This window comes from Micropterus salmoides, unplaced genomic scaffold (assembly GCF_014851395.1).
Source record: "Micropterus salmoides isolate LMB-PRFRI ecotype aquatic unplaced genomic scaffold, ASM1485139v1 Ms_hic_scaffold_21, whole genome shotgun sequence".
In the NCBI taxonomy this organism is placed as follows: domain Eukaryota; kingdom Metazoa; phylum Chordata; class Actinopteri; order Centrarchiformes; family Centrarchidae; genus Micropterus; species Micropterus salmoides.
Window position 1 is genome coordinate 9,477,737 of NW_024041262.1, and position 120,555 is coordinate 9,598,291.

General features: G+C 41.5%; 5 protein-coding genes across 8 annotated transcripts; 3 read left to right on the forward strand and 2 right to left on the reverse strand.

Annotated features, from left to right (window-relative positions):
• Nucleotides 1–22,970: 22,970 nt before the first annotated feature.
• ercc4 (excision repair cross-complementation group 4) lies at nt 22,971–31,529 on the forward strand. Its single transcript, XM_038736147.1, has 10 exons — nt 22,971–23,274; nt 24,301–24,481; nt 26,151–26,346; nt 26,500–26,707; nt 27,283–27,463; nt 27,548–27,673; nt 27,785–27,889; nt 29,466–30,120; nt 30,226–30,338; nt 30,498–31,529. The coding sequence occupies exons 1-10, from the start codon at nt 23,098–23,100 to the stop codon at nt 31,235–31,237; spliced, it is 2,682 nt and encodes an 893-aa protein (XP_038592075.1). The 5' UTR covers nt 22,971–23,097; the 3' UTR covers nt 31,238–31,529.
• A 4,462-nt stretch (nt 31,530–35,991) lies between these two features.
• On the forward strand, nt 35,992–67,186 carry mrtfba (myocardin related transcription factor Ba). 3 transcript variants are annotated; one of them, XM_038736560.1, is made up of 17 exons: nt 35,992–36,193; nt 41,988–42,069; nt 44,332–44,579; nt 55,333–55,398; nt 55,572–55,627; nt 55,783–55,858; nt 56,255–56,416; nt 56,642–56,817; nt 56,955–57,098; nt 57,211–57,458; nt 58,073–58,244; nt 59,269–60,267; nt 60,448–60,570; nt 61,128–61,277; nt 61,409–61,543; nt 62,047–62,107; nt 62,805–67,186. In XM_038736560.1, exons 3-17 carry the CDS (start codon nt 44,417–44,419, stop codon nt 63,317–63,319), a joined length of 3,246 nt encoding a protein of 1,081 aa, XP_038592488.1. In that variant the 5' UTR covers nt 35,992–36,193; nt 41,988–42,069; nt 44,332–44,416; the 3' UTR covers nt 63,320–67,186. The 3 variants fall into 3 exon arrangements, with proteins under 3 accessions (XP_038592488.1, XP_038592490.1, XP_038592489.1); XM_038736562.1 differs by having other exon boundaries at nt 61,424–61,543; XM_038736561.1 differs by lacking the exon at nt 41,988–42,069.
• On the reverse strand, nt 66,896–86,855 carry LOC119916522. Its single transcript, XM_038736563.1, has 7 exons — nt 86,740–86,855; nt 78,446–78,525; nt 70,692–70,935; nt 69,640–69,753; nt 69,363–69,494; nt 69,146–69,272; nt 66,896–68,010 (listed from the first exon to the last, which is right to left on the reverse strand). The coding sequence occupies exons 1-7, from the start codon at nt 86,801–86,803 to the stop codon at nt 67,902–67,904; spliced, it is 870 nt and encodes a 289-aa protein (XP_038592491.1). The 5' UTR covers nt 86,804–86,855; the 3' UTR covers nt 66,896–67,901.
• Nucleotides 86,856–91,294: 4,439 nt separating this feature from the next.
• ubald1a (UBA-like domain containing 1a) lies at nt 91,295–109,270 on the reverse strand. The gene is made up of 3 exons (XM_038736564.1): nt 109,009–109,270; nt 108,291–108,350; nt 91,295–92,226 (listed from the first exon to the last, which is right to left on the reverse strand). Exons 1-3 carry the CDS (start codon nt 109,114–109,116, stop codon nt 91,903–91,905), a joined length of 492 nt encoding a protein of 163 aa, XP_038592492.1. The 5' UTR covers nt 109,117–109,270; the 3' UTR covers nt 91,295–91,902.
• A 5,692-nt stretch (nt 109,271–114,962) lies between these two features.
• On the forward strand, nt 114,963–119,441 carry foxj1b (forkhead box J1b). Of its 2 annotated transcripts, none has more exons than XM_038734966.1 (3): nt 114,963–115,365; nt 115,565–116,214; nt 116,835–119,441. In XM_038734966.1, the coding sequence occupies exons 2-3, from the start codon at nt 115,633–115,635 to the stop codon at nt 117,708–117,710; spliced, it is 1,458 nt and encodes a 485-aa protein (XP_038590894.1). In that variant the 5' UTR covers nt 114,963–115,365; nt 115,565–115,632; the 3' UTR covers nt 117,711–119,441. The 2 variants fall into 2 exon arrangements, with proteins under 2 accessions (XP_038590894.1, XP_038590896.1); XM_038734968.1 differs by having other exon boundaries at nt 115,615–116,214.
• The last annotated feature ends 1,114 nt before the right edge of the window (nt 119,442–120,555 follow it).

Consider the following 120,555-nt stretch of genomic DNA (forward strand, 5'->3'; position numbering starts at 1 on the left):
GCAAGTGTGACCTTCCAACAGTACAAGCCTCTTGCCTGTACCACACTGGCTGGAAACCAGTGACTTAGCTGGGACTCTCCACAGACAACTTCCTCAAACCTCTACAGAAAATTGTGAATATGGAAAGAAATGGACTGTGTGGCCATCCTGCTTTACCGTGGACTGAAAACAGTGGACAACAAGAGAATGCTAACAAACAGCTAATTAGCAACAAGATTACTAAGAAACAGGAGGGCTGTCAAGCAATGATTCTGAAAGTAGTAGCCCCAATCACTCTGTGTTTTTGGGCTATATGGCTTACTGTCTCCTGTCTGTGTCTGTTTGTTTTAGTATTCATGTGACACAGTTTGTGTGTAGCCTCGTCAGAAAGCAGAAACATGTTTGGCTCCAAAAAACGCCTCCTCAATTCTGTTTGCTAAATGGGAGTTTATGCTTCTGACATGCATCCATCCTTTCAAGTTTAGTCTCTCTTTGAACCTTTGTCCGTCAAGAGAGGCACAGATCTTGAGGAGATGTATCACCAGGTTTGCAGAACAAACTAGACAACGCAAAACACACCAAACCACTCAACACACTCATCTTCAACTAAATCCAACTTACACTCCACATATTGGATTCATATTTTTTCACTCTCTATGTGTTAAATTAGAGGTCAGCTGACTCCAGCACTGCCGGAGGTGAGTGAGCTAGTGGGGATTGCTTGCTTGAGGACTGTACAGTTGAAGAAATGGACACACCAGCAGAGATTGACTGCTTACTGGACAGTAACTCATTCACACACCCACACACACCAGGGCACATATACATTTAGAGCTTTTCATCTCTGAAATTGAGGTTTAGCCCCCTAACTGCTGAAAAATTGCGGCGATTTGCAAAAATCACCATCCCTGTCATTTCTTTGAAAGAACATGAGAGCTCATTTTAGGGATTGTGGACAAATGGTTGATGCTGAATAAAAATGTCCTCGCAAGATGGCAGCTTTCCGGACAGGCTTGAGGTCAGAGACATGGCCTTTGCACTCTGCTCCTGCAGGAGATTTATTCTGCTGTGACAGATGAAAGCTAGTTCCTGTTTATTGATCCAAAGCGCTGTCGCAGTGTCCCCCAGTGCTTGCACACGTAAAAATACAGACATATACACATACAGAAGTAGAAACACATTACACACATAAAAGGCACCAACATCTCTCTGTAACACTTATATTAGTTGCCAGGGTGAAAAATTCACAATCCTGATGTTTCTTCAGTGTTTTTATCACACAAGTGCACACTTCAAGTACATGTGGGGGGCTCTGGTCATAGGTCACCTGCTTTTGAAGGTACATGAGAGCACTATGTACAGCTTGATAGCATGAGGGGGATGTAAACATTTCAGAAGTGAGCAGGGTAAATCACCAGAGACATAAAAAGAGCTTATTTCATGTTCGTTTTGGTTCCTAATGGATTCCAAGAAGTTCATCATTACACGGTGGCAAGATCAATTTGGCTGTCAGCTATTTTTGGCTGCATGTTGTTGGCTGTGTGAGCGGGTATCTGAGGAAACCTATACAAGACATACTGGTGAAGCAACCAGTTTAAAAAGGCAAAGAGCGCTACGAAACACTCCGCTATTCATCCAAGGTTCATCAAAGTTTTTAAACTCAAACTAGTGACAGTTGAGGCAGTTAAATTACATGCTCCATGAGTTAGGGCTCTATTCCTTTTGCTGGAATAGAGAAACTAATTTCACAACACAAATCTTCTGCAGTATAATGCCCCAGGACTTAAATCCACTTTTGTTCAGTTAACTCAAATTACTTCATGCTGGAGTCTAGGCAAATTTATATGTACAGCACCTTTCAACAATACAGCAAGTGCTTTACATGAGACATAATAGACATTAAGAAAAGAAACACAAGGCAATAAAAACACAATATTAAAAGACAGATTTAAATTGTTTTTAAAATAGTAAAATAAAATAGAAGATTAAAATAAGCTTAAATAGAATAAAACGAGAAAATAAAAATTACAGTGCAGTGCAAGAAATGAATTATTAGTCTCAAATTTAATTTAATAAAATGAGGAGGCAAACAAAAAAGATTTAAAAGAATTGAGAGTTGGAGCAGACCTGCAGTTTTCTGGGAGTTTGTTCCAGGTGTGGTGCATAAAAATTTAATTTTGCTTCTCTGGGGACAGAAAGTACCGACCTGCCCCAGACCATCTGAGAGGTCCAGACTGTTCATAATGGCGCAGCACATTAGAAGTGTCTCTTGGCCCTAAACAATTCAGTGCTTTATAAACCAACATAAGTATATTAAAATCAATTATTTGACATACAATATGCCAGTGTAATAATAAGATAACTTGAATGTAACTGCATGGCTCATAAATACCATTTGAACCAGCTGTGGTGAAGCAGGGTTGGACAGAAAACATGCTGGACAGGGGTTGTGTGTTCTGATAGGGGTCTGATAGATATTAACAGGTCTGATTGGACAAAATCTAAATCTGCTGGCTAAACTGTCCAGTGTTAGGTTATGGTAGATTCATGGTGAGTAAACCCTATGTGTGATTTTTATAATCACCATTTCAGTTGCTGGAAATGGTCAATCAATCACTGATACAGGCTTCTTTTTAAAAAGACAAAAAATGATGTAGCAAAACCGTAACTTTGCTCTCCTTAAATGGGCTTTATATAGTTTTCCGCAACCATGTACTTGTACGCATACTCGAACTGGAAACTCAGGTAAACTCCCACGGCAACGCTACAGTAATATTTTTCATCAGCTCACCGTTGAGCTAATCCATGCTGGTGACATGATAATGTTACACTGACTGCATTTACCTGATGATACACCATCACACATATAGCCGCTTTTCAAGTATTTTTCACCAGAGAGGGTCAGCACAGCTAAATGTATTGGATGATAACAAAAGCGGTTTGTGGGCTGGACTGAACATTACAAATGAGATTGTTGTCACACTTTGTAACAGTTAGACCGCAGTAATTAACGTTACTGTAGTGAATGGGTCTTCCACTGTGTTGTTGTCCTGCACCATTATGTTGCATTATTGTATATTATGTGCGTCACGTTAGTTATTGCGGCTGAGACGGTGGAGAAGCTGTGTACCTGAGTGTCGGTTGAACAACAATAAATCTAAATTGAAGTGGCGGATTCGTGCTAACATTAGATTTAACCGTTACATCGTTTCTTGCAGGCTGAAATGAACAGTTTGACATACTGGTGGTAGTAATATAGGTCGCGTTAGCTGGTGAAGTAATGTGGTAACGTTAGCTCGCCGGCTAACGCCGACCAGTTGCTAACGTTATCCGGTACAAATCTATCTATCTAACTTGAGCCAACTAAAGCACAAATCACAATATATTTCACATGCTTTACAGTAATTTGGTTTAGTTAGTTTACGTGTCCAGTAGGATGAAAGCCAAGTCTGTGTCGGTTTTGCTGGTTCCAAAACAAAGCGAACTCAAGCCTTTCTCAAGTCAACCTGATTCTCGTTTGGCCTGACCGGCTCCAACATATAATTCTTTGTTGTTGGTTTTCATTATCTTATGTGGAGTTTGTGTTGCAGTCTGGGTTGTGCTGAGGGATGGTCGTTTTCTGGTTTTAGTGGACTCCATGTGGTTAGCTGCGGTGTTGTTGCTGTTTGTACAGTTCAGATTCAATAGGCGAGAGGACTGGGAGCGTGCATACATGTCACAGCCAAAGGATCTTTCAAATTAATCCTACCCAGAGTAGAGACTGACAGTCAGAGGTAACAGAAAAACCCAGCCAGTGGATTGTTATTATGTGAGGGTACAACCCCTTCACACAAAGGCATTACAAAAGTTATTTATTTCATTAAAAGAAAAATACATATAGCCCCTTAAATTGAATAATTGGGATACATTTGCTCCACTTGCCTCATTGCTCAGGCACCTAGGCCTGCTGATGCCCGATAATGGAGCCCTGTGGAAAGCCACGTCATTTCTGGATTCTCAGATGTGTAATTACTGATGGACATCAGTAGAAGTTGCACAGTTTATCTAGTCGGTCAGTATCCATCTAGTAATATGCTGTGGTCAATCATGTAAAATGCATCACTGAAGTCTTATAATATTAAGACTGAAACCTTTCCACTCTCTGAGTTCAAGTGCTTTGATGTGGTCGAAATCCTGAATGCAAAACAACGGTTTTGGCCAGGAAGGGTTTCAGTGATTTTACAAAACAATTTGAGGTTTGATGTGGGCCTGTAATTGTTCATTAGTGAGTTGTCTAGATTATTCTTTTTAAAGAGTGGCCTAATAACTGCAGTTTTCAGGGCCTGTGGGAAATATCCGAGTGTTTGACTTTGCAGAAGATGTGATGCTGTGCAGTTAAAAACACAATATCAAGGCAGCAGGTAAAGATGCTGTCATTTTACATAGTTCATATGATCCAATTGTGCCATGCTAATTGAATTTGTTTTAAGAGGACACAAGGGCAATACAAACCCTATATCTGATATGAAGGCTTGTCTAATTTTTAGAATTTCATCAGTGAAGAAGGAGGCAAATTCATTGCTTGAGTAAGTGGGTAAAAGGTCAGGGGCTAGCGACACAGGAGTTGTTTTTGGACAGCCTTGTATTACTAAATTCTAATTTTAAAAATGAAAAGTCTCTTTTTATAGATGTCAAAATGAATCTGCAGATTTGTTTTTCACCACCTGTGTCCACACTCTCGTTTATTAAGTTTGACCAGAGTGGTATTTCTCCATGGTGCCCTTTCCTTACCGAGACTGCCAAAACCTTGGCGGGGGCAATGGCATCAATAACGTTTGCAATTTTAGAACTGAATTCATCATTGACTGAGGCAGGTGTGAAAGAGACAGCCTGAATGAATAATTCACTGGGGTTTTCAGTGATAGCCCATTTTGTGAGATAGTCATTTCAAAGAAAAGCCAATGCAGATGATATATAGCAGTTCATAAAATGCTTGATAATTAAAGCATTAGTTAAAAATGGTTTGCCTGCCAAAAGATCGTGTAGAAGGACCTGCAGTAAATGGGAGATATGTGCTGTAATCAATGATGCAACTGAGAGCTTTATCAAAAATACATCCAAAATGAGAATTGCTTTCAAATGGATTTGTATAGTTATGGCGTAATTCCTGATACTTCTGTGATATGATTATCAGCTTAAGTAGAAGTGTTTACTTGAACTGGATGTCCAGTCGCGGCTACTCTGCTCACAGGAAGTGACTTCTTGTCGCAAACAGAGAAAGAGCTGCTGTGTTAAGCATTAATTCTCTAAATTCAACCAAAATAATTCAGCAGCGCTTCCAGTCAGGATCACATCATGTTCATGTTTAGTTGTTAAACTATGACAGGACCTTTAAAAAAAAACATTTAAAAATGATAAAAATTTATTACATTGGAAACCTCTTATATGGTTATCTTAATGCTTTTCAGAAGACTGTACAAATTAAATGACCTTACTTTGTGTAATTCAAATATGCTTTAAAGTAATACAGTACAGTACTATCAATATAGCTTACTGTGGTTCAAATTTTAAAAGTGGCGCAATGCACCTGGGCCCAGCTGATTATAAGGGCCCATGAGGGACAGCAACAATTGGCACATGGATCGAGATCAATTGCCATACTGTTTCTCTGTGGCATGACGAGTTGCTGTGCTTTTCTTAACTGTTGACTTGATCTGTGGTTACTGACATACTGTGTCAGCTACTTTGAGTTGATTGTTTGCTGTGGGCTGGCTAAAGCAATTTCGGTTATTTGATAGTCGGAGACAGCAGGTTTGAGTCGAGGGCAGGCTGGAAGATTTGTGTTTGGCACTTTGGCTGCTGTCCATGGTGCTGACCAAAGGCTGCAGGTTTGCAATCGCGTGGAGTCATTGTGTGTCTGTACGCCCGTGCTTACACTAACTTGCTTTTTGTGGTGAGGGACAAATATTTGCACCTGCCTATCACAATTATGTTACGCTGCTGTTACTTAAATTCTAATTCTAAACTGCTGTAAACTAAACCCGAGGTAGCCTAAAATATATTGTATATTGAATCTTAAGCCGTTCTAAGCTTTTGATCATATCACATTATTTGCCTTAAACTGAAACATTAGTAAGTAAACAATCTCATGACACGTTCAGTTTACAAGGTTCTTCATTTTTGTTGTTGTTGTTGTTGTAAATACAAATCTGATATATAGTCGGCATAAAGTTGATATGGTGAACATGTTACATTTACATTTACTCATTTGGCAGATGCTTTTATCCAAAGCGACTTACATTTGATGAACAGCATATAAGCATCAATACTTTGTTAGCATGCAATTGCTTGTTTACACACCCAGCATAAACAGAGCAACATCAGCACTGATCAGTTGTGCTTGAGTATACATCATAAATGTCCAATATTCACTCTCCTTTTAGCTCTTTTTCTTTGAGAGAGAAAAGGAAATTGGAAAACTGTGCAAACTCCATCTGCTCAAAAGCTCCAGAATAGCTACTAAATGGACCTTGTGGTGAGATTGTTTTGTCAACTTTGCAAGGTCAAAAATTAACTTACAATCTCAAAAAAAAAAAGTCCAGATGGCACTCTATCACTTTAAAGACGTACAGTCCAGCCAAAATGCCGTCAACATCCACTGAATATCCTCATGCTGCAAGTGTTCAACTTAAATTGGCTCGCAAAAGGATAGCCAAGAACATGCACACACAATCGGCCAGGCTCCAGTACCACCACCCCTACATTTCTCCAGGCAGTCCACAGGTGTTAGGAGGAGGAAAATGAATGCTGGCGTATCCAATCATGGCCTGACGTCAGGGTGCCACCCCTCCTGGTAGTGAGCCCGCTGACAGAGTGAGCCATCTGGGCAGCAGAGAGCCAGCGACAGGCACCATCCATCCCTGTGCCCTGCCCTTCGGGCCTGTAGCCAGCAAGACAGACGCATAGAGCTGGCGGGGATCAGCGCTCCTCACTTGCTTGCCAAGCTGGAGCATGTTTTGATGATTCTAGCATTCAGTGGGGTCAAAAATGTGCATGATTCACTTTATTTAATGCAACAGGTCGGTTACAGTCACGTAGTCTGACTGGTCACAGATGTATCCCAACTGTTGCATTAAGGTCATAAATAATCCTTCATATTTTCACATAAATATGTTTTTTCGCTGTCGATTACCTGATGATATCAAATTTGTCTACACACTTTTTGACTGACCAGTGATCTCTGTACAAAGCGCCAAAATATTCTAATACAGTATGTCATAAATTCATAAAGTCACATTTCTCCTGTTTTTCTGGGTTTTTTATTTAAAATGTCTATTATAACCAACTATCAAAGCAATAAATGCCTGGGGCAGACACTGCTGGTGGATGGCTGAGGCAGCAACGATAACAAAGACACACAATATGTAAGAGAGTTTAAATACCCTTCGGCTAGGTTAATTACGGTTGTCAGGAAAGTGCGTGCACATAACTTAGCAAGTTCACTGAATATCAATTGAGAGGTGGAGACCGTGTGTGATGAGAAAAATTAAAACTATAATTGTCTTCCTGCTTGAACTAAAAGCTTCTTTTTTTTCCTCATTTGAATTCCAAAGAAAAGTTGTTAGCTAAAATGACACATGAAGCAGTCCAGAGAGCATCCTGAATAGGAGCTGTGTTTTTGAGCATTCATGATATCGAGCATCTGCCATGCTGGAGTGTCTTTGAGACGTTGATGTCTTCCACATATGAAGGTGCTGTTCTGTGGCCAACCACTGACCACCAGGGGAACAGTCTGACACAACAGAATTTTGATCCTACATAGCTGAGTCTATTAATAGGCTGTCTATTTTTTTTTAACTATTTAACTATTTTACCCATCAAACCTTTTAGCCATGCTAATGGGGTGGCTATGGGATATAACAAACATTGGATGGAATAGAATGAAATTATGCACAGACAGTCATGGCCTCCAGATGATGAACCCAAACACTTTGGTGATCCCCGATCAGGTTGATTAATTCATTTAGCTGACGCTTTTATCCAAAGTGACTCACAATTGCTATACAAGTCAGATGTCGCACGCCTCTGGACCGACATTTATGTCCCCCTCTGGATGAATTATAGTACCTTTGGTGTAGAATTTTCATCTAGTGTCGTCATCAGGTCAAAATCTAACCCTACCCCTACCCTGTACTTTGGTTTACAGTTCCCTTTGTGTTTAGTGCTAATTAGCAAACATTAGGATGGTAACATGTTAAACTAAGATGGAGAACACGGTAAACATTATACCTGCTAAACATCAGCATGTTAGCATTGTCATTGTGAGCGTATTAGCATGCCAACATTAGTATTTAGCATGAGTGTAGACACTTTTCTTGGACGAAGACAAGACTTCCTTAAAATGCCGGTTAATGTTAACAAATCCATCTCAATTATGTATTTTTTCCACATTGTGATTTTATCATAGTTTAACACATTGTGCTTGTTAAGCTAAATCTAAACAGTCCAACTTGTAAATGACATCAAACAGGTAAGGCACATGCAGCTTTTCCTGAACGTTCCGATGTTGTCAACTAGGCACTAAATAATATGGAAGTGCCTGGAAACCATGGACACCTCACACAAGCCAACCTCTGTATTTCAAGGCGATGAAACCTGAATTTAATTAATAGTGCTATATTGTCTTTTTGAGGGTTAAAATACTAGGCTGTAATAATAAAACTTACAATTGATATGCAGATATATTAAGAATACGTTAAACACCATAGTTTAACTGTTCATTAATGTTAGAGCTCCTCCGCTGATAAACATGGCATTAGCTTTGTGACTAATTTAGCAACAGGCAGCCTTTCTGCCTGCTCTAGTAGACACCAGTCAGCTGAGTGTTTTCTTTTGTGGTTTTTGTGGTGTGGCAGTATTTTGAACAGACGACTTGCAGAGCGCCCACTGGTGGGCAAACTATGCAACAACAATGACATGAGTGAAGGATCTGTTTTTTCTGCATCCGCTGATGCAGATATAAATGCAATTAGCTCATATCGGCACTAGAACAGTGCATAATAGCCTGAACTTTGGGCAAGGAGCCAAATTCATTCTTCTGAAAAAGTTGGTCATGTTTGGTTCATAAAACCCTTGTTTTGCACAGTAGTTGCATGTATGTGTCTCAGTATTAGAAAGATGACATTGACAGACATCAGTCATCAGTCTGCAGAAACCCTCTACTGTTTTTTAGTCTTGTTCTCTCTGTCTGTTGTTAGAGCAGACGAAGTGGTGAATTTTTTTTTGTTCACTTAGTCAGATATGGAACAGAAGGCTCTCTGTGACATTTATCCACAATACTGTTCTTCACACCACCACCAACTGGACTCCCACTCTCTCAAAGTGAAGATGGAAGATTGTTTCAACAGTTTGTTTGGACATAGAAAACAACCTCCCCAACAACTAGCCACCTGCTGAAATAAAAATGGCCGAATACTGTTATTTACCAGCACACAGGATGTGAATGTAGTGGCTGAGAGGCGGAGAGAGACAGGAGTGGTTTATCAGGACAACAAGAAGCACCTGCGCCCACCAAGCTACACACACTGTTTGTGTGTTTCACTACGTGTGTGTGAAAATGAAAGCTCTGTTTGTGAAGTGACCAGGAGACAACATTGCATTAGTATACGCTGCTGGATGACTCCCTAAATTATGAGACATCAATTATAATTGCTGCATATTTAGGGATGTACTCAATGTACATCATGCACATCATTAACTATAAATATTTTGGCTGTATAAAACTAAAGTCGCGCCTGTATACAACAGTTTTGCGTAATTTGTGTCTGTCTGATGTAAACTTGACATGGTTTCCTGCGATTCCTGTGAACACAACACCACAGTTATATGTTAAACTTAGCTCAGTTGCTAGGAAGGCCACCTACTGAGGAGCTACTTGAGTCATGTTAAGGATGTCAGTATTTTCACACATAATAGTATTAGAAAGACAAACAAAGGAAGCTTTTAGAAGGTTATTTTTGCTCATTTATAGCTGCCGGTGCTCGTGGTTGTCTGCTGTTATAAGCCTGAAGACTATTGACTGAAGCTGTGTCTCTGTTTGACAGAGAAATCCACTGTGGTTTCCATTAGGCTCAGAATATCTGAACCAACTACTTTTTGCATCACAAAAAGGCATTACAAAAATGTATTTAACTTTTAAGATGTTTGCTAACATTTTACATGGTTTATTTAATGGCTTAATGACACGGTTACGTTGTGGTTTTGAGTAGATGTCTTGGTAACTATGGGATGGATTAAATATATTTGGTACATACATTCATCTTCTCCATATGATTGATTCTAATAACTTTGGTGATCCTTTAACTTTTTCTCTAGTGTCGTAAAATTTTTCACTTTACTTCACCTTACTTTTTTATGTTTACGGCCTTAGTCGTACTTTTTGTGCCAGTTAGCAAATGTTAGCATGCTAACATGCTAAACTAAGATGTCAAACAAGGTAATTATACCTGCCATATATCAGCATGTTAGCGTTGTCACAATGACAACGTAAGCATGTGGACGTTAAATCATAGCGCCTCTGTGGCTGAGTGCAGCAGGTTGCAGACATCCTGGAGGTTAGATTTAGATTGAGTTTTTCCCCCTTAATCTTTTTTATTAAAGTGCTCAAGATTACACTCAACAGTACTCAACAATTTACATGCCAATCTCTGTCATCCGAGCATAACATTGGAGCAAAAATAAGGAAGAAGGAAAGAAACAAAGACATTCAAAATAACAACAACAAAAGCAAAAATTAAATGTGACAATCAATCTGGTCTTGATGTGTGTGACATAGCAGTGTCGCCTTCTGACAACAGCTCAAGATGGCTGCAACACAATAATTATCCATGATCCCACTGCATGTTTCATGGCTCGTGTCTACTAGTGTGAGAACTAATATGCATTAGTTATTTCTTCTTTTAATGTGTCAATAAAAGTAAAAAACAATAATAATAACAAATATCGATAGGACTGATATTCAGAGTATATATCTCTCTTCTAAAGTACAAACTGTTACACTAAGATCACATATTTGTCCCTTAATCCCAGAAGAAGGGTTGCACCATTAGCCAGAAACACTATGTTGCCTTGTTTCTGTCTTTTTTCATCAACATGCTGCCACAGCAGAGTTAGATATATTTCACATCATATGGTAGTTGTGAAATGCTGAGTTTGAAAGTTCAGAGTTCCTGCGGGCCAACTCTAACCAACTTAGTTTCTTTAAGCCAGCAGAGCAATTTGTAGTGTGGCGTAGTGGCCATTTCCCACTGTCATCACAACACTCTAACCTCGCTGCTGTGTCGCTTCTATAAGACCCCCAAGCAGCAGAGTGTAACAGCTGAATAGAAGCGAACACGTCTCTAAAACGATTGCTATCCCCTTACAGGAGAGTGCACACACATAATCACACAACAGTGAAAAAACACACACATCTCTCAGACCTTCACATGTGCATGAGTGAAGACTTCACATACATATATAGAGTTGCTGGCAATTATAAGGTACATTTTCTTCATACATACGTAAAACACACAGTCAGGGAGACATTTTGTCTTCCTACCTGTCAGTCAACGTTTCCTCTCACAACTCTTTAGCTTTAGTGCATTACAGCCCCTTTGCATGCCATTACTGTGAGTTTCGACACTAATGAAGGCATTTCACCAAGCAATAAACTGTGGGGGAACATTAGCACCCGAGATGCAGGCTAAACTGACGGGTGCCTATGTGCTGCGCATCGCCAAGAGCGTCTCAGGGACGAGGCAAGGCAACAATCATTCTAAATATTAATTTCTTTAGTTTCTCCGCAAAAAATATAAAGTTGAAAGCTCTGGCTTAATATACATATGAACCTCAGCCAATCACCAAACAAAGCCCTTATGGTGGAATGGAACTTCACTCAACAGGCTTAGAAAAGATGAGGGGAGCACTGGATGAACAGAAAATTATGGGCTCATACATGCACTCACACACATTTAAATATTATATTACAGAACACCAAGCATGTACATGTTACTTTTGTTTTTGATATTGAAGAATATAGTATAAATCCACATTCAGGATTTGCTGCACTGTTGAATTTACGATGGTTCCAGTTGCTATTTTGTGGGAGATTTTAAATTACTATTTTCTAAACCTTGCTCTTAATAGTGTCTGAAATTCCTCACATTAGCTAGTCTATTAATCAATGTAACCACACCATATTTGATTCTAATAAATGCAACTTCACCACTAAGTCATACAGTAGAAAAGTGGGTAGGTGCTAGAACTATTTATACAGTGTAAATTACACTTACACTTCACATCTTTCTGATCTGCAACCTCAATGTTTGAGGTCAGGTTAGGTCTGCAACAATTTGGTTATGGTTAGGAAAACAACATCGTCAGGCAAGAAACCAGTTTTAGCAGTTGGTAAGAGACGTTGACGAGGATGTAAACATTGGTCGCCCAAGTCAAAGTCAAGTGATTTTCTGCACTCGTCATACTACTTCCAACGTTGCTACCTAGAGAGGACAGTAAAGATGTCAGTATGCTTCAACTAAAGCGCTTGTTGAATGTTTAAACAGCGTCTAAAACACCTCTCCGATGTCAGAACTGGGGCGACTGTGTCATGTAAGCACACTCTCTAATATAGGTATTTTTGTCTGCATGAACAAGTGCAACTGTATGAATGCCTACGAGGAACGATTGTCTGAAAATGTGATCTGTTACACCCTTTTTAACCCCTTTTCAATGATTATTGTGTCTCACCCCTGTTTGGAACAGCTATAAACACCTGCAGACGTGGTCAGACAACAAGTGGTACGATCGCATTACCATAAGTGTGTGAACAATGATTGCTGCCATTTTGATGGTTACTTTCCTCAAGTTTGTTTTTATATGTGTCACACTACAAAGTGTTTCTACCTTTACTTCCAATTCGCACACAAAATGCAGAAATACATGTTCCAATGCATGCACTCGCACGCACATGGTCCTCACAAGGATGTAAGTACTCACAAGTCCTCAGAAAGATACAAGTACACGCAAACACTCGGTGGATTCATTTAAAATGATGCCTCAAGATCCCCTTCTCTGTGTTTATGGCCGCCATTGCATGCCTTTAACATGTTGACATTCAAATTTAATCCGTCCCTGTAATTAGCCAGGCCCCAGCACCATAAGCAAAAATAGAGGCGGAGTGATTAAAATGGGAAAATCCAATCAAACATGCCTCTTAAGACAGTGAACATTCACTGATGAGGTGGCGGCTCCACATGTAGGATATGATACAGTAATAATTACCCTCTTACGTACTGTCAAACACACAAACACATTTCCAAACACATACAGCGTTACACGGGGATATTTTGGCACACACATATTGCTGTACAACCAAACACACACATACACTACCACAACAATACTAATTAATCCAGATATCTTTTCCCACACAGGATATCCTTGGCTTTCATCCCCTCTTCAATTAGATTGAACTTCCTACTGTTATGTTAGTGTTTGGATTAGGAGGAATTATGGAGGAATGCTGTGTTTGAAATCCTCCTTTGCCTTTGACTTAGTGCATCAGACGCTTGACAGCCATCTGGCTTTTATAGGGAGAAGTGTGTATTTCTTCATGTGTGCATCTGAACTAGTGTTTATGCCGCACATACGTGTTCGCTAAACCTTCCCTACGTGCTAGCACCTCTGCTGACTCACGTTAAGTACACTGGCTTCATCCCGACCTTGCATCATTCTCCCAGCTGCCCTTCTTCTCATACTCCTGAGCTGAGATGGGTCAAAATGAGAGCAAACGATTCTTTAGATAGTGACCTTTGACCCGGTCTCTCATTTCTTTTTCTTCGTTAGCTGGTTAGCCTAGCTGACCTGACTTTGAATGAGCCATATACTGCAGGCATGCAGGTCTATACACTAATGTTAATTAGCAAAACTGCTGAACTTCGGAGGAGATTACATAGTCTTGAATGAAAGATTTAATTAAATATACAATTACAGAACTCAGTTATATAGTTATAGTTTTGCCAGTCCCTGTGATTGACTCCCAATGGCTTTCACTGTTTATTGCCTTATATATACTGTAGATATAGATAAAAATTTACTGGGAACTGAACATCTACACAGTTATTTCCAGTTCTGGTTGATTAGGTTTAACTAATAACATTAATGATGGCTTCATTCTCTTCACATCTGCCAGAAAATCATGCGAGTGAGCGAGCCAACATGCACCAGGGCCAGAAACACCTCATTCTGACACATACTGTAAAAGGAACACAGTCATTATTAATGTTATTTGTTACACGTACTTTGATGAGCGCCAGATGTCATACACAAAAAAAGCTTATTGAGATCTTTTGTGTATATGATGCCTTTGATTTATTCAGGTGCGCGTGCATCTGTCACCTGTGCTTTTTAAGCTTTTACATGTCAAGATGGCTGCCCTTCAGAGTTAGGGAGATCAAACACAATCTGTATATGTCTTAATTGCCGCTTTCACACAGAGATTCCGCAGTTAACTTGGAAAGAATATCCTCCAATATGCCGCATTTGCTCATTCATACTGAACAAAATATTGTGGCGTAATCCTGCAACTGAGTGTGCTTTCACATGGCGTTCCAGCTTTCCGGGTTACCTCCACTGAGTCCGCCTACGCCACGGCTGCCTGAGCTGATTGTAAAACAACAATAAACACTGTTAAAACAGACAAAAAAGAAACCATTAACTGTGTTGCCTACTTCATCATTCTTCAATCATAGTAGAAGCACAAAAGCAAGCACTGAATACCAAATCAACAAAATGTAAACATGTCGGCAAAATCGGACAGGCAAAATGCTCATATTGTGAAATGCTCCCTGTGGAAATGCAGCCTGAAGTTGACAGAATGACACAGGGTCAGAGAGAGCTGTGGAGAAGGTAGTAGCAAAAATGACAAATAAAAAACAAGTCAATGCTGTGACACTTCCAGTGCGCAGCTGGAGTCAGTGGACTGTCAGAGTTAGACCGTTAAAAAAAGACCGTGACTGGTAACACAACAGCTCGAAACGTCACTCCTGTTCCGGCATGCCGGCCTTGGCTTTTCACACAGATGTTGTTCCGCCTGTTACTACCAACATTCCCAGCTCAGAGGCGGATCAAATCAGACCCCCCTTTCCGGCTCGGTACCTTTCACACAGCGCAGCGATCCAGCATATTGGCGTAATAATCCCAGAAAACTGGGCAGTGTGAAAGCGCCAAATGAGAGGTCTAATTAGGCAAAGTGAAAACACCTGTGTGGGTGTACCAGGCATAATATTACTTAATCTGTTGTAACACTTGTCCTCAGATTTAATTTACTGACTGTGGGTCTTTTCCATGTTTCTCACTCATTTCCCCTGCCTTTTTGTTTGTCTGTGTGTGTTCATTTTAAGAGTTAGCTGAAAATGTAAAAACTTGTAGCAAATCTTTTCACGCAGACAACAGGCCTGATGGATAAATAGTCTGTAATTAGCTTCTGTAATGCCGACTGATAAGTACAAAGAAACTGTAGTACAGTCAAGCTTCAAATGTGTACTCATATGTTACTAATGTAACACTGAGTTTATGTCTTGGTCAGCATTCTTCACAAAATTGTAATCAATCCTCTCAAGACCACAACATCAGGGTATTCCCTAATATCCACTGTGAAGAGGTTATATAATCCCAGTGCAACCAGTCTTCCCTACTCACTCAGAAATTGTTTGATGTACAGATTTGGCTTACCCAGAAATATCAAGTATACTATGGAAGTGGTTTGTTTCAGCTCTCGCAGCTCATCAAGATGAGTAAAAAGTGTCATGTCACTGACATGTCCAACTGAGGTGCTGGAGGGTGGGATATACAGTTCCTTGCTTCAAGGCAAGAAATGAAATATTGTAGCCTTCAATTCCCTCAGTGTCAAGATGCTGTTCATGTGAAAACATAAACGCCTGTGCCAAGGTTTTAAATTCAACACGAGCACCCACTCAACCTCCACACCTCTCTAGCACAGTTCCTCCTCCCCACCACGGAGACATTGGAGGCTCGCCTCTCCAGGACATGGGAAAGATCAAATCAGCCTTTGAGCCGCCTTGATCTCTGCTTCCCTCCTTTGGTTCTCTGTTGTTCCTCCTTGCCTCTCTGGTCCAGGAGGTGCAGTGTTGTGGATTTGAGGTCTGCCAGTCGATAACGGGCCACAGATCTGTCAGGATTTGGGGTTTATTGGTTTATAGAGGAAATGTGTGTCTGCAACATCAAACAGAACGCCTAGATGCCATGGTCTGTGCTGAGTGAGAAAATACCATGAAAACAGTTGCAGTTCTCCTGTGATCGCTCATGAGATATGCTAATGGTTCCTGAAAACTCAGCATGTGAGTCCCTCTGCAGTGTGGGTATTTCTCTGCTCGCGCCTGATTCCAAATCTCACAAACACACTTCCCCTCCTTCGCTCTGTATCTTTTTCTCATATTCTCACCAAACAAGCCTCATGTGTTTCTCCCATTGTCACACACACACACACACACACACACACACACACACACACACACACACACTCGTAGCAGCCTAATGTATCACTGACATCCACTCCAGCCTGAAACGTGTCTCCCCTGTCACCTACTGACTCCATCCTCCAAACCTCCAGTCTGCCAGCCGCCTTGAATTATTCATCTAATATGCCCATTTGACAAAGCCAGCCATTGTGCTGGTTCGCCAAACATTACAGGCAGGAAACATTTGTTTATCTGTCTCTCTGTGTCTCACTCCTTCACTTCCTGTTATTGTCTTTTGCTCTCCCCCAGCTCTCCCCTCTGTTACTCTTTCTCATCTTTCCTCGCAAACGCCACATTCCCCTCAGTTTTATTGGCATCCGCTGTCACAGTGATTTGAAAGTGGATGTGGCAGGCAGTGATCCTTGCTCATGCCTCTTATGAAAGCCATACATTTGTTTCTATAGAATTTTTTTTTCATCTAATTTCTTCTGCTTCTTTTGCATGCGGTGTCCGACCACGAGAGAGTGCCTTTTGTTCACTGCGACAATGTTTATTCCCTTGTTTTGTCACTGATAATATATGCAAATTGCAGCCCCGGAAAAACGTAGGTCTCTTTGCTTTTGGTAATCAGCTACTACCATTACGCAAACAAAGACATTACTTGTGTGTGTCTGTGTCATTACGGTTGAGCATTACAGGGGCTGCTGCTGCTTGACCCAGCTCTGAGTGCCAAAATGCTCCTCTCTCTCATCTATATTTCAATGCACCAAGGGTGTTCTGTAATAATCTCAATTTGTGAACATGCAGCGGCACCACTCTGCCATTTCCAAGCACCATAATCTTTAGTCACATTTCGCTGTGGCGCTGCAGTGACAAGGGTCATGACAGCCTGAAATGCTATACACATAGAGCCTGCAGCAGCCATCTTCTGTGCTGCTGGAGTACTTTTATTTCCACTGAAACTCAGCTCGGCTTCCACAGTTTTCTAAATTCGTGACTGCTCTTAGCACTAAAAGGCTTTCGGTGAGTCATTCTTTTCTGGATTTGACCCTGAGTTGGTTGGATCAAACTGAGGTATAGTCTAAGTGTTTTGGGCTCTGCACCTTAATTACAGACACTAGAACAGCATGCAACTGATATTATATGAAAAATACTCCTTGCAGATTAGAATGTTATTTTATATTCCTTACAAATGTTTAAACCTTTACAAAAGCCTCTACCAAAAAGAAAAAAAAAATGTGATTAAAACAGATAGCTCTTTCCTCGCTTCTTGACATGTTGTAGCAAGGCTGCCCTTTGGTTTTGAATATGATCAGTCTGAGTCTTGCATTTTTGTTTCTTACAATGTTAACTGTCTGTCTTCACCTGTCCATATACTGATTTCAACCAACTTGCACTTAAAATTTGTTGTTTTAAGAATGCTATGTGGCATGTTATATGTTGAAAATACGGTTAAGGAAATGTCATTCAAATAACAGGTCATAATGTAAAACACAAAAAAGAAAGTAAGTCTACTTTTAAAAACAAAAACCCACAATCCTCTGCTACATAAAAAATTAATTGCACACTGATTCATCTCCGTCAAGTCCTCATGCACATTTAGGATTCATTGTCAGCTGAATGTGTTCAGTATTCTGCCACCACAGTATCAGCGTCTTAGCTGGGGTGCCACAACACCAGCGGATTCATCTATGGTTTGGTAATTTGGGAAATACACATTTCGCTTTCTTGCTGTGAGAAGATTGATATCACTTTAATGTACATTAATGAATAGATATGCAGCTATTTCCAGCAGCCGGTGAGCTTAGCATAAAGACTGGAAACAGGGGGGAAACAGAGCCAGCCTGGCTCTGTTCAAAGATAACAAAATCCACATACCAGCACCTATAAATTAATTAACACATTATACTCGATCCTATTTGTTTTATCAGTATAAAAACCAAGTGCAAAAATGACATGTTGTGGTTTTTATGGGTAGATGACATGCCAAGCTAATGTACTGACTAACTAGCTTACTAGCAGAGAAAGAGTTCCGCTGTTAACCCTGCATTAAAACTCCCCATAAAACCACAACATGTTAATTTTTACAGATGTTCATTTAGAGCTTTAAAGGTGCTGGTACATGGATTTATTACCTTTGTATAGAACCAGGCTAGCTGTTTCCCTGTTTCAAGTCTAAGCTAACTGGCTGCTGGCTGGAGCTTCATATTTAACGTACACACATAAGAGTGGCCTCAATCTTCCTTTTTGCATTGCATTGCAAGACAGCTAATAAGTGTATATTCCAAAATGTCGAGCTATTCCTTTAAAAAGTGGATGTGTGTGTGTGTGTGTGTGTGTGTGTGTGTGTATTAACCTCCAGAGGCATTTGACCCTTAGAGCCTAGTTGGCTCTCAGGCTTAGCCCTCCATTTACAACAAAACCCTGCTGCTTCTCTCTTTTCCTAATGAGGGCTGGAGGGATGTATCAGGCCTTTAGCTGTTTTCTCCTCTCTCTCTCTCCCTTTCCCTCCTACACTGCAGTCGGGCAGGCAGTGTTAAATATTTTGTCTTATTTTATCCTCCAGCCTGCCATCAATTTCAAGCTGTTCTCCTCTCATTTACAATGGTGACACACCATCCATGATATCAGGATGCACATCCGTTGCCAAATGGACACTTTTGCTCATCTCGCTTGGTGCAAAGAGAAGCGGAATGAACGGTTTTCGCCGCAAACCTTCACATGTGCCAACCTTCGTGGGAACATGCTGCTTCCTCCAAGCACATTTATGCACCATTTGATTCAATTTCATGTACCATGAAACTGTAATAATAGCAGAATAAATGCTGCCTTTTTTTCCATCTCTCTGTTGTCAGTACTAATGGTGTCATGTTACCGCTCCATCCCAACTGCCTGCTTCATTTTTTCATCTTGACATGAAGTAGCTGATTGTCTCCAAGAAGAGGCTAGATGGACAGGAACGTTCTCTAACACAGATCTCCCAGAGATAGACGTCTAAAGGAAGATGTGTGAGAACAAAGTGCTCCACTGCTCTCTATAGGTTTGTTCTTGACAATGCATTCCTTGAATCCTTCAGTAGTCTTTTCTGTGCCTGTGCACTCAAGTGTCTAACATGTTTGTGATGTTCAGAGTTTTTAATGGAGAGGTGTAGCCAGTTTTTTTTCTTAGTGCTGTGTGACAGATCTTTGTATTATGTTACATTTCTTTAAAAACATCAAATGAGCCTTTGTGGTGAGATGAACAGGCTTTCAGCAAAGGAATCACTTTCACAATCAACTAGACATAATAAGAAATGTGGTTTTCAAGCTTAATACAAGATTTTAAGTGTGGCTTCCTTTCTTTTCTTTTGGATTTTACACTTGAACGAAAATCCAAATAATGGTACTTCTACCCTCGTACTTGTCAGCTATTACAGAGGAGTCTCTTTTTGTTTTTGTGCTGGGCTTCTTCCAGCTTTCCCCTCACTTCTATCAATTTATCAGTTTCTGTTTAAGGTAGCTTTAAACCTCCGTTGTAGTATTACACTGTCCAGGCAAGGCAGCATGGGCTGACCTTGTGTCTCCTGCTACCTTCAGGGTCACCTTTGATGTTGGCTGGAGTGGGGGGTTTTCTGTACCACTGCAGGACGCCTGCAGTTTGTAAGAAATTTCACTGCAAGATCATATGAATGGACAACTGATAGACTCCAAAATACTGGTCCAAGAATATTACAGTTCACTGCATGGCCAAAAGTGTGTGGACACTCATGTGAACATTTCACCTTAATGTGATTATTGAATGTCTCTTTCCAAAACCATTGACTGGATGACAGTGTCATCCAGTCTTCTGTGAAGGCTTCCTGCAAGATTTTGGATTCACTTTTTTACTGAAGTAAAAGTTCCAATACAACAATGTAGAAATACTCTATTACAACTAAAAGCCCTGTATTCAAAAAATGTATTTACATAAAAGAGCTGAAGTATTATTAGCTAAATATACTTTTAGTAAGTATCAAATGTAAAAGAACTCACTCTTCAGAAAAATGGCCATTATAGAAGTAGTATTTTATATGACATTATTAGATTGCAAATACTGATGCAATAATGTGGAAGTAGCATTCTACTTAAATTATTTACTATAAATCAAACTATCTGAGATTACAAACTGCCTTTTTGGAAGGGTTCATAAGCCAAAAAGTTTGAGAAGCACAGGTTTAATTTTTGTATTCCATAAGCTTATGATGTGTTTTTGTGATTTAAAATCCTAATTTGCAAAGTAACTAGTAACTACAGCAATCACATAAATGTAGAGTAAGTGTAGTGAGTAAAAAGTACCACATTCCCTTTAAAGTTTAGTGAAGTACTATAATACTTAAGTACCTGAAAACTGTACTTAAGCACAGCAGTTGATTAAATGTACTTCGGTACTTGCCAACACTGGAGGTTGGCCACTGATGTTAAGTGTTGGCCATTTGATAATCATATTCTGCTATTTAAGACTTTCCATATTTCTCTTCCTTCACTTTGCTGACAGCATTAATGAAATTCATTAGTGATGGAAGAGTCACTGAAAAATGAGTTTTAATTAATACACTTACTTAATTTGTGCAACAGTCCTTCACCCCTCATTTATTCAAAATCAGGATATTAAAAGAAATTAGTTTCCCTGACAGATTCAATCGACAGAGTTAACACACACACACACTCAGGGGTTCCTGTGTCACTTCAAGGGTAACGTGAACTAACTTTGCAGTATAGGACAGAGTGAAAAGAAAGAATGGATTGTTCAGATAACTCATTATAATGAGCCCAACTCAGGGGTCCATGTGTTGTTTTATATAATCTGGCACCACACAGTCAGTAAATCACAGCGGATTGGTGACAGATATAAACATCAAAGTGGCTAAATTCAAGCCTGAAGTCTCAAAACTCTGATGAGTCATGTCCCTACCTCTGTGTAATGAAACCTCTGTGAGTTAGTGTGTGTGTGCGTGTGTGTGCGTGTGTGTGTGTGTGTGTGTGTTGTGTTGGGGGTATAGCATCGTCCTGCTTCTCTGCTGTCGTTCATGAACACAGACCTATTCTGGTCCCCTCAGCCTCCTCTCTTATGGCACAGAAATGTGGGCTGACACAACAGAGTTTTACAAAGCCCAGCTGGCAGGCTTTGTTATGCAAGCATATTACAGCTCTGTTCCTGTCGGTGCATTACAGGAATAATCCACCAGAAAACACGTTAATACCATCAATAAAGCAGATATTGGCGCCATACCCTGCATTTCTGTACCCATTTAATTGTTTTATAGTGTCTTTCTGATTGCTGCAGTTAACTGAAAGTGGATGAGTGTTTGACTGGTGTGAGTTTTGTTGGTCTGATGCGGATATCATTCTATTGATGCATCCGAAATGCAGCTGCTTTGACAGGTCTTATATTATATTAAGTACCTTTAAATGTGATGTTTGATGCCAAAACATTAAAAGATCTCATTTTATTCAAAAATATTTTCTCTGTATCAGGAAGAAAATGCCTCTAAAACAGAATTTAGACACACGCTTTTTATGCTTTTACTAAATAAATCACGTATACTTCATTGCTAACCATTTTTCAAAGTGGTAATACTTCATATCAGTATGTTCTAAAGTCAACATGACAACGTGACATTATCCTTATTACATTATTATTCTGTTTAAATACATTTGAGAGCAGAGATTGTTTTCTATCATAAATGATGCATTCACATGCTCATGGGGAAATCCAACATCAAAGACAAGTCTGTTTGCATTAAAGATGTGTCATTTTAGGGAAGTCAAAACAAACAAGGAGAGACAAACGAAAAGTCTAACATGAATTTAGGACTCAAAAATCTCATAAAAACCCAACAGTTTTTTTCCAAACTGCAGGAAGTCATTCCTGCCTGTGGCCATCAAACTTTATAACTCCTCCCTTTAAGTGTCTGACCTCATTATCTATTTTCTGTCCAATATTACCTGTTTAATAATTAATGCGCAAAATTCTCTGCTGCTATTTATTCACTAGTCCTTTTTGGTTCACCATAATAATTCTTAATAATGTAAATATTGTACACACACACCTTTATATTTGTCTTTATATTTTATATTTATACTATTATATTTATATACTCTTTATCTATCTACCTTTGACAAGTGTGTAATTGTGACAAAAGAATTTCCCCTCGGGGATCAATAAAGTATTTCTGACTCTGATTTCCTTTTTATGAGAACGTGACATGGAGATATTTACAGAGAGATAAAGCAAGAAGGAGACTAAAACACTGGTTGCATAAATAAACCATCAACAACCAGATTCGTGTACAAACAGAGCACAGTTTATAAAGAATAACCTGACACCGTCAGATAACCTATATAAGAATTGACAAGTTTTAATTGCTTGGTTTTATTGCCTGCTACAATCCTCCATGTCACTAGATGGCGCTCTTGGTCTTAAATGTCACGCACTTTTACGTCCTCATTTGTTTTTAGTGTCACGTGACCGGAAGTGCAACTTCAAAATATTGAACAACAGACCCGAGCGCCCGGTGTCCAGCTGTTTCACAATGATTTCTGTCGCTTTTAGCTAACATTTATCTCGGGCAGTGAGAGGAAACTCTGTATTTTGCAGCTCCAACATGGTGGGGCCGCTGCTGGAGTTTGAGACGGAGATGTTTCTGAGTCTTTTCGGCTGCGACGGGCTGCTGGTGGTGGCGGAGGGGATGGGGATAGACCGCATTCTGCTGCAGTTTATGCGGGTTTACTCGGAGCAGGACAGCCTGGTCCTTCTGCTCAACACAACCCCACCTGAGCAGGTGAGGAACACACGGCTAGCTTGACTCTTAGGGACGCTCCCTAACTTGCCCCCATCTTAAGTCAAGGCTTTGTTACAGCAACGTGGCAAATACAGACGTTTTTGTTGGTTATCGGCAAAACCACAAACTGTGAAGAACATTGTAGATTTCAGAATTGTGTTCTAACATTTCAATATGGTGGCTGTTGCAAAATAATCCATAGCCCCCGATATAAAGGAACAATGCACTCTTTTCGCAGCAGGGATTTTGACTTGTCAAAGCAGGAACAGCACAGGTGGAATTAATATTAACGATGGCTGCACTCCATTTAGATGAGCCAGTTCTAGTGCTCTGATATTGTGCATGATCCCTCGTGGCTTACTGGGACACTTAATGGAATGGAGCCATTGATAATTATTATTGTTGTTTACACCTGGGCTTGACCTGCTTTACCAATGACATGGCAAAATGTCTGCTATGAAAAGGGTCTATTTACATGCATCACATAGCTTATCTGTCATCATGAACGACACTGCTGTGATACCTCTCACAGTACCGTCCCGTGTCCAGTATTTATTTTTTTCCCAGGGTAATGGTGTCACACCTCAGAGCGAGCAGCCAAGCCTGTTGTACTGTAGGATCACATATCACATAATAAAGTTGTAGTCAGTCACGCTTTTTTAGCATTTCCCACACAGTTACTGGTTGGTGGACTTAAATACTACATAAGGCAAGATGATTTTACAGAGACAAAAGATTACAGCCTCCCTAATTCCCGACTGAGTATCGAATTTCAGAGTTTTACAGGTACCTCTTGCTGCAACCAGTGTGTAAAGGTTTAACACTTGCATTTAGCTGAAGCTTTGATCCAAAGCAATTTACAATTGCTAAGAGCAACTAGGGGTTAAGTGTCCTGCTGAGGGACACATTGGTGGATGTGTCACAGTGGGGAATTGAACCCACGTCTCTCACACCAAAGGCATGTGTTTTATCCACTGCACCATCACCACCCTTTAACAACACACTTCTCTCGTCCTCCCTCCTCAGGAGTATTTCACAGAGCTGCTGCGAGTGGACGGTGTGACCCACTTGCCCAGGACAGTGACCAGCGATGTCCAGAGCACTGAGCGCTATAATGTTTACACGGGGGGAGGAGTGCTGTTTGTCACCAGTAGAATCCTGGTGGTCGACTTCCTCACTGACCGCATCCCTGCCCATCTCATATCAGGTCAGACAAGAGCCCTGTTTGCTTTGTTATATTGTGTAATTTTATGTATTACCAACAATTATTAGCCTCAGTTAGTCTTTGGGAACATTTGTTTGTGTACTTGTACTTTGCATCCTATAATGTTATGTCAGTCATCACTAAAATTATTTAAAAATGTGTTTTTAATTGCCTAAATGACGGATTAATTATTAGCTTAACTAAATGTGTAACATATGATCTGTTGGCTTGGGCCTAGTAAAAAGCAAGGGCATTGTCCATTTGAGTTATAAAGGAACAATAGTAATCTTAAAAGCCAACGAAGGTTGAGGTCAAGGGCAACTAGATTTGGTTGAAGAAAAACTAGAAGACGTTTCGTCCCTCAGCTATTAAACCTCTGTGGGATTGTTAGCTAGAATCGCCGATACGGCTGGTTCGCTAGTGCTCTTGGCTGTGGTAACAACAGTCATCATGGTGGTTAGAACCACCTGTAATGAAGTCTGAACGACCATCGTTGGCATCTTCACCTGAGGCCAAAAGGAAATGCTTGTTCAGTTTCCTGGGAAGTGTGGTCTGCTCTGTGGTGCAGGGTTCTGATGACCCCTAGCTTGTGTTTCAGTCGGTGGTGGGAATCAAAAAGTAAGTATTGGTCCATGCGTGTCTGTTTCCTGTAAACCCCAATTTGCAGGCTCCTTGCCTCTTCAATGTGTACAGCGCAGTCCAGGAAGGCCAGACTGTTGTTGTGGACACCTTCTCGTGTGAACTTGTTGTTACTGTCCACAGAGTTGATTTGTTCTGTGAAGGCTTGCACTTCCTGGGTTTTAATTTTGACCGAAGTGTCATCCACATACCTGTACCAGTGGCTCGGTGCTGTTCCTCTGAAGGAGTTGAGGGCTTTTCTCTCCACTTCTTCCATGTAGATGTTAGCCACAATAGGTGACACTGGTGAGCCCATGGCAGAGCCATGCTTTTGTCTGTAGAATCCTCTGTTGTACTGGAAATAGGTGGTGTTTAGACATAAATAATTATAATAATTATCCTGGCTTTAGCTGCTGTCTCTCTTGTTAGTAGCCCACATGTAAAAGACCTGTCAATCAACTTGTGAGTGACAGGATGCTCCAATGAAGTGTTTTGAAATGTTGGTGGACAGCAAGCATTTCCATTTGGCCTCAGATGAAGATACCAACGATGGTCATTCAGACTTGGCCATGGGTGGTTCTAACGACCATGATGACTGTCGTTACCACAGCCAGGAGCACTAATGAACCAGTGTTATCGGCGATCCTAGCTAAAGATCCCACAGAGGTTTAATAGCTGAGTTTCCCTACCAGTCAGTCAGAACTGAAGTCTCTTGGATGAGGGACGAAACGTCTTCTAGAATCTTCAGCCAAGTCCAGTTGTCCTTGACCTTGGATAACTATGACCTGGATGACTGAGAACCTTCAGAGTAATCTTAAAAGGGTGATCCAAATGTAAACACAAGGGTAGCCCTGTCCACCAACATTTCAAAACACTTCACTGGAGCATCCTGTCATTCACAAGTTGATTGACAGGTCTTTTACATGTGGACTACTAACAAGAGAGACAATCGCTAAAGCCAAGATAATAATTATGTATGATATTGCTAACACAATAAATCAATGTCTTAGATAATAGTCATTTGACAGACTATCCTTCTGTTCCACCCCTTCAGGCATCCTGGTGTATCGTGCTCATAAAATCATTGAGTCGTGTCAGGAGGCCTTCATCCTTCGTCTGTTCAGACAGAAGAACAAGACAGGCTTCATCAAAGCCTTCACTGACAAGGCCACGGCCTTCTCCTCGGGTTTCTGCCAGGTGGAGCGTGTGATGAGGAACCTCTTCATCAAGAAGCTCTACCTGTGGCCCAGGTATGATGGAACGTAATAGACCCTTTTTCACAACAGACATTTAGACACATCATAGCAGGTAAAAGCACGGATGAAATGCACAACATTAATAAAGACTGCATTCTTCCCTCATCCGTCTTCACCTTTGCTCTCTTAACTCGCTTCCTTTAACAGGTTTCAAGCGTCAGTAAACACAGCACTGGACAGGCACAAGCCGGAGGTGGTGGAGCTCCATGTGTCATTGTCACCAGCTATGAGGGCCATACAGAGCTCCATAATGGATATCATGAGCGCCTGTCTGAAGGAGCTGAAGCGCTACAACCCCACCCTGGAGGCCGAGGACCTTTCCCTGGAGAACACGCTAGGCAATGCCTTCGACAAGGTCCGTCACTGTGTTAATGATGTAGATTACGCTGCTTTGGCGTTGAATTTGTTTACACTTCTAGAACATATATGATTAAAATATTGAATGGAAATTACATTTTTTACTAGGCCTAATGTAATGGGAACAGACTCAAAACTACACAAAGCTGACATTCTTATGATGGATTGGGGCGTTAATACTAAGTAGCAAAGTGAGCCTCCAAAAATTTGCACTCAAAAATACTTAAAGCTCTAATTGATAACTTCCACTGCCATGCAGCCTGCATCATTCTCTATGGATAAGTAGAAAAACATGTTTGAAAGAGTTTGGGAGAGTTGCCTGTTCTATTATGCTCCAATCTACCTTGTAAAACCATCAGATGTCTTTTGTGTTTGGCTAAATATTACAGGTAATTTTAAGTAGTAGATGGACCTTTGATGATTTTTGCAATCATTACAAATAACAGGAGGATCCCAGTAATACTAGGACTTACTATATAACAACACACCTTCTGTTTTTGCCTTAATACTATAGTTGCAATGCCCTTCCAGTGAGTTGAATTTTAATTTTTATGGTTGTGTCCTGCCATCTAGACCATCCGTCACTACCTGGACCCCTTGTGGCATCAACTGGGAGCAAAGACCAAAGCCCTGGTCCAGGACCTGAAAGTGCTGAGGGTTCTCCTGCTGTACCTCACCCAGTATGACTGTGTCACCTTCCTCAATCTGCTCGAGTCGCTGCGCTCCAGCCAAAAGATCTTTGGATCCAATTCAGGTAAACTAGAAGTACTTAGCTGCTTTAATCTTTGGGATTAATCATTCATGTTTGATTGCACGTGCCTGTTTTTGTAACCGTCAGGGTGGTTGTTCCTCGACTCCAGTACCTCCATGTTTGTGAACGCCAGGAGTAGAGTGTACCGCATCCCAGAGAGCAAGAAGAAACTCAAAGTGGGAGCGGAGGCAGAGAAGTCATCCTCTGCTTTAGGTAGCTGACCAGTGAACAGATCTCAGCAATGTTATCAGCTTGTGTGTGTTCTGTTTTTACTAAATTACTAAACATTCTGTGTGCGTGTGTGTGCATGCACGCGTGTTTCAGAGGTGAAGCGGGAACTGGTGCTGGAGAAGAGCCCAAAGTGGGCGGCTCTGTCTGAGGTACTGCAGGAGATTGAGAGGGAGAACAAGAGCTCTCAACATGAACCAGGTTAGAGCTCAGTTCTGTTAAAGCATTAAAAAGGTCCACCATGTCAACAGTGTATGTCATCTCTATAGATTTGCATTTAAAGTAATGTACTATTAACATGAAATTTCACAGAAACTACTTTTTAGTTTCCCAAAGGTGGTCTATTAACTTCTAACCTACTACATAGCACTGACATAGGAAAAGCATCAAAGAAGATAAAATCCTTAAATTGAATTAGATTTAAAATTTAGAACCGGGAGAGAGGCCAGCCTAAACACAGCTGACATTTCACAAAGTCTTCCTCAGGGTGTGCTGGTTTGTCCTGGTTCACTGCCTTGTGCTTCGTACATCACATCATACACACATTACATACACTTACTTTACTTGCATTATACACAGGGAAGGCAAACTAATCGCCCTGAAATTGGAGAAAATATGGACTAGGGCTTTCTCCCAATACATTACTTCTGTAGATGCTTGGAGGTACATGGAAATAATGTGGAGTAGCTCAAGTAATTTGACAGAAACAGAGATCACGATTTTAAATAAAAAATTCTACCACATATTGAATCATCTGTAACACCAGAACACAATGTGTTGAGAGTGCATGAACACTAGCTTGCAAGCAAGCAGAGAAGTTGATGCAGTTAGCGAGAAGTGATGGATGAATGTTTGAAACAGTTAGCTTTAAGAAATGGATAAACTGTTCAAATAGCTTAAAAACCGTTTAAAAGGAAATCTATTAATAAGTGACATAATGACTTCCTGTAGCTTTCTTTGTAAGGAATTCATTCCTGCCAACTGCCCATACACAACAAGCATCCCCTGTGTCAGGACTGGCACTCGTCGGAGCACGAAACATCTGGCTCTTTTTCTTTCTTTGAAGTGGAACAAATTGTTCATATACATTCATTATTATACGTTCATTGACATTCACTAAATCACTAGTTTGAGCTAAATCGTGGTGTCGATAAAGGGGTACTTGAGTTCATCTGGAAGGGCTGTGGGGGGTACGTCTCACAAAAATGTTAAGAACCACTACAGTAAAGCCATGCGGAGTGAGTTGAGCTGAACAATTATTAAATTTTTTATTGAAATCGCAATATGGCCTACTGTAATCACAGGAGGTGCAATATTTATGTCAAAATACCATTTTTAAATAAATAGTGTTGTGCTGTAGAGATGTCCTAGTCACACATCACGTTCCACAGATTTTCTTTGGCACAGATCCTTGAAAAAAAATCACATTTTCAATGAAAATGAGAATAATAATGATGTAAATATGATCAGTCCCTCTAGTATCGCAAATCATATTGTAATTGCTGTGTCAGTCAAGATAATCACAATTAGATATTTTTTCAAAATCGTTCAGCCCTACAAGTGAGCTAACAAGTACAACACCAGAGCTAGGAACACCTATGTAAAGGAAAGCAGCCACATTATTAATATTAGTTACATCTGTGTTCCAATATGAACAACTATCAACAAAGTTTATTTATTTGCCACGTAGATGATGATCAGTTAACAGCAGGGTGTGCACACACTCACCTAACCCTGGTACATGTGTATCTGTGTAACTGCCTAATGTCACCCCCAGGTCGTGTGCTGATCTGTGCCAGTGATGACAGGACTTGTGCCCAGCTGCAGCAGTACATCAGGCACGGCTCTGAGTGGCTGCTTAACCGACTGTATGCCCGTACGATTGCTAAACGGGACTCCGCTGCAGCCGCCGCCTTTGACCTTGACTTGCACAAAAAGGGCAAAGGCTGGCCTAAAAAGGGAGCCAAGGGCAAGGAGCCTGCACAGAAAAAAAACCCAAAGAGTAAAAAAAGGCCATCCCTGACCCTGACCCAGATGATGGGGAAAAATGAAGGTGACGCAGCGATGATGGGCAGCAGTGGAGATGAGGATGACATGATGGATGAGGATGTAGGGGAGGAAGAACAGCTGAAGCTGGATTTGTCATCGGATGCCTACTATGGCATCCTAAAGGAGCCGCTGACTGTCATTCACCCACTGAAAGGCCTCACCGACCCCCACAGCTTGACCCGGGTGCTGCATGAGGTAGAGCCCAGTTTTGTGGTGCTGTACGACGCTGAACTCAGTTTTGTCCGCCAGCTGGAGATCCACAAAGCTAGCCGGCCCGGAAAGCCACTTAGGGTGTATTTCCTCATCTATGGAGGCTCAACAGAAGAACAGAAGTACCTGACGGCGCTGTCTAAGGAAAAGAAAGCCTTCGAACACCTGATCAGGTCAGAACCATCTCTTTCTCCTCAAAGCACATTCAGAGTATCTGTTGGTGTTAGTTCTGTTGAAGCGTCGGCTTCTCACCGGTGCTTGTACGTGTTTCTCTGCAGGGAAAAAGCTACTATGGTCATCCCAGAGGAGAGGGAGGGGCGAGAAGACACCAACCTGGACCTTGCTAGAAATTTAGAGCCCGCCAACGCCACCACCAACACGCGCAAAGCAGGCATGTCTATTTTAGTGTTTTTTGAAAGGTCTAGATTTGTTCACTATCTTTTGATTCTCTTTGAATTTTCTGTACAGTTTCCTTTCTCTTATTCCAATTTTTTTTTTTTAATAAGTGTAATAATTAATTTTGTATTTCTATTTTCGATCCATTTACCAGGAGGCCAGGAGCAACACAAAGAGCCCTCACGAGTCATTGTGGACATGCGTGAGTTCCGCAGTGAGCTGCCCTCCTTGCTGCACCGGCGTGGGCTGGACATCGACCCTGTCACTCTTGAAGTCGGCGACTACATCCTGACCCCGGATACGTGTGTCGAGCGCAAGAGCGTCAGCGATCTGATCGGCTCGTTGCAGAGCGGCCGCCTCTACACACAGTGTGTCTCCATGAACCGCTACTACAGAAAACCAGTGCTCCTCATTGAGTTTGACCCAGCGAAACCGTTCTCCTTAATGGCCCGATCCGATTTCCGTCATGAGATTTCGTCTAATGACATTTCTTCAAAACTCACCTTACTCACCTTGCATTTCCCCAGGCTCCGTATACTCTGGTGCCCGTCCCCACACGCCACAGCTGACCTCTTCCTGGATCTAAAGCAAGGTCGCTCTGAACCAGATGCTGCAGCAGCTCAGGCGGTCACAGCCGAGTCAGACATGGTGGCTGAATCAGCAGCCCTCTACAACCCAGGACCTTATGACTTCCTGTTGAAAATGCCTGGGGTCAATACGAAAAACTATAGGGCTCTTATAAAAAATGCAGACAGCTTGGCAGATTTAGCCAAACTCAGCCAGGACAAACTAGCAGAAATACTCGGGAATGCTAACGGCGCTAAATTGCTCTATGAGTTTCTGCATAATGTCGCGGATGTCCCTGCTCCTGCTCAGAAGGCCAAACTGATGTGATGGGCAGTTAAACATCTGACTTATATAAATGTATTTTCCTATCATTAGGATTAGTTTTGCATTTTAAAGCTGGATGGAAGTGGCGTTGTAGAACAATGGAGACCTTATTTTAGTCAATATGAGTCTTTGCCATTAACAGTGAAATATGTATTATCTATGAATGGACAGAAATAATACAGGTTTTTCTATTGTATTTTGTAAACTACTCTGCAAGTGGAACATTTATTAGATTTTTAAAATAACTTTAAAATAAGAATTGCATTCTGATAAAATAAAAATCCTTAAATATTTTGTTTTGTGTATGCTTTGTTTCAAAATAAAGCTTTCACAAATAACACCATTTTTAAAACCCTAAAGGGTACATGGAGGCGGCTGTGGCTCAGAAGGTAGAGCAGGTTGCCCACTAATCAGAAGATCGGCAGTTCAATCTGTGGCTCCTCCAGGCTCCATGTCGATGTGTTCTTGGGCAAGACACTGAACTGTTCCATTGATGTGTGAATGCGATGTAGTGTAACAACGCTTTGAGTGGTCGGAAGACTAGAAAGGTGCTATACAGAGCATTTACATTAAATTTTATATTTTTTATATTTTACATTATATTTCACCATAATTTGTTTTAAGATTTTAACATCATTGTCTTGCCTTAGAAACGAATTGCAGAGAGAATGGATGGTGATGACTCTGGTCAGTTGTTAGCAATGTTAAGTTTAAAATCAGTCAGTGGGAAGAGACATTAAAGTTTTTAAATCCTCTGCAATCCATTCCATTTATAAGGTTCAAAGTGGAGGAAGGTGGACTTCCTAAGTTCGGGGACTTTGTATTGCTAGTGAGGAGCAGCCTACCTTTGTGTCTTCTTCTTACAGGTCTCTCTCTCGCTCTCTGTCTCAATGACAGAGCACTTTACCCAGATAAAGTTATACACAGATGAGGTTATCTGATTAAACATGAAAGCAGTTTGCTCCTCTTTAGTAATTGATGGATTGATATTGAGCTATTTTTGGGCAGTTGATACTTCTGTCCTTTTGTAACTGTAAATACATTCAAACCTTGACTTGTTTCAGGGTTAATTCAGAATTCAAATCTACCTCTGTCTCTCCTTTTCATCAAACTCCCTTTCTGCTCCCTCATCCATTTAGCTACAGAAATTCAAATATAAAAATGGTCTGCTTAAGGACATGTGTGCTACTTATTACCTTTTATACTATAATATTTTTTTTTCAAATCCTAATAAGAAATAATTTATTGATCACCGAGGGGAAATTCTTGTGTTACAGTTGCACACATTGCACATGATGGCATTAAGAATAGAAATAATAGAAAGAAGGTAGATAAAGAAATATATAAATATAAGGCTATAAATATAAAATATAAAGAAAAATATAAAGGGGTATGGATATGTACAATATTAACATATTAAAGATTTGCAATGGAAAACAGTACGGTGAATAAATAGCAGCAGAATTGCCACCACTGACTCATAAAACATCCTTAGTATCGTCCGGCAGATGTTGAAGGTCCTCAATAGATACAGTGGGGGAAAAAAGTATTTGACCCCTTGCTGATTTTGCAGGTTTGCCCACTTACAAAGAATGCAACAATCTACAATTTTAATCATATGTACATTCTAACAGTGAAAGACAGAATCCCAAAGAAAATTCCAGAAAATCACATCATATGAATTTATAAAAATTGATAACCATCTGATGAGGAAAAACAAGTATATGACCCCCTACCAAACAGTGAGTATTCTGGCTCCTACAAGCCAGTTAGTCTTTCTTTAAGACACAGCCCCAATCCCAACCAATTATCTACATCAAATACACCTGCCTTACCTCGTTACCTGTATAAAAGACACCTGTCAACACCCAAACAACCAGCATCCAACATCACCACCATGGGCAAGAGCAAAGAGCTTTGTTGATCTGCACAAGGCTGGGATGGGCTACAAGAGAATCGGAAAGCAACTTGGAGAGAAAAGATCAACTGTCGGTGCAGTTATCAGGAAATGGAAGAAGCACCACACCACCGCCAACCTCCCTCGGTCTGGGCCTCCACACAAGATCTCGCCTCGTGGGGTGTCCCTGATCATGCGAACGGTGAGGAATCATCCCAAAACCACAAGGGGGAACTGATGAATCAACTGAAGGCAGCTGGGACCACAGTTACAAAAGAAACGGTTGGTAACACACTACGCCGTCATGGATTGAAATCCTGCAGCGCACGCAAGGTCCCCCTGCTCAAGAAGAAACATGTACAGGCCCACATGAAGTTCGCCATTCACCACCTGGACGACTCAGAAGAGGCCTGGAAGAAGGTGATGTGGTCAGATGAGACCAAAATAGAACTTTTTGGCCTCAACTCAACTCGTCGTGTTTGGAGGGAAAAGAACACCGAGTACAACCCAAAGAACACCATCCCCACCGTCAAGCATGGTGGTGGCAACATCATGCTTTGGGGGTGCTTTTCAGCCAAGGGGACGGGACAACTCCATCGTATTGAGGGGAGGATGGACGGGGCCATGTATCGTGGAATTCTGGACCAACATCTCCTTCCCTCAGTGAGAGAGCTGAAGATGGGTCGAGGATGGGTGTTTCAGCACGACAACGACCCTAAGCACACCGCCAAAGCAACAAAAGAGTGGCTGAAGAAGAAGCACATCAAGGTTCTGGAGTGGCCTAGCCAGTCTCCAGACCTGAATCCAATTGAAAATCTTTGGAGGGAGCTTAAAATTCGAGTTGCCAGGCGACAACCTCGGAACCTGAATGATTTGGAGGCTGTCTGCAGGGAGGAGTGGGCCAACATCCCTGCCGAAATGTGCACAAACCTTGTCACCAACTATAAAAACCGTTTGACATCTGTGCCGGCCAATAATGGCTTTTCTACAAAATATTAACATGCTGTTTGTCCAGGGGGTCAAATACTTGTTTTTCCTCATCAGATGGTTATCAATTTTAATAAATTCATATGATGTGATTTTCTGGAATTTTCTTTGGGATTCTGTCTTTCACTGTTAGAATGTACATATGATTAAAATTATAGATCGTTGCATTCTTTGTAAGTGGGCAAACCTGCAAAATCAGCAAGGGGTCAAATACTTATTTCCCCCACTGTAGAAATAGAGACGGCTTTGGCCCTTCCTGTAGAGTGCTTGGGTGTTCTTAGCCCAGTCCAGTTTATTGTCAATGTGCACTCCCAGGTATTTGTAAACCTCCACAATTTCCACACTGACCCCCTGGATGGAAACAGGGGTCACTGGTGCCTTGGCTCTCCTTAGATCCACAACCAGCTCCTTAGTCTTTGTCACATTTAGCTGTAGGTGGTTCTGCTCACACCATGAGACAAAGTCCCCCACAACAGCTCTGTACTCAGCCTCGTCACCCTTGCTGATACATCAAACCACAGCAGAGTCATCAGAAAACTTTTGAAGATGGCACGACTGGTAGTTGAAGTCTGTGGTGTAGATGGTAAAGAGGAAGGGAGAGAGGACCGTCCCCTGCGGGGCCCCAGTGTTACTGACCACACTGTCTGACACACAGTGTTGCAGGCGCACTGTGGTCTGCCAGTCAAGTAGTCAACAGTCCAGGACAGGAGGGGGGGATCCACCTGCATCTCTGTCAGCTTCTCACCCAGCAGGGCCGGCCGGATGGTGTTGAAAGCACTGGAGAAGTAAAAAAACATGACCCTCACAGTGCTCGCTGGCTTGTCCAGGTGGGCGTAGATGCAGTTGATTAGGAAGATGATGGCGTCCTCAGCTCCCAGTCGGGGCTGGTAGGCGAACTGGGGGGTCCAGAAGAGGTCTGACCATGGGCCACAGCTGTCTCTCCAGGGTCTTCATAATGTGGGAGGTCAGTGCCACATGTCTGTAGTCCTTGGAGTCACTGGGACATGGAGTCTTTGGTACAGGCATGAGGCAGGAATTTGCAATTCAACTCTTACCTCTGTGTAATAAACACACACCACCTTGTTTTGCTATCTTTGTGAGGATTGGTACTTTGTTTTTGTTTTTGTTTTTTTACAAATGAAGAAAAAACTATTGCCAATACTGTAGTAGATCCCAGCTTTCTGTGAATGAATGTCAGCTCTTGCAGTTTGGTTCTTAATCCTGGCAATTTATTTCACATTTTTACATTTTCACTTAATACTTTGCAACCTCAGCTCTTTAGGCCAATGTGTTATTTGTCCCAAAGTGATGTGCAATTCAGTTCATCTGTCTGATAGAAATACAAAGAATTTTCAGGAAATTCATGCCACCTTCCAGCTTTTACAGTAGTATTACTGCGAAGATTCAAGATTTTATGGTAATTATTAGGTAATGCAGGTCAGCTTCCGGGTTGTTAAAGCAGTGCAGGGCAATGCAATAAAAACGTTCAGCCTTTTCAGGTAACAAATTTCAACTTCCAGCTTTGACAGTACAATTTAACTTGACGTGTTAATTCTTAGACCCTCTTTAGTTATGCAGTCCAGCTTCCAGGTTGTTAAGCAATTTGAGCTTCAAGACTTTTCAGGAATTTCATTTCAGCTTCATTTTCCAGTTTCGCTGTCCTCTTTGTGGATGTCAAGCTTCACTGGAACAAGTTATGCAACATTACCAGGTCGCATGTCAGAACAAAAAGCAGATGTGGCTGATTTGGAGAAAATTGTGAAATAGGGGATCAGTGGTGCTGTGAGGGAGTTTAGTAGAAATACGAACCAAAAACGTGGCCAGGCTCCCGGGTACTTCATACTCTACCTGACCACCCCCCCCCCTGTCTGCAAGGCTTCCTATCCCACAGCGTCATTACGTCACTCTGCATCCGAACATAGACCAGTCGCAGCCATTTTACTCCGCGAAATAAACTTCAATCTCACAGCTACAGGAAAAAAAACAAACACACACAAGATAGCTCCGCTGGCATTAATGGATATCTCGTTGTGAACCTGGGCTCGGACAGATCCCGCTTTCAAGCCTGTTATTCGGTAAGACTACAGAGCCGGGGCGGCGCTGTCTTGTTTTTAGCATGTTAGCCTGGGTTAGCTAAACCGAGCTAACTAGCGAAACTGTAAGGAGGTTGTTGTTGAGGAGCGTTCGTGAAATGCAGACAGAGAGAGCAGACGAGCCTTGGTAAGACTACACAGCAAAGCTTTTACAACCAGGATTTGACTGTACCTTCTCTCCAGATGTTATTCTAGCTTTAGGAATGGCGGCCACGGAAGCCGATTCATCGTCCTTTATGATTAGCACTGCTTGCAACTCACTCACCTGTCAGATTTAAAGTATCTACACAGCGTTAGCTTATCCCACACCCACCCACCACTGTGATAACACTAGCTGTGGTGGGGCAGACAGCCATGTCAGCAAATAATACTGCCCCAAGAAAATGTACTCTCGCTGTTTAAACTAGCTAGTTGTCACGTTACTATTTGTAAGTGTGGTGTCTGTTTATTCATTCATTTAACATTACTCCTGGAACAGGACGCTCTCCTTCTGCTAGGGTATAACATCCACTTTCATTGTGGGTTGACAGCCCTTTTACTCAAGTAATAGTAGCCACACACGCCATGTAATGATGCCCCCCTCCTTGCACACACCCGATGATGTTATCTTAGTGCCTTCCAATCGATTGAAGTGAGGAAAGTGAGGCAGTTCTGCAGCAAATCCGAACAGGTCGCGGTGTGTGTGAGTCACACAGACAGGCAGGACGTGGTGGTTTCAGAGGCGGCCCCAGGCAAAAGACTGCGCTGAAATGTGTGAATTGTTAGCGTTAACTAAAACACTAAGCATATGGTTGGATGGGAATGTAATCATCAGAAGGCTGTAAGCCAGACATCCCAGTGTGTTTAGCTTATTTCGACCTCTCACTACAGGATTAGTTTGCTGGAAGACTGTCTGCTCACATCACTTCAGACTAGGGTTTCCATGTCTCTGTCCCCGTGGCGAGTTAAATGAAACCGAATATCACAATTTATGCAGACTTCTTTGCACTTTATAGCCTTGGATTTTGTCTGAATTTAGGCACATTTTTAAAATGTTCTAATACCCTACTGAGTTGCAGGAGATATTGGTACTGACACACTGGAGTTTTCCACCCACAGCAAAGCGTGCCACCCTGGGCAGATTCATTTTAATTTCCCAGTAACTACTTTACATATCTAGCCTACGCAGTTCTTCACTGCAGGCCGCACTCTAACTTAGGCTCTTTCACATTAAGGCTGCTGAAGTTTGGCTGAGTAGTTTCTTTTTTGTTTGCCCAGTCATTTTGTACTGTTTTTAAAAGGTCTTTTCAACAAAGGCAGCCAGCCAGGAAGGAGATGACACCACACGTGTCTGTGGGAACAGTGACTCTAGGGAATGAGCCACAGAGATGACATCATTTGTGTTTTATCTCTGGATAAAAGAAGACATTTTTGTTGGACTAGTAGAGTGGTCTATTTAAGGCCCAGAAAACTGCAGACTCAAACTTTAGTTTGGTTCTCATGCTGTATGCTTGTGTGTGTTTAGAATGTTTATGATGTAATTTGTTTGTACAATACAAATCCGACAAAACTGCACATGTAAATAACTACCACATTGCACATAGATTATTTCAGTGTTTCGTCACACACTCTTAGAGAATAGACAATAGACAATTGTCAGTGTTATGTTTATGTCCTTTAACAGAAACCAGACCTCCTCGACTGTTCATGGTTTATTAGCTCTTAGACCAAGGCTGCAGTTTTCCGTTATCGCATGCTGTCAGTTGAATGAATGTGTGTGTGTGTGTGTGAGAGAGAGAGTGAGAGTGCTTGTGGGTACTTAATTACTGGAAAGCTTCACACCCAGGCCTAGGCTATTTGCAGTAAAGTTGACCCATGACCTCTTCTCGTCAGTATGCAGAGAGTGGGAAGTGGGTGGCTTCTCTGTGTTTTGTTACTATTGTGTATCCGTAGTTCTGTGGTTGTAATTATTCCCATTCATTTGAATGGCTCCAGAATGATTTGTTTGCAAACGTCTAGGCCTTTATGAGGGTGAGAGAGAGAAGAAACAGCCTCAGGCTTGCGGACACACCCAGATACTGCCATCATACTGCAAACGTGTTGACTCAGACGATCACGTAGTTGAACTCTGATCCTCTAGTGCTCCAGATAGGAAAACTCAGATGAAACCTGAAGCCAGTTTTTGTTTTCAGTTGATCATATAATCCACCCTGGTTAATTTGGCTTGGCATGAGATGCTAGCAATGCCTTGAGTGTGCAGAAATGGCTTTAAACCACCATTTAATTCAAGTGTGATGAGTAATTGCATTGTTGGTGTCCCATGAATAAAATATCTCATTAAACGGTTCATGTGAGAGTGTGGGGATCGGAAGCTGGCGTTGTTTGTCAATTTGTTGGGGCTTGTGATTGAGTGTTAAGCGGTGGCCACTGACTTTCCACATCTGACCAGTATATGACCAGTACATCAAGCTGGTCAAGCCATCTTTCCATGGCAGTTGCGCTCCACAAACTCTTTGCTAGGTCTTCCTACTGTACTGTGTCGGGGGAAAAAAGGCTCTGCAGAGGATAGTGTGGAGAGCTTTGCGGATCACTGCAGTCTTCCTACCTCCTGTCGAGGATCTTTTAAAGAGCCAGTGCCGGTAAAGGGCAGAGAACATTGTTAAAGACCCATCACACCCGCTCCATAAACTTTTCTAACTGCTGCCATCAGGAAAGCAGCACGGGAGCATCAAAACCAGGACAACAAGACTATTAAATAGCTTTATTCCACAGGCTGTGAGGTTGCTTAATTCATGACATGACTCTATGCACTAAGTTGCATTCTAATCTCACAGCCACATGTTGGGCATTTTTAGTACTGGACACTAGGGCTGGGCAATAAAATAATAATGATGATAATCGCAATATTATTTTCCTCAAGAACAATATAACAAATGTTCAGTAAATGTTCAAAAAATGTTTGATTGAATTCATATAAATCATGAATGAATTAGCACTTAATTTTTCTATTAAGATATTTATTTTGTTGAGAAAAAGGGTATGAAAAAAGATTTTACTTAATTTTACACATGCATGTTTGTTAAAAAAAAGATTTGATCATAATTGTTTTTGAACGTTCTACCTCAAATTTAAGTGATCCACTGTTTGGCTTTAAGTTCTGACCATAAAGAAAAAGTTTCAAAACCACAATTAACTGTCTGGTTTCTTCAACTTTCACTCAGGAGCAAAAATCGGCCTTTAAACTTGTGATATCAAATATTTTATCGTGATACACGCATTTCTGTTGTGTCTAGTAATCCCAGGGAAACGCTAATTCATTCTCCTGTACTACTGTGGTATGTCTGGCAAAATGACAGTAAATCTTGTCTTATTCAAAAATTAACTTTTGTTGCTTCAGACAACTTTTGTTTGTGTTCTCTCCTAACACTGTTGTTTTGTGTCAAGAATAATACTCTGTTCAAATGCCATAAAGGGCTGTTGTTGGTTTCTGATGCTGTTGATAAAGTTTAATCTATGGTGATGACTTCATTCATTTGTCTTATGAATGAATAAGGAAAGACATGTTGCCGGTGAGGAAGCAGACTATGTGCTGACAGCAAAGGGATGGGTACATTTGTTACTGAGTCTGTGTTTGCTAATGTACGATGTTGATGAGCGACTTGCACGTAGTGCTGCTGTAGTGACCCTGCACATCACCTGTGCCAGGTTTTAAATACCAAACACACCCAGTGGCAAAAAAAGACAGCACTTCCTGGTTGCAGAATAATAAAGCTCTGACCTATACAAACCTTTTTATAGCCGTGAGTGGTCATTCATTGTTGAAACCTGAAAGTAATACTGATACTTGAGCATAAACATGAGTAGCAGATGCTCAATCTCTTTCTGTACTGTTGACCCCACCTTTGACTCTAGTACTGTGTTTACTTGTATGTAGGGCTGCAGCTAACGATGATTTTAGTACTCGAAGCTTCTACAGATTATTTCATCAATTCATCGATGATGAGATCAGCTGTGTAAGTTAACTCTTGACTGTGACGTTACAACCCAAACTCACGGCCCAACCAGGCGGAGAACAACAAACGCACGGGTGTACATTTACAGCTGAGGATTGCGGCTTACTTTTGCTAGCCTTCAACTCATGATTCAAATCATGATTTCAGTTAAATGCTAAAGTTACTGTTACCTTGTCTGTGGTCTGCTGGCATAACACCGGGTTCTTTCTGATCAGGTGCCGTCGTGCTGTGCGGTAGGATACGAAGTTTAATTTTACGGTGGGCAGACTGACATCACAGAGTTGCTGTTTTGTTTTAGCTTGAAATAATCCATACTTTGGACACTTTCTTCTTAGTCCCTCGCTATTTTCTCTCTCTTCTTCCACTTTGCAAACTCTTAATCACGTCGTGTTCACACAGGTAAGTGCGATAGTAATAAAAGTCCGTTATGTGGATTAAATGAATCGAATTAATCGATGAATGGTTTCAGCCCTACTTGTATTTAGAGTATGTCTGCATTGCCCTCTGATGAAACACATGGTACTTGTTGTCCCTTGCCATTAAAAGAGTCCAGGACAGAGCAACACGCTGTGCCTGCCATCTGGATCTGCTCTTTGATTCAGATGGGGCAACTTCGATGTTTATCCCACAACGCCCCGTCAGCCGTGGCAGTCGTTTCTTCCTTCTTCTCTCTTTCATAGCCTCCTTTCTCTCATTCGCTTGTTCACCCACCCTTGTTTCTCCCTTTCACACACAGAGTGTAGTGCTCCAACCGTTGGAATCCTGTCGTCACGCCTTTTCTCCATCCTTTCTTCTCTCTCTATCTTAATTTGCGCTTTTTTTGTGCCAGTGTGTGATTATTTTTTCTGCTGCAAACCTGCAACGACTCAGCATTTACAAATACAACTTCAGAAAGTCAATGGCAAAAATATCTCCAGAAATCTGCACATCTACATGCAAAAAGAAAAATGAGGTTGATGCTGTAATCAGGGTGGAACCTAAACAAACAGTGACTAATTGACAAGTGTCGTACAAGATCATTATCAGCCCAGAGTGTCATTGATAAATCAATCAAACGTTAATCTAGTGATATATTTTGATTGGTTAGTCCCAGAGCCTCTCTCTCAGTTTGCAGTGTGATGCTACATTACAGCTCTTTAGTCATCAGTACCGAGCATTTCTATTGTCTCTGCACGGAGGGTTCACTTCCAGTGTCATACAGACCACTCCAGGTTTTCCTAGCAGCTTGTGAACATTCATTTTCAGGCCTTGATGCAGCCTTGAGTGTCGGCTAGTTTCATTCAGACATCTTTAAGTGGTACTTGTCATCTGTTTTGTTCTCTACTTATCTTCAAACACTCCTATTCAAGCAACATCAGTGTTATTTTTTTTGGAGGTTAATTTTTAATATTATAATTATAATATTTTTTAATATTGCATTTGTTTCTTGTAGTTAGTCCTTTCCGTAAGTCTTGATGCCATGTAAGAAAATATCACTGTTTCACTGTGTTTTGGGTTTGTTTTTTAATCTTCCATTTTGTAAAATAGTAGAGCTTTTTAAGGTTTATCTTTAGAAAATGTATTTTGAATTTCTAGTGACAAAAGTTACTTTTTTGGGGAGAGAGACACCATTTAGACAACATGGCTGGTGACAGAAAAGAGTGCTACCTACAGAAACTCACTTTAAAAAAAGAAAATCAACACAATAGACTAGGCACTATTGGGTGTGCAGGGTAGTGTTAGAGGCCAGAGCTTAGATTGATCCATTTGTGATATTCATGTTGCTCCATTTCTCTCCCTTACAGGTTTGAATCCATGGCTTAGCGTAACCAAGAAACTAGCTGGACTTGTCTTTCCTCTTTCCCTAACTGTCCTCTGCTACTACAGGTAGGGATGAACTTATCAATTGAAAGGGGTACTATTATTGCCTTTGTGTAGTCGGGGTAGCCTCTCAGCCATGTGTAGGCAAGCACACAAACACATTTTAGCTTTTTTTTGATTATCACTCTTCTTCTGTATTTGTGTACTTCTTTGTGAACCATTGGGTGACACCAGTATTGACACACTTTCAGAATCTGCAAATGTGACTAAAGCGTGGATCAGTTTATCCTTTCAAATTAAACACCAAAGTGAGGGACTTTCTCTTTTATTAGATCCCAATCAAAATGGGGACCATTAACCTACCTCATTTAGCTAAGAAAATTAGTTCTCCATTAAGGGCCAGATACTTAAAATGTGAATTAAGTGCTACTTATCTTTATGTCGAAGTTTAAGCCCTTTTGATAGAAAACCTGAGGGAAAGGAAGATTATTCTGCAGCAAAGAGTGAAATCCAGAACCTGACTGCTCTCACTGAAAGAGCACCTGAGAGAGATGACTAGCACATGACCAGGGTCAATGCATGTAGAGCGCATTTTCTAACAGCTTTGACAGAGCCCAAAACATTCAAAGCAAATCACCTCACAGCACAGGATGCACTATTTGATTGTGATCTGTAGGAAGTACTTATATGCTACAGAGCACAGGCTGGTAAATCACTAAAGATGCTATACAGCAGCCCGTTCACAGAAAACCTCTGAGGTTAAACTGTTGAACATCAAAGTCTGACATGCATCTGGAGCGTGGCGCTTTAGTGGCACTCAATCATCATTAAGAAGCCAGAAAGTGGCTACGGGTCAGAAGCCAAGTTTTAGTGAGTGGGGTAATTTTGCAGTGGTCGCCAGATTCACCATGCGCCAATTCATATTGGCGGTAAGTGCCAAGTGAACTGGGATTGACTTCCACGTTAATACGTGGTGTCTGATTTGTGTGAAAATAGCAGGGAAATACTAAATATGACTAGAAGGTTTTAGCTTTTAGTTTTGGTCAATTCAGCACCTTTTTGACTTCTTCTTTTTTTAAGATGTCACAAGGAGCTGTTGTTTTTTTTGTGGTTGCTTAACTTTTTATGACATTTATGTATTTAGTATTTTCATAACAAGCGCAAGGTTTTGACCTTTGTATAACGACTTCATGTATAACGTGTACGTTCAGCTAGGGCTAACTATTTGCAGTTTTCAAAAAATTAATTTGGATGAATTAAAACGCAGTTGAAAATTTCAAATATATTCTTGTAAAAATACCATTTGCATTGCAAGGACTGTATTTTAACGGTTTGGGATTTTTCTCATAGTCTAAGGAAGTTTTTCAACCTACTTTCTGTTACTAGAGGCATATTGTGGACCACGTTTAGTGTAAAAGAGCAAAACATACGGATGAATATCTGTTTAAATTTGTCAGTAAAAATCCGTAAAGCAGAAAAATAATATTGCAGACATCTTGTGTGTGTGTCTGTGAAAATATATTTTACTTGAGACACGCATTTATTGTAGATTATTATACAGTATTTAAAAGCAGAACAAGAGATAGTCTTTAGGATTTGTTGGGTTTGGACGGTCAGACGTGTTGAAACCAAATGTCCCACAGAGTCTCCTTGGGCCGTCTAATGCCTTTGGCACTTTAAAGGCCTACAGGGAGAAGTAGAAGCAGCCATGGGAACACAGTTGTGCTTAGCCAAAAGCAACACATCAGGATGGTTAGTAAAGAGCGCTTAGGTCCTGGTATGGATGTGGGTGCTGCTGGAGAGCGATAAATAGCATAGATGTTCAGACCGAGCATTCTGTCATCTGCTGGTTCAGAGACTGCCGGGAAGCCATGGATACTAAACTGTTTGTTTTGCTCCCCGAAATGTTTCCGTTCCCTCTTGTATGAAACCGCCACAGCGACGTCATATTCCAGATTATGAAGCCTTTCTGAACAGAGAGAACATTCATGCACAAGCTGCAGTTGTTTCTCATGAGCAGTGGTTTGAAGTGATTATTCGGCGTAATGGCCGCCCCAGCTCGTTTAACGAATAATTTGGGCTGCCACTGAGCTCTTCCAGATGGCTGAAATGAAATGCCGCCCTTAGCATTTCACCAGTTGGGTGAAATAGTCATACCAACAGGATGATGATTATTATTCTGACATTACTGGTGTTCATGAGGAGCCCACAAAATACCCTTGGGTGATGTATTCCTCCTGTTGAGTTCTTCAGTGAGAGGATTAAACCAGTTACCAGATTTCCCTCTTAGCTCCTCATTCTGTCTTCTTGTTTCTTGTCTCCACACAGGTAGCGGCAAGACATATCCAAAGGGACGGTGACCCAAATCCCTGTTGCTTGCCTGGGACCCTCCCCAATTGCCTCTTGAGGCAGGATGGAGCCCCAGGCTTCTCAGGGCCAGCTAGGAGCAGAGGGGGACTGTGGGATGTTGAGTCTGCTGCTGCCCAGCCCCCAGAGCGAGGCGGTGACCCATGAGATGGAGGAGCTGTCGCTGCAGCCCACACAGAAACTGCCTCCGCTCAATGAACGCAAAAATGGTGAGGACATGCTGCCGTACAAGCCTGTCGAGGCACGCTAGGACAGAATATACATTAAACAGGCCACCATGATGAAAAAGAGATATATATATTTTCACTTTTTCCTTCTGCACAAAAAATAAAGATGGACAGGACGACTGATTGACACTGTAAAAAGGCAGAAAAAAAATAGTGAGGAAGAAAGTATAAGATGGTTATTCATGATTTGTTAAGAAATAAAGTAAAATAAAATTACCTATAACCTAAATAACATGTTATGAAAGTAATAGTCAGTCAGTATCATTCCATATCACAAAGACGATGACATATGAAGTTGCAGCGTCTTATGTTGGCTCTGCTTTCAAATGTCCCCACATACCTTTAGAGAGTGGTTATTTAAGTCTCACAGATTGAGCTACAAATTATGTCCCGCTTCTAATTTATCTGAATGATCACTTGGCACAAAATTATATCATTGATTGTCGGAGTTGCTCTCATCAAAACCTTCGGATATCAAGGAATGTGCCTCAGAATAACACTAATAATCAAAGGGACTTGAGGGTATTACCAAATTAATTAGACATTATAAAATGGTCCGGGGTACCTGAAGACCCAAGGAATGCATAAAGAGGGTTAAAATGTGGAGCAGCGGTCTCCCTAAATAAAATCTGCATAAATCAAACACAAGCTTAACAGCTAATATACAGTATGAACTAGAATTAGCATCAATGCCTTTGTTCTCTTCCTTCATGGGGCACGTATGGTCGCCATATTTAGCCTTAAATACTCTTCATGCACACAGGCACGTACTCGTCGAATCAACTAATACGTTTAAAAACAGGCCATAAAAGTGAGTCCTCGACCTCTGAAACTTCCATCAGCTTCTCTTTTGTGCGAGGAAACGATCTTCATCATGCGAGCCAGCCTGCAATTTTTGCTCCTCGTCACCTTCACGATGTTGGTGTTATTTTGGCAGCCGCATGGGACTGACTCAGACACTGATGGATGGGTCTGCGATTACCAGGCTTAAGAGAGGGTTAGATTCACTGGTGCCTTTGCCAGATCCTAATCATGGCTTAGATGGCGTCGGGAGATCAGCGCAATCACTTCAATATTGATCACCGTGCTCAGAAAAAAAATCTTCATTTGTCAGATACAGTCAACAAATGCAGAGTGTTCAGCCAGAGCTGTTCCAGGCTGGATTAACCATGTTTTGGATAATTGTAGGATTTTGTGCTGCCGTGCGCCTGGGTTCTGCCGTAGTCTGCAGGAGAGTGCAGTAAAATGTCTTTGACGGTGGAAACTTTCTGTGGAATGTCAACAGTAGTAGCGCCCCCTCATCATCTCAGCTTTTGTCATTTCCCCTCCAGTAAGAACAAACACCTCATACTTTCCACCCTCTAAGCTATCCCCTTCCAACCACAGAGTCTGCCCCCCCCAAAATATTGGTTTTAGCATGCAGGTGTGAGCCCAGAGAATCTGGAGGGTGAGAGGAGGAGAACTGGAGTGCTCCTCTGTCAGCAGAGCGGGACGTCGAATCTCAGTGCTGAGTTTGTTGTGACAGGGAAAGACAGTCTGGCCAGTGAATGGTAGCCTATGATGTGAAATCAATAAGGGTATTAATAACAACAATGTCTGCCACCAGGAATAAAGTATAGGTACAGGCATGCAAGTAGAATCAAAGGTTTATGCAAAGAGTGAGTGACTTCATCTTGATCAATGAATGACACATGAAACCTTTGCAGACAGTTGTTTACTGTCATGTTCAATGTCATTCACTGTTTACTCTCCAAATGATAATCAGCTGCTTTCCAAAGCTGGAAGCAAACTTACCTCCACAGAATTTTAAGAGGTTTAAAAATCGTGAATATTGCCTGTAAATAACTCTCTATAGAGTCTAGTCTAATTGTTTGTTGAGGAGCTGCTTTGTCTATAGTACAGGAAGTCCATCACAGCTGCACTGATGCGTTTGAATTATTTTTGGAATTCAGTCTTTTAGTCAGAAGTTCAAAAATATACCAGAGTCACGGGTGGGAGCACACGCCCTCCCTTGTTGCACCTATATGGTTTTAGCCATCTCAAAGTGTTTCTTTTGCAACTCAAAAAACGTCTTCATTAGACCGTCTTGCACATATACGCACATGGCTGATTGACTGTGAGGTCCCTGGTTGTCTTTGCATTACTATTATTAGTAGGGCTGAGCACGTTAACGTGTTATTATCGCGTTAAAGACAGGGTAGGCAATTTGCTTCTAAAACACTTTTTGTCATATTTGTTGAAACTGAAAAAAGAGTATAAAAGTATCGGCTGTCTGTAGTCCTCTCAGGGCTGCAGTAAACACGGCCAATCGTGTCATTCGGACCGAATGCAATGATTGGCTGGGTGGCTGTCACTCTCCCTCGCTGCCATGGCTACCAGCCGTGCTGCTACAGGAGCTCCCCCCGTGCGCGCACCCGGTCAGGTCGCTCAGACGTGACGAGCGAAGCGGTTAGACCGGTGGGTGATACCTGGATGGCTTTTCAACGATAGCGACAATTGAGGAACACCAAGGGGCTGACACAGCGTGGTGGCTTTATTTCTGCTGGACAGGTAATCTGGCTTTTATCATTTTGATGGTGGTTTGTTACTTTCATCGCTAGCAAAGGTAACGTTAGCTACCTGCGCATACAGCTAACGGTAACTACCTACTTAGCATACAGCTAACTGTTGCTACGAGTGCAGGCTGGTGTAGCAGTCAGAGTAGAGACGATGAATTATATCTAGCTGTAGGTGAGCTGGAAAACAGCAGCGCGAGCTGTGTTTTCCGACGCTAACATTAGGTAAGACAATGTGTAGACTGCGCCGGTTTAGTTATTCACCATGTAGGTTTATTGTTATACTATGTTTACACCTAACTTCACGTTATCTTTACCTTGTATCTAATCTGTTTGTGATTATCTTGTGTCTGCAGTTGATGTTTGACTGTATGTTACTTTTACAAATGTGGTGATGTAGCTGTGTGTTTGTAGACATGTCAACGATGGCTAAGCGTGTGTGCTTCTGGTATATAAGCTACCTATAATATAGTTTGACATTGTTCGTAGCTAAACCTACTGTGTGAAAACCTTTTACTGTAACTGGGGCTGTTATGCCATTACTTATTTTACCAAAAGTAAAAATTCCTGTATGTTTTATTTCTACTGTGACCTCAGGTCACCTGCAGATTTGGAGTCTTCCAACACCCTGTGCTTCTCACCAGTATACGCTGATCGGACCATGCTGGCTGGCCTGGATTACAACCACCATGTCCACAGTCCAGCCAGGAGAAAAGCTGATGACACAGTTCAGTATGTTGCATTATGAGTACTCTTGTGCATTTTACTCAATACATTTATAAGTGATCAAAAAATATTAAACAGTGTGAGGAATACAGATAAATGGTGCTGACTTATTGTTTTGATTGCATTTTATGTGGAAATGCTAACTACTGTATAAGAGAATAATGTCAGGTATTACAAACTTTTCACCAAGCTGATCATCCTTTCTGTATTATCAGGTACAGCAAGGTGTACAACAAAAAGTCCAGGAAGTGTATTGAAGGTGGAGAATGACTACAGTTACATTGCAGACCTCCAGAGTGCCGTCCTCCTCCTCCTCTGACGGTTGTCTACTACTGAGGAGATGCCTAGAAGCAGAACCAGGAGACCTGATGATCCCCGTCAACATGGGGTTCAGTCGGGTGTCCCTGCCCCAACTGTGGTGCTAGATGCAGCAAATTATAAAACAAAAATATGGTTGGTTTTGAAATGTGGTAATCATGTCAGAGAGTTGATTGTGATATATTTAATCATCTCCACAGCAGCGATATAATGCTACATGCAAAATCTGAACTGTCTCCATAATCAGTCAGCACACCTCTGGACACACCTTGTCTTTCTTCCTGTATATACTTATTTTTAATGATGTTTTAAAAATTATCTATTTGTGATAAAGGTTGTAGTTTTAGTAGTATTTTAATAACAATAAACAAGTGTTATACCACATTTCGATGTCATTATTGGAGACATAAGACAAATGTAGTTGCTTGATTGTTAATGCTGCAAGGGTAATGAAAAGGCATTTATCATTTTCAGTGTTTTATTTAAAAAAGAATGAAAATATTCTCCAGAACAGGGAAAAATATACTTTGTATTTTCTCTACCCTCCTGGGAATAAAACAAAAACAATGTACAGGTTTTCATCCACACAGTGGATGGAATTATTTGTGTAGCACTGTGTCAGTTAGTGACATTACATCTTACACCCTGCTAGGATTAAACCTCTGTATTGTCCTGGTGGATCAGGAGAATAGTTGTGTATCTTCCATAAACAGAAACTCAGTATCACGACTCTGTCTAAGTGCTCCACATTGCCACACTACCAACTATCTGTATGCTGCCTGACTGAACTGTCTGTTACTCTGTCCTGGGTCTGGAAGGTCAGCCATGTGTGGTGCATGGAAACACTGTAGTCTGGATGTTGTCCACAGTCCTCAGATTCTGGCCTGTAAAGGAATATATAGTTGTTAGAACCCCAAATTGGAAAGATCTGTGTAATAGGACAGAACATTCATCAACATGATCAGATATTTTTATTGAACAGGGGTTTGTTGTTCTCTAACAGGACTTCTGTGTCTACATTACACACCAGGTCAATGTACATGACACAGATGAGCCGATGGCTGAAGCAGAGCTGTAGTTAGTTGTTGTAATCAGTAAACAATAACAAAAAAGTAATAACAATAGTGATGGATTACATTTATATAGCACTTTATTGTTGACACCAAAAGGGCTTAGGGGGAAACACCAGAGAAACTTTGAGACAAGTACACTGGGAGACAGTAGACTAATATTAAAATATATATACCTGTTCATATGCCGTTGTTGGAGTGTGAAGCTCGACGCAGGTATGTGCTGCTCGGCTTGCACCTCGTCCTCCCCGTCCTGCCTCTTCTTCCTCGGACCCCGGCAGCCCTCCCTCCTCTGCTTCGGTCCTGTCCCGGTCTGTGCTTGGCTCTGGAGTGCAGTCCTCATCAGTGACAATAATGCTGTCACAGTGGAAGCTCTAACGTGCAAAACAACGTACATGTTATGAGTCTAACACGAAATTCACATTCGTGTAGTGTAACTGATGGAAACGGGAAAATGTGTATCAGCCTGTTTTTAGCTTTACCCAATGTTACCGCAGCTGTTAGCACAGCTACCTGTTGCTAACAGTTAGCTAGCCAACTCGTTACTGAATCAAAGTCAGTCTTTTTAAACCTATCCAATATTAACATGCTAGCTTGATATTGAGTACTAACAACCGGGTTAGTTATTTATTTTCATAACGATAAAGTTAAATGTTTTCTTACCCCTGATGTGAGCCGCGTGGCTTTGAAAGGAGCTCAGAAGGGAGGGGGTGGGAGTTTCTCTGTTGGATACTTTCAAAAATCAGCAGTTTCTTGTTAGTTTCTCAAACTTACCTACCCTGCCTTTAAAGCATTAATTAATACCGACAATTGTTTTATTGCACGTTGACGCAATTATTATATTAAGTCCGTTGCTCACTGGCTCTGAATACACATACAGTCAAACCATGGGTCACAGGAGGGTTGGGATGTTGATCAGCCTGCAAATCACCCACCCAAACAAGCAGTGGAGGAGGCTTCGGCAGAATACTGGGATGATGCATGTGGGAAAAGTAGATCAACAAAAGCAAGAACAAATTCCATAGCGAAGTGGATAGCTACACACTGCATGCTGATTGCTGATTAGTATTCATAGTTTTCACGTGACGTCACATTCCAAGGAAAACGCTTGTTTTATTTTCTGCTGCCTGCCAACCAAAATGCAAGTTATAAACTGCTACTTTGAGTTTGTTACTTTTTGCGTTGCCAAAATGCTCGATGGTTGTTGTGCTTTCGGATTACTAATCGAGGAGGAGACCAACCTGGGCTGTGTTAGCTGAGGGATTCCTCAAGTAAACATTACCGCAGTCGAGCGGCGGCAGGGACCTGGCGGTTTTTAATGTGGATCAAATATGCCCAGCACTTGCAGTTTGTGTTAATAACTTCCTTTTCTGAAGTTGAAAGGTGATCCAAATAAAATTTGACTGCTTCTGCGGCGTCTCTACGGGGAAGTCGCGGTGTTGGTCTGTTGTTTTGCCCTCCAGGTCACTGCGCATGTCACGTGACTGAAAACTATGAATTGGGGAAAATGTCGACCTTAGGAACGCTCTTAAAATCACACTGTAGCCTCTTGGTCCTGCGGGGTTGGTCTTTGCTTCTCAGGGGAGCATTACCGCAGTCGAGCGGCGGCAGGGAGTAAACAGCAGGCGCTCTATGGGTAGTAACCATGGCTACGGCTTCTGTGCGCTACACAGCTGTAGCCTATTTAATTTAAATTAAAATTATAGGCTACATAACTTTACCTGATAGGCCTTAATCTAGTTTTGCGGGGATGCTCTGCCATGCGAATTCCCTCCTGTTGATGTCCTATTTAGTAAGCAGTTATAGATTCTGGAAACTTACAAACAGTGAAGATCAGTCTCTCTTCCAATGATTGGTGCTCTGCATCCTGTAGCTACAAAAAGTTCACTAGAATTCAACTTCGGCAGCGGATGGGCGTGTGCGTGAGGCGACCACTACACCTCACTCTAACAGGGATGGTGCCTGTTATGATGTTAAAGGGCTGGGCAATAAAACAGTAATGATAATTATCTTAATTTAATTTTCCTCGGAAACAATATAATAAATGTTCAATATATCATAAATAAATATTTGGTTTAATTCATATGAATCACTTACAAATTAACACTTAATTTTCCTATTAAAAAATGTATTTTGTTGAGGAAAAGGGACTGAAAAAAGATTTACTAATCATATTTGTTGAAAAAGATTTCATCATAATAGTTTTGAAGGTTCTACGTCAGATTTGTTAAGTGATCCACTGTTTGGCATGTGGCAAGTGTTTGTCACATTCTGACAATAAAAAAAAGTTAAAACCACATAATTAACCATCTGGTTTCTTCAATTTTCACCCAGGAGCAAAAATCATAATGAAAGAAATATAATAATAAAATAATGATTTGACATTTATCGTGATAATTATCGATATCGAATGATATGAAATGTTTTTATTGTGATAAAATTTTTTGGCTATATCGCCCAGCCCTATGATGTTATCATCTTGACTCTGGACTCTAACTTGTTTTAACAAGCTAGATAAAAGGTAATGCCCTGGCAGTGGCAAATAGCTTTCGTTTAATATTTGATTTGATTACATTAATGTTTAAGTTAAGATTTACTTTACTGTGTAAAGGGAATACTGCTGGTAAAAAGCACATTATTTGTTTAAAACATTTGCAAACCACATGTTAGTGCACTTTTGTGTATATAGCAATACATTTAAATTAAAAGTGCGCAATACACTACTTTAGAATTCATTATTCAATTTTGCGCATAACTGCGCCATTAATCACAGAAAATCATGCGATTAATCGCGATTAAAAATTGTTGACCAGCACTAGTTGTTAGTCATATTGTCACTCAGATTTAGAAAAGTAAGGCAACCAAAAATCATTCAGTTTTTCTTATTTTGGTCACTTTTAAAGAAATAGTTCAACATGTTTGGATTCATCAGAAGATTTATACCACACTCATGTCTGTACGATAAATATGAAACTAGAGCTATTTTAGAGGTAGCTTAGCTTAGCATTGGGCCTGTACTATGAAGCAAGTTCAACATACCCAGGATATCTTTTCATTAACTTGCTTCACTAACTTTAACAATCAGGAGAAGCCTTCACGCAACTCAGTATGTCAACACAGGGTTTCCCAATCCAGATTCATGCAATCCGCTTTCACATAAAAGTGGCGGCGTTTGCAGCAGATGACCAATCACAAACACAAGTCTGCTGGCAGAAGAGAGTCACATTCTACAAACGAAGAGCAAACTATAATATCGGAGAAATATGGCATAGTTAAAGACACAGTCCAGGCTAAAAGCAACACACAGCTGCAGCTGCCACATGCAGGAAGACAGACAATCACAGTGTAAAAGCCTAAATGTTAACAGGCGTATAATGTGAATGTGTTGCTTTGATGTGTTCTTATGTAGGACCATTTTAGCCTTATTCTTTCAGCTCAGCACTCAATAAGTGGTTGTTCAATTCATTTTCAAGATCTTCTCGTCACTTCAAAACTCAGATTAATTTATTTAACACACTCAAATATTTCAAACATTGTTGTAAATTAACTTCATAAAGCAGCAAAACGAAAAATCCATTCATGTCATTAAAAAGTGCTCCAATATTGGTCAAAAGACTAAATCTCAACATTTACTGAAAACTGGGGTGGTGCATGACCAGTCTCTATTATACTGTAAAAGAAATAAATGCAACCTAAAGTTATAATGAACAGATTTATTTTAACAGAGCTGGGCTAGTTTTCCATCAGTTTCCAGTCTTTATCCTAAGCTAAGCTAACAAGCTGCTGGCTTTGAGTGGTCAAAAAGACTAGAAAGGCGCTATACAAGTACGGGGCATTTACATTTACATTTTGTGTCTGTTTTACCTCCATTTTGACTTCTGCAGCCCTGTGTTTGTTCCACTGATCTGTTGACTAATTTTGTGTGTGCATGCCTGTGTACATAGACAGCTCAGTCATGTCCACCTCTCTCCTATGCCTGCTTAGGTCACAGGTCAACATGTGTTTGTTAGGCTGAGCAGCATTTCCCGGAGGAATTTAGGACAATGCCACTGACTCGAAGTCTATATGTATATATCACCTTAAACAAACATGTCCCCACTGCATACCTTTCTCCAGCTTTTTACTGAGTAGTGTTGGCGTCCAAATTGGTCATTTCCTTTAGGGATGTATTGCCACTTTCCAACAAGCCCTGCAAAATGGAGCCAGTCAGAAGCCTGAATGGATTTACTGCATGAGATTTCTGTAAATGTTTAGTAACAGCTCTAGTTGGAATCAAAGCTGCTGTATTCCCAGTCAAACTATTCAAAAGGTTATGGCATTTTGATGCAAAGTGATCAGTGGTCTTACCCTGGGAAAAAAGAGTTGTACCAAAGTGATAACAGACAAATGATGTGGGGAGGCCAGCTGTTTCCTGAGTTTGTATTTCATTGTAAGTTTTGACACATCCCTTCCTGTGAATGGAGAAGTGTCTTTACGCATGGTCAGTATTTAATTTGTGAAAATCTACACCTATTCTTAGTTATTGTGACACTTGTGTTGTTGCTACATGCTCGTCTTTTCAGCTTGAAGACGCAGTTGTTATTGCCCTTTGTGTTAGTCATGCTGACTCAGGCTCTTGACTGCTCTTCAGTAGTTACAAGGATCCAGTGTAGTCCTCCACATCAGGCTGTGTTGGGATCACCTACAGCCAGAAAAAAAAAAAACCATCCCAAAATGGCTATGTGAGAGAGGGAAGTGAGAGTAGAGGGATAGGAGGGTGTTGTGGCTCTGCAAAAAATAAAAAAAACAAGTCAGGGAGGAGTAGAGAAATAGAGGATGGGCCTAGTGTCGCTTCACTGTAATTATTAGAAGCACCGCTACAATTATCATTCAGTTGATCATGTTGCACTGTGGTTGAGAGGATATGACAGTGCACATTTTGAGCTTTAATACAAAGGCTGTGGGATCAAATGGTTTAATCCCTCAGTTGTATTTTGGACTGCTCTATAGCCCAGGAGTCTCAGTCTCAGATGATGGCCTATATGGACGTAGAGACGCTCAGTGACTGCTGCACTGGGGTCAGGGCAGGTGAGCACTCCTCTCCTTTGCTGTTATTGTCAGTGAGCTGATGCTGTTGCCAGTTTGTCCTGCGGTTGTGAAAGTGTTAATAAAAAATCTTTTTACAGGAGGTTCTAGCTTGATAATCACTTCAGTGCCCACCAAGTAAATAGCTGGAAATCAATGATGGAGCAAATGACAATGGCGTCATATCTAGTGTTTTGGTTGAAGATGGGTCTGTCATTTCAAGTTTAAAGGCTGATTTCTGCTCCTGAGTGAAAGTTGACGAAACCTAATTTTGTTTTGAAACTATTCTTTATGTTCAGAACATGACAAACACTTGCCAAACAGTGGAACAAAATAAATACCTTAATAGCCAAAATTAAGCCTGTTCGTGATTCAAATGAATTAAATTTAACCTTTTATTGAACAATCGTTATATTTATTGCGAGGGAAATTATATCGCAATAATTATTGTTATCATTTTCATCGCCCAGCCCTAGTTGAAGATGTCCAATTGTGCTTTGTGCAATTGTTTTGTTTTTGGCTGGCAGTGGTCCAGACATTAAAGCAGCATAGTAACAGCCCCAGAAATGTCATACCCTGGTAAGATTATCTGGAAACAGGAAAAAAGCATTGAGCTGCTTCCACATGATTGGTTGATTAGATATTTGTATAAATGAGCATTTGAAAAGTTTCATCTATTCAAGTGGCCAGTGAGTTTATAGTCAATTGGAACATAAAACCTGAGTACTGAGTGCAAAATGCCATATACAATGATGTCATCAACCTAATGACTAGAAAGCAGGATGTGAGTTGGTGGGGAGAAGTTTTAGTATGTGGTTAGCTTCTCAGTGATCATATTTTCTTCCTTATTTTATTTTTATATACTACCTCATCTATTTACTCCACATTCTGCTGTCTGTCTTGTTTTTCTTCTCATGTTGCTCCTCCTTTCTTCTACTCAACATTACAATCTAGATGCAAATTTTTGTCTTGTAACATGTTTTTTTCCTTTTTGTTTTTCAGTCCTGCAGTTGCGGCTTCAGCAAAGGCGAACCAGGGAGCAGCTGGTGGAGCAGGGCATCATGCCACGTGAGTATCAGTGCTGCCAGTTGTCCATCCCTCACCGGAGTGCTAATGTGGTGTGGGTGGGAATATGATAACAAACTGGAACCCTGTTAGCTGAGATAATAAACATGTTTGCTCTGTTTTTCATCTAGATTGTTTGTCTTAAAGTTTGCAAATGAAAATTTTATGTGTTGCAGCTCTGAAGAGCCCGGCAGCCTTCCATGGGCAGATTCGCAGCTTGGAGAGAGCCAGGGTAAGCCACCCAGCTTGCAAATAAAGTCCTAAATGTGGAGTTGAGATGCAGAGGAAATGCATGTATGGACTGCAGTGTTTCTCAATGAAGCATAAAAGAACAGGACATAATGAAATGTAGATGATTTTCTGACGGATCAATGTCTTTCTCCATAGACCGAGAATTTCCTCAAGCATAAGATCCGCAGTCGTCCAGAGAGAGCAGAGTTGGTCAGGATGCATATCCTGCAAGGTATTGGAGATTCTCAAGTTCTCACTACGTACACTAGAAGCTTCACCTAGTGTTCCCTGTCAACCTTTTAAATAAATTTCCCAGGAACAAAAAGACTTTCATTAGACTACGAAGGAATAGGAAGCCATGTCCCATGGAGATGTTCAAACATTTATTTTATTTTATTACACATCTGAAAGATGTCAGTGAAGATTCTTAGTCATCCAGGTCAGTTATCAAAGGAAGATTAAAATCAAGGGCAACTAGACTTGGTTGGATACACATCTGAAACCTCACAGGAGTTAAATTGGCATCAAACACAGTGTTATAAATGATTATTACCACAAACAAGACATCTACAAGTGGACATTATACAGTATGATATATACTTTGATGTGACTTTTTTCCATCCCTCAGAGACTGGAGCAGAACCCTCACTACAGGCCACCCAGATGAGACTGAAGAGGGCCCGGCTGGCTGACAACCTGAACGAGAAGATCGCCCAGAGACCCGGCCCTATGGAGCTGATAGAGAAAAACATCCTGCCGGTGGATTCCACCCTTAAACAGGCCATCATCGGTGAGAGACAGGAAAATTGGTCATAAAATAGCTAATGTTGCCATAATAGATAGAACCAGTGCTTTTAGAGCATTTCTGCCTTAATGAACATTATCAGGAAGCGGTCTTTGTTTGATCAACCGTGCAGGGAATAGGAGAGAAATTATTTTGTGTATTACTGGCAAAGATTAAATAAACGTAAACAAACAGTGGGTACAATGTACTAACTTTGTTTTTGTCTTGCAGTGGGCCAGGTGAATTATCCCAAGGTGTTAAATGAAGACAGCAGCGACGCCCTGTCACCAGAGCAGCCGGCCAGCCAGGAGTCTCAGAGTTCTGTCCCCTCTCCCGCGGAAAGCAAAGTGCCAGAGACGCCCTCTCCAGGCCCAGCACCACCACCACTACCCACCACAATACTGCAGGTCAGATACAGGACCAGTAACACTGGTGTTTGTGTATACCCTGAAAGCCCTATTTTTTTTCATAACATTGGTATGTGTTAATGAGAAGTTCAGTGTTTTCTTTGCAGTTATTAGTGTCGTTATTTTTGCTTCTCCAGGCCTTCCCAGTTGCCACACCAGCAACAACAGACTTTGTGAAAGTGATCTCTACTAATGAGCCGCCTGCCAGCCGCCCAGCTGTCACGCCCGCACAACCAGTCACCACAGCTGCTCCTTCAAAACCAGCCCCAACACTGGTGAAAGTAAGAGCAGTATTTCCCCCGCTTCCAAACATAATCTTAATAATCACCTCTTTCTGTAATATTTGAAGGCTGCTGGACAAACCGTATGTTGTCCTGTTTCCTCCCAAAACAGCAAAGCCAGCAAAGGTCGCCCTCAGAGAAGAACCGCAGTAAGAAGGGGAAAGAGCCTAAGTCCAGGGTGAAAAAGCTCAAGTACCACCAGTATGTCCCCCCAGACCAGAAGCAGGAGGCCAGTGAAGCACCCATGGACTCCTCTTATGCCAGACTACTGCAGCAACAGCAGCTGTTCCTCCAGCTGCAAATCCTCAGCCAGCAACAGCAGCACTACAACTACCAGACTATATTACCAGCACCACTTAAGTACGTGTGTTAAACTTTGGAACTACTGAAGAATTTTTTTTTAATTGTATTGTTTTATTTCTACCTGTATCATGGAGAAAGAGTTTTATTTATTTATGTTTTTCACTGTTGTATGTTCTGTAAAAAATGCCTTGTTTCCTGTAAACTGGTTCACCTCGCCTCCATAAGTCTTTATCTGAAAACATCTGAAAGCAAGCCAAATATTGTTGTTTTACCATCCAGAGGGCCATTAGCTAGTTTCCAATAACAACGTCTAATCATATGAATAACTAACAGGATGTTGTTTCCCCCTGCTGCTGTTTCAGCGGCATGGCCAAGCTCCCTTTGAACTGTGCTAGAGCTCTGTGGTTTGGTTGACCAGCTTTGTTAGTGAGGCGCAGGGCACGGGACGGATGGTCTGTTCATATTGGGAACAGATTTCCTCTCTCTCTTTCCTGTCTTTCTCTTTCTCTCTCGCTCTTCAGTGATCTCTCCAATAAAACTCCTTTGTCCACCTTCCCTCTTTCTCCCACCTCTTCTTATTCATGTACTGCGGAAATAGTTTAAATAATTTCCTGAAATAACGATGACCTCATTTCTTTTGTGTGTGTGTCTGTCTGTCTGTCTCTCTGTAGACCTGTGGCCGAGGGTCAAAGCAGCAGTGCCGGAAGCCTGCCGACCTCCATCATGGTGTCTCTACCCACTGCACCTCCACCTCCCCCTTTGCCTTCGGCCTCGGCTCGCCCAAACAACTCGCTCACGAACCGCAAGCCAGGAATCTTGCCTGCCAACCTGGAGGAGATGAAGGTATTTGGAAACCCACCAGTACCGGCAAACCCCTCAGCTTTGTAGCTTGAAACAGCAAGCCCCAAGAGCTTAGAAAATCCGAGCTATAAAGGGAGAAATTACTGCTCTTTAAGCCCACTCAGCTGTTAAAACTGAACTTTATCAAGATCTTACACAGCTAGTACAAAAATGTCTTCGATGAGGGCACTCTTTATATTTGGCAACTTCTAATGTCTTTTTCTCAACGTTGCATTGGATTTAAAAGCACAAGCAGGGCGACTAAGAAAACACAATGTTTTGTGAGAAGTGTCAGCTGTGACAGAAGTCATCTTTAACTTATAGGATGGCTTTTATAGAGAGACACATGTTTTGATCAGTAGTTACACATCAGAATTTAAAGGAATAGTTTGACAGTTTGGTAAATCTGCATTCTTGCCGAGAGTGAGATGAGAAGGTTAATAAAACCCTCATGTCTGTGTGGTAAATATGGAGCTGCAGGCAGCAGGTGGTTAGCTTTGCTTAGTATCAAGACTAAAAGTGGAAACCGCTAGCACTGCTCTTTCCAAAGGCACCAAAGTCACCAGCACCTCTAAAGCTCACTAATTAACATAGTATTTTGACGTACAAAGAAGTGTAATAACAACAAGTTGTGGTTTTAATTGTGGTTATGAGTAGGATTATTTCTTTGCCGAGACTTCCTGGAGTCTTGTTGGCGGTGGTTGATCAACCGATTGCTTTCCATGAAGTCACTGGCACAGTCAAGAAATTGTTGTTAACAAGGTCAAATTTAGAGGTGCTTTTTTCTCCTTTCTTTTTTTCCTTTGGACAGAGCCACGCTAGCTGTTTCCCCCTGCTTTCTTTCTTTGTGCTAAACTAATCTGCAGCTGGCAATAGTTTCAAATTTAACAAACTGAAATGAGTGTTATCAATCTTCTTATCTTTCTTTCAACAAGAATGCCAAAGTGTTGAACTATTCCTATAAGCAGTCGTCCTCCTCTAGCACTAGGCCAAAGTACATGATTTGATGATGTTTTTGTTTGTTTAGGTGGCTGAGCTAAAACTGGAACTAAAGCTGCGTGGCCTCCCTGTGTCAGGAACAAAGACTGATCTGATAGAAAGACTGAAGCCTTTCCAGGACAATCCCAGCACCTCTGCTGCTACCACCATTCACCCCTCAACCATTACCACCCTCTCTGTCCCCATGGAGGTCACCACCAACACTACCACCCCTGCTATAGTCCTCCCAGTCCAGCAGGTGGCTCCAGAGAACTTGAACTCCACGCCACCGGTCTCACCCATTCCCACTGATCCCTCTGCCCGCCAGCAGGATGTAGGCATGTCTGAGGCTCCTTCTGAAACACAAATGGTGAGCTCTGGCTGGGCAGGTCCACGATCCTCACCTCTACCGTCTTTCCATGTCCCGGAGGAAAAGGACAGGAGGCTCCATGAGAAGGAGCGTCAGATAGAAGAGTTGATGAGGAAGTTGGAGCAGGAGCAGAGGCTGGTGGAGGAGCTGAAGATGCAGCTGGAGGTGGAGAAGAGGACCAGCACCGCTGACTCTTCCTGTGCACCTGCCACAAACCTTGTTCCTACAGTCCTGAACTCAAATGTAGTAAAAGTGGAGGGTGCAGTCCTGTCAAACTGTTCATCCACTCCCGCTACAATCAATAATTCTGTCCGGGGCTCCCCCCTCCCAACAGTGGTCAAGTTGGAGGATGTGACTGTTTCTGCTGGCAAGCCGGTCCACACCCAAACCCAGCTCATCACCCACATCCAATCCCAACCACAGCCCCAAGTCACCGCCAGCCCACAGTTCCTCCCCCAGTCACAGAGAAGTCCCAAACTCGAGACCCAGCCCCACTCTCAACCCGCAGCCTCCAGCCTGCAGCAGTTCTTTATCACAGGCGGAGTGTCCCAGGTGCTGAGTCAGCCTCAGACTCTGCTGACCAGGACTGGCCAGGCTGGAACTCAGATCCTCCTCCCAGTCTCACTACCCAATAAGGCTACTGCAATCCAGCTACCAAGCACCACTGTCAGCCTGCAGGTGAGATTGCAATCAGGTAGAGTGACGTAAGCGTTAGAGCATGTTTGGAGGTTTATACGTTCAGCTTAGTTTTAATGACAAGACAGACTATGTTGTTGTATAATTTTTAGTTTATTAGTGGAATTATTATGCAAAATTATGTTCTCACACAGTTTCCCTTTCCCTTCCTGTTTCCCCCAGCCTGTTCTTCAGGCCACGGTCTCAAATCAAGGTCTGGTCCAGGGCTCAGCTCCTCAGCTGCAAACCACAAAAATGGAGACGGCACCCAGCCAGCAGTTAGCCAACCACAACCAATTGCTACAGGTCAGTCGCGCCACGCAACTAGCTGCCTTTCTGTGAGAAATCATAGCACAGCGACTTTTGCGAGTGTGTCATTGTGCCCTACTCTAAAATATGTAGAAAATGATCATGATGATTTCCCACAGACCAAAGTGACTCGTCAAATTTTGTCCAGTGCCCAGATACCAAAGATATTTAGTGCATGTTCATATTTCTTGGTAAAACACATTTACGTTCAGATTTAGCTTTCACGTTTGAACATAAATTCAAAATACAGTGGATCAGCTGTGCCACAAGATAATTAAGATAATTGTGCATGCTCTATGTGAGAGCTACAATTGTGTGGGTTTTTTGTACTTTTAGTTCTTTCTTCCTTAAACAACAGCTACATTTGTTTTTTCTGTTGGTTACCACATGTGTGACAATTGTGGATGTGGTATATTTCTTTTTTTTTCTTGTTTGTTTTTGAAGGGGATGTTTGTGTCTTTTTATATCCATCTTATTTTTGTCACACAATCAATGATGATGTCAATCCCATGATGCGTGATGGACTGATGTGAGCCTATCTTGTGTCTTGACAGACTCTGACTTTGTGCAATAACACCACTGGTTTGGAGAACCAAACTAGGCCTGAGATGAATCCCCAGTGTTTCCTGAGAAGCTCTCCAGAGAACAGGGTCTCCCCACGGGCTTCACCCAACCACCACATCTCCAACGGACCATTCAATAAGGTAAGTGCTGAGGAATTCCTGAAGGGGTGTAGGTTTAGTTTGGTTCAGTCTGTCCTACTTACTGGATGCTTTTTAACATACTTATTTTTGCTTCATACAAAGGTTTCTTTGTCTCTCTCTTATTCTTCCAGTCTTCTTCTCCCCAGCCCGCCTTGATCCTTCAGCCCACCTCCCTTGTTACCCTGCCTCCCAAGATGAGAGAGCCTCCGCGCTATGAGGAGGCCGTGAAACAGAGTCGCAACATGCACATCAACAATGTTTCACAGGTTAGACACACACCAGCTGCAGCAATAAAAAAGTGCTCCAGGTTAGGCTGCTGGACAGAGCTTTTTTGTACAAATGAAATCCACCTGAAACGAAATGCAGTAAAACACATCTCATTGTTTCCCAGAAAATGACAGTCCAAAATATCCACAATGTCCATGTCTTCTGCTGTAATACCAGATAACATCTCTCTCTGTTTCTCTACAAAGTGCTAAGAGCATTAATATATCTGTGCAGTCTGCCCAAGTGTGGGGGGGAAACACGACTTATTTTGGCCTTACAGGTTTTACAAATAGCGAGCATTGTTTCTTTTTCACTCACAGTGAATAACTTCCAACGACATGTTTTAGCATGTGTGTGTGTATGTGTGTGGCAGTGACAATAGTCGGTCATCCGTGTAAGTTTGACCGGCACAGAATCGGATATGTGAGACTGACCAGCCCCGGTTTTCTTGCATTTGGTGAACCAGCATCAAGTCTCTTTACATTGTTGAATGTCTTTTCAGGTTCCCACTGCAACCAGCCAGCAAATGGACGATTTGTTCGACATTCTCATCGAGAGTGGAGGTAAGGAGGTGCCCCCTGATGGTACAAACCTAGAACATGATGTGTAGGCAGCAGTGTTTTCAGTTTGGTGACATTACATTGTGCTAACAGAATTAGACAGATCATGACTGATACCAACCTTTTAGATATTTATGTTGTCTTGGCCAGCAACATATAGATCGCTAATTCCCAATCAGAGGTAATTATACCCCAGGGGCTACTTCTGCAGTTGCCAGAGGGCATGTGGAAAGGAATTTTAAAAAACCCAGAAATTATGATTTGACTAAAAATATATATTAGTTGCATCAGCTGTAACGCATGAACACTTCCTGTTGTAATTTAAAGTGTGTGAAACTTGTTAGCAAGCGAGCAGGGAAGTCTAAATTGTTAGCTGAAGGTAATAAATAAACGGTTGAAGTAGTTAGTTAAAGTAATGGATAGAAAGTTGATCGAGTTAGATATAATTAATAGTGTTAAAGTATCTGTTTAATCACTTCAGCTTTCAGGAACTTGGAACATGAAGGTTCTGGTGTTGAAGGAGTTTAGGAGCTGCTAACACTAAACAAACGTTCTATATTATAGGTCTCTGGGTTTTAGTGTCACACTGTGAACAAACTTGTATTTTGTGATTTTAAAAAACTCAGTCACTACCAGTACCAGTCTTTAAATGAGCCCTCACTAATAATCCTGTGTTTATTCCCCCATCCCCCATCTCCAGAAATCACTCCATTTATCCAGCAGGACCCTTCGGTGTCTTTCACTAAGACCGTCCCGGTCACTGCAAACATCACCACCCTGCCAGTCAGCACCGCTCTCTCCAGACCACCTCCACAGATCCAGGTGGCCCCTCCGCCCACCCTGAGCCCCCTCATCGGCCAAAGCCTGCCCAGCCTCTCCTCGCTGGCCACAGACAATCAGCTGGAGGCCTTTCTGGAGCGAACGCTCGCCGATACGTCGCCAGTGTCAGACCCGCGCACCCAGGGCCTGATGGAGGAGCTGCAGGCCCAGCTGATGGAACAGCAACCCTACTCGCCCATGGACACGTCAGACCTGTCCTTCTGTGATTCCTCCTCGCCCCCGTCCTCGCTCAACATGGGCCTGTCTGACCCGGGCCTGGACAATATGGAGTGGCTGGACCTCACCATGCCACCAGGTCCTGGCGGTGCACTCACACCACTGGGGATCCCAACGGACTTCCTGGATACACATGACCTGCAGCTTCATTGGGAATGACGGAGGGACGGGTGAAAGAAAAAGAACGGTCAAGTCAGCAAAGCAGCTGAGCCAGAAGGGAGGGAGAGATGGATGAAAAGGAGAAAGGCACCGATAGACGCAAATTTTTCAACATTTTAAATAAGGACACAAAAGGAGGAGAAAACATGGCATTTCTGTGCCATATCAATCTTACCAGTACGTCCATACATCTGTAATATTCCCACTATACTACAGTAAGGGACGCTGTACAGTAGTGCACTGATTCAAGTTGAACTACAAGCAGGAGTTTGCACAGCTTCAAAAGAGCGCCTACTATGGCTGAACAGCCAGAATAACGTCATAATGTCTCTAAAGTAAACACAGACACCTGTAGAATTAGTGATAAAGGGTTTTTAAACAGACTAGACATTTTCAGTGTCTGATGTCATGATTCTAATAATCATTTATAGAGACATGAAGACAGAGCCAAATTAATACTGGTAGCTTGGACTGTATGTAAATACTCTTTTTAAACCACACTAATATAACTTCGCTTTCTCTGACACAGAGCCTGAAGGGTGGCTTTCAGTGTGAACCCTGCCTCTTTTTACTGTATAAGCACAGTAACCACATGTGGTGTGATTCCACTGAAGCATACTGTGCCACTCTAGGTTGCAAAAGCTGGCCGTTACAGTGTGACATTCAAAGACTACAGATTAAAAATAGGTGTAATCAAAACATTGAAGGGATTTGATTCAATAAGAACGCATTTGAGGCTTGGCCTGGCACATCAGTGTTTTAGGATGTCAGTACAGCCTCAGCTGCTGACCACTTAGACTAAACCAGTCTGAGTGCTTTGAGGAGTTGCTGCAGTCTGTCTGAGGTTCCCTTTATCACTCGAAGCCATACGTGCTCAGTCAGGTCACTGAGCCAAGTTTTAAAGGGATTCCTGAGAAGAGGTCAAGCTTCTGTTCACGCTGGTTAAGTCTACCACATACTGCACATCACAATGTTTGCTGACTAATCTGATATGTTGTATCAGATGTGACTCTTCTGACCTATCACGGCCTTCCGGTCGAGCTGACGAACCAATGACTCTAAAGAACAAAGAACAAAGACTCGACTTAAGTCGGATGACGAGAGAGGAGCAAGCTCCTCCATCTACGTGAGAGCTATGCACTAAAGAGGCGTCGAGATCTGACGACGCGCCTCATTCACCTCAGAAAAAGGAAATGTGAACTCTGCATATCCAAGGTGATCGTTGATATGAAGTGATCAATACGGCTGTGACCGGCGTAAAGATCATGTGGCCAAACGCTCCAGAGATACTGCAGTTGTTGTCCCAGTATCTTTTTTGAATGTAATTTTGGAAATATCGGAAAATGGGACTTTACTCACAAATTTGGCAGCTTTTTTCTCTTCTGGTCGTAAACTGACATAAAACAGTGGAAAGGGAACAAAACAGTTTATGACATATGCAGACACACATCCATAATAGGGGTGATCTGTGTGTTGCAAGTTCTATGAAGGAAATACGATGTCTTTGGACTGTGTGTGTGTGTGTGTGTGTGTGTGTGTGTGTGTGTGTGTGTGTGTGTGTGTGTGTGTGTGAGTCAGGGTGGGAAATTACTGCATCACTATCTAACAAACGGGCTAGTTAATAATAGCCTGTAGCTGATAAGTAATTCTTTTTAACAGCCCATTTAATGAGTGACCAACCATCATTTGGAGGAATCAGAATATTCTAAAGTAATATTTAGAAAGCAAGAAAGCATGTTTTTGTGTGTGTGTGTGTGTGTGTGTGTGTGTGGATTCGTCTTCCTGTCTTTTGCATGTACTCCTGTGTCCCCGTGTGCACGATTATATTCACGTTTAATCTCGGGCCGCTTCGAGCTCTTTGTCAGCCGTCACCCACAAGTTGTCTGAAGAAATGCATTTAATCTCTATGAAATCAAATCATTTGCTATCCAACCGACATATCCCAAACTTTAATCTTCAAAAGGCTTCTGATGACTGTTTACTGTTTCAATCTCTGTGGTTCAGTCGGTGTCCTACAGTACAAAAACGCACTGACACCTTTTGAGGTGTGCTACACAGTGAAGAGGGCTTAGCTACTTTTAAAGCCGTCGTAAATTCTAGATGTTTATTTTGAAAGGATTGCATCGTATCGCACTCGCTGTACCTTTTCAAACCTAAATATTAAGTTACTGATTCTGTATGGCACTTTGAAATAAGATTGCTTTTTTAATTGTCATCCTTTTAGAAATGATTCATGTCCAGTGGGAACATTTACAGTACATTTTAACCACTTTGTTCTGTCATTGCGTCTAAGGGCACTAGAGGGCGTTGCCTCTTTGTCTGTTGTGGCTTCATGGCACATTTTCAGTTTCATCTGTTGGTACTTCAGGGTCAGTTCTAACAGGAAAAAAAAGTTAAAGGAACCGTGTTTTTTTGCATTTTAAATAAATGTAATTTCTGTCTGTGTAATGCTGATTTGCTGTTCACATCAGCAATAATGTGGTGACTGGTTAACAGCTCTTTATATCAACATTGTCTAGTCAAAAAAGTGTGATGCTCTTACTGCCGCAGTTCCATGTTTATCATCAGAACAGGCCAAGACACATGGATGTGCCCAAATGCAAAACTTTTTGACCACCTGAAAGAGTTGCGCCAAATACTGCACAGACCTGCTTCTTTTCACAATCGGAGATGGCCTCATTCTCTTGGTCACCTCTGGTTGGTGCACCTCTAGTTCAGTTGTGTCGGGGTGGTTGGACCCTGGTCTGCCTGCTTGTATTTCTTTTCTTCTAGATTGTGTTACATCCTACATAGGATGAACAGTAAGAATCACTAGTTGATTCACGTATATCCTAGAAGAGATGACGAGTTAATGTTGTGTTTTAGTCTTTGTTTCTGTCAGCTTCAGGGCTGTCAAATTTGATATTTTGTTGCCAAAAAAGGCAGTGGAACATATTATCACGTTTTGTTAATTTTCTCATGTTTTTGTATTCACCATCTTTTTTTTTTTGGATGAAAAGTAAAAGAAAAAAACAATCTTCTTTTCATGCTTATGTAAAATGTGTAAAAGATTCCATGTGTATATTTTTGGTTTGAGTTTTTATCCATTTTGTTTTTCATATCAGACACAAACCTGTTGGCTGTAGTGAGTCTACATATGTATGTGATTTACACTCTATGTGACACCACATACCATTGGCATTTGTCTGCTAACTGGCCAGCCAGGGACAGCTAAAAAGCAATAATGGCTGCTCTCCCTTGATATACCGTACTGTATGTCAGTTCCCGCCTTGATTTTATTAATGGAAGTGCTTTTACTACAGAGTAATACAGTTTATAAGTTAAAAAGCACATCATATCTGAGTGGTTAAATAGGGGTTTGTTTGAATAACCCTCTTGTATTAGAGGCTTGTGGAAGCACTGTCAGTCTGAACAACCCCTAAAGGTTCCCTGAACCAGTCACTTTCATAATTGGAGTTAACAGGTTTTGGCTCAGGCTCCCCTGTGTTCACGTCCGCTCTATTGGTTGTCCTCCTCACCTGTGCCGTTTATCATCCTGTGAACATTTTGGTTGAGAAGCTGTACTTCAGAACAGAGCTCTGTACAAGTCATTTTATTAAAATATGTATTTTACAGACATCAGGGCAAACACATTTGATTTACATCCTTCATTGTAGCCGCGTCGCCTCTCCATCTCCACCGTCCATACCATGCCTCTTGTTATTTGTATGCCATATGTTTTGCACATTGTGTACATATTTATATAGATGTAATGCATATTTTTATACATATGTAACATCCATGGGTTGACTATTTTGTAAATACTCCAAAAGATGTATATAAGTACTGTATGCCTTTACGTGTCAATAAAATTTGGTGTACTGTGAATGCTTCAGTATAAGTTACTTTACAGAAATAATTAATATTTTATAAAACACATAGCCAACAATACCAGTATGGATAATTTCGCCTTTCAAATAACTGGTGAACAGAAGAATAACAGAAGAATCAAGAAAGCCACTACATTTGAATCATGTTGTGGTAGGATGAAAACAGTTCTTTGTTAGATGTGTTTAGGTTATGGGCCCATATTTGCATATGTTTTGCGACATATTTCCATTTTCCCTTCAGATAATGGGTGTTCCCAAATATACCTTGCTTAAACCAAGGAACGTGGTCACAAAGGTCATTAGATTGATGACAAACCAGTAGGCTGTATCTGAACAACAGCAGCAAAAATGGCTCATTTTTAAAATATGGATCAATTTCTTTGGTGCAGCGTTGAGGAGTTGTTAGTATCTGAATCATTAACTAGATATTATTGAGCATTGGAAGTGAACAGTGTTTTGAATAACAGTATTTACATCTGGCACAGAGAGCTTGAATTCCGTCCATGTTGTGCAGATATTCTGGAGTCAACAGTAAAACAACTTGTCAAAATCAGAAAGTTTCCTTAATGTAGCACTGGAGTAAAAAAAATGAAAAATAAGACAGCTACGGCTGAGTCCCAAACAGATCCCAGGAAATGGTCACACATGCACAGAAGCCATGTAATAGTAATGTACAAATCGCACCAGGGCTTGTTAATATAATATCCTGCATGTCAAACTGGCCGGTGGGTGCGGATTTGTGCCTGGCAATGGGGACACTGGTGTTGGACATTCCTCAGACGGTCCACAAAGAAAGGGATTACACAGCAGCCTGCGACACACCTGTGGAAGGACGGGAGCAGGGATATGACGGGTGATGTTCAATCTTTGCAACAAAATAGGTGTCACTGAGCTCTCTACAACAATTGGTTAGTCTTTAATAGTGACTGTAAACACATCACAGTTACACAGCAACATCTATCTAAAGTTAGCTAACATTAGCCACTGGTCACACCAGACCAAGTAAGGCTGTAGAAGCAAAACCCCCGAGTGTATTGAACTACGGTGCATTTCATTGCTTATCCGTTCAACTTGTTATCTGGAAGAGGAAGAATGTGTTTGTCCTTCTTCCCAAAGTTACATACACATTGGATTCCAATTAGTAGTATTTCATTAGCTGAAAATTTAAATCCTTTCTTGTGCAGCATTTCTGTTTTGAAATCGATCATTTAGATGAAAAGTTTGACATTCTGGAAAATGCGCTTTCTTGCCAAGAGTTAGATGAGAAGATAACCACTCTCGTGTGTGTCTGTTAAATATGAACAACCAGGAGACTGTTATCTTAGCATAAAGACTGGTAAAAGTCTGACACAGCTAGCCCAGCTCTGTCCAAAAGTAAAAGAAATTGCCTTGTAGCACCTCTAAAACTCCTTAACCAGACCCTTAGCTACCACTTTTCTGGCTCTTTTAAAATTAAATTAAAGTGACACATTGCTAAACCTACTTGTGTTGTGAACAAAGGTTGACATCATCTTGTTACATTTTGTGTCAAACAGTGCAGTCCTGTCATTCTGTTCATATCTCATCTGTTCAGTCAGGAAGTCACTGCACCCAGCCAAAAGGTAGGTGAGCACATAACCCAGAGTTTTGTTGTTTTTGCAATTTGTCTTGTGTTTAGATTAAAACAAAATACATATAATTGTTATTGTAATTGTGGGGTTAATTAGTGAGCTTTAGAGGTGCTGGCAGGCCGATTCTTAACCTTCAGACAGAACCAGGCAAGCAGTTTCCCCCTGCGTCCAGTCTTTAAGCGAAGCTACGCTAAAGTCTCCTGGCTGCTTCATTGTCAGCACACAGACATAAGAGTCTTGGCAAGAAAGCAAAAAAAGCATTTTCCACAAAATGTTGAACTAATCCTAGTTCCAACACAGCTGTCTGGCAAGGTAAACATTTCTACAGCCCATTTCTGTCCACTTACCCAATCATGGAGCATAAGCAGCAAATTAGCCACATAGTCTCGCCCACTCTTTTGCGGGTTTCTGTGAAGACGACCTCTTGACAGGATGGACACTTGGTGACAGCTGGCGTCTCACCCAGACTTTCCACTTGCCCATGAAAGAGACAGAGAATTACTGGCCTAAATGAATGCATGAATATATACATGTTAGATGTGTGGGTGAGGTGGTGTAACTTACGTGCAACGACTGCTCTTTCTTCTCCAGGCATACCTCCCCCCAATGGACCGTTCTCCTGGAAAGGCGGCAGCATGTAGATCCCCCCACAGGGTGTCTCAGGTTTAGAAAAAGGGGGGTGCACATCCTGTTTACCTGATTTAAAATATGAGCAGTTCAAACATGTTTTTCAGAGTGACATTATAGATATATAAAGCAATATCTTTATCTTAAAAAGGAAGTCTGTTTTAACAGGAAGCAGGGTTGCCATAAAGAATAGCCATCCACTGGATGCCATTACTGAGGTTGGAGCTTTTTCCATGTTTCTCCAACTCCTCCTTTTTAACCAGCAGCTCCTCCAGCTCCTTCTGGATCGCCTCCAGCTCAGACACTTCAGCGATGTCCTCACTGGTTACTGACAACACAACACAGGGAGAAAAAGTTAACAAACCTTAAGCTGATCTAAGGCCAGCTGCTGTACCTTGTAGCCATTTTTAGTTATTAACGCATTCTCCATGGAATTAAAACAGAGTGACAAAAGAAATATTACTTTAAATGAATGAAGTTCCAATGCGTTTTACTTTTCTATTTATTTTTTTTTTTCTTGGTTTAAATTACTATTATTTCCCATTGCTCCTAGTCCTAGTCAGCTAACTGTTGGTGTTAGCATGCTGGCAAAAATACTGTAGAAGTTAATAAAATGATCTAGTAAAAGATAAAAAAAGAAGACTAGAATAAATTATGTTTTAATTTAACTATGGTGGTAAAGGGGAAAAAGTTTCTTTTTTTTTACCAACTTAGCTAACTTTGTTGACATTAGCTTGCTGCTATAATGGTTTAAGAGTTGAAAAATAATATTGACTAGTAAAAGAAAAGAAGTCAGTCAGATTGCTTTTTTTTTTTTTTTTTTTTTAAACATACTGATTGGAAGTTAAAGGAAAAGCATAAAGCTTTATATTTATTTTCACCCTTCATTTTGATAACTAACAATATCACTGATGTGTTTGGGACTCCAAGTATGTTGTTTTACATCAATCAATTAATTTTTAATTTCATACAATGATTTATTTTAAACATTTATTTGTAGACTGAAATACAAACAAAGGCCAATAAAAGACTCACTCAGTGGTTTATCAACAATGATTAACACAGAAGATGAAAAATTATTTGTGCCACACAAAAGTTTCTTCTAATCTCTTTTTAAACTCCTCGTGATGATCTTTGGTTGAACTGCTCACTGCTGTATATGCAATCTGTGACAAAGGTTTGTAGTGAGACATTGGTTGGCTTTTAAAGGCATCACAGGACACTGAATTGTTTGATTTTTGTCATCAAATTAAGAGACTGACTCACTTTCCTCTGTGGTCTTGCCACTACTGTTCTCAGCCTTCGTCCTGAATTGCTGCATCTTTAGCAGAAGGAAACGTCTGTTTTGAAGCTGCTGTATGCGGAACTCGATGGCGGTGTGCGATGGGGGGCTGTTTGTTGGCTCAGGTGTTCCCTGGTTGGATTCAGGCTGGGTGTCAGGTTCAGATTCATCCTGCTGCTCTTGTTCTGGTTCTAAACTGACTTCTCTGTTCAACCCCACGTCCTGTGACTGAGGGAGCATAATGTCATCGTCTGGGTTCTCCATCCTGGCCTTTAAGGCTGGACTCAAGGTGTTTGTTTGAATCCTCAAACAGAAGTGATGTAATCCATGAATCAAAACCAGCTTAAAAACTAGCAGCAGCTCAAAACCAGAATCTGAATCCAGGCTCTGGTCCCCCTGGCACAAGTTCAGGATAGGAGGCTTTGTTCTTCATTCTCTCAGAACGATTCTTAAAAAATTAAATCGGAGGCATAGTAAAATAGACTCATCAGAATGATATGTTATCATCTGGCCAGTCCTGGATCATGACATTGAAAGTAGCTTTAACACAACTGTTGAAGGCGTCAACTTTTAAATGACGTAAATAGTGTGCACAAACAGATGAGTCTGTAAAACATGCAAATGTTGTCAGCCTGGGGCGTATGCAGGACAATGGATAGTGGCTAACATTAACGGAAGACTGTGGTCATGTGTATTACGAGGCGTGGACAGGAGGTCAGAAAAACTGACATGATCTGACTTTTGTTTTGGCAGTTACTTTCTGCTGTGTTGGTAAGAATACAACCTAGTGTGTAGTTATGGAAAATTACCTCAACAAAAGAGTCGAAGTTAAACTTGTGTTAGCTCCAGACTATTTTTAATTGTATTTATTTAAGACTCTGTGCTTTGGTTGAATAATTATTAATTATGTCTGTCCTCAAACTACAATATCACCTAATGCTTGCCAGAACCCACCTCAAAAGATTCCCTCAACTTTATGGAGGCACATGAGAGATTTTCTGTATGTTGAGTTTTTTTACAACGCTCTTGTGGTCTGGGATCAATGAAGAAAACAAGATGTCACATACATCCATACATCAGTAAGGGTTATGCAATTTTTGAATTCAAACGTGATGACAGTTGTGTGCTTGCTTGCTTAGGTTGCCAGGCCCTTGTCAATCCATTTGGATCAAATCCACACAGTCTTGATAAAGTACATTAGCTTAAACAGGTGTGAAATTGGTGTGAAGTTGTGTAATTAATGTAAAAAGTATCAATGTTTGTTTTTGCTGAAAGCATCTGAAGAGCAGGTTTGCATGTACTTGCTATAGAAGTTCATAAAGTAATTCATTGAAAGTAAAAATAACTGAAAGATCTGTCCGACTTGTCATGGAACAACACATTCCTGTTTCTTATTGTACATCAGATAAAATCTATGTATACGATACATACTTATATATTTGTGACTGCTGAGGAGTCAGTGTAGTTCCGCTATCAGAAACCATCCAACATTATAAGAATTGAGATACATGCTATGCTGATAAAGCTGAGTTCAAAGGTCATAGTCACACATAAATATGCATTTCTAAGTGAATTATTGGTCTAAAAATAGTGGTAGCACAAAGTGTACTGGCTTGTTCAGCTGTGAAATGTGGCAGTTGGCTCCATGTGACAGTAGCCGGCCAGCGTAGCATCAATAAAGCCTGGAGCCAGTATCTAACATCAGCAGAGCAGATGATGTCTGACCTATATTCCACACACAAAATCACTCCATACATATACATTGGTCTCTGTGAACATAACAGCTGTAATTACATGTGCAAACAGATAAGGAGTGTATTTGATAAGCCTCGTCTGTGACCTCTTTTAATTTCCAATGTGTCTTTTTGTACCACATTACAGTTTGATAAGGGGTTGTCATCAACCTGCGTTTCTGTGGCACTGTGGAGGTTACCTGGGCCACCGCGCTCAGGAGGAGCAAACACACATCACACAGAGAGGCAAACCAGAACTCAGGATCCATTTGTACATGTTTAAGTGTTTTAAGGATTAAAGAGAAGAGCTAAACCTCAAAATCTTAGAGTGTGTTGTTCTAGCAACTGACCAATAGATGTCAGACTCTTACACTAAAGGAGAAGGTCAGGCTTACAGAGAATTAGGTCCTTAGTTCACTTGCTGACGTCACCAGTCCTGCAGTGGCAGACGTCCATCCATCCATCTATTCTTTCATTCATCCCTTAGTGCGTGTACCAACCTGAAATATTAAGGAGCTTTACACAAGCCTCATATTTGTCTTTCTTTCTCTCCTTAGTAGAAAATACTTTTAAGAGTCACTCACCTCTATATCCACCACCCACACTATATCCACCGTGTGTGTGTGTGTGTGTGTTTATGTTAGATGCACACAGATCAAATAACAGTAAAGCATGTGTGAGCACCACCTGTCAGGGTATTAGTCACCCAGGGATGGACGCACACAGTCTGATGGTTATTGAGCTTCATTATTCAGAAACAAAATGTTCTCACGTATCTTTGGACAGTGGTGTTGCCTGAAACAAGTCAATTAAGCATTTGAATTATTTACTGGGCCCCACCAGCCCAAGAGTTTTGGTGGCCCTGAGTGCAACTTTCCTCAATCACCATCCCAACTTCCCAGGGGTTTAGTCATACTACCTGCCCAACACTAAACAGCAGAAAGTGTTAGCAACTAGCTAGAGAACATAGTGTAGCAGAAATTGGTGGAGCAGAGCTAAAAGTGAGTGAATGTTATGAAACATGACAAATAAAATGCTGGATGTGCAAAAAAAGCAGCTTTTACATACATTTTATACAGAAAGTCAACTACTAAGTTAACTGCCAGGCTTACATTGGGTGAAAGGCGGGGTACACCCTGGACAGGCTCACCAGTCCATCACAGGGCCACATATAGACAGACAACCACTCAGGACAATTTTTTTTGGAGACACCAATTAACCTAGCCTGCATGGAAGCTGGAGTACCCGGAGAGAACTCATACGGACACGTGGAGAACATGCAAACTCCACACAGAAAGGCCAGGGCAACCAGGGTTTGTACCCACAACCTTCTTGCTGTGAGGCAACAGTGCTAACCACTGCACCACCTCTCCGCCCAGCTTGTTAATATGGGAAATTTAATTCAAAATGAAAGTAAGTTCCTAACAAGTAGTAAATGATAGATGTTAGAAACAATACTCTGAGACATACTGAAACAGCGTTGAAACAGCTCACTATAATCCCCATCCATAACAGTGGGCTGTTACATAACCAATACACAGAGGGGCTCTATCAAAGACTTAGTCTTTAACTATAACAATACCTTACTACAGTGATATAGGTCAATATGTGTTTACCAACTGTACTGTTAGTGTTTAGTGGAAGAGACGGATGATTTTAACACACTCTGCTGTCCAGTGTGTCCATTAGGCAGCATGTTGTACTGGGTCAGCTCTCTCCCAGAGGATGATGACATACAGTTGCTCCGCTCAGGGGGTTGCGTCATGCCCGGATTTTTTTTTGTGTGTGTGTGTGTGTGTGTGTGTGTGTGTGTTCAATTTCTATATTTATGAGAACCAAACTACAGCTCATGTCAATCAGGGATGTTTTTTAAATAATTACACTACAATATCAGTCCAATCTTTGACTTTTACTTATTGATTTCCTTGTTGTATTATTCCCTTTATATAGTTTGTAGTGTAATTTGTTTCTTTTTTAAATAGTTTACTCTGTTTTAGATTTGACATCTTTATTGTCCACTCACATGGAAATTTGCCTTTGGCTTCGCACTGGAACACTTCACGGACTTGCATACACCTGAACACTTCCTCTGCCACGGGTTAGAATACATGAGATAAAAACAAGACATAAATGCGCCTGGAAATGAATGAAAGTACTGTGATAATAGTAATAAATACATATCTTAAATAAACACCATGAAGACAACAGCAGTCACTAATATCGGATAAAAAGTAATTTGTTTAGTAAGATGACAGAGGATGGAATAAAAGATCTCTTAAAGATGTTTCTCGTTGCTGTGGGTACCCTGTATCATCTTCCTGAAGGGAGTTTTTGAAATCATTAAATAAAGGATGTGGTCCCGAACTATTAATTTGGCCTTCCTCCTGGTTTGTGGTTCCATATGATCTTGTTGGCTGTTTTTGTGAGCTTGCTTTTGCTCCTAGCCCCTAAAGTTTTATACTAGCATGTGATGAATTTTTACATTCCACTCGAGTGGTAAGAACTATCAGGACTTCTTTACTCAGGTCAAAGCTATTTATTTTACCTTTTAAAATGTAAGTTTGTGTCTAAAATCATTCCTAAATATTTAAAACTACCTACAATCTCAAGTACAGCTTGGCCCTAATTTGTTGCCCAACGCTATGGCTGATGGCGAGTTCCTTGTAAGCAAAGCACTCTCTTGGCACCATGTTAAGGTTGGTGTGATTAATGTAGGAACTCCCTAGTTCATTATTACCCTTGAGCATTAAACCCACAACTGCCATGTCATTTGCATATCTACCACATCTGCATTTAAATTAGAAATAAGTTCAGGAGATAAAACACAACCTTGGTGCACCCTGTATTTAAAATGATTTCATCTGAACATTACCATTGTTAGAACCACTTCCTGTACAGCAGTTTGCAGCTGTACTCTCATACTGACTAATAGGAGGAGAATTTGAATACACACACACACACTCTACACAGTTGGTTCCACTCATGGTCTCGAAACAAGGTTTAGAGTGACTAAATTTGGCTATGTGGATATGGTACTTTCCGAGAATGATTAAAAGATGGAGGAATAATTCTTTCTGCTTTCTGTTACTCTTAAATTGTGGAAACCAAACAGTACATTTTTAGTATAATTTTAAATGAAACATAATTTATAAGTAAGGAAGTACTTCCAGATTTTTTTCCCAGTTCAAGTTATCAGCAAATCTAGACCAGCAGGACACAGCAGTAGGGGTAGTGGTGACTTCTTACTGAAACAACGATCGTACGTTAGGATTGTTGTTTCTTCAAGTAATGGACAAGCACATATTACCCACTGAGGTCTTCTTGGGGTCTAGTGATGGTAAACAGACTGGTTTGTCAGCCCCTTTTAACAAAGTTCACATACCAACAGCAAGAATGGCATCAATAACTATGGCAAACTCTTTTGGGGTGATAGTAATGCCAAACGTTTGAAGAAATTTAGAGCAATTCATCAAAAATTTTGTTATTGTTCAGTAGTTGGGTTATAAAAAAATAGTTTGTTGTTCAACCAGTTTTATAAAACAAAGTTTATTTTTGTATGTAATATGCCGATTAGTCCAGATAAAGCATCTATGCGGGGAGAAACTATGTTTATATATTAACAACCAAGCTAAGAGCATTTGTTTGTGGAGGTCTCAAACATGTTGGCTGAGTGGCAATAATGATGTCATAATGATGTTTGTTGTTCCTTTTTTTGCCAGGCAGACAGGCAAGATCACTGCACCACTCGGGCTGATCAGAGGCAAGGAGATGGAGGAGGAGAGGTGTGTTTGTGTAAGGGGACAAGTAAGTAAGAGAGGACAGAAACATTAAAGAGAAGGGGAGAGGGGGGTGAAAAGAGGAGGAGGAAAACAGGAGAGAGAGGATGTCAGGCACACTGCCAGCATGCGGGTCTAATATGAAAAACGATGTCTGCAGCTGCAGCGACAGGCAAGTGAGGATGGATCCAGTTCTGCATCAGAGGCACTACATCACGTTCCCCGCAGACGCCTATCTGCACACGAGTTATGTTCACACGTAGATCGCTGCTGTAAATCATCTGTTGCAACAAGAGGGTTATGTAATAGAGCTTTCCCTTACAATCTCCGTGCAGCATCGTTCAGCAGTAAAATTCACAGATTAAAACCCCATGGCACCTCATTGTTATGCCATGAACACATTACAACAAAGATAAATCACGGTGACAAATCACTGGTGTGTTACCACAGCATGCCTCCCCACAGGGCGCAGACTCATTTTTTCTCAGGTGGATTGACTTGTCAACACATCTACACTCCCATCAAAATACATGCAGCATTCTAACATGTGTGGGTCACTGACGTGGCAATTGTGAGATGTTACACTACATCTAGAAACAAGAGAAGAGAAACAAGATTTGCTGGGACTCGCCCAATTAGTCAAGTGCTTTGTGCCATATAACAGCAATGGGGTTTTGTTTTTCCAGTGTAAACGTCAATCTTAAAAGGTGGGGTAAGAGATTCTGGAGAAATCCAACAGCATGACAAATACCATAAAATACAGCGAACGACGACACGCCAAACATGTAACGTTAGCTAAGTTGTGGGGTTAGCAAGTTGTTGCTAAAGCTGCTGCTACAATTCAAACATGCAGAGACGGTTTAGCTAACATTACAACAACAGCATGTACTGTATATGTAAGATGAATGTCTGTGTGATAAATATGACTACTCTATATTTTTAGCCATGCTAGCGGCATTGCTCTAGGGATGGCAATGTTCATCTGTTGGTTAGACTGTCTCATCGCAATGTCAACATCTAGTCAATGGATTGGAGCAAGATTTTGTACATTCATGGTCCAGATGATGAATCCTGCTGACTTTGGTGGTCCCCTGACTTTTCTTCTAGCGCCACCATGACTTTGATGTTTGTGGTTTTTAGTTAAATGTTTCAACTATTAGATGGCTGGCCATGAATCTTGGGACCAACGTTTATGTTCCCCGCAGGATAAATTCTAAGAACTTGATATGTTGACATTTCATCGCCATCGTCAAACTTGTTAAATGCCCATTCAACACGCTAAACTAAGATGGTGACCATGGTGAAAATTATACCTGCTAAACATCATCATGTTCATCAGCATCAATGTTCCTCACAAAAGCTATGCTATGGACTAAAACATACGCTATGTTTTAGTCCATTTCTCAATACTTTTCCAATTTCTCTACCCTGTCTGTGGCCCTTGACCGCCAGCCCATTTGTGTCTAGTGAAAATAGAAATCTTTAAAAATGAGTCACAAACTCAGTTAGTTTTTTACTGTAATAGCTTTGGAATATCCCCACGTGAATTTGCTCAGACCACTAAAGCCTCATAAAAGCTTGAGACAGAAAAAAAAAAAGAATCCATCCTTTAAACACTAGGATCAGTAACTAAAAACTTATGCTGTGTTGTAATCATCTAGTGGCAATTTATAAAGTAACAATTTTCCCAATTAATATATTTGACTCTTTCATAAGCATATGCTTATAATCATTATAATGCTGCTAAGGTAAACACTGTCATGCATATTAATTTATCTAAGTGTTGTTAATATTAACTGCATGTTTGCATATACCCCTTATGCTGTGTTCTTATTTGCATCCCATTTTTCTTTGATGTACACTATCGGTGCTTGCTTGCTGCAATGGCCTGATTCCCCACAGGGATCATTAAAGTTTCATCTAATCTAATCGAACTCCTGCTGTCACCACAGAGCTGCCACACAGTCAAGACAACCACACAGAGCAGGATTGTAACAGAAAATCCTGTTTGCTATAAAGCAGACAGCAATAAGGTCATACTGGGTCATAAAAATTAACCTGAATGTAAAGGAGGAGCGGGGAAATATGACCAGCTGATGATTAACTTTAAGGCTTTACTGCGAATAAATACTGAATGGCATAGCCCTAGCACAAATGGTTAACAGCCACATTCACTGTTCCTGTGTGAACGTCTGTGATGTCCTGCCGTGTAACAACCTGCTAATTCACCTGTAAACGTGTTTTATGGCTCTTTTCTCCTCGGTGTCTTTTGAAAATCCCTTTCTCCACATTCCAAGCGCGCCGTCTCTCTGTGAAGGAGTAAAATGAGGTAGACACAGAGAGAAAGTGAGAATGAGCGAGAGAGAGAGATCGTGTGCATGTCTGGACCACACAGTGAAGGAGGAGGAAGGGGGTGATATTCAGAAGAAGGAAGTGAAAAAGAAAGAAGGAAACAGAAAGAACACTTTGATGCATATTGCTTTTATAAGGCCAGTCTGACCTGTTCAGGCTGTCTACACACACACACACACACACATCTAATACACACTCGTGAATTTAGCGTGTACACACACACACACACACAGACCTTACATCATGTGACTTATATGACTTTCTTCCTAACAGCGCCACATGACATGGGAACAGAAACAGCATGTGTCTGTCTCGGTCACTTCCCCCGGCAGTCAGTGGTGTCTTTATGGTCACACACACATTCACGTATTCACGTACACACATGCACACACATCTTCCCCTGCTTCCAGTCTAAGTGTAATATATTGTTTTAGTACTGGTGTGTGTGTGTGTGTGTGTGTGTGTGTGTGTGTATGGGGCTGCTAAGTCCGGTGCTAATGCGTCAAGCCAGGCAGCACTGATACAACAGTGAGAGCAGAGATAAAGCCGGCTTTGTGTCCAACTCAGGATCTCGGCCACAGAGTGGCTGAAGTGGCACACAGCCATTGTCACAGGTTCACTGTGGTCATGCACACACACAGAGCTGGTAACACCAGCACTGGCAGATATTAAAGGTGCAATTGCGACATCAGTGAATCATTGCCATATTATTTTGAGACACTGATGTAATTATTGTAAACAAACAAGATCACCCAAGTTCCCAAAATCAAAACTAGTGGCTGAAACACAACACTGTAGATAATCGTCAGTGGGCTCAAAACTATGACCAACACCTTTCACATTACAATAATGATTTAATTTATTTAGTATATAAATGTTGATCATTGCAGCATTGGTGAAAGGTGGTAAGTGTAAAAAGTTAAGAGTTTGTCTTTATAAGTGAAAGAAACCCACTTCCCACTGTCCCACAGGTTCCCACTTGGCCTACAGACTTTCCATTGTGATGATTTAAAATCAGTTTTCTCACAAATGTAAAACCTCCATGGATCATAAATTCATAATGGAAAGAGTCATAATTGACATGTTTGCAGTTTGAGGTTTTCTGTCAACAGTTCTGCAGATGTCTCTTTTATAATAGTGGCCTATGGGGAAAATGCTTTTTGAGCCACAGGGGACATTTCTCTGCAGGTGGCCACTGGGAAAAATTGGAAGCAAGGCTTGGTGCTCTACTCAGGTCTTATTATACATCTATTGTCCTGACCCCTTTTGAAGCTAGCTTCTGCTCCATTAGCCTCACCCAGGCAATGTTTCCTCATGGAAGGCTTCTTTCAGTGGTCTTCCTTAAAAGTTGAAATATGATACCGAGGTTCTCTGCGGTCATTCTAAGTTAAATGAGTATCTGCTACACAGGATAGTAAGATCTGAGCAAATACAAAGCAATGGATATTTTGTTAGCATTCAGCAACAATAAGACCCACATGTCTTAGCTGCAGAGGCCTTGTCAAACCCTCATGGAAGCTAAAGTTGTTGAATGCAAAAAAAGTCTTTTATGTTTGTTAAAATTAAATGGTTTTCAAATTTTACTAGACATGGGCTGGATTTAGGAACAGTCTGTTTGGACAGGAAGATGCTAGGTTTATGAAAAATTTCTTAAATTTAAAACACAATTACTATAAAAACACTGACACTATTTATTTATGATACATACTTCATAGCAACATTATGAATGAGTGCGACAGTTTAAAGCTGACTTTCAAGTCCAATAAAGCCTCGGTCGATCATCGTAGGTGCATGTCCACTGTGAGAGACATAATCTAAAAAAAATAAATAAATCCAGAAATCACAATGTATGATTTTTTAACTATTTATTTGTATGATACAGCTGCAAGTAAGTATTTGAACACCTGTCTAACAGCTAGAATTCTGACTCTCAAAGACCTGTTAGTCTGCCTTCAAAATGTCCACCTCCACTCCATTTATTATCCTAAATTAGATGCACCTGTTTGAGGTCGTTAGCTGCATAAAGACACCTGTCCACCCCATACAATCAGTAAGAATCCAACTACTAACATGGCCAAGACCAAAGAGCTGTCCAAAGACACTAGAGACAAAATTGTCCACCTCCACAAGGCTGGAAAGGGCTACGGGGAAATTGCCAAGCAGCTTGGTGAAAAAAGGTCCACTGTTGGAGCAATTATTAGAAAATGGAAGAAGCTAAACTTGACTGTCAATCTCCCTCGGACTGGGGCTCCATGCAAGATCTCACCTCGTGGGGTCTCAATGATCCTAAGAAAGGTGAGAAATCAGCCCAGAACTACACGGGAGGAGCTGGTCAATGACCTGAAAAGAGCTGGGACCACCGTTTCCGAGGTTACTGTTGGTAATACACTAAGACGTCATGGTTTGAAATCACGCATGGCACGGAAGGTTCCCCTGCTTAAACCAGCACATGTCAAGGCCCGTCTTCAGTTTGCCAATGACCATTTGGATGATCCAGAGGAGTCATGGGAGAAAGTCATGTGGTCAGATGAGACCAAAATAGAACTTTTTGGTCATAATTCCACTAACTGTGTTTGGAGGAAGAAGAATGACGAGTACCATCCCAAGAACACCATCCCTACTGTGAAGCATGGGGGTGGTAGCATCATGCTTTGGGGGTGTTTTTCTGCACATGGGACAGGGCGACTGCAATGTATTAAGGAGAGGATGACCGGGGCCATTGCTAGATTTTGGGGAACAACCTCCTTCCCTCAGTTAGAGCATTGAAGATGGGTCGAGGCCGGGTCTTCCAACATGACAATGATCCGAAGCACACAGCCAGGATAACCAAGGAGTGGCTCTGTAAGAAGCATATCAAGGTTCTGGCGTGGCCTAGCCAGTCTCCAGACCTAAACCCGATAGAGAATCTTTGGAGGGAGCTCAAACTCCGTGTTTCTCAGCGACAGGCCAGAAACCTGACTGATCTAGAGAAGATCTGTGTGGAGGAGTGGGCCAAAATCCCTCCTGCAGTGTGTGCAAACCTGGTGAAAAACTACAGGAAACGTTTGACCTCTGTAATTGCAAACAAAGGCTACTGTACCAAATATTAACATTGATTTTCTCAGGTGTTCAAATACTTATTTGCAGCTGTATCATACAAATAAATAGTTAAAAAATCATACATTGTGATTTCTGGATATATTTTTTTTAGATTATGTCTCTCACAGTGGACATGCACCTACGATGACAATTTCAGACCCCTCCATGATTTCTAAGTGGGAGAACTTGCAAAATAGCAGGGTGTTCAAATACTTATTTTCCTCACTGTATCTCAGAGAGAACAAACAGGAAGAATCCAAGAACAGAGAAGACACAGCTTGAGAATGGCTGAGTGATTGATGTGGCATCATAAAGACACACAGCTGCTCATTTTCCAAGCCATTTCTGCCAGCTCTGATCTTTGACTGCCACTGACTGGACATGATGCATCGCTCTCTCACTGAATCTTGGAGCTTTCTTATATGTTCTTGTCCCCCAAGTCCAACACCCCATTTGACTGGCAGTAATAGTAAAAGCTAGTTTTTAAATATATCTTCATTATTTCATTTAAAGTTAGAAGACAAAATCCCACTTTTTTTCAGGATATGAAACCTTCTTTCGGTTGATGTTTAACGACACACTCTTTCATTAAGTATTGCCATTGTTTCCTCACTTAACTTTATCTCAGTCTGACTCCTACTTTTTCTCTTCCTCTTTCATTTGTCTTTCTAAAAAGCTGAAACATCATACTGGGCTTTTCTGTCCATATCTCTACTGGTCAGCCAACTTTGAACACCTCATTGTTTTAACAAAGTTGAAATTGTGTTTCTTTTGTACATATTTCTACTTTACAACATATTTCTATACTTATCCAGAGAAACATGTACCTACTTGTTAAACTGCTAATATAGCCTACAAAGAATTGCGTAAGACATCAAAACTGATTCAGGGCAGCAGATATGGCGAACTTGTCAGCAAACAGTTGTGTACACATCTTGCTGTTATGGTGCAATATTAATGTGTATTTGTCTTGTTTTTGTCCACCCAATGACCTTTTAGCTCTGTTTTTGGCCTTCACTAACTCCTGTAAAGCCGCAGGAGTTAGGCGAAGACCGAAAACAGCGCTAAAAGGTGCTAAAAAGGTCATATGCTATGTTTACCAGCTAGTGGGTAACTGTGTCTGTCTGCCATTCAGGTATTTAGAAGAGGTGGATACTATGAGGGGGGTAATAAATATTAATTGATAAAAAAGGAGGTGATGAAAATGGATGTGAATTGAAAAATAGAGTGACAAATACTTAAGTCAATTTGATCAATTTTAAGTCGATTTGATTAAAACAGTAGTGATGGCATGAAAACATAACCATTTTTATTCATCATTCACAACCCAAAATTGGCATTCATCATTTAAAGCATGTACCCTCAAGGGTTAAAGTAACAAAAAGCTGATAATAAAATGGAGGTGATGAAAATGCATGTGAATTGAAATACAGAGTGGTTCCATTTAAGGTGGATTGAAATATAAAATAATAAATTGTCAACTGATGTGATAAACTTGATTTACGTTCATCCTGCTACTTCCTGTTGAAACTGTCAATCATAATCCACGCCCCTCGACGAACTGATCGAGGTTTTGGCTCTCAACTCGTCATCCTCTCAGTATGTCGCTGGAGCTGGAGCGAGCCCAGCTGACCGGAGGAACATTATGCCATGCTCTGCTGTTAATTGTACAACATGCCCAAGAAGTTGCAATAACTGCATCTGATCAGTGTTCACAGCAAAGTGTCTGAAAAGGACCTTAAGAGCTGGATGCATAATTCAGCAGAACAGATGAGTACCCTAACCCTGCCTAGATTTGCATCCACTTTTTTCTCAGCATCGGTAGCTGGGCTGTAATTGGGCGATGTTCCTTAGCTGGATAAAATTGCAAGAAATTAGGTGTGTGACAGCCGTTTCTTAGTTTGTCTGGGCTCTACAGTTGCATGTTCTTTTAACCTTTAATTTACAGTTGTCAACTGCCATATTTTCCATTCAACATAGACAAATGATAAATGAAGAATGTGATTTTATAAGTATATTTAGTCTGATCACTTTTATACAACAAAATGATTCAATACACAAGCAACTGTCCAACAAATTGAAATCAATCTTTCATCCATGAAAACAAAAATTTAAAAAATATATAAATGTAAAAGTTGTTTTGAATGACTTGAAATTATGTGTTATAAGGTAATTATAATGATAGAACTTGTGGATAGGAACCCAGTGTCCTAAATCAGTAGTGTTCAGGGCCCTGTTTCGGAAAGCAGAATTTGTGAAAGCTCTGAGTATGTTGAGCCAGAGATGAGAGAAACTCTGGGTTTTCTGTTTCAGAGACCGAAATCAGACAAACCCTAGATCAGTAACTCCGGAAACTGATGCTGTGAAGCTAACTCTCCCCGCTTTTATGATCAACTTGTCATTGAAATGGACAGACAGTGATCTCTGGTCATTGGGATTCATCCTTAGATTAAAATCTATAGGCTGCACTGTTCTTTTGACGCTATTGACATTAAGGCAGCTGTTAGGTTATTAACCGTTGCACTGAAACACTTACTGTGGGCTACAACTGCAGTAATCACTGTTTAAATCAAACTTATCTTTAGGTCCATGAAGCTGTAACTGATCAATGAACAAGTAACTGTCAAATTGTGATAAGTTGCACTGACTGGAGCTAAAACAAATAAAAGTAGCCTATTTTATGAGATTTTGAAAGTGTTTTGACTACAAAATGAGCAAGATTTTTCTTTATGTAAAATAGACGTATGAATTTCAGTTTGTACCTATAGACAATTACTACTGATTATTACAGACAAATTAATAGCCTACTGGGTCAGACTGTGAATTTACAAATTACAAACTTTTGTCTGATCTGTTTGATCCATATTTTCATCTTCAGTTATTGCCACCTGCACTTTGTCCCGTCAGGTTACAGCTGAGTAAATATAGCCTTCCTATTTAAAATACAATGGGCAAGAGGAGCATTCTAGCACTTTATCATTCATTAGGGAAATTCCAGTCTGGTAAATGATGAATGAGCTGGACTGAATAAAATGTATTGATAGCTCAGGGATAAGCTTAGAGTTTGTTAGGCCTGCTTTCTGAAACAGGGCCCTGGTGTCGGGGAATAAAAATTAAAGCAAAGCAGTAAGTTGCAGGAGCGGGAAGAGCTGGAAGCCGGGACTTTTATATCCTGTACAGCAGGTGCGCCACATCTGGATCAGCGTGTCTGAGATTGCCTCAGCATGAGGACATCTCTGGCATGTAACAATAATTAGGATAGCAATGTGCAACACACTGTTATTATATATTAATTTTTGCTGCTGGAAACTGGAGTAATAATCTATGCTGCTATCATTACCCCCCTAGACTGGTCGTTGTCAGGGAGGCGTATACTCTTAAATCCTGTAACTGTATTTAGACACAAAGAGGCAGAAAATTTAAGTTGCAGGATTTACTCTGCAGCGCTGCCTCTAAAAGAGTTTTAAGATACTCCCGAGCGCTATGCGCCACATAGTGACCTGTTTAAATATCGCCCTGCCACAGTAACAATAGAGTACAATGAAAATTGACATTTTATTAAGACAAAATATCATTAAAAAAATTATATGCATGTCTATTTTAAACAAGACTTCTTTATTTTAGCAATAAACTGTACCATAAATAAGAGTACTAGTCCCAATGACTTTTTAATGCAAATTTTTAAACTTCCATATTGTATATTTAGCTCTTATATATTATATTTAACTGGCACTACTTGACATGTTTTTATGCCTGCCTAGAATTGCATGCACCTCGGTGGAGATAACACTCATATATGCTGAGAAAAAAGTGGATGCAAATCTCGACAGGCAGCCTACAACATCAGTTCTGCTGAATTATGCATCCAGCTCTTAAGGTCCTTTACAGACATTTTGCTGTGCTCACTGATCAAATGCAGTTATTGCAACTTTTATAAGTGTAATGAAATATTGATGAATTTACACGTTCCTAAAATATATACTTCTACTCATTTATCACCACTGATGAATATCATATTGTTTTTAAACAGTACTTGGAGGCAGGGGCGGATTGGCCACCTGGCAATTCTGGCATATGCCAAAGGGGCCGGACTATTTGTTTCGGGGTGGGCCGGTCAGATTGATATTAATCAGTGTTTCCCCACACATCAGCTTTACTTGGGCGGCCGCTGATGTACGTTAAGGGCCGCCCAAAACAATTTGGCGACCCATTTAAGCATTTTGCAGAGAAACACAGAGGAATGATCATCCATTACGTTATAAGATTCAGAAGGTGGATATTTCACAAGCATGGACCGGGTAAAGCAACAGGTAACACTCTGGTGCAGGTGCAACTGGGTACAATGTTGGTTTCGGTTGGCTTCCCCATTAACAAGCCGCCTCCGCGCACCCGCGGGTGAAAACGGTATCGCGGGTGAAAATCGCGAGTGCGGTGTCATTTCGGCCATTTTATTAAAGCCCACTGCTGATAAAGAAATTCAACAGGGCCGACAAATACAGGGAAAGAGAAAAAGAAAGAGGTAGGGCAAGCTGCTGTGTTTGCAGCAGAGGTGTATGTTCCGTGCGTGTGTGGAAATGTTAGTGAAGGCAAGGAGAGCAGAATTAAGTAGGCTAGTGAGTAATATTTTTATTCATGTATACTATTCAAAATAGTATTAAAATATCTTCTCGTCTTGTTCTACCAAAGACCAAAGTCTTTCATCACACCCCTATTTTCAGACCTTATGTCACCAGCTCTTTTCAACACAAAGTGACGCACTTGCTGTTACATCCTGTAGGCCTACTGTTTATATTGTTTCACCATCTGTAAACAAATGTAACGTTAGCCTAAGTAGTGAATGTGTGTTCGTGGGGACGCGTGGTAAGGTGAGCTGGCGTGGCTACAGTGCCACGGCTGAATTTTTGTCCCAGTCCGCCCCTGCTTGGAGGTGCAGGCGATGTTCGGCGCACAGGCAGAACTCTGCACAACACTTCAAAACTCGCTCGAACCTGCGCTAATTAGCTTAACGAGCTAAGCTAACATGCTATTTATGCCGACAACGATACCTGCTAGTTATCGCTAACACATAAACGAAATGCTGCAATTTCACTCACCGAAACAACTGGGGCAGTGGCTTGTTGGGCAGTCTGTCGTACAATTAACAGCAGAGCATGGCATAATGTTCCTCCGGTCAGCTGGGCTCGCTCCAGCTCCAGCGACGTACGTTGAGAGCCAAAACCTCGATCAGTTCGTCGGGGGGGGGCGTGGATTATGATTGACAGTTTCAACAGGAAGTAGCAGGGTGTTGTGAACGATGAGCGTAAATAAAGTTTATCACATCAGTTGACAATTTATTATTTTATATTTCAATCCACCTTAAATGGAACCACTCTGTATTTCAATTCACATGCATTTTCATCACCTCCATTTTATTATCAGCTTTTTGTTACTTTAACCCTTGAGGGTACATGCTTTAAATGATGAATGCCAATTTTGGCTTGTGAATGATGAATAAAAATGGTTATGTTTTCATGCTATCACTACTGTTTTAATCAAATTAATAATTAATCAAATCAATTAATCAAATAAAAATTAATCAAATCACTTGAATATTTATCACTCTATTTTTCATTTCACATCCATTTTAACCCCTTTATTTTTCAATTCACATGCACTGTCATCACCTCCTTTTTTTATCAATTATTTGTTATTTCCACCCGTCATAGTATACAAAGGAAATCAGGCTCAGTCATTGTAATTATGCACAAGGTATTACAGGAAATACAAAAAAACCTTCAACTTTATTTATTTGTTATTCTTGTATTTATTTCATTTTGACCCATTGGTCTCTGGGCAATTTAGAGTTTCCAAATATCATGTCTTTGGAGTGTGGGAGGAAACTGAAGTACTTGAAGTAAACCCACGCAGACACGGGGAGAACGTGAAGACTTCACACAGAAAGAAGTGGGCTAACCACTGAGCCACTGTTTACGTTTACTGCACTGATCCAAGACATGGTGCTGTTGTGCAGAGGAGGGTCATGGGAGACTACTGATTTTCTTTACTGGAGATGGTTTACAATTTTAGTAGCGTTTTAGATATCAACTGCTGGGAGACCATCATCCACAAACGGCCTCACATGTATGACACTGCATACGTACAAGGATGTGGCTGCCAGGATGCTGATATCATGTCACCTATACAGGAATGCACAGATGATGTGATATTTTCATCTGGGAGGCCTGGTGGCTGTCAGTCTTCTACACCCTCTGTCACAGCTTGGGGACATTTTTTATTAATCCACTATTGTACCCTCTCTTTTGCCAGCTTTGCTGCCTTTTGGAAGCAGAAGGGTAGTTTCTTTTTGCTGTTTTTTTAATTTGTGCACCTCTCTTGCCTGTTCATTGAATAAAAGCTCAACTTTTTTTCCTTGTCTTAGTGTCATTCCGCTGGCTCCTTAAACACAAGTTCAACATTTTCCTGAGGCAGGCAACTTCTCTGTTGATATGCCGTCTCCGTTTCTTCGAGTGATTTAAAAAAAAAAAGTTTTATTTCTAGGGCTCAGTTATCAGAGGCACACACACAAAACGCTGCTGATATATTTCCAGTTTGCTGACCTCAGCTTATTAAGGGTCGGCTGACTGGCCTTCACTTTACAATGTAGATGGTTGACAGTTTCAGTCAAGGGGATTTTTGCTCGGTGGGCGTCATTTAGTTCTTTAAATATTGTTGGGAGCTTGGACTGTTCCTCTCTTTTTTCGTCCTCGAGAAACCTGTAATCTAACAAGCAAAATTAATCTAATTTGATGTATAGCCTAATGCAGAATGTGAATGACAATATTCAAAAATCCACAATTGTGTGTGTGTCAAGACTGTACAAAGATGTGTGTGTGTGGCTGATGCTTCAGTCCAAAGTGGACTATCAACCAATCTGGAAGATCTAGATTGTCGAGGCCTTTGAGGCTGGACAATTAAAAAATTAAGGTCAAATAAATCTACACTATAGTGATGTCTACACATGAAGCGAGACAGGTGTACTGATGGCATGCCGTCTGTGAGGCTGTGTTGTGTCCACACCATCCAGTGACCCAGAAAACAATGCCCGGGTTCTGTGTGAAGGGAACTGAACAGAGCACTCTACACTAGTATACTAACATATGACAGTTTGCATTGTAATGATAAATGCTGCATTTTTTCCTTTTTATACAAGTGGGTTCTGTTGTGTAATCTGATAAATTAAAAGGCCTGTAGATAGATAGATAGATAGATGCAAAGATTCTTCTCAGCAAAGTGTGATTTATGATTTGTTTACATGATCAGTTTGTTCGGAGTAAATAGGAGACCTGGCTACTTAGCAATAGCATTTTTACATGAATCATAAATAAAGTATTTTCTGGGAAAACCATGAGCTGCAGACGTAACAGAAATAAAAAGTTAATCACTCACATCAGGTGAGAGCCCTCTTTGCAGTGAGGGTATGATGAATAGAAACAGGGGAAATCAGTTAAAAGCAAGCAATGGCGGCCTCCAGATTTACTGCCTTCCCATGATACTGGACTCTGCTGTGCTGCTCTTGGACAAACCCTCTGTGTTTTTTGCAATTGCCGTTTCCCCACATACTCAGATGCATGGCAGTACCCGCTGCCAGGTTGTCGGCATTCACCCGACCCTCGCTGACTCACTCGCAGCACCTCAAAGATTGGCAAAGTGGCACACACAATCAGCAGAGGAGATCTCTTATTTCCTGCAGAGGAGGAAGGAGTCAGGAGGTGAACTGAGGACATGGAGAACTCTGTGACTCCCCCCACCCCCTTACCGCCACCACCACACCACTGGCATGTGCAGTGTGTGTTTGTGTGTGGACAGCTGGTGTTTGTGTTTACATCTAAAGAGTCAGAGAGGCGATAGCGATGGCCGCAGTGCGGAACTCCCTCCCCCCATTTTGACTTTTCATCTCCAGACCTTCTCGTTTCTAAACATCATGTCTCTCTCTCACACACACACACAACTATACGTCTCGCTCAGGAGGCTCCTTCCTTTGACAAACCTCATATTCAATCAGCTGTAGAGCCACTATTCACACACTTCAGCAAAGCATGCAGATTAGGTTGACATACAATATTTATTTAGGTTCACAAAAATGATAAGTTAATTATCAGGTAGTCCACAAATATTGTGGGAATGGTCTCATACAGTCATACAAGTAGGGAAACATACATGAGAAACCATTTAGGAACAGGCCCACCCAGAAATGCTCTGATTTAACCAAATAAAGTATGAAGCGTTGAGAAAAAAAAAGAAAGAAAAAAGGATGAACTCCAACAGTAGTTCTGTCTAAATACTAAAGTTGCTTATTTATACATTATTATATCTGTAATTTTCCTACACATTTTTTAAAAAAATCTTTAAAAAAAAGAAAAAAAAAAGACCCTATTCAAAATATCTTACTCTCTCTTCTTGTATCGAATGAAAAAATAATCCAAACAGGAGTAACTGGGGGGCAGACCCTGCATTTAAAATATTGCCGTATATCAGGGTCATCCCTGAACTGTCCCTCAGCAGTATCAATGGACCAGGGACCGGTTGAAACTAGAGACCTAAATGTTGTAAAAACCCCTCTGTAGTACAGTATCTGAGGGTATTTATATATATTTATAATGTATATCTGAAAGTAGTCTGTAGTGTCCCCGAATAGCCTGTGGTGGCCTCCCGAAGCTGCCCCACTCCCATTTTCTCCTCTGTTTCTCAAATCCAACCAGACATGCTGTCCAACTTTGCCTTTACAGCGAGACACAGCTGGATTTGACTTTAGCTTCGTAGAGAAACGCTCATTTATTACATTTCTATTAGGGAATGAGACCCACCACCCCACCCACATCCTCCACCCCCTCCCATAAACATTTCTCAACCTCATGTATGTTTGCTACAAAAGATGTTACACGTTATGAACACATCATGCAAAGTGGCAATTCTGTTTACAAAGATGGAGTAGTCGTGTGTTTTTTTGTTTGTTTTTGTTTTAATCTAGCAATTTTAGCTGCGTTTGATTCACTCTTTAAAAAAAAAAAAAAAAAGTCCCACCCATTTTCAAAGCCACCTCCCGTAACCTTTCAACAAAAACAGAACAATTACCATTACAAACGATATTGTATTAAACCATGATTTCTCATTTTTCCTGTAATAACCCAAATCTCCAGAAAACGTATACAGTGGACCGCTGCAGTCTGAGTCCAGGTTTAAAACTGTCAGGAGAAAGCCATTGCAGCAAGGATCAGTTAGCATAAACCAGAGTGGCTGCTGCCTTTTTAAGAAAAAACCTTTAAAAACATGTCCTGCGGCGGCAACGGTTGGTTTAAGAAGAATCCCTGATTGGCTGAAAGAAGTCAGGTGACCACCAGGTGAGGTAAGAAAAGTCCCACCTTTGACGATGGGGATGACAGTATGGAAGTGTTTCCTCTAAACGCTGTGTGTGTGTGTGTGTGCGCGTGTGTGTGCGTGTATATATATATATATATATATATATATATATATATATATATATATATATATATATATATATATATATATATATATATATATATATATATATATATATATATATATATATATATATATATATATATAGTGTGTGTGTGTGTGTGTACATTTTCGATTACAAACTGACCACCCGCTCACATGCGTACACACTCACACTCAAGTGCGTGTTGATTTTTGAGTCAATCTCAAAGGCTGCATTGCAAGTTCCTCTCTCCTCATGCAGTTGCAGAAACACACCAGTGGCAAAAAAAAAAAAAAAAACACTGGCTGAAATGATAGAAGAAAACAAAAGAAATACTAAACAACAAACTGAAAATTTAGTTTGCTGCCTTGAAAGTCCTTGAACATCACATAAATTCCTTGGGCATGACAATTACTTTTAAAAATGTGTTTTTTTAGTTCAATAATATTTCTCTTATCTATGCATTTACTTAGGAAAAACTAACAAAGATTTCAGTTGCTCTCTTATTACTATGTGTGTGCGTATCTTTTTTTCCTTTCTCTTTTTGTATTGATATTTGCATTGGTTTTCTCCTCTTCTTAAATTGTCCACGTTGAGTTTTTCTTGGTTTGCGTAGTTTCCGTCTCGTTCCGTAATCATCCATCATTTGGGAAAACGACCAAAACCTACTTTTTACCCATTATCTCCTCCCACCCTTCTCCGCATTTACCCCGCCCGCCTGCCCGTTGCCCTCCCTCCCCAGGGTGGAAGGGGGGGCTTTTCAGTCCTGTGCTGCCCTTCATCTCTCAGCCTCCATCGCTACACTAGCCTTCTGCTCGGCGCCTGCGTGGGGGTTCACGCCCATGGGCCAGGCGGGGCAGGGCTGTGTGGGGGGCTGCCCCTGAGTCCAGAGTCCCTGTGGAGGTTGCGGCACATTAGGTACATTTGGTGAGACCCCCCAGCCGCCGACCTGGGGGGGCGGGGGTGAGGTGGCCATGGAGGCGGCCATGGAACTGCCACCGCTGCCGCTGTTGAAGCTCTCAGACGCCTTCAGCCTGGAGAACATGGTCAACGCATCCGGGAAGTTCGGGGGCGTCGCTGGTGTGTTCGCTGGGGTGCACATCTGAGAATGAGGACGGAAAGAGAATGATTAACGCATGATAAATAGGAAGAAAGAGAAATATAAACAATACAGATACATAAATAAAGAAAAGGACAGCCTCAGTGAGATGTTAGGAGGACATAACTTACCATTTTCACACTTACAGACTTAAAATCCACCTGCAGATTCTATTATATGCTTAGATTTTACTCCACTGTGACATCATTAGAGCCGAAATGACTAGTAGATTGATAAATTAGTCAAATTAGAATTTAATTCTCAATCTTTTTGATAATCCGATAACAAAATATTAAATTAAAAAGTCACTTTATCAAACACAAATGCCCAAAATGGTTCCACTTTCTCAAATGTTATAATTTTTATTTCCTCATGGTAAACTGAAGATCTTGGCCTTTAGACTGTTAACAGGACAAAACAGTCAATGTGAGGATTTTAACACCGGACCAATGCATACACATTTATTTTTCACCATATTCTGACATTTTTAAGACATGTAGAAAATAATCAATGAATTGTGAACATAAAAGTCTGTACAAAGTGTTTCTACAGACTTCCTTAACATGCCTGGTCCACTTCTACTTCAATTAGCAACTTCTGATGTCAGAGGTGGAGCTGAAAAGATGAAGTTGATTATTAATCAAGCAATCTGAAGGTGTCACCTTTCAAGGCCTGGCTTTGTCCCTCTTTTAATTTCACAGTTTTCTGACATGTTATAGAACATTTAATTCATTTCATAGTTTAATTAATTAATCAATCAAGAAAATAATGAAAAGAATTACTAGCTAGGAGAATGACTTTTGATAGCCACTATGCAGTGAACATGCTGCTTTTAGCTGTGGGTTAATCAGTATAAAATGCAACTGGTACGTGTATTTAAATGCCGGTGCTGCCCATTATACCGTATATGCAGTTACTCAGAGTCCATTTGTTTTTTGCGTGCCAGAACATTTGTAAAATAAAAGCGTTAAGGGATTTCCTCAGGTTGTTTTTCTTATTTTTAAAAGCAGCATCATTTTTCTGTATTATTGAGATCACAATCCGTGGAGAAGCTGGTCTCTCCCCATCTTGTATAATGGATTTCTTCTGATGGCTGCTTTTCGCTGTAAAATAGTTGCTCTTTGGTTACAACAGAATGACTCTGATGTGGCTGCAGTGAAAACTCACGTTGTGCTGTCTACACTGGCTGGTTATCTTCAAGATAAATGGGCGCACACCAACAAACAGTATTACTTCAGCAATGTACTTCATGGGGTACATCACAAAAGGCAGTTTTCAGCTCATGTTCAAAAGCGGATCCCACCTACAAGGAGGAAAACTGTTTTGTATAACTGATGGGAAATTTAGGGGAATCCCAGGCACTCTTTGCTTCCCCAGAGGCCCCCCGATGACATTACAGCCCTTTGTTTACATCCAGTTCCTGTTTCAGTTATAATATGGTATCCAAACTGATTTAGCAGACTACATAAACTTATCCAGACTGAGAATAACAACTAACACGCCAAGTCTCTCTGGCCTTAATATATCCCCCTGTGCCCTAACCCGCTCCAACCCTCCTTTGTGCCAGCTCTGTTATTGTTCTGCTGCCAGGAGTTCCTGTCGGCGCACCCCGAGGACACAAAACACACACGTGTTCCAAAAACAACACTGAACCTACCACCTTGCTGCTAACAGGCTGCGTGAACGACATGTTTGTCTGCTCTTCATCATCATCCTCCTCTTCGCTAACACAGCTTCTCGCACACTGCTCCGTGACCTGCTTCCTCCTCTATGTCCCCGCACCGTTTGTGACCAGGAAAACAACAACCTACTGTACTCCACAGGGAGGCTGGCCATCTAAAAATAAGAGCATGGGCTGAGAGGCTAACGGGGCAGGCACCTACATGACAAAATAATTGCGGTGAAGAAAACAGCTTGGAAACTCCCAGGATTAGGGTTACATAAAATGAAACTGACTTATGATTCAATCAACTTTATTAACCATCTATTGTGCAGTTGGGAGGCTGAAACTTACACGTTGTTACTTTATTAACTTAAACTGTGATTAAGCACTTAAATCCCCTCAGAGCATCTTTAAAGTAAGACTTTTTTCATAGTCCAGGTAACATTTTCTACAGAGTCAGGTCAAAGGCTGGGTTGTTTGTTTAAGGAAGGGGTGGGGGTTTCTGGAATTGGGAGTCATCGGCTCCATGAATCAACTTTCTTTGGAAGAGCAGCTGCAGTCACACATGAACACTGGACAGCAAATGTTAACATGCTGTAAAGGAAAAAAACAGCTGGAAAACAACATTCTGCTTACTGACAACCAGAACTCAGGCTGAGCTGCGGTATCTAATCCACGCTTGGCTCCATCGCCCAGGATGCTCCGATTGTGACACGCAGCCTTCAGAAAAACAAACCGGGTGAACACCACTCCTCCCCTTAGGGGTGTAATCGGACCACTTTGCCCCCTAAAAGTGCTGTGCTTTGCAGGTTAGTCCTGTGAATATACAGTCGGGGGCCGAGTTAGGAGGTTCTCAGAGTGGCACGCTGTTATGAAAGGTGAGCGTGTCCACTGCGCACTCTGACAGGAAACGCTGCCTCATGTCTCTGAGGCCAGTTTCCTGCGGTAAAGAGACACCCTGGAATGCTGAAGCGACCTCTACGATCCTTCCTGTTCTTGGCGGTGGAAGCTGCTGGTTTGATTTCTTAAACCTCGTGATCACTTAATGGTCTGTGTGACTGCTTCTCAGGTACAATAGATGAGGCTTCCTGCCTCTTTGCTTACTGGCCAGGAAGGAAAATGAGACAAAAATGCTGACACATGACCTTTCAGGTTGTCCACCGAGACCCTTGCGTCCACCTTTCTCCTCTATAAACTCATACACAGATGAGCAGGTTTAATCGTATACCTGCAGAGGCCTTTTTTCTTCAGGAGACTCAAACTAGAGATGGGAGAGGGAGGCTGACGACAAAACCTTTAAACGCATACGTCTCACAGCTGCCCACGTCACACTCCTCCACTCACAACACACCTCTAAGTGTCGGATATGTGGGTGTCCGTCTTTGCAGGGGACCTTGGGCGGAGTCAGAGACGCAGACGGTATCGACCACTATAGGGAAGAGGATCTGGTTCAAAGACACAGCCGGCGTCTTCTCTGCAAGGCTGTCTGAGCCGGGATCTGACCGCTTTCTCGCTGAGAAAACCTTCAACAGAGCCCAGACACTGTCAGCGTGTATTTAAAGATCCCCCTACATACATAAAGAGACACACTGTACGTCTTCCACCCACAAATGAGGGACAAATGTGGGATGTAAATTACATCTGCCGTTAACAGTCACATATCTTTCATTGTGAGTATTTCTAGCATGAGCTGTGTTTTCTCAATGTTGAAGTGTCAATTTCTTTTCACAGTATTATCGCACCTGACCCGTCTGTTCAAAGTCAAAGCAGAGGAAACCGCAGCAGAGGTAAAAACTCCACATGGTTTCCTACACAGAGATTAAAAGCGGAGAGATCTGTTGCAGCATACTGAGGAAGCGGCGTACTGTGTGTTTGTATTAAGCAGCCTAGTAGCAGATTAACTCTCGCTGCACTGAGGCAAGGGCAGACAAAATACCGCATGAGCTGCTGATAGGTCGCGAGCAGGCTGAGGCTCAAATCCAATCGGCTCTTGGACAACTGACACGACACGTGGGCTGCAGCGAGAGGGTTAATATTTGGTTAGAGAAAATCACTACGCTGCATGCACACACAGACACACACACACGTTGCTGAAAATTATGACTACAGAGGGTTTGCAGTTGTGTCACACACACAAGCATGTGAGGTTCACTGAATACACCGTGTGTGGCTTTTTGTGCCCAGTCAAGATCTGCTATTTTACCCACTTAATGTTGAAACTGGACAGTCTAGTTCGGTCTATTCAAGATAGACAGATGGAGAGACACGGGGGGAATAACAGACAACGAGTGCGAGCTTGTTTTTTTAAATACAGAGCCAACCGAGAGGGGTTGCCATGGGGACGGTTGTTATGAGGAAGCAGGCACAGATCTCCTGTAGACGGGACGGGGCTGGCTCTGTGGTCACAGCGGCCCGGCACCGTCCTCCCTCTCTTCAAGTCTGTTTGCTCAGGAACGGTGTGGCTGACAGGCAGCGACCACTCTTAAACACACCTTGGACCGGGCCTCCACACACACCTTAAACACTCCTCCATTTGTGTAAATGAGTGTGCGTGTTTGTGGACAAACACAGATGAGCTGGAGTTATTTCCAGTCAAACGGACCACATTCCTCAGACAGATCAAGTGTGACCATGCGCCGGGCTGAAAAGGGCAGCTCCCTATCCTCTCGCATACTTGTGCTGAGGAGTCCAGTTACGTCTCGTGACCCCACCTCCTCCGTGTAACGTTTGCCTTGGTGCTTCTACCCCCCCCCCCACACACACACACACACACACTCGTCTCACTTCGATCTCTGTGGATGTTTCCGTCCAGCTGTCGCAGGAATTTTAAGCCAAACTCTTTTGCAATAAGCGAAATGTGATCTGCTTGTTTCCATTCACGAAGCAAATAAACAGACTTCCTTATTGACCAAAAATTTCAAATTCAAGTAATGCTGAGCAAGTAATTGTTTTCAAGTTCCATGTTCCAATGTTGGATTTAAACATGGAGAATTACAGATTGGACAATGGACACATATATTTAAATGTATTAATATAATAACATCATAATAAAACAATACTTAACTGAAAACCCATAATGTTTCTCTCCCTCTTCCCCCTGCTGTGAACATTAGTATGGACATATGATGCGTCCCTTCTCTATCTTTCTCTCACTTCCCACTCCAGTCTCTCCCTCCCTCCAGCCAGTGGCTCGTTGCGTACAGTTCACACGCTGTGTGTGAAACTGTGCAGAGAGATCTGCGAGACACGAGAATCACGGTAAAGCCACAGGCCCACGGTCTTTATAGAATTTCGTTTTCTGACTGGGTTCTAAAATTTGACTTGCGGTTCAGGATAATGTATAGTATCGGGGCAAGATGACCATCAGCAGGATATACTGATTAGAGATGAAAGAATACTCCTCACACAGCAGTCTGCATGCAAAATTACAATTTAGATAGGGAAATGATCAAAATTGAACTGGATTTTGTGTATTTAGTCAAAAGAACACAAGCTGACGGTGACTGGTCAGTGTGACAGTCAGAAAAGCAAGTCTGCCAACTTGCAAAATAACACATAGTGCACAACTGCAAAAACAAGACGAGGTATCCGTTTTATTTTTTTGCCCCAAATTCCGTGTTTTCAGTTTGAATTTTTCTGAATTCAGTGTTTAAGATTTCAGTACATTTTGTCAGTGTGTAGTCATGCGGTGGATGAATACAATTTCAACAATTCAATAAGCAGATATTAAAAAGATTTCAAATTGAATCTGATTTTTAATCTAATCTATGCTAATGATGAAACTTACTGTTTTTTGTGTTCCTATTATTCAAGACCAAGGTTTAGTATCCCTGGAAACACAGTTCCAAATTGTGTTGTATATTTGTTACAGCATTCCTCTCCTTGGCTACACAATGACAGACCACGTCAGGACGGTCACCTCTGGGAGCACTTTACTCAGGGTCGACGGGTCTCACTGCTTTCCTTCCAGTGATGTTATTGGAATTGACCTCGTCACACTGGGCAAAGTCAAAAAGGCACTTAACCTTTATCCAACTGTTGTTGTTGAAACTGCCATACAGTACACGGTAAAAGGACAATTAATGAGCAGCTCTGGGGTGTAAAGCTGTACAACACTAAAAAAGAAAATGCAGTCATGCAAGATATGGACAGGAAATACAAACTGTTGACCCCACTCTTTTAACTGGTAAAAAGTGTCGGTGTGTGGGAGGGTGATTAGGCTGCACAAACATCAGGTCTGGACTAGTCTTGGGTGCACTCACGTTGTGCATGTTTGGAGCAGTTTATATGTATCCTGAAACACTCGCTCCTTTTGTTTGGTTTGTTTGGGCATGTGAGAACAATGGCATCCAACCTCTGACAATGCAGGTCTGTGTCCACATGGAAGAGGGCTGCAATACAGTACATTAGACCCGACAACAACGCAATCTGAACTACTGACAGGAGCCCCAAAATGGGCAAAAGAGGATGAATGTTGACCAAGACAAGATTAGAAAGATACATGAGGTCAAACTTGGCCTCCAGATGAAATGAAACGCCTCCCCAAAACATCAAACAACTGGCAAAGAGCACAGACAAGTCCATCATGTTTACCTAAGCTTACGGGAACTGGAATTGGGCGTTATGACAACATGCTTCCCAAATATGTAACCTCAACAAATGACAGTTTACCAAAACTCTGTCCAATAAACAAGCAACTTGGGGGTCCATGCTGACATCCAAGGCCGGATTTACTTTGAAAAACAGAAAAGAAAGATGCAATAAAATAAACATTTCCATTTATGGCACTGTAGATGTGACTGCAGTCTAATGTTCCTGTTGCTATAAAGTCTTGCTGAATCTGACGGACAAAAATTTGTAAATCATGACCCATCCCGAATCTGCAATTGGATCTAATGCAACCATGACCTACTAAGTATGTACTAAGTATGTCAACAATGCTAAACTATAACAAGGATAATGAGTAATTAATAATATTACTTAAACATAATAATAACTGATTAATTGCATGAGTAATAGAAGAGACAGCTACCGCACAGTGTGTGGAAGTTCTCTCTTCTCTTGCCTATGGCTATTACCTCCTACGTATCTGTCTACAACGAACTGTAGGTGTGTATGAGTCTTTGAAGTCAAGATGTATACGGGAGCAAAGAAAATTAAATACTTGCATTTTGGAGTCAAGTTAGAAGCCTGTTAAATATATAAATAAATAAAAACAAACCAGGCTGGGGAGAATAGCATGTGCCTGTTTTTCATTCTGTATCAATGGGCATGCAGTACTTCGTGGAAATGCTCTGTAAAGAAGCCTGTTATCTGGTGAAAAAAAGCAAAATAATAATGTTTAAATGATGCAAACTATTATTAAACCAGCAATAAATATTTTCTTGGCTGCTTGGCGAATGCAAGTCTGATATTCACTCTACTTTTAGCTCTCGTTTTGGTCTTTACCATCTTCTGAGGGAAATATCTGGCTCTTTAGCTGTTAATGCTCCACTGTGTTCACCAGCCAGTCACTGACTTTTGTCTGAAACACATTACACAGCTCAGTAAAGCCAATGGGGAGCTGCAGATTTATGTTCATCAGCACGAGTGACCCCTTTCACATTGTTATTTGACACCCTGTTATTAAAATTAGCTGCTGTATGGCCTTAAACTTCAACAAATCATTTCATAATATCTGAATATTTGACTGTATGGAAGAGAGGGAGCTGTAACTGTTCTTACTGACTTAACTAGTGTAATGTCAACAAATTGATAATACTTCTACAAATTCAATATTGATTTCAGAGATACCCCATGCTGAACTTTGTGTATTGATTGTAAGGAGAGAGAAACACTAAACCAGAAGAGCTTCATCCATCTGTCTGACAGCATCCCCTCTACGCTGCCATTCCTTCACCAATGTATCAGTAGTGAGTAGAGGTCTGGCACTACTTGTGTCACAAATCAACATTGTGTCTAAACCAGACAAGCACTTCAACCTGTGTTTTTACTATCCCATCACATAGCTCACCAACAGGAAGTTACAGTCAGGTTTTTATGGGAATGCCCGAGTGTCAGAACAAGATGTCTCTTTCAGAACTATATAAAAGGAGGTTGACAGGTGCCGCTGAACATTTTTAAGTTACCGTCCTCCCCTGCCTCGACCTCACCCAGCTTCCAGCAGCTAATCCCCAAGTCTGTGTATGTATATTCCTATGTGTGAGTTATATTACACACACACACACACACACACACACACACACGCGGTTGGATTTGTGCTTACGAGGGACTCAGTTGATCATTAGCCAGGGTGTGTTCTGTTTTCATGTGCATTATGACACTCCATACTATAGAAAGGAGAAAGAGAGAGAAAAGAAAAAAAGACAGGAGCAAAAAGAACAGGGACAGAGTGGAGCATGTGGTCTGTTTGACCATCCGCGCACACGGAACTGCTCACAACAATGGCTAACAATAGGTGTTCATGGGCTCACTCATATCTAGAAAGGAGTTTGGCCTCTCGGCTGGCAGCAGTCTGGCAACAGAAACTACTAGACCAAAGGTAATCGCGAGGGGGAACAAAACTATGCAAACACTCAGATTCAGCTTGCCAAAAGATATCTTAAGGATACACATATGCTGCAACTTCACGCTATAAAATGTGTGTGATTTTGCAAGGAGGTACTTTAAATACTTCACTCCTCTTCTCTGAAGTGAACTGCATTGCAATTATACATCTAATATAGTAATTGACAGCAGAGCTAAGAGAGGAGGAGGATCAAACAGGGACTGGTGATGGTCCAAAAGCACCTGAGCCTGAGCCTGGCTGGCAGCAGTGCTACAGCTAACCTGAGAAAACAATGTGACAACACTCCCTTTGTGACAGACAAGGGTTCTATGTGCTGCCTGTGTCTTCCCAGATGTGTGTGTGTGTGTGTGAGATTGAGAGTGTACTCGGTGACTCCAAGAATCAGTGTGAAACCTAATCTAACTCCCCTGCTCATAAACACATCTGGTCCTCGCAGCCATCCCACATGGATTCCCATTGAGCCAAAGTTCCTATGTGTCTGTGTGTGTACACGCCTTTGTGTGTGTGGTTAGGATTCTGGGAAGTTGTGCTCCTGGAAACATGCAGGGCAACACGCTGGAACATGCAGAACACGGGCCAAGCCTCTTCAGATGTGGCCAACTGCTTGGCATGGCTGTATGACACATGCGTACAAGACAACCGCCTGCACACACACACACACACACACACACACACACACACACACACTAACAACATTAACAGATTGAGACATGATTAACTCTGAAATCTGAGACACACTGCTGCATGCACACTCAGAGGATTATAGCGCGCACATACACAGATACTCATGAAATCACACTTAAATACACAATGGGACAAAATAAATTGGATTTCAGCTCTTTCTGCATTTAATCAACTTTTGTAAATAATGCAGCGGGACAGAGAACACACGTTTCTTTTGTAGTAGAGACAAAGAGACGCAAAGCAGCTCTGTATCTGGCAATGTCATGCTATTAGCCTATTTCATCTAGAGTACGAGCCAAACACCCTTCCTCACTTGTTCACCACACAAGTTCATTGATTCTGTCACTGCTATTAGAGAAACAATCCAAGTATCCTTTATAGACATTAGTTCGCCTTCCTCCACCTCTTGCAGTGTGATGAGAAACGGACAGAGGCGGAGACAGAGAGAGAAATAGCAGCAGACAGTCGTCCATGTTGTCACGTTGTGATTTATGAAGGTAATTATACCTCTGCTCTTCGGCACGGGTACACCATGCACTTCTTCAAATCTCAGTGAGAGGACATGTTACATGGATGAGAGGAGTCAGGATTTCTAAAAATCCTTTTTTTAAGCCACACCCGGACACCAAAACCAAATGTCTGTAGTTACCAGAAACACCCCCTCAAGAGCACGCACGCACACACACACACACACACACTTTCTCCTACTGGATGTTTATATTGCCAGGAAACAGCCTTTAAACAACATCTCGCCCACTTTTATCACTGCGCCCTGCAGTGCCCAGTACTGTTCTGCTACATCACTGTGCCCGGGCAGTTGACGCTGAATGCTGGCCTTGTAGGTCATTAAAGTGACGAACAACAATTACAGGACTATAAAAAAGGTGATCATTCCAACCATTATATTCATGACTCTGTGGGTAGCAGTATGTGGGTCAGGTTGGGTCTTCTCCAGTAGGAGGAGGAAACAGTAGAAGTTCTTCAAATGGATATAATTTAAGATTGCTTACTGCTTATATTTAGCTAATATTATCACATTTAAATAATAAGAAAAGGAGACGGCCAGGTCCACAGAACATAGACAATATCCATAGCTGCGTTTCGACCAAAGGAACTATACCCCAGAACTAGGAATCTTTGGAGGAACTCACCGTTTTTCCACCGGAGGAACCAGGGTCTAAATGTAGTTCTGGGTTCTTCATTTTACCCCCTAAAAAGTCCCTGCTCGGGGGGTAGTACTTTCCAAAAGTACCGGGTACTTTGGGGGGGTGGGGCTTGCCTTGCAGTGAAATTCTGAATGGGCGAGTAGAGGCTACTGGCTTTAACTGGAGAATGTCGGCTGTTTTTCTACGACTGCTTGTCTCTTTTCCACCGTTGTTTGCAAACCAATAAATCACAAACAAACAGTCAAATAGCCACACAAGTCTCGCCGATGTCCACCTGAGATCGTATGTTGGCATTAAATATATTGGAAATAGCAGGCAGCGGTGTGTTTACGCTAAATACTGGGTCCTAAGTGGTTGTTTTAAGTTTTCATCAGTCAGGAGGTTTTTACACAGAGCCGAAGTCAGTCTCCTCCTCTCCAAAACAAGCGGAACAGCTGATTACAGCAGGTAATTAAGCCCGTTAAACATCACGTTCCTCCGACGCTCAGGCGACACAGGCGTGAGTCCTGCAGCTCTTGTCGCTGGAAATGTTTTAATAACCTTCCAAACTGTCGCGATTTTATTTGTTTGGCTACTATTAAATGTGTAACGAACTTTATCGTGTGTCTGTTCATTATACTACCACACAAAAATGCTGCTTTAATGGTCAAGCAAGCCTATAGTTTTTCATTATATGCCAGTCGAATCTGATGTTCATTTATAAATGTTGCTCATGGATAGTGGTTACAAATAACGGTCTTTAGACCACGGTGGAAACGCACACAGTGGGCTGAAGGAACCTTTTAGTTCCTTGAAAAGAGATCTGGGGACTTAAAGAATCCCGGTACCTTTGGTTGAAAAGCGGCTCATGACAGTGTAATTGGACTTTGCAGGAAAGTACTAAGAAAAGTAAAATAACAGGAGCTAAAACAAGAACTACAAGTGTTGCTTTGTTTTCACATCAATATATAAAGCATATCAGAGAGTGATAACAGGAGATAGATGTACTGTTGCACTCTTATAGTACATCTACCTCCTGTTCTCACTCTGATATGCTTTTCTGATATGATTCAAGAGGAAAAGGAGAACCTGAAATATGTCTTGAGGAGATTACCCTGACCTACTACAAACTCAACACCGCAAGTCCAGACTTTACTTCTTTTTACTAGCCATAGCAGACATTACACACATGTGAAGCAGGCTTTTGTGGCTTAGTTAGTACGTTTCCCAGCTTAGTCACATGATGAGGGTCACATGTTCCCAGACAGCAGTGGAATCATCCAGCTGGGCCACTTCCTCCTCTGTGGTCACATGAGGATTCATTCACTTTATTATGGCTGTATAAGCGCCCCACATGGAGAGATATTAACCATGGAAACACTGATATTGGTGCATACACGCAGTTATGAGATCAGCTCACTCAAAAAACACGATGACTGACAAGAAAAACACTTCCCAGAGTTGCTCATGTGCACAAGAAGGAGCTAGTTCCAAGGAAATCTTTCTCTTGCACACATGAAGTCATTTTAGGTGGTTCTGCTTACAAATGACCACATTTATTCTGCACTGAGGTGACGGTATGTGAAAGAGCATGGCAGCTGGCGTTCCAACTGGGGATCAGAAATAGCTCAGACTTTATATGGGGGATTCATTTAAAAACGCCTCAAAAATTAGCTTCATCCTTAGAAAATGTACAAAAACAAAGAATATGTGCAGAATATTTGATAAGAGGGATTACCATCAAATAGCCAGGAGCAACATAAATACAACTCTGACATCATGCAAATATGCTGATTGTTCTGGGGGTGGTAACTACTTTGAGAATGATGCAAAACAGAGACGATGAGTACGCGGCACCATTATAAAGTCCTATAACAGCAAACATAAATGGCAAATTGAATTCTAGAGCCTGATGTTTTTTGTGTCAGTAAACAGAAAGATATGGCGATGAGAGGAGCGAGAGTGGATAAACTAAAGAAAGAGACAGGGTGCTGTGTTTTTAGTTATAACCGGCCCCCCTCTGCTGTGAAAGGCTCCATTTTGGGTCTGAGCAAGTGTTTGCGTCCTGTAGGAATGTGTTGTGGTTGCATTGTTTGCAAAGGCAGGGTAGTAGGCCGGGAGGGGTTGCCTTGAGCTTAGGGCCTGGGTGTCCATCCTGGAGAATAGATGTAAGCATCGATGGCTTCATCCAAAATTAAAGAGATATACGGACAATGTGTTAAAGACACATGATGTGGCTGTACTGCTCTCACTGACATATTTCACATACACACAACAATAAACAGCCTTAAATGTGTGCCTGTGCAGAGTTTGTAGCTGTTTTACATCATGTGCCAAAGCACAGACACTCCCCTGCATATGGGACTGCTTGTAAAAGGAAATAACAATAACAAGAGCTTTAGCTAAATCCTCTACTATCCACAGCATTATAAAAGACTGCACTGATGAGTAGGTGAACTCACCTCACTATTTGAAATTTGATCCACTGTATAAACCTCTGACATACTATGCACAAATGACGCATTAGCAAAGCACAGGTAAACAAAATGAGACTTGGCGTACAATCTGAATGCCATCCTCATGTCTGCTACAAATCCTCACCAGAGGAGCTTTGTTTCGAGTTATTTATTAAACAGCATATTTGTATGCAAGATGGTTTCTCTCCCACGATGCCGAACTTAGATGGGCAAGTGATTTGGTTGTTCCGATTGGCGATTGGCGAATGCACCAAACTGCAGTGTTTCCCAGCCATTGATTTATTTGTGGCAACACAACACGCCACATATTATATACCATTTAATATGAATAAAGTCATAATTCATTGTGGAGCTGTGCACAACGCATTGATTCATTCAGCACCTCTGCTTGCTTGCTCCTTCGCTCCCTCTCTCTCACAAACACATCGTAACGGAGCCGTGTCTTTAAAGAAAAAATAATGCATTGAAGTTAACTCTGACAAGTTAGTCTATCTATTTTCTTAACACAAAGCTGTCAATGTCAGAGACAGATATGTTAAAGTTAGAATACAGCCAGGTTGTCGAGGTTGACACGCTGTACATAGCTGCTATCGTTTGCACCCTCTTTCTCCCCGCCACGCGTGTGCAGCGCCACAGTTACAGGGTAATTCTGTGGGAAACACTGCACTGTATTTACAGATATTTCTGGTGGTTTCTCTTACAGAGGTGGTTATTATGCTCATTTTCAGTTTCAAAATCCTATTTAGGGGTTGTACCAGAACAGGTTTACATGGTTTAATTTTCAAAAAACACCATATTTTTCATCATACTGCACATTGGTGCAGCTCCTCTTTTCACCCTGTGTTGAACGCTTCGTTTTAGCTCTGGAGTGATACATCTTGTCTCTAAATGTTCTTTGCTGGGAGTTGCACATGTGCAGTTCCTAGTTAAGGACTACTAGCCAATCAGAAGCAGAGAAAGGTCAGCGAAAAGACGGTAAACAGCTTCTATTCAGCTGTAGGCTACATGTTGCGGACCAGCTTGGCAATTTGGACTGGAGCAAGAGTTTCAGAGCGGTGAGTTATTAATCTGTAACAAAAGTATCTTTCATCCATAAAGTTTTAACTGAGCTCCGTCTCTACATCACAATAACAACTTTATCTCCATTGACTGCTTGGAGGGTAGCTAGTGTTTGGAAGGGAGAGGACAGGTGTGCTGCAGCTCAGTGTTTTTCCACTGGTGTTTTTGAGGGCGTGTCGGGCAGCGAGCATAATGACACGTATTTTCATTGTGACATCACAAGAAAGGGAAGTAAAGGCTGGACTACAAACGAGCTGTTTTCAGGCGGTTCAGAGCAGAGCTTTCTGTGGTAGATGGGAACTCCCTTTGGGGTGGACTTTGGGCTTTTTCACTTTGCAAACCTATTACATGCACAAAAAAGATATATAACTCAATAAAGGAGAGGGAAACCCCAAAAACCATAATACCAACTCTTTAAATCTAATAAGCCTGTTTCTTCCATGCTGGCATTTCACTGCAAATGTAACCCCGCCCCCTGGCGATCAGATCGCCATTCGGTGATCTCAAGTAGCTATGATCAGACGGTACAAAAATAGAGGCGATCGCGCAACCCTACATTCAGCCGCATACATTGTCTTCCAGGCCTCAAAAAGAATTGCAAAAAGCAGCTCACTGAACAGTATCCGTAAACTAACTGACCTACATGGCGTCCTAACCTGCCATGCTGCCAAGAACAGCATGTCTGAAGGCTATCTGTTGGGGCCATTAGGGTTGGGGTGAGGCTTCTAGCCAAAATAGCAATCTCAAGGATGAGTTCAGTTTGTGTTGTAACAAAAAAGAATCATTGACGAGACAGCACAGCACCACAACAGCACACAAATGTAACTTAATGGTGTCTGTGTTCACTCTAAACTGAAGAGAGAGAGAGAGAGAGAGAGAGAGAGAGAGAGAGAGAGAGAGAGAGAGAGAGAGAGAGAGAGAGAGAGAGAGAGAGAGAGAGAGAGAGAGAGAGAGAGAGAGAGAGAGAGAGAGAGCGCGCACAGAGGGGATTAGATTTGTATACCAACGAACACTGCAGCCTGATAAGCTGCAGGAAGGTTGGACACGCTGCCCTACTGTAGTACTGTTGTGACTCACACACAAACACACAAACGCCCACTCTGCGAATGCACCAAATCCAAATGCGTGCACGTAAAGCACAAACAAGAGACGCACGTGCATGCCGGCGTATGCAGAAAAAAGAAAAAGAGATTGTGAACTCGTGATTATGTAAGAAGAGCATGTCTATAACAATAACACCACAAACACAGTAGGTGCTCTGCATTTTGACTTTCATTCTCCATTGTCTGGAGAAATCAAGCTCAGCCCTATTTGGCAGGCAGAACAGGACAGGCTCTTGGCAGATTGTTTACTCTCTAAATTAAAGCGAGACATTTCGTGAGCTAAATAGAGAACTGAGATACTCTTATTTAATGATCAGATGATAAAGGAGGTCTGGCTTTCTTTCTTACAATAGAGCTGTGATGAATATGATTCAGCTCAGTGTGAGACGTTTCTGACGCTGACTGGCGATATTGCACTACTCCGATGGTATAAATGTATATGCGCTCACACACAATGCAATATAAAAAACAAATCCCCCTTTATCCCAAGCTCTCTCTGTTTCCTCTAGAAATACAAAGATAAAAGCAGTTTGATAACAGCCTTTGCCACACAAACAGTGAGCCAAACAAGCTCACAAAATGGAGCGTGAGCCTAAAAATGATAAAAACTACACATCCATGTCAAGCTCTTCCAGAGGGCAGCTGTTGCTGGATGCTGCCATGCATGTAGCTGCAAACAAAGGCCTGTGTGCTGCCAAAGTAGACTACTGATAAAAGCCCAAATACTGCCAGTGTTTCATAATGTTCAACCCCTGTGTGCACATGCAGAGTCTCATGCAGCCCTAACACCTTCCAGATCACTCTGCCCCCATAAAGACCCCAATGTGCGTTGTGCCTTGGGCAGGTAACACAACCAGGGAAAACAGCTGAATTACCCGAGGCATATAGCACGAGGGTCTATTTAGTGAGAGGCAGCTGTCCTCTTCATGGAAAGAGACATTTTCTGCCTTACCCACAGACTGAGGGGCCCTTCCTTCAGTTGATGCACTTAAAAATAAGGAATTTCATATCTATCTTTCTTGCTCCCTTTTTCTCTCATATATACAATCTCTCTCTCTCTCTGGCTGCTGCAGCTGCATGCCTGCCTGTGTGTTTATTTCTGGAAGCTCACAACATGGCCGACATGTGCTTTGTTATTGTTAGTAACAACATCATCCCTCTTGGCCTATAAGGGCTGTTCATCGCCCCCCCCCCCCCACACACACGCACACACACACACACACACACACGCGCACACACTCCATCCCACCCAAAACAACATAGTAGCCTTAAAGATGTACTAGCATGAAATCCGGATTGTTAAAAATTACATAAACAGAACAATAAACAGTATATAGTACATTTTCATCAACCCCTCCTCGCACTCACCATTTGATGATGATGGCCATATGGGATATTTGTCTCTTGAAAAAAGGCACTGAGGGCAGTCTACAATGAAAGAGAAAATGAATGACATTTTGGTGGCAGTATTTTTATGTTTCACAGAAGAGCAGTAAAAATACCTAGGGAGGTAGTTAGCCCAAACATTGCTTGTTTCTGTGCTGCTACAAATACAACTTAAACAACACAGCGAGCCTGCGGCAAAGAAAATGTACAAGCTAAATGTAACGTTACATGCGGCTCACCGCAGACTAAACAATTAGAAGTACTCTTTAGTAGGCTAGTCGATCTTTATTGCGTAATAGCACTAGCTGGCCTCGCCTGTACGCCGCTGTCATGTGTCGGATTAACGTTATAGTATTTAATCTAGAGTAAAGTCTAATTGGATATGCTAGCTGTAACGTTACGCTTCGACCTGCTGCGTGTTCCCTACAGATTTAATCTGGCTAAAGCACACATATATTTACTTTAAATAAAGTTCTGGTTCAAAAAGTGGGCCGAGTGTTGGCCACCTAAAACCGACACATTGCTAACACTAACGCTTTGTTTTGTGTTGAATTTCAAGAGGCTAAAAAGTGGCGAGGGGCAGACAGGCAGCCTCCAGCCAAACCTAACGGTCTGACATAGACATGAGCCGGGTGGCTAATATCACCCTGACCCGACTCTAACGCTGAAGCCTTATCTTTTTCTATTTGTCTGTTTTTACCTCGAACTGCCAATGTGCCGCTTGCAAGAGCTGCTTCGCCTGGTCTGCCGCACAACCCGCCGTCAGGACGAACTGGTTAATCATGACTTGATGTTTGAGTTCATCCATTTTCGACGAAGCCCGTGTCCTACTCGCGGCGACTGGCTCTCAAACAGACTTTCGACCCTTTTTTCCTCTCTTTCTTCACTCTAGTTGTATTCCGTTTTCTCTGACTCAGTCGTCCACCATTACAGCCGGTTGAGCAAACACAAATATTTACTGTAGGAGCGGTGGTGGAAGGAGCATCGCGTGATTGACAGAAGGACACAGCCAATCAGAGGAGAGCGTCGCTGGTGGGATTTGTATGCTGCGCGCTTAGGGTCCCGGATCGGCGTGACTTTAGCCGCCTAGTGCGGGGTTGTTTTAACACTTAAAGACACATTAAATGAAAATAGTTCATCACAGCAAGTGTATTTTAAATTGTGGCACATGTGTGGCGTTGAGTTTGCTGCAGACGAGCTAAACCCACACTCGTGTGGTCCTATAAGGGGTTTGTTTTGGACTACAACTCCCGTGTGCACCCGCTTTGTTTGTAAAGCTCCAGAAGGCAGACTTTTGTGAATGACGGCCGTTCTCGTCCAATTCCCAGGCGCGCTGGGTCACTATCTTGCCAAATATGGTAAACAAATCCACCATCGCCAATTACATCGCTCCGAGTTAAATTAGGGACAGCCGACAGTCATGGATGCAAATTCAGAAGGGTCGTGTCTGCTCTGCTTCTCACCACTTCTTCTGTGTGTACCCCAGCAGTGCCGCAGCTTGTCTGCACACATTAGTGCGGACTGCGGCGGTACTATGTCTTTACGCATCCCAATTTTTCCTTTGTAATAACATAACGAGCATTGGTTTGCATCTGTGGGCTGCAGATTGAAAAATGGTTATATTCAATGGCGTTGCCAGGTCATTTTTCCAGGGCTTTAGCCCCGGATGTATTGTCTGTAGCCCCGAATGTAACTCAACAACAGCAACAAAAATATTTTCCATGTTAATATGTAATAATCTTCGTGACACAGCCTCTCTCGCAGATCTTCAAAGAATGAAGGCTACCCGCAATAATATTGCTACATTTTGTTTGAAGTTCATCTAATGTGACCCCCCACCGTTACTCAGACTGCCTGCATTTAGAGAGAGCACTAGAGAGAGAGAGAAAGCGCATTGTTCACAGCTTCAGGGCTTGTCCGCGACTTCTGCATTGCAAAATTGTAATTAGTATATTTCAAAATAAATGTTGTCGGTCAGTGTCTAGTCAGGTAAGATGTAACAATGTAACGCTGCACAGTGGGGTGAAAACAGGTGAAAACGGGTGATAGCATGAAAGATTTCTGGGCTGGGCTAAGCCCCCAATGTTTCAAGAGCCTGGAAACGTCCCTGGTTATATTAAAGAACCGGAATAGTATTTTTTCAACACCCAGCTTCAATTCAGATGGACAGATATTTGAGCTTATAATAAAGAATAATTAAAGAAATGGCATTTGGTAAACAAGGTTGGAACGTGTAAGACAATGAACAAACAATAAAATAGAATACAATAGAGGTTAGCTACACTGAAATGATGTAATTCTTGAAATATGCACCCTTGGCTTGTTATATCTAAGAATACTCTTACCATTAAGCCAAACAATAAATCCCCTACTTTTCTGTTTACAAGCTCTGATGTGGATGGATTAGGGTTGGTAAAGAAAATAGGCTTCAAAAGCAGCAGTTTTAGTGCAGGTTGTGTATGAACTGAGCCCTCTGATATAAACACACAGCACTCATAATAGTGGGTAACTGTAAACTGTAAACATCCTTTTATCAATGGCATGTTTGTAGTTGAGGGAGAAGGAGAGGAGAGAGGATGGAGGAAAGATTGAAAATAGAGACGCCTGCTGGTGAAAGGAAGAACCTGAAAAACAGACTTTGAGGTCTTTAACATCCATGATAAAAACACTGAAAAACACTTTGAGGTTTCCCAGTGCATATTCATATTCTAGCGTGACCTTTGGTGTGCTTACTCTGGTTAACAATCTACAGATCTATGCCACTTACAGCTGCCATGGGGTCATTTATGGGCTTTTGTCATCACGTAACTTAAACCAGGAGCACATCAGAAGACATTAAGCTCTTGAAGACAGTTCCACACAAGCAAACTGCTTATTTCAGATTTCCAGTGTTAACCGGATCAAACAACAGGGTCACAAGTTTGTTCAAAATCTTTCTAAAATGTAAATAAATTTCATATATTTGTGATATCTCTGAGGCTCAAGTGGGAGGGGGACAGTCCTGAAACTAAAACCCAAACATAAAAGGGCCTACTGTCCAACAATAGTCCATGATTAACTGCCCTCTTTAGCAGCAAGCAGTGCCTACACTGTGGCCAATTTAAAAAACTAGTTTTGACATTTTTGGGCATACACTCATTCCCTTTCTTGCTGAGAGTCAGATGAGACAATTGATACCATTCTCAGAAATTTGTACAATAAATATGAAGCTACTAGCTCATAGCTTAACACAAAAAGGGAAACAGCTAGCTCTGTCCAAACAACCCTGTTAACACTCTTTGTGCTAAGCTAACTGAGCATGGCTGCTGGTGGTAGCCTCATATTTGCCACACAGACATGAGTGTGGTATTGATATTCTCGTCTTACTCTCGGCTAGAAAGCCAATAAGCGTATTTTAGTCAAAACACTATGCCTTTGGTATAATTAGGTTTACAATCATATAGTGTTTTAATCTAGTGTGTTAAAATGTAATCTGTTTACGGGAGTATTATCACCTATAATCTCTGCACAAGTTAGTTTAGTGACAAATGTCTAGTATGTCTAAATATCTTTCCCTAAAAAACTATAGTGAGCTTCACAGTTTTATAGCCAGAGGATTTAAATTCAGCGACTTTGCCAAATGTTAGGGGTTTTCCAAATTAAAACCCCTCCAAAGGTTACTGATACTATTAACAAGAAATACACAGTGGTGTAACCGTCCTTCTCAGCAACCTCTTTCAACTCATTACATGTACTTCAGCCATACTGTATGTGCTTAGTTCCTGCTGAAGGACTGCGAGAAGCCCGGCAACAATAAGAACAGCTGTTCAAACATTTGCCTGTCTCACCAGCAAGCCCTTTGTCAAGAACCTGAACAAACCTGGAGACATTTTAAAAATCAAGCCTCCTTGACGGGATGCAACAGCTGGCCTGACGTATCCAGGATCTTCAGGCAGTGCAGCATAGATTTTGCCACTCATCCATCCTCGGTGCCCTACACTGAATGCCAGCCCTTGTCAGACGCCGCACTCCAAGTCCTTCAGCAGATCTGTTGACAAAATCTGTCTGGGGAAGAAAAGAGATGGCTGGCAGTGCATAGCGTATGAAATATCCTACATACACATGAATGCATGTGGGCCACAACTCTTGCAAAATTACTTCTGTAAAGGCTTTCCCCCTCCATACCAATTGTTAGGTGGCCATGATTGTTTCAGTATGCAGTGCTTGACTTATACCAGGTCTTCGCTTTCTTGTTCAGGGTACTGTGGCCATGAAAAGGCATGGATGCAATTGGAGGAGGGTACAAACAACATGAAGCTGTAAAAAGTGACCTCTGTTTGTCAGAAAACAGAGCAAACAAATGAGCAACATGAAGGAAAGGTTTGATTTGACATTTGAAGGAGGAAACCTTGCACCCATGGAAAGTATAGGAGTAAGGGGATTCGCCAACCCTGTCCTTCCAGGGCACAGAATATTCCAGTAAGGGCTCACTGCACTGGTTGCATTTTAGAAAAATAGTCTAGTAAATATGTCTGATTTATGACATTTGCAGTGAAACATATGAAGCAGGGGTGCGTCCCTTTTATGAAAAGCAGTAATGGTAAAAAAAAATTATAACAAAATACTGGTTCATGTTTGACATGCAGTCTGATTTCCTTAAGTGCACCACTTTAACAAAACAATCTGTGCTTTCTGCAGGTTGTAGCACAACTTGCTCCTCCACACTGCCAGATCAGTGCCTTAAAGGTCCAGTGTGTAATATTTCTGAGGATCTAGTGACAGAAATTCAATATAGTATCAATAACTATGTTTTCAGTTGTGTATAAAGACCTTACATAATGAACCATTATTTTTTTATTACCTTAGAATGAGCCATTTCTATCTACATAACCACGGTCCTCCCCTTCCATGGACGTCGACATTTACGCCGTCATGTCATCATGAAAACGAACAAACAGCGCTGCAGAGGCGTTTGGTCACTACATTCTTCTGGTTCTACTAGTGGTACAATTCAGGCAGTGTAGACACTCAACACTACTTATATGTACGTTGAAGAAGAAGAAGAAGAAGACGACGACGACGATGACGACGAAGAAGAAGTAATAAGTTTATTTATTTTAATTTTTTGCCACTATCAAAGCACCATAATCTGATGGCGGGCCAGATATTATTGCTGGCAGGCAGTTTTGGCGATGGTCCATAATCAGAGAGAGAATGAATGTGTTTCCTTGGTCAATGTTTGTATAAACTTTATCTAATGTGTGGTATACATTTGACTGCGGTGCAGAAACAGTGACAGTGTTTCACACTCTTGGCTTACATTTTCCATGTTATCTGTCAGTGGCCAAGTCACTATAACATATGGTTTTACTGAATAATTAAGTAAATATAATTTATTAATATATCTACCTTAAGAAACCTAATTTCTTGACTGGCTACTCTCTGCTGTCTCAGAAGCCACCGTAGCTGTCCTACGCTCTTTGATAGGGTAGGGCAGCGTTAGACTGGACAGATGGTTGCAATTTGCAACTTCACCGCTAGATGCCACTAAATCTCACACACCGAACCTTTAACATTTAGTTTGGCAGTCTGGTGTAGCTGCAATGCAGTATTAATCCGCTGAGTGGCAATGTTTGCTCATAATTCACTATTGCCTCTTCCATTTCAGTTTTACGTGAATTTGTGTCGAAAGTGGCATTTAAAGTGACTGATTAGTGTTGATGTATACCAAATAACAATCCATTTACACTCTTTCTCTTTCTCTAAACCTCAAATTTCATTTTGTTGAGTTGACATGGTATAGGCCTGCTGATAGGGTCACGTGAATATTTGACAGGCTTGGTGAAATAGTTTCAGAAGATCAATCAGAGAAAAAAACATTATCAGTGGGGCGTTTAAACTACATTAAATTGCCCATACCAAGAGGTGGGAATCAAAAACCTCTATAGGACGTCGTAGTTGTTCTCAATGAACTCAGCTTCCTTGTAGTCTATAAGCCCATCACTAAAGAGGAATAGTGGATATGCTGATTTATATATTTGTGTGATATACTATGACATGTCTGATGTATGACAGCTCAACCTCACTATATCTAAACAAGCTGACTGAACTCTGCTACCAATTCTCTTCTGTTGAAATTTGCATTATTGAATCCATTTGTTTAAATAGCCTAATCAAAACATCTTTATTACTCTGAGGTTTTAAATTTCACACAATATCACTGATCTGGCTTGTTTTTGTTTTTTTAATTGCCACTGGATTATAAATGTCAGAACGGATTCTATATAATTAAAAAATATTTGCCTTTTGACGTTTAAATAGGAAACTGCAGGTCTATAATCCACAGTGAAAAGGGATGGTAAATATAGGCTTATCCGTTAAATTGGCCTGCTTTCCATGCAGGTGCAAAAGTGCGCTCCAAGCGGGACCTGCGGCGCGTTTTTTCCCCCCTCAGCGCCAGCACCACACAGAGGTCACATTTCAGCCTGTTTCCGGGATGAAGATAATGATTAAAGGCAGATAAACCACACACTGACTGTTCTCTCTGCAGTGAACCTGTAGTGCACTCATTCGACTCATTCATTTGAGTGCCACCTCCCCTTTTGTGTGTGCGTGAGTGAGTTAGTTAGTTGGTGACTGATACACATAGCCTACATGAAGGGAGAGAGAGAAAGAGAGAGGGCTGTTAAAGCAGAACCTGGAGAAGCAAGGATAGTCAGCCAATCAGAAATCCCTTCAGGCGTTTAAAGGGATGGTGGGCAGTCTCTCGGGCTTTATGAGCGACTTATTTTGCCACCTCCAAACATTCTCAGGTCTTGACCTCCCACCGACACTCAAACAGAGCCGAGCGTTTGAATGAGTAACAGTCTCGTTCGCCTGAGTCGGCACTGATGTGTCCTGAGTGGCGTTTTTCTCCTTTTTCCACCGTATGAGCTGCTGCTGGATGCTCCTCGCCCTCCCCCCGCAGCACTTGTTGCGCAGAGACTGGATGCGCCGCTGAGTCCTTAGAGAGAAGAGGCAGGGACGGACTGCAACAGGTGCACACACACAGGATCTTCTCCAGAAGGCTGCACCGGAGGTAGGGAAATTACGTATCATTTAGCAATATGTGGGATTAATATAGGCTATTGCTTGTTGGGATATTATTGGGATATTTTAACCAAACACTAGCCTATTTCTTCAGTGGCGATTTATTTGATATTTGGCTGTGGGGGTGATTTAGATGCATTTTTTTTTTTGGCTAACTGTTTTCTTTTGCTTTTTCCTTTGACCTCAAGATTTAAACAAAACTTTAAATGCCGATTTGACGATCTTCTGCCGCCTTCAGCTCTCGCACAAAGCCAGGATGCCGGTTCTGACGAGCCCCGACATTGCCAACAAGTTTAAGGAGAAATGGCTGGCGGTTCACCCGGAGGATCCGGTCACCGGGTCCGACTCTGCCCCCCTGGACGACAGCCTCACCAGCCTCCACTGGCTCCAGAATTTCTCCATCCTCAGCGCGGACCCGGAGCGACCCAACGGAGCTGGACCGGGCTGCCCGTCCGCCCAGCAGCATCTCAAGCGGTTCGGCTTCCCCAGAGGTGGCACCGACTCTCCGTCCAGCCCGCCGGCCGGGGACACCGCCGCCACAGGGATGCCTCCGTACCTCGGGAGCCCCGTCACCTCTGGTAGCGACTCCACCGCGGCACCGCGGTTCGCCAGTTGCACACATCCGGCGAACAGCTACCCACAGATCCTCATCCAGGCCAGCCCGCCTATTGAGGTCGACTACAAAAGCAACCCTAAAGTCAAACCGCCCTATTCCTACGCTTCTCTCATCTGCATGGCCATGGAGGCCAGCAAACAGCCCAAAGTGACACTGTCCACCATCTATAACTGGATAACGGAGAATTTCTGCTACTACAGACACGCGGAGCCCAGCTGGCAGGTAACCGAGACCGGCTAACCCTCTGTCTATTATTGATGAGTCAGATAAATGGCGAGGAGAGGGATAGAAGGGTGAGCAATTGATCCCAGTGTCACCATCAGACACCACATCTTTATGCCACAGGGCCTTTCTTTTATCAGTGTGGGAAAACAAAAATCATCAGCCATAGTGTGAATCTGAAAAACCTCCAGCAGGATTCGAGTCTAATTTCAGCCTTTGCTGATTTCCATGACAAGTGGTTTTTAATACAAGGGTTTCAGAAATTTCCATCTTCCAAGAGAGTGCTCATACAGGGTTTTTGTCTGAGGGGAATGGTGATGGGGTGGAGAAAGCACTCTAATGTGCATGTGTGTGTTAATGAGGGCTCCTGAGAGAGATGGCAGCTAAGCACAGCTGATCATGTTTGAAATGCACAGAGCTGCATGTTACTAGAAGGCCTCATTAGGTACATTTGCTTTCCTATACAAACAACAACAATACCCCCCCCCCCCCCCCTCTCTCTCTTCTCGTCTCCCTTACAAAGACAAACTGGCACATTCAGTTTTTGCATGACTAACTAAAATGTGCTCAATGCCAATGGGATCTTGTTAATTATCCTTGTGTTTTTGTCTTTGTCACAGAACTCGATTCGTCACAACCTGTCCCTCAACAAGTGTTTCAAGAAGGTCCCCAGACAGAAAGATGAGCCGGGAAAGGGAGGCTTCTGGCAGATTGATCCACAGTATGCTGACATGTTTGTCAATGGCATCTTCAAACGCAGGAGGATGTCTGCTAACCACTACAACAGCAGCAGCAGTGGCACCCACAGACAGAGCAAACTGGTTCAGGGTTATCACAGCACTCAAGATGGCTGCCCTTACCAAGGGGTGGGCGGCAAACGGAAGCACCTGCCTTCTAAAAACAACAGCAAGGCAATGAGGTTGACTGAGTCTCCTCTTTTGGCAACAGAGGCCCACAAAGCAGACATGCTGAGGGGGGACTTTGACCTGGCATCCGTGTTCGACGACGTTCTCAGTGGGAACTGTAGCACCTTTGAAGATTTGGACATCAACACAGCGCTGAGCTCCCTGGGCTGCGAGATGGAGGTTTCCATGCAGGGGAGGCAGCACTCTGCGGGGCTGGGGAGGTGGTGTGGAGGAGGGGACATCATGGGTCAGAGCCAGCACCTGAGCCACCATCAATCCTACGGTTACATGGAGCTGAACGCCGCTTTAATGGATTGCACAGCCAATATGGGAGAGCTCCATGTGCCGCAGCAGCATCCGCAGCAGCAGCTGGACCAGGACCAGCTGCTCCAAAGCCACCACCACCTGCATCAGTTCGACGAGCCCTCCACGCTGTTCCCAGAGCAGTCTGAGGGGACGGTGCTGCAACCCTGGGAGGAGATCAAAGAAGAGGCTCAGACAATACCTCTGACTCTGGATCAGGGATTTGGCCTGTGCGAGGGATTCTTCACAGAGATGCACCCATGGGAACGAGTGGAGGCCTATCTGTGACCCCAAACTTCCTTGACTCCTGATTATTTAAACTGAGTGACCTGAACATCTCTGGTTACTGGTCCAACCCTATATTAACCCCAAAAGGATAACAGTGGTGACAGTTAGAACTACAGTCCAGTTACTTCTGCATTCCCTCCAATCCGTCTGCAGTAAACTGCATTTGTAATTTATTTTTTGTAAATTTACTTGTCCTGTTACAAACATGATAATGTCAAATCTATCTTGAACTGAAACTGTGAACACAGCTAACAAAGATTGATCTGACTATAAAAATATGTTGGGCAACATGATTACTGCCTTATCTCCTGGCATAGACTCCCATTTCTTCCTTAAGGGTGTCAGCTGATTGACAGGAAATAGTCTGTAACATGGCACAACACTGATATATCCGGAAAATGAAATGACAACACAACAGAGTAATTTTCATAAACCAAATCAAAGTTTGATGTGGACTGTGAAGGATTAACAAGTTTCTTCAGATGGAAGAAAAATGAAGAAAACTTGACTGTGTGTAGACAACAAGACATTCTTGTCCTTTAAGTTGGATTTTCTGAAACTATAACAGCTCAAATGTCCGGCAGCTGGTAATAAGAGAATGTATTCAAATGAGTGCTGAACTGGATTGAAATGCAGCTATTTGTTGCTCTGGGGTTTTTTGATGAATTTATGGCATTGACAGAAGAAAACCTGACCACCCTCCTTCAAGGCACTCTTAACAAACAAGCACTGTCACTATGGGACTGAGAAGATTCACCTGAGTCTATTTTGCTACATTAGCATTAAGCTTTTTTTATTTTACTAACATGCAGTGAAATCAGCCATTCATCTCAACTGTCAATGTTGTGAGATGATGAAAGAGCAGTTACCAGAGCAAGAATGGAGATAAGAAAACTTTAAATTCATAGTCTGAGATTAGAAATCAGTCATGTATGACTTTGTTATATAGTCAATTTTAATATATATTCTGTAAAGTTTATAGCGTGAAGCTAGGCAGGAACATTTGCCATTTGTCTACAGTTATGTATTGCAAAGCTAAAAGAGGAGCAGATCAGAAATCAAACATTATGCACTTTGTTAGGCAGCAGTTTTAGGAAAGCAGAAAAGCTTTTTTCACCCCAGGAGGTTTAGTTTTATTTTGTGTCGTATTGAAAAGATATTTTCTAAAGTTTACTGACCATAATGAAAGTGACACATATGCTCTAATTGTCCAGATCATTTTCTTTTTGAACAACTCCAACACTGAAATTAAGTTGACATTTTCTTGCTTAAATATACCGTTTTTCTTTCCAAATATATATAAAAAACTGGGCATTTGTTGATTATATTTTGTATTTTGCCAAATTTGTTGATAAGGCATATGCATTTCATTGGTGTTTCTGTGTCGATTAATAAGAAAACAAAAAGAGTTGTGTTTTCTGTCACTGGGTGATGGACTTCCCCTTGTCCTTATTGATTACTTTGGTTTGGGTCTTTTTAATTTGTATGGTTTGTTTTCACACATCTGATTTTTAAAATGTGTTTGAGAACCTAATAACTCTGTTGTTTCGCGGGGGACAAATGATGAGCAGGTACATAAATTCAACTCTGTAACGCCAGATTTTCTTATTGTATCATATTGATCAAGTTTGATATGAACTCTTTAATCTTACCATGTTATTTTAATTTGTACTTTTTTAAGCTGTTTAAAAATGCAATCATGCCTTGATGCAATAAATGGTGTCAGTTAAAGAAAGAACAATAAGAAAAAGCATGTATCATTCACTTGTCATTGTGGAAAATCGGAGATTAGAACCCCCACATGTGGTAGAACGCAATATAAAGATGTAGCCAGGATTAATGTTTGAGTTAGCACTGCTTGTATGTGCTGTCAATAGATGAAAATGTCCATTAAGTATTTCATTAATCAGCACACACAGTTCTAGACTCACTCGGTATTTGAAATATACAGGGAGTAGATATAATAGCACAAACAGCTATACAATATAATGTAATCTGATACCATAGACAATAGCTAAATCTACTTTTAGCGGGAAATCTGTTTGATGAAACGGTTTTAGAGGAGTGTTTATTCAACTCTATGATAATTTTTGAGACAATACTCATATTTGCACTGAAGACACCATATTGAGTATCTGAGGTCAAAGTGTTTGGTGCAAGTAAAGCCAGTTACATTTGAGGAGGAAAAGGTTTCTCACTGTGAACAAAGTAAACGAGGCAGGAGCCTACGGTCATGCTAGGGTCATTTCACGTATTCCTGTGAGATCAGATTGTTGCTGTAGTCTACCTGTGCTGAATGCTAACATCTATGCTAACATGCTCACAATTCTAACATGCCGATGCCAAACTTCGGTTAATCTGTATCAACAATTGTGAATTAGGAACCATTTCTGTACAAAAAAAATCAACAGTTAGTATGAGAATGCAAAAGTAAGAAGGCTAAGAATCTATACCCACGTTAGCAGCTCTGAGTGGCTGTAGGCAGCGGTGCTTTGGACTAAATGAATAACATCAGCATGCTAATATGCATACTCAAAATGATAGTAAAACAGCTAATGTTTATCAGTATAACGTTTACCATGTTCACCGTCATAGTTCAGTGTGTTAGCATGCACAATTTTCTAAGGAGCACTAAATATAAAGTACAGTCAAGTCTCAGGGGAATGTCATCATCCTCAAATAGCCTATTTAGTAGGACAATTTGGCCATAAACCAAAGTATTGGACCAAATTGAAACGATGAACCAGATGAAGGAAGGTTGGGTTATCAAAGTGATTACAATGCATCCTCTTCGGACAGTGAATGCATGTAACAAATTTCATGGCAACCATCCAAGATATTTCCA

Bases quoted from the DNA above. Each gene is read 5' to 3' on its own strand.
- ercc4 (XM_038736147.1), top strand. From the start codon at position 23,098: ATGGTGGGGCCGCTGCTGGAGTTTGAGACGGAGATGTTTCTGAGTCTT. The intron at 30,121-30,225 runs GTCAGAACCATC...GTTTCTCTGCAG, and splicing joins GCCTTCGAACACCTGATCAG to GGAAAAAGCTACTATGGTCA. The intron at 30,339-30,497 runs GCATGTCTATTT...TCCATTTACCAG, and splicing joins CACCAACACGCGCAAAGCAG to GAGGCCAGGAGCAACACAAA.
- mrtfba (XM_038736560.1), top strand. From the start codon at position 44,417: ATGGAGCCCCAGGCTTCTCAGGGCCAGCTAGGAGCAGAGGGGGACTGT. The intron at 57,459-58,072 runs GTACGTGTGTTA...GTCTCTCTGTAG, and splicing joins ATATTACCAGCACCACTTAA to ACCTGTGGCCGAGGGTCAAA. The intron at 58,245-59,268 runs GTATTTGGAAAC...TTGTTTGTTTAG, and splicing joins CCAACCTGGAGGAGATGAAG to GTGGCTGAGCTAAAACTGGA.
- LOC119916522 (XM_038736563.1), bottom strand. From the start codon at position 86,803: ATGCCATGCTCTGCTGTTAATTGTACGACAGACTGCCCAACAAGCCAC. The intron at 78,526-86,739 runs GTGAGTGAAATT...ACTCCTTCACAG, and splicing joins CCACTGCCCCAGTTGTTTCG to AGAGACGGCGCGCTTGGAAT. The intron at 69,754-70,691 runs GTGAGTCAGTCT...TTGTGTTGTCAG, and splicing joins TGGCAAGACCACAGAGGAAA to TAACCAGTGAGGACATCGCT.
- ubald1a (XM_038736564.1), bottom strand. From the start codon at position 109,116: ATGGATGAACTCAAACATCAAGTCATGATTAACCAGTTCGTCCTGACG. The intron at 108,351-109,008 runs GTAAAAACAGAC...CTTTCATTGTAG, and splicing joins CGGCACATTGGCAGTTCGAG to ACTGCCCTCAGTGCCTTTTT. The intron at 92,227-108,290 runs GTGAGTGCGAGG...CCTCATTCTCAG, and splicing joins ATGGCCATCATCATCAAATG to ATGTGCACCCCAGCGAACAC.
- foxj1b (XM_038734966.1), top strand. From the start codon at position 115,633: ATGCCGGTTCTGACGAGCCCCGACATTGCCAACAAGTTTAAGGAGAAA. The intron at 116,215-116,834 runs GTAACCGAGACC...TCTTTGTCACAG, and splicing joins ACGCGGAGCCCAGCTGGCAG to AACTCGATTCGTCACAACCT.